We start from the raw sequence: 138,361 nt of genomic DNA on the forward strand, positions 1-138,361 counted from the left end.
TTCGCTCGCCCTTATAGTCGCCCTTTAGGCAAAAGAGTAGTCTTAAATGCCCTTCCTTGAAGTTCAATGTTGCTTTACATCAAATTCCATCAAATTCTGTTCATTGATTTGGTCATGAAAGAGCGACAGTCAGACATATAGAAAGAGTTACTTTCACATTTACAATAGATAAATTTAAACTCTTACAAAAATATAACTACCAGTATCAGTAGATAGATATACTCAAAGTCCAGGCATTAGCCAGTAAGCGTTTGGAATTATTTTGAACAATATTTTGTGATATTTTTTAAGTTTTATTTATTAAAATTGTAGGATGTAATTTAGAACAAGCAAATTATGCATTACACTCAGCTTACAACGGCGGGTAAATGACTTTAGCTGTGGGTTCACTTCATATGTATCCAAGGATAAAAATCCGCCAGGAAAATGTTATTTATGGTCCGATTTAAAGTCTTCCGTTTAACTGCACCGAGCACGAATATTAATGAAGTTATTTTCTGCAACGAGAAATAATTGACATAATTACGACACTGTTGTAGCAAAATCCGCGACCTATTTATAAAATGTATCATTATTATAATATTATTGACATTATTTTCAGATGAAACTTATTTATTGCTCATGCATATTTAAATTTAAATATATATTGTATCGACTCCCTATCTTACTCATGTTATTTAAAAGTATTATCGATTTGGGCGTTTGATCTGTAATCACTCTCTAACGCAACATGCTTAGTTTGGCTATAAATTTATTATAATTTCCATATAAATTGAATTTTTTTTTATTAAATATGTATAAAATTTTTATTAATAATTAATATATAAGAAAATATTTATGTATAATATCCTAAAATGGGAAATTTTCAATTGATTTAAAAGAACGTTTAAAAATTATTTCTATGACCGTTACGATAAAACATATTACAATATACAATTATACAACACTCGGTGACCATGAAACAAAATTAGCAACTGCGATGTAGATCGAATGTGGATAACAAAACAGCCGCAGGCAGCACCAAGACCCCTGTTTCTGAATGCTTTATTCAGGCGGTGTCTATTGCCATTGATTTAGAGTCATTATATTTGATACTGATGTGTACGAATAGAAGCTTCTCCTACATACCATAGAGTTGCTACAGCGGCGAGAGAAATCAGTCTCAGCTAAACATATATGAATATATAAAACGGTTTATGTAGAAATTTTACTCATATTGTAGCACACTTGACGTGTGACTGCTGTTGCTTGGGACATTGAGGAAATTACTTTCCCGCAGCTTTTCCTCGAGAGACAATTGAAAAGTAATATACGCCACGATGTTTCTTAAATATGTATATTTTGTAATGGTATTTCTTTATTTTTTAACGGTACTGTGTAATCTGTTATTAAAATTCAAATAATTAATTTACAAAATAGAACAGGTTTTTTACGGAATAGTTATTGTAATAAAATTATTTTTAAATGCTTTCTATTATGGTGTTTAAAACATGTCATTATTACAATTAAATTAGTGTAGCTATAATATGTCATGAGAGCTCTAAAATTTAAAATATTTTGGAGAATAAATATGTTGCAGACATTTTGTTATACATTTTTTACTTTTCGCTTCGGGTTGATACAATTACTGCCACGACAATGGCGTAATGGCAGAAAATAAAATACCTAAAGCAGGCCATCGCAATCGGAACACCATTGTCCATAAATACGATACAAAAGAAATTCCGATTGAACAAAAAGCTTGTATGTGTTATTTATATAAGAACACGTTAGCTTTATCCAAGCTTAGTTGTTTTGAAATGGAATCTTTTAATTGGGTAAGAGGAATTTATCTTGTACTTGTTAATTTAAAACTACTTAATTATACTAATTTTAGATCGAAAAATACTTATGAAAGTATTTTGAATGAGATGGTATTAACAATAGTTTGCATTAACACGGTAGTTTATAAAAAGTATTCTTTAAGCCTACGATAATAATTTATCATTTGCTATTTTTGATTTGGCACTAAGTTGGTATACATACATTTATCTATGAAGGCGCACTTCTCCATTCTAAATTAAGCGTGTTTTAGTGAGTGACGCTCGTGCCTGTAAGATACCTTAGTGTACGTGATATGTCTATGAAAAAAAGACTTAAAAAAAAACGTAGATTATATCACCGACCCGCCCCCGGTCTTGCACGGGTACTTTATATGTATCGTTACATTGTGACCAAATTCCATAAAATCATTATTAATAAATAGCCTATGTGTTATTTTGAGGTACCCAGGTACTGTACCTAGTCCTGTACCCTGTTTTAAAGCTCGAATCTCATCATCAGCAATCTTAAACTAGCTATTAAACCAACGAACCATCAGCGTGATTATAAGTATAATTACAATAACAAAGTAACGTGTTGTGGGCGGATTAACCAAGTCTGCGTTAAAGATACTGGAATGTAATTATGATGGAGCCGGGGAGATGAGTTAGAGTTGTATATTAATGAGTAGGGATATAGTTTCATCATATCGCATAAGCTATCAAACGCCCACCTACAATAGTACTCGAGGCATAACATGCTTGCTATTTATGCGAAATACAAGGTTTATTTGTTTACTGTAGAACAAGACAAAATACTTGAACCAACCAAATCACATGTAGAAAAGAAAACTGTATAAATTTTAAAAAGATGACTAATTTCAGACTCAGTTTTATGATTTGTTTACATTTTTGGTATTCATAACTAGTTTGAAATGTTGCCATGTGTATAAAAAAAAATGTCATTTCTCACAACACTGGCATTATATGCACAAAATTCGGTATAGGTATTATAATATCTCTGATGGATGGTATACGTGTGTCTAATTATGTAATTATGTACCTACTTGAAGATTAAGTTTATCAAAAACTTTGAATTATTTTATTTGAATTTAAAATTGAATGAATCGTGTCTTTATATTCAAAAACATGCAGAAAATAAAATACACATGGTGTTACACCGTAAATAATTCTAACGCGAGCTACAGCATTCGCACTTGCAATAAAAGCAACAATGCAATTTAGCAGAGTTGCATTCGGCCGATGGCTCCTCACTAAAAGTTGTTTCATTCGTCCACTGCCAACGATTACTGACACATACATACTCGTATGAGAATAAAAATACCGGCAATCAGAGTAGCACGACCTATAACATTTACGATATTTTATAACAAAGGAAAGCGTAACGGCCCGTGAATAATGTTTCGTTTTATAACACGTATATTTGTTTAGCTGAAACGTAACTTTGGATGCGTAATTAATGCGTTTTATCTGCAAATCTTTATTAAATAACTGCAACTTCACAAAAGGAGTTTTACTATTTTTCATTCGGTAAAATATAGTTTACTTATTTAAAATAAATTAATTACCTAGTTATTCTATTAAAGAGCGTAATCGTATACGTAACCTATGCTTGCTGAAATCAAATTACTCGCATTTAAATTTATGTTAAAAGCCGTGTTTTGTACCTATTTACTAGGGGATAGAATAAAAAGAAATTCAAAGCTGTATAACGTATAAAATGCAGCGATGTCCGATTTGTGGAAATAGCGTATAAAAATTTCAAAGAGCCTATACGAGCGCACTGTCCGCGTCCGCGGCCGCATCACTCGCCGCTGCATAAAACATGCAAATTGGACCACTTCGCTGGTGTGCCTAAGTACACTCGCTTTTGCACTTTTATGTAAAATTGAGGCCTATTAGTCATGTAAATATTGTTAAACGAAGCGCATCCCCCGACTGTACTTAAATCCTGTTATGCAGTCCAGTTTTAAATTAAACTCCTATGATGAAGAGCTCACAGCGCTTCGTATAATAATTAAGCTCTCGTAAAATATCGTATAACTGTATGCATAACATTTAGTAATTGACCATCATTATGATATTTATGAATAGCCTACGTAAGTTAATTCTTTTACGTTCATTAAAACAATTTATCAATATAACAGGTTATATATGTATATTATTTTATTTCGGTGTAATAAATTAAATATTTGAGACTATTTTGAGACGTAGCTAAGATATTCTTTACTAAGTTTTTAAGAAACTCTAAATACTTAATAAATAGTTTTAATTATTGCATCAGTTTGAGTCGCAGCGAGAAGAGTAGCAATTTGTAAGTGAGCTTTATTAGAACTCCAACAATGAAGTCTAAACGAAGCTGGATCTTCAGTTTTTCCTTGTCTCAAATTTGAATGGTGGGCGTAATAATGAACTTTTGTATCTTTTAATGACTTTAATAAAGACCTATTGATGCGCCAATGAAAATTTTCATTTTACGTAAGTGAAAAATATGGCTGAATTTCATATACGAATATTTGCAACATTATTTTATTTTGAATAAATGTGGTAATTTTATCTTTGGTAAAGAATGAACGAATAACATATTATATTAAATGCTGTTACTCAGTATTTTAGAAATACCTAAATTTACAAAATAATATTAATCCAATACACGATAACATATTATAATAAACTTTATTTTTTTTAATCATTGTATAATTGTCACGGACAATGATTCAATGTAATCAGTAAGAAGGTTTCATGTATTTTTTTGATAAATATCGAATAAAATTGATATCATTTAACGTAAACGTCAGAGGCAGATACGATTCCTGTCAGAGGTGTCTGGGGAGGTTAACCGCGAGGTCTCACGTTCGCTTCATCAATTACCCTTGTCTCTCCGGTCTCTCCGCTCTCTCTTTTCACGAACTCCCAACGCGGGAATAATTTTTCTTATTTAGTGTGATATACATAAATATAGCAATAATTAAAATATTTATTGCTTTAATATTATTGACTTATTTTCATATAATTTAATGTCGAATAAATATTTTTATAATGTTATATATTAGACATATTATAAAATATGGTGTATTTATTTTTATAAATTAACAAGTATTAATTATATAAGTAAAAAAACGAACCTGACATCAATTTTATATAAATAATAATGTTCATTTAAGTGAATGCTTGTATAATATTAGAATAGAAGCATTTAAAATAATAAAATAAGAATCGGAAAACAATGATTGATCACCCGTTTAATGAAGACCAAAATTTGTGCATCATTTTATGTCTTGGACAATGTCTGGTTCTGTTGATCACTGTGTCATTGAAGCCTCATAAAATAGTCACAACCCAGTTTCCCTTTACAGCGACATTTTATTATCTTCAGTAATTCCGTTGTAGTTGCCCTATCTGTTGTATTATTCTAAAACAAACAATGCCATTTGAGTGTGAATACTTCGAGGCAATGAGGTTAGAGATGCAAAAGCAATTTTATCACAGGTCATTGTTCACAGACATGCCCGTCCAATCATAATAAAGTTTGATAAAGCCTCGGCTTCGGTACTCCGGCTACTTATTTCATTTACACGCTAACGTTAACCTTCTCAATATTTATGAACTTATTTTTAAATGTATTAGGTTGTTACAAAAATACAAGAATCTGATAAAATTGATGTTGTATTTTTGATATACATACTTAATTATTTAGTTCTAAATCAATGCTTTTATGTTAAAGGAATGCTTGTTAAAATATAATTTGTGGTTGCTTAGTTGCCGTGGGGTTGTTGCCATTTATAAAATATTATAAAGTGCATCGAGCAGGGAACCAGCAACTGCTGATCATTGTTGCATTGTTTATTGTTACACAATAATGGAGGGATTGCTGTTAAAGCCGCCGCTGCAAAGAAATTGAATGTATTAAGCGCCCAGAACAACTTTATATTCTGTTTATACTGTACGCTTTATGACTCGACGTGCGTGTTATTTTGTTTTATGTAGGAATTATTGTTCTCGACAAGCACTAAAACGGCTACGAGACTGCAACACCGAAGGAAAGTTACGGTCGAAGTGCATGGTCTATGTAAAGTGGTGTACTAAGGAAGGATGTAAAAAGACTCCTACAATATTCAGTTACGGGCATCAAGCCCGCTTATACTCGGTTATTGAATTTCAAATTATAGTTGAATGATTCTAAAAAAATAACGCTGTGACATTATTTTTAGTACTCAACTTCTAGTATTACGAATGTCATTGAACTTTATGTGAACTAGTTTAGTCATTTTGATTCTATTCATTAAATTATCGTTTTAGAGTTTAATTTATGTAGGCGATCGTTTCCATGAAATAATAATAAAGGCGTCAGAAACAACGATTTCGCAAATTATTCCTCTAAAATGTAGTTGAAATTTAAACGTTAAAATAGTTTTAGCAAGAATAACTACATCTCATATTCAAAATTTAACGGTGATTTATTATTGATTCGACAATACTAACGTCTGAAATATTAAAACTCAAGTGGTGCACGGGCCTGTGCGAACCGACGAGAGTGCTACGACCTTTTTTCTTTAATGGACACCGAAAACCTTCACCGCCTCACTCGAAAAATCTTTTGGAAAATAAATGAATCCATACCGTATGTAAATCGCGTCGTCTAAAGTTTTTTATTGAAAAACTTGAAGAACTGATGAAAATGGACGGAGACTAGGACGATCTCACCTTTCATCTTATAAAATGATACGAAGTTTCGAACGCGTTTTCTATTCCATTAAAATTTTACTTATTTTTCATAAATTTCTGATATTGTTTTATTTATTATTTGATTATTTATGGCCAAAGAAGTTCTTGTATTTTTTTAAGTTAAGCATATGTTACAAAGGAAAGCTATTATTAATACTTTGAAAAGTATTTTAAATATATCACAACTTCATGATCTTTTGTTAAAACAAATAAAACAACATTTCACAATACCTAAATTGATCTTGATATTATACGAAGAAATAATTTATTTAATTTCTAGAGCTAACGAAATAGTTAACGCTGTTATATTGAAATATTTGCGAGATACCATTTAATTGAATATTACTTATCGTCTTGATAAACACAAAAAAAAGAATAGAAATGAGAATAATAACATCTTTTTTTCAGTCGATTCATAAGCTTTTAAGGTCAATCAGATAAAAACAGATAGATTTTTAGATATTTAATGATCTTTCCGATACAGTATCGTTTCACCTTTTAATAAATCGCCCAAAGATTTTATCGAAGTAAATAAAGTCTTGTTTATTAAATATTTCAAAGTAACGTCTTGTTATAATGATGTTATTTAAGATTAAGAGGAGTTAACTAGGATGGCCAGCAAGTTTAGAGGGCACAGGGATCGCTCTGGGGAACTAAGGGTATGAGTAATAGATAATGCTTGCCCTGTACGATGTAGATAATCTCGCATACGAAATTATGTTACATTTGAAGGCAAATCTAATTAGGTCAGTTTTGTTTATTTCGGTTTAAGAAAATATAAATAACAATTACAATTAGTGAAATCCCTGACTCTGAGCTAGGCATAAATCTCTGTTACAGAAGTCAGTGCCCTCTAACATTTAGTTTTCGAACTGTGACAGTAAAACCTTATTTCATAGTCTCTTTTATTTTCTTTCATAAAGTCAATTCGGAATCTCAGAATACTGAAGTATTTGTTTGTTGAGTTAGATAAGTTACTTTGTTTTAAGTGTTGATAATGAAATAAGAAAATATTTTATTAAATTCTTCGTGAAAATATGTAAGATTCACCTAACAGCATTTTGCTTTGAAAGTGGACATGTCCCTAAATGGCACGATTTTTTTTAAAGAAATTTATATATTTTTGTATAATCACAAAAAATGTGGCAAATATCACAATGTAGTTAAATAAGGAACTTCGGTCTAATAACAAAATCTAAACTAAACATTAATTAACAAACTGTGAATTGATTGTGTAAAAAAAATAAATATTTAAGTTACAGGCGTCTTCCTTCTAACAAAAATGCTGAAATTAAAAAAAAAAGTTATTATTTGATGTATTCAAATAAAAACTGTAAAAGGTATTTAGTTCTTAGCCCTAATTATCTCGTCTACAAAATAAATTAGCATTTTAAACAAATAAATTAGCCGGCGCTATGCCATCGATGACGTTGCAACGACTTGTTTAGAATTCCCTCTGTAATTTATTACGCACACATGTCAAATCGTGAGTCACACATACTAGGCTACTTATTAATAAACATATTATATGAACAAAATATAAACTGCTAACTTCCTTTTGCGTGCTTACAAACATAAAAGTTTTTCGTGTGTATCCTAACGAAAACATAAATTAGGTAAATTTACTACGCTTTATAAAGAGAATCCCCTTCGTAACAATATGTTCGAAAGAATATCGAGGGTCACTGAATAGTCAAATCTCCCCTACGTGAATTTCAAGAATACGTATCGGCAGAATTATCAAAACTTTTTAACTTTGCAACTTTTCCCTAAACGAATAGTAGAGCTAGCCACTGTTCTCATTCGTCGAAGATTTCTCAGTACGAGAGGATTTGGCATATGCTTTCCTTGTCTCACCTAAAGAATACACATTACAGAGTAGATGGAGGTTCGGTGCGACTGTTGTATTTTGTTGCGAGTCTCGAGCGGGCGGTGTAAAGCGTGCAGCGAGCCGGCTCCGGGGCGGCCTGTCTCGCGAGTCGGAGCGGCTTTCAGTTCTCGTCGTTGCGATGACGGTAGCGCACGTCACTACGCCGGGTTTTCGACAGGTTACGTATAGACGATCGCGCCGATACCACTCTCGAAACTAATAAATCACGGGAACTAAACGAAGCATACCCTCCCGAAGAGATTATAGCTCGATATGAGATAACAAGGCTGTGGCACGACTCCGGTGATTAATTACTAAAAGTCTGTTCAACTCGAATGATTCGAACGGAAGCGTAATCTTGGTGGGATTAGATTTAGATGAGTAATGTAAACAGACAAACATTGTTGGATAGTTCCGGAAACGAATGTTGATTTACTGCATTTGATTATTACCGTTTATGAACTGTAGTTAGTGTACATAGTAGTGCAGGTGAATGTTCCCGGATAGGTAGGACTGGTCGGGATGGCCGGGCAAATGGAATGGATCGTGGGGCTCCTGTGGGTCGTGCTGGCTTCGGTGCTGGCTGACTCTTGGACCGCTTACCAAGAGCAGCCTTGTTGCCGCCCGGTGACGCATCATCGGATACGCCACCATCGAGGTAAGTTTGACAAATTCACAGTTTTAACTTGTTAATAAAAACCGATAAGGATAAAATGACAAAGCCAGTGTATATATATATAAATTATTTTATTATTATTGCATTAGCGCCTACTTATTTAATCTTTGATAAAAGCAAACAGCGATGCACAGTTCGTTTATCGTTATCATATAAGACCGCGCACGGGAAGTGCTCGTTCGTTATCTAGTAAACATTAGTCATAGTTAAATATTCAAACTCTAACTAGGTACAAAAGTTTATTCACCTGTGTTAAAACATATCTTCACTCATATTAAATCATTAGTGATAAATAATGCAATTCACAATTTTTCTTAAGAGAAGACTTGAATTCTTATTCTTAAATGTATACTTAAATTATATTGAAATAAGTTTTCTTTTGAATATATCATGTAATATGTTATTATAAAAAATATGAAATTGTTTTAAACAATGTTAAAACATCGAAAGAAAATATCACATAGTACTTACCTATTTTGTAGAGATTAATAACTAACTATACCTAATTGCCGTATAGAATGTTTCTCACTACATCCGATTGAGGATATTATTTTATATTTATCAATAAATAAATTAGAAGCTAAAGAAATTTTTTTAATTAAAATACACCATAATTTATAGTAAGATTAGTCCCATATATAATTAGATCTTGATTATAGAGCTTCGTTAATTTTCATATATAATATATAGTATTCATTGTAATTTATTATTATATATACATATAAATAAAGTAATATTCTTGGTGTAATTTATATTCCAAACGATAGTAACTTTAAATTTCATTTATCTTTGAAGTTCAAAGGTACCTGTGAGATTTTTGAATGTGTATTATGCTTAAACAAAAACCATTTTTCATCGAGTTTTGACATTCGTAAAGTTCAATTACCAAACATTATTTGCTACACAAATGAACCTAGTAGATGTTATATATATGTTATCGTATTTAAAAATATAAATTATTGATATAAATTTATTTTACGTAAAAAATTTAATTTTAGAGCTTACTGGTTTCTTTTAAGATTAATGTGTAAGGGTCAGATGATTAATTGATTAATTTTATAGTTGAATTAACTTTACACGGAGTTCGTAACTCGATTAATCTTGTCCCTGATTAACAAAAGTTATGAATTATTATTTGTATTAAATGTATAGAAATAAACTTTATATTGATTTAATTTTGTAAACTGAATTAATTAAAATGTTGTATTAAAGCATATATTTTAGTGGCCCTAAAATTGACAATCCACCGGCCCTAAGAATAGAAAAAGGTTCACTCGAGATTAAAGAAACGACGAGGGCCGTTGAAATGAAATAAATGTTAGTTTTAGACGATTGGTGAACGCGTTTTTCAAAGTAACTGACTCGATTGTTCGTTATTATATTATTATTTATTAATCAATAACAAAACTAAGTAAATAGTCGCTTATAATAAGCAGGTACTTATTTATTTATCTATTTTACGAATCTAGTTACACAAAAATGACATTAATTTTATGTTAAATTTATTTTAGACCGTGACTTCATAATTTTCTTCAGCGCTAAACTAAACACTGCTTTATTTTATAAGATTGAAATTTTATAGGTTAATAGAGTTTGCAAAACTAATACAATACTTTTAAAAGTTTAACGTTCTTTAGTATAAATGTTTACAACTAAAATAAGACAACGTTTTAAGATTATTAAGTCGTTATTTTACTTTATAATTCAGTTTTAACATTAGTTAAAGGCAATGTTTTAATAAAACGATAGTAGAATGATACGTGTTCGACTCATGCGAATTTCTTGTGTCAATTCGGTACACATCAATGTAGTCCAGTCATTGTAAAAATGCAAATTAACCGAGGAGGTTGATTTTTGAATGTCGTGTTTCTTTAACATAAGCAGAAATCGACCAATAATAATATTTGCTCTACGTTGTGATACGAAATTACACAATATCCAAAAAACTGCCTTCTAAGTTCAAACGGATTTATATGCAATATTTTCTGATTAAATAAAGACCGGACTAATACATTTTATTTGCGATTTGTACCGTTACTCTATTGAGTCTTTATAACTGAACTAATGTGAATTGTGGGCGTCAATATGATGTATCTACAATTAATAATTATACAGAACTAATCTTTATTTATTGTTAAGATATACAACCTAATTAAATATCACATCACCGTTACTAAAAACAAAATTATATTACTGGATGTCAGACATTATAGTCCGCTATTATATATTTATTTATTCAAAAAAATCAAAATCAAAATAAACTTTATTCAAGTAGGCTTTTATAAGCACTTTTGAATCGTCATTTTACAATTAAGTGAAGCTACCACCGGTTCGGAAAGTAGATTCTACCGAGAAGAACCGGCAAGAAACTCAGTAGTTACTCTTTTTTAACATTTAAAAAATACAACGTCATGTTAATTAAATACAATTATTTCAATTAATGTATCCTGCTTGGAAGTCAACAGGTATTAACTCCACGCTTTTTTATCATCTACAAAATCTTGTATCGAATAGTATGCTTTTTCTACCAATGTATTTTTAACAAACGATTTGAATTTACTAAACGGCAAAGTTAAAAATTTCTGCGGAATTTTATTATAGAAACGGATACCTTGCCCCAAGAAGGATCCATTGACTTTGCGGAGTCGGAAACTTGGCGTTATAAGTTTATCCTTACTTCTAGTGCATATACAATGATTATCACTGATTTTATGAAAGTGATCAATGTTACTGTGAATATACATGATATTGTTGTAAATATATTGCGACGCAACAGTAAGTATTCCTACTCTGTTAAAAACATCCCGAAGAGAGTCTCTAGCTCCAAGATTATAAATAAACCGAATTGCTCTCTTTTGTAAAATAAAGACAGATTCAATATCTGCAGCGTTACCCCAAAGTAATATGCCATATGACATAATACTGTGAAAATAACCAAAATAAACTAAACGAGCGGTATCAATATCAGTTAGTTGTCTAACTTTTCTAACCGCGTATGTTGCGGAGCTGAGTCTTCCTGTTAGGGATGATAAATGAGAAGTCCACTGAAGTCTGGAATCCAATTCTATTCCTAAAAACACCGTAGTATCAGCTACTTCAAGACGGTCACCATTTAAAGCTATATTATAATTTTGCTTGCTAACATTGGGTAGGGTAAAAACTACACATTTTGTTTTTTGAGCATTCAAAACTAAATTATTTACTGTAAACCAATTGTGTATCTGTGATAATGCACCGTTCACATCGTCATAGTCATTTTTTTTCCTGTCAACCTTAAAAATCAGCGAAGTATCGTCAGCAAACAACACTATATCACAAATACCCTTAACATAGAAAGGAAGATCATTTATATATACTAGGAATAGAAAGGGACCCAAATTGAACCTTGTGGAACTCCCATTTTTAACGTAGATCCAGAAGACTTTATTCCATTAATGAAAACTTGCTGGATTCTTTGACTTAAATATGAAGCGATGAGATCAAGATCATTATTGATGTTCAAACTCAAATTTATTTTACTGAATGTAGAAGCATTATAAATACTCATTGATCCAAAGTAAAAACTACCACTAGTTCGGATATTAAAGAACTTTACAGAGAAGATCCAGTTGATGAAACTCGATGATATTTTTTGTTATTTTGTAATTTTCGACATAATAAAGAAATAGCAAGGGGGCCATCGTTTCATTCCCAAAGTGGGCTCATCCATGAACTCATTAATTTCTTATATTACTTTTTCACACAAACGTAAGTGACGCAACCTAAAAAGATATATAACAAAAATATATATAAAAAATATAAAAGATAGATAAATAACAAGAAATGTCCGTTGATACATTTCTTGTTATTTATCTATAGAGCCATCATAATATAAAACCTCCACCGTTGTATTCACAAAAGTACTAAATAGGTTTGTTATGGGTTTTTCATTACATCACTATTCCTGTTGGTTCTTTCATATAAGGCGTAGTTTTTATGTCCTTGATACTATACTTAAGAAAGGGGAGTGCTAGAAGTATGTGCATATTAAAGCGGTTAATTATAATCCGACAAATAAAGGCTTCGTCACAGTGCTTTCCTGGAGCATCTTATGCCGAGTTTTAGATTAATTTATTTTCATAATTTAAACACAAATTAAGCCCTTGATATCAGTGGTACTTGGCCGGATATTATATCCGCAATCTTGAGATAAATCTTCGGATCGAAGTGTTATATCAACTAGGCCATTAAAACTATTAAACTGAAAATTATCCATTAGAATAAAATTAAAATATAAGTTTCTATAACCTTAGCTTAAATTAAAATCATAACTCTACGATGTAAATTACTACTTACACTTTGAAACATTGAAATTATATTTACCAATATATATAAAATACTCATACCAATAGTAAGAAAATGTAATGATAATGTTAATGCGAATATAGTAAAACTATTTTTATTATTCTACTTCATATTTATTTATTAATTTTCTTTAATTATAAATTCTTTCATTAGCCATTAATTTTGATATTTCACATCAGCTAGGCGTCCCGTGGTGTAATTCATTAGAAATTTCTGTACTAAACTTGTTTATTACATGTACAAACGAATTTAGGTATATTAAGTAATTCTCTAAATAATTTATTATCTAGATGGGCTTTTTAATATTTGTATAATATTAAACGTTCTATTTGTTTTGCTTTTATTTGGAGCTCAGTCTTTTAAATCACAGATTAATTAATACTAAACTTCCACGGTCATTTTTATTAACCTCACGTAATCAAGACATTATGTAATACGCAAATTGAATATTTCAAAGCGAAAGATATTAAAACATTAACAACAATTCCACCATAGACGGGACTAGCTCTAAATTATTTTTATTATTCGAGTTTAATCAAAGTGAAAACGGTTTGTTATATAAATAGCTTAAATTTGCACGTCCATAAACAAATTAAACTCATTTTTCTGACGACATTAAACGCATTTTTTTGCCCGTGTAATATTTAATTTGAGGCAACGAATAGCCTGGGCCAAATTCTTTTTGGACATCTATAGGCGAGTCGGGGACAATTTGCCATCATTAGCAAGTAACAAGCATTCTCCAGGCTTGAGCGTCCGCGTCGGCACAAAAAACGCAACCATATTAAAATATTTTCTATGGACTCGGGAATTTGGTGTAGATATTATATAAATATGGCTTATTGCTCCCATTTCCATTTAACCTAATCTCACGCAAACGAAAAATAATACATTTATATTGCTGAGTACGTCGGTTTGTTCACCTTCTTTATTATAACAAGGATTCGTTAAGGAGTCGGTTTGTAAGAAGTCACGAGAAGCATAAAAGCTTTGAATGTCAGTCGGTTCCAGTTGTCAGGGAGCGGGACGCGCGGGGAGGATCTCTGCAAACCGGCTTCGTGAGCTCGCGCAGGTAATTGACTCGGCGCGCGGTGTGCGCGCGGCTTGCTTGAATTGAGCCATAAACGAGATAGTATAATCAAACTATAAATGATGTTTAATAGGTTTATTATAATACGAGCTGTTGTCGCTAGTCCGTGCCTGTGGAATTCAGATATGCAGTTAATGTTTTTGGGTATATCTTGATCACTTACTATAATTAATCTCATTTGAAAAGCCCTGTTAGATTTCTTTAAAGTTTGTATACATAATGAGCATACAATTAAACTTAATAATTAGTACTTTTCTGTTACACAGAGGAGATGACGTTATGCTGATTAGTTTACCCAGATTAAGTCATCTATAATGCACGAAGCGATAGTAATTAATTAATCTACATTTAACAGAGAAGGCTGTTCATCGTTCAAGTATGTTCTTCGCTCGAAGCCATTAATTTTTACATCATCTTGTTATTAACTTTATTTAAAATGAAATGATATTTTTGGTTAACTTCATAATGATTATTATTATTTTGTTCTTAGAAGTTAATGATAGGAATGGATATAAAGTTTAATTATTATTTTGTATATCATAAAATAAATAGTCGAGCTGCAAACCCAATCCGTTAATCTGGTAGGGAGAGGGACAGAGCGTCCATGTCTGAGCGGGTAATTTAGGTGATTAGCGCATGTCACCGCGGCCCGAGTGATGACTTAATCGCTGCGCCCAAACATTGATGCCCTTGTCTATACATAACTTGTGATATAACTAAAGAAAATTACGATATCCCTTATTCATTTAAACATGTATTAATGCATAGAAATAAATAGCTTCCTCTATTGCCACCAATGCCCATAAAATTGGTATATTAGAAATATTAAACATTACGTCACTACGGCACGAAACGTTGTAAGCTTAGATGTTATTCCTCGTACCTTTACACTGATATTACAGTTACACTGACTCACACTTGAAACCGGAACAAAACGAAGTATCGTTTTGCTCTGATATAGTAATATATTGCAGTTTAGCGGTACAATATCTGTTGAGTGGTTTGTATCCAGTCGCAAAGGCCACCAAATGAGGTACTACTTAGTACTGATTCGAATTAGCAAATACAAGAAGATGAAATTCATGCTTGTTTCGTCAATTACATTAAATCTAAAACGGTGAAACTGTAGAGCGAATGTAATAATATTATTTAAAATCATTTCCAAAACGGTCATATTATGTTATAAGTTTTATGTAATGGTGTGGTAGTTGTTTTTTTTCAGTTGGTATTAAAAAAAGTCTGCTCTCATTCATAAGCTTAAGTGTCAATGCATTCGCGCTGCAACACTAATTGATTTATGTCCGTTTATTATAATCAAAAACGCTTTTTTTAATTCTTTACGAGGCGTAATACAAAGTTATGCGACTCATATAAAAGTATTCAATGACTCGAAACAATTACGTTTAAAATGTAGCAATAAGAAAGTTCAACAGTATTTTAAAGACAAAAATATTAGAATAAAAAAATAATAATAGACAACTTGAATATATAGATATACATATAAAGTAAGTTACATGTTACGATGACCAGGTACAGCGAGGCGTGTGGTCTAAAGTTACGGAGTCAGAGCAATCGTTCTGACAGCCGTCACTTCAGTAGATTTTATCACTCCTCCATTAAACTATTTACTGGTTGCCATACACTGTTCAGTATCACTCGTGACACACATACGCAAACAAAGATACACACACACACTTACAATTCTTGCCCTAAAATATCATCAACAAAAAATTACCACTTGAATTTGCTTAAACGATTTTTAATTATAGATAAGATATAAAATAAAGGTCCCGTTACGTACTGAATAGTTTCAAAGGCTACAGATTCCGAGGGGTCGTATCGCGGGTAAGGCGGTTGGTTGCTGTTTTTTTAATATAAAAATATGGTATATAATATTTTTCAAACAAAAATAGTTTTATGAAGTCTTTAATCTATCTTTTATTAATGAAGATAAGGAATTTGATGATATATCAAGCTATCAAAATCTATTCAATAAAAAAATGCTAGGTTTAATTTTTTTTATTAACTATATATACCTCTTATTTTTTTTGGTGATGATCAAATTTTAATCATATAAAATAAAAAAATAGCACACTATTATGGTCACAATCGACAGCGATTTACTATTAGTCAGATAGATTTAATATATATTTTATAATTAATACATCACAAATTGTCTTCAATGATAATTTACGGTTATAAATTACAAAAGTCGCGATTATTTCTGCTTGGAGATAGTATTTATAATACCTATATTATAAGTAAGTAGGCTTTCCACGAGTATTATAAATATTAATAGCATACGGCATATCTTTACCTTAAATATTAAAGGCAATAATGATAAAAAATACATTAATGGGGTGAGTATTTATCGCAGAAAAACAAAAGGATGAGACATTCTCCTTTCCTTATGGCTTATTTTAATAGTATGGTTGCCTACTTCTGTCAATAGTATAAAATAAAAACACCTTTTTTTCTGCCTGTATCGCCGTTAACTTAGTTTGAATCATTAATTGTTTGATGCATTTTATTCGATTCATTATTAATGCTTGTTTAAATAAATATGTCAGCAACCTTGGGCATTCGTAACAGATTAAAATTGTAAAATTTATAACACTTGAATGAATGCTTTAGGAGATATCACCGTTTCCTTGTAATGTGTTGGGTCGAAAATTTGTAATAAAAAAATATTTAAACCTAAAAATAAATTATTATTCATATATCTCATTTATGAAATACTTATATTATAAACTAATAAATAAATAAACGTTACCAAATTGACTTAACATTTTCTTGACATCTCGATTTCTTTATTAATAAATTGCACACGTGCGAAACCGGGGCGATTCGCTAGTTTGGTATAATAACGATTGCCTTCAAATAACAGTAACAAGCACCGAGCATTATGAGTACAATGAATCGAGATTTAATCTCAGTATTCTTGTTCCATCTATTCATTCACATTTCATTGCAACGTCATCATTAATCAAATTATTTTATTATTGTATTTTTTTATAGTAGTTGTACGCTATTCATTGGATTTTAAGATACTACGACGTTAATATATTAAGGTATAAAAAAAGATCGAAAAAAATATATATTTAGCAGTTCCTTCACAGGATTGTAACAATGTCGTCACGGTAGCATGCGTAAGCAATCCCGTGGCGCCCGCCGAAAGACGGAGAGGGTACCGCTGGTTTTTTAGTGGGTAAACCCGGTGGACCTGGGTGCACTCGGCGTCCAGGGAACCGGGGAGTCCCACACAGCCCCCCACTTTCCATAACGTGGGGGAAGCGCGTAAAGAGTTTTTCCAGCGAAAAAAAAGGACTGTAACAATGTAATGTACGAATGCGTAGAAAAATTAACTTAAAGACTTCGATCTTTATACTTTAATTAATATAAGTTATATATTAATCAAAATACGTGTTACATAGTATGCAATAAAGTTATTTTCGCACGTCATATTCGGAACAAAAAAGACACGATAAATAATAAACTAGCTGTCTCAAAGTTAGTAAACGTGTAAGTAAGTATATAGATTTTATTGTGTGTTTGTAAGTGGAGGTGTTCGGCTGTAGAAAATTAAATGACATTTCGATTCGTGCTGGGATTTCCTGTATATAGAAACACGGGCTTTATTGGGCCTGTAACGTCGCAACTCGCAAGCAGTCGCGCGGTTTGTGTAAATCGAACTGACAGACGCCTCGGAGTGACTGACGTGGTTTGAACCCTTCTATCCGAGATAAATCACTCTCTACGTAAAATGTAATTTGAAACACGTGCGGTTCACAAGACAAGAATAAAATTAGACCGCGCTTTTAAAATCCCATTAAGACATGTTTAATATATTTTAATTAGTAATGACATTTCAAAAGAGAAACTTAATATTATGCTTTAGTAAAATAAACTTTGAAATTAATTAAACATTATTTTCAGATAATGTATTACGATTTACATCAAAGAACAACCATCAAACATGTTAAATTCTGTACAAAATAGTTTATGCGTAGGTATATGCATATTCCACTGTTGGGCTAAGACCTCTCTCCCTTTAAGCAGAATAAAGCTAATTTACACAAAGTAGCTGAATTTGATTGAAATTGCTCTCGTGCAAGCTTCCTCACGATTTTTCATATTTATTATTTCCATGGGTTTTAACCCGCAAACATCGGTTACATGCATTAATTGCATGGTTATAACCACTGAGCCATCTCGAATATCTTGGTATAATAAGCATATTGGATTTATCAATAAGTTAACTCTGTGCGTTTCGGTTCATGTACTTTTTATTCAGAGCCACATACTATTATGATGAAATATCCATTTTTTATTGACAGTATATCTGAAGTCGAAATGAAAATCACCGATTTTAGTGCAATTCTACTACGCCGTACTATATATACTGTATAAGACAAATCCAAACATTGGTTGAAATATTTTAGAACACAAAATATTTTACACCTGCGTCTTAAAATTTACCAATACCATTATATATATTAAAATATATAGATAGATAACAATAACAAGATGTGGTACGTTCGAAATAGTATAGAATAACAGGAACGGGACGGGGTTTGTGAAAATGTATTAGGTAATTGACAGACACGGTACACTGATACACTGATACGAGAACAGAAATCACTGTGGGCAATACTTGTATTATATGATGTATACGTTTATATTTAAACGATAATTTTGCTCTTGCAAAGTTATTTATGAATGTACTATGAATATAAATAGCCTATATTGGTTATGTGAACATCGTCACCGAGTATTGTCTTCGGTATTCCAACATTAGCCGGCTTGTCTGTCGATAAGGCCAGCAACATGACACTCATTCAGGAATACGACCTAGCTCGAGCGCTCGACACGAATATTATGCGACAACACCTAGAGGAAATTTCAAAGATCAAATGCAACCATAGACGTACGCTTCAGTTTTATTACAGACTATATTGTGTTAAAGGTATTAAATTCTAGATTTATTAAAATTAAAAAAAAGTCTTTAAAACTGAAAACAAAACAACGTAAAACCATTTATAAATTAAACATGACAGAAAACATACATTATGCTTTCTTTTAAGTATGAAATGGAATAACTACTACAGTTATAAGAAATATGTATTTTTAAAATCTAAATAGTTACAAACGTCAAAAATTCCACGAAGAGTTGATACATAGCATAATAAATTAAAAGTTAAATATGACTAAAAGCTACCAACAGAATGGCAATTATTTCCAATTTTTTGTGCAATTCATACCTGCCGGCTTGTGTTTATGGCAACGCTTAGTTGAGTGGAATGATTGTGTAAAACTGTTGGACGAACTCCAACGAGTACGCGGGTAACAAACGATACAAATAAAGTCAAATGAGTGAATCTGCCAGGATTCAGCAAAGGGAAATCAAATTACATTTCTTGCTATTGTAATGTAGCCTATTTCGGGTAAAAATTCACAGCTACGATTCGTGTCCCACTTTCAGAATCTAAAGGGAAATTTTGAAATAAAGTTATTTATGGATGTAATTTTTTTAAACATCGGGTTTGGAATAAATATTTAAAAACATATATGTGTTAAAGGACAACCTTTGTCAAATCGTCATATTACCAGTCAGTAAACTGTGAAATGGTTCGCAATAAGGACTTTAACAATAAATAACTAGCAAAATTATAACTGTTTTTATTTTTACTTTTTGAAATATGTTATATTTAAAATAATATGGACGTATAATATTATATAGTCATTCATTTTAATAAAGATAATTTCATGATAAAACAGTTTTAATGATTTTGATACGGTTTTTCCTTCTCCTGAATTAACAATTTATGAAAGTATACAAAACATTTAGGCGTTCCAATTCCAAGAATTCAATTGAAGTTCTTAACTTCCTCAATTGTGTTTTCGTCGGCGGAACGTGCATGTAAATAACATTGAGTCTATTGTATGCATTCGCGGATATTTTGTATTGGATTTCTTCGAGGCGCGATCGCGGTAATCTAACGGAAGTGATAAACTGAGCTGGCGAGTGTGGTGCAAAGATATCTTGTGTTTGGCGAGCGAGTTGTCTTACTTTGTTTTAAATGTTACACGACAGAACAATTGCTCGGAATACTATTATATTGAATTGCTATTCGGTTTTAATATTGAAAGTAAGATTTGAAAAGAATATAAGAGAAATTTAATATGGATATTCGTGGTGTAATCTTGATAAGCTAAGAAGTCATTGCCCAAAAACAATATAAATTTATGAGTAGGTAAGATAGGATTTGTAATGGAATTTTTATTGTGCCATTTCGTTACTTTTATAGTTCCTAATTTTACGCCTTAATAGAATACCGACAATAGTAAATTGCGTGTTGGCTTTTAGCTGGCATCGCTCCAGTCGTTTCAATTTTATACAGGACGTTGTTTGTAAACATCCCTAAATGATAAACGCATAATTTAACGCCCCAGCGAAACAAGAAAAATTGTGCATCCATTTATTTTCTCGATCATAGAAGCGTGAAGACGTTTATTCCGGTAATTTATGAGTTCACATAGAGTTCGATATTCCCGCTATGAAAATGTATCGCTCTTAAATTTATGTTCATATAAAATTTATTGTGTGAAACGCCTTATTGCCGTTGCTCTCGAAGCTTTATTGAAACGTTTCAAGTAGAAAGGCCGAGATTGGTTGCAGTTTATCACATATTTTTAATGTAATTTTCCTTAAGTTAATTAATTAATTTCTGATAGATTAATTATTATTTGAATTAGCGCCTTGCTTCACTAATTTCGGCGTTAATTAATAAAACAGTTCGATCTTCGTTCATGGAAATGTTCATCATGTATCATGTACATATTATAATATATTTACGGACTATTCATTTAAAAATTTTGAAAAAAAGCTTCTAGAATGTTCTTAGCGTAGTTTAACTCAAGATGTTTCGCCAGTTATAATTAAGTTGATCACTGTAATATTTCCATATTTTAATGTAATTAGTAGTCACCGTTACATTTGATAGGTTGAACTAGCGCGCAAAATAATCTAATTCCCACGAAGCAACAATACAGTGGAAGCAGAGTTCGCGATACCATCGCAGCCTTCGTCGCCACAGCACATAAATCTGGCTTTGATACATTTTGGTAGGAAGCCAAGTGTGGTGCATCGTATACCGCCCAAAACATTTCGTCCTTCGTTCTGAAAAATAGCTATTTTTAAACATCAACTTTCTCAAGTTAAATTTTACTAACTTTTATTATCTAAACATAAATGTACAAGACAGAATATTAGGTTAGGATTTTCTACATCGAAATAAATTAACTTAGCAATTAAAAATAAGTTGTTTATATTTGTTCTATTAAGTGGTCCTTTTTTTTTAAATAAAGGAATTTAATATAAAAAGCATTTAGACTAATATAGTTGATATTTATATGCACGTATGCCATGGATAGCTTAAGCGTGAATTTTAAGAAACAACCAATTGATCTACATTTATGTAATATTGGTACATTTAATAAATACATTGGTAATAATATATTGATATATATATATTGATATATAATAATAATAGTTGAAATAATCTACTTTTGTAATCGAAAATGGGTCCATCCATTTTTGATTAAATACCACATCGTACATTTAAAAAAAAACTTACAATGTAAGGCAATACACTCTGTTTCATCATTTCTATGATGCCATTGGGGTAAACTCGACAGATAAATTGACAGCATTGAAGTGTTAAAATCCATTAGAGCGCTTTGTAATCTTAAAATAAAAACTATGAATAGTATTCACTTCCCGATGTAAATATTTATGAAATTACATTGTTTGTTATCATGGATCAAGCACTATTTGAAAGTTCAGGTGAAGGCAAGAGATATCCTACCAGAATGAAAAAGCCACCTCATGATGGTATAATGTATTATGTGGTATTATGAGTGTTATCGAAATAGCTAGTGTAATCTTATATATAAAAATTTATGTCTATTTTTTTCGTATAAAAAATGCGTTCACGCATCGTTCATAGATAAAATTTCATTATTCCGATCTTTGTACAATTTTTCGCATCGGTGTGAAGGTTTCTGGCATATTACCGTAAATAAACATTAGGTGACCCGTACCTCGTAATGGATAATTGATCACAAAATAATTAAAGCCGCGTTGCTACATACGTCAAGCATTGTCTATAAAATACTACCGAATATCAAAGCGTTTCGCTAGCTTGTCCTCTCTCAAAAACGAAATTACAAAGATAGTTCTTGATAAGACTTTCGAACAGGGTACAATTTATCTTTATATATTTACAGCAATCTTAAATATTCTTTTAGTAAACATTTGACGTCGATTGATTGAAGAACAATTTGAAAAAAAATTAAACCGCTCTTGGTAAGCAGGAAAATAAATAGCACGTGTGTTTTATTTGTCCAAACTGCCCGGGCCTACTGAGCTCTAACTTCGGTAAACGGTAATTCGTAACGGTATATTATTGTCTTTATTAAAATGTTTAACAAACAGCGTTTACTATGCAAATCTTTGTCTTTAACAAAATATCCGCCGTATCTTAATCAGTGCTTGGTCTTACCGAAACTAATACAATGTAAATGGAAGATGTCTTATTGATGATGAGAAGGGTTTGAAAGCGCATAATGAATGGCCCGTATTATGCCGGTGCGAATACCATCGCTTGCCCGGCGTGACTGGCAATCACTAACATCAATCTAGACCTAGCTCGCTTCATTGTGGGAACTGTAGTATTTCCTATACTCTAAATTAAATTGTTCGCGATAGCGGATCTTCTGGCACTTATGTAAGTTAAGACTATCGAATATATCTTTGTTCATTTATCTGTAAAAAAATGCCAATCAGTTACCAATATTGTGAATCAAAATTAAGCATATTTTCTGTATATTATCATCATAATATATTCAAAAATATAATGCAAAAGCGTGGTAAAGGTAATTGTGAAACTTACTTCTGTGTTTGCGCAATTGCCTTGAACGATGGTGAACAATTAATTTTACCTCATACTTCAAGATCGTATTAAAAAAAAACACTATCGTGAAAAGCACATTGTTTAAAATAATGACGGGAGATAAGGCTAATTATTGATAAAAACTCTTTGTTTCGATACTACACATTTTTTTAAATATCATATTGTATACAGTTTCACGTAAAAAATAACTCGTACAGTATACAACGCGACCCTAGGGAGTAGCGCGAATGAAATCGAGGGGCAAAGTTTAAGCTACAGTACATATTATCGCAATTATTAAGCAATATTTAGTCGACATTTGGAATGATATTTCTTCGGCCGATAAGTTCGTTAAGTAATAGGTTTCATTTTCAACTCGGTGAAGCAAGCTCATTAATCAACGTTGCTGCTTCCGTCCTCGAGGCATTTACCCTGTTCCCGCCGGAAAAACAGTTTATTATAATTGTTTTTGATATAATAAACAAAGAAAGATTAACCACGTCATTTTTCAAGTTCACTGATAAATATTTGCGTTTCGTTTTATTTACAGAAAGTCGCATCACTAATACGGATATAGGTGATTTGTAATTATTACCGAATTATTACCATTTACGCCTCGTTCCCATTTCATAATTTAAACTAAGAAATAAGATGAAAAATAAAGGAAAAAAATACTATAACAGTAGTTTTTAATATTGGTTAGACTTTTGTTAAACCATAAGAGCAAACAAAATTAAATTAATATTTTTTTTATAATGTGTAGTGTTTGCAAAACATTCAGTGACTACATTTTTTTCGTACATCGTACTGATTCAGCGGACAGTATGTAAAAAAGCGATGAACGATGAAAAACTCACTTGGCGCCTCACAAAATTAATATGTCACGACCTGTTTCACACACTAGGTAATATTGATGTTGTAAAATTGATATGAGTTTTTTTTAGAAAATAAGGCATTGTCTCCTTTAATTAACATTCATAACTTAGATTATATTTTATATTTAGCCCTTATGTTGAAATTTAATTAAAATAGATGTGGGGAGCGCACAAATACATTACAATATTATACTACTTATTATATACTCAAATTGTGAGAATCGTTTTAATGAGTTTTTAGGATATAAATTACTCAATAAATTAATCTACTTTTCACATACAAATACGCTTCAATAATTTCGAGTTGCGAATGATATTGTAAATCTTACAGTTCACCGATCACAGCGAAATTAATTTAGGTTTAAGGCGGCTGACGGCGAGAGAACACGCTCTACATCAGGGTATTTCTGGCGCAGTTGCGATGCGGCAACTTGTATTCATAGGCACATCGTGGTTGTCGGCCCGACGAACATGGCTTCACCGGAATTGATCTGTAAAATTGATTTTCGCCACTGACGAACAAAGGCTCGGGCGACAGCCTTCAGGCAAACGCTCTATTGCTCGAAAGCTTTTCAATTGTGTTGCTCGATAAATTAGGTGACTGACAAAAAAATAATTCTCATGTCAATCTCAATTGGAATTAATTTAAATAAAATTAATGTGAAAATATTCACGAAAATTGATTGTATTTGGAAATCAATGTCTTCAAGATTTATTTTTTATATTTCAAAACCAAGAATCGTTTGTAAAATTTTATTGTGTTCGTGAAGTACATAAAACACATATTATTTCACGACTAGTCGAAGCACAAGTGAAAATTTAAAGGATATTTTTTGTCGATATATTTTCGAAATTCTCTGAAGCAAATGGTCATGGAAAAATTGGATGTGGAATAGAGTGCGACGCAATTTTAGAACAATGAGCTGGGAAATTGCTTTTCAAGCAAAGTAAGGATAACCGCGGCGGCTGCTTTCTGACGTTCTTGGTCCTACCATCTTTGTATTACATGGGAAAAAATTTAATGTTGATTTATATTTGTTCATACTCAGGCTATTTTTACAAGTTATAATTATTTTAATTTCTCTTTTCAACCGTTATAATGAGCTAAATGACGTTTTTACATATACTTATCTTTTGATTATAATATTGCAATCATTAAAAAAACCTCCGAGGAAGAACAAAAGATGTTTTTGTTTTATATACATTTTATCTTTACTCACATGTTTGTGAGACTATGGGTTTTTACTGGCTTGCTTACAATTGATATTCACTTTGCAATAGTATTTTACTCTTTTCTTTTAACAGTATTGATAATTATACAAAACATGAAGTAGATTTCGGAATCATGGAAACTTCTAGCCAATGAAACTTCCACGTTTCTTAGACCAGTACGTTTTACGCACATTTGGGCAGGGCAGGGCAGGGCAGGGCAACTGCCCTGGGGCCTTCACATGAAAGGGGCCCCACAGCAGATATTCCGACGAGATAACTAATTCTATGTGTAGGAAAATTATAATAATTTTACTTATTATTATTTTAAAAGTTACCGGTGTCAGTAAATGAATTATAGTTTACTGATTGAAATTAAAATGTTCAAATTAATTCATAATATAATTATTAGGGTCTCCACGCCTCTGTTACTCTAGGGCGTACTCTGTTTTGTGGCCTCAGGGCCACCAGACTTTAAATCCAACACTGGAAAGTAGGTATATTATTGGTACATTATGATAAAAGTTTGCATGAATATAATTTCAAAGAATATTATTTAACCGACATTAGCAACAATGCACGTGCGGTTTAAGTTTCCAAGTAATCAAAACATTCTCTGTATGATTACGTTATAATGATTAGTTAAATGGGATTGCATGCAGTCGTTAACATAATTACATCAATAAAATTCAAAGGTTTACTTTATTTAAATGCACTAAAAACATGTAACTACAATAATTGCTCAAAACAATCGAATACTAAAAACTAAAACGTTCACAACGCTTACAAAGTCCGTATTATTTGTCAAAAGTCTACTTGCTGCTTTGTGTAAGTCTGTCGGGATAGGGACCATCAACTCACACATATGCATATATGTACCCTCAACCAGTAATCCTGGGGTACGAGAGCTACTGTCACTTTAGGTTCAAGGCATCTAACAGCTGAGTTTTCAAGATTTGTGGCGTATTGACGATAAAAATATGTCTATAAAATATATTTTTTTTGTGCCTTGGACCTGTTTTAAATTAAAAAAATATATAATTAATTAATAATTATAGAGTTATAATTCAAGGGAGAAAAGCGGTAACTTTTAATTTTGGAACATTCGATTTAATATAAATTTTACTCTATCTTTAAACGGTCTGTTCATTCCAATAAGCGGTATAAAATAAATGTATAGCTTAGGAATATTTCGGTATGTTGTTTAATTTGTTCCTTAATTTTAAAATAGCCGTAATTAAAACATACATACATTTTCTTGTTGAGTTTATTTTAAAAGCGTATTCTCGCAGCTTATTCCAATGATAAATCAATTAGCTTGACTTGTTGACTGATGGTGCATGATAGATCGTTACAGCTTAAACAGATTTTAAATTGACTTTTGTAGAACACGATGGGGCCATGATCGATATAATATAATGAGTAACTTTCTTTCGTATGGGTTTTAATTGGTGGTAAGCTTTCGTTATCTTCACATCAGAGTATGTCATTATTGAGTAATGGATTATTTATACACTGACTTTATTCATTCATTCAATGTATATTTGACAGATATTTGCAGATTGAAACTGTCACATAATATAAAATGATCGTACATATATAAGCTAAGTATTAAGTGTGAGCATATAGGCAGTCTGATTACAGAAATCAATTAATATTCCTCAATTCGTTATTATTAATTAATGAAGTCGTAATTCCTCATTTTTTTGAAGTAAAATGTATTATACATATATATATTTTTATATATATGTATAATACATTTTACTGTATCTGTTCTTCTATAGTCAACAAGAAAATGCGTCAGCATATATTTTTGCTTAAATTTATATTAGGTACTTCGAATTTTCTGTAAATCGTATGTAGCTCGCAGTTTGTTTGTTTGTTACCACAGAAGTAATCGGATTCGAAAAGGATGCCACCGTAAATCTACTCAGAGCGAAACGGGTTACAGAAATGCCACCATAAATTGACCATCCATAGTTTACGATGCACTTGGAAAGGAAACAGGGTTTCGTGTTCCCATACAGAGATACTTGAACTTTGCTAGCTCTTCTGATATTTATTCACCAGGTATTCTGATAACATGTGTTGAGTTGAATGGTGGATTGTTCTCTTATATTAAGTATAAGATATAACGTAACGATCGCTTGCATCTACTTATTTTCATATCCATTATGATGACACCGCAATTTTTGAATTTCTATTAAAAAAAAGTGTGCTGAAATGTGCCCAGTATGTGCTATGATGTGCCACTTGAAAAAAAAAATGTCAGCACATGTCGAGCACATTGCGGCACAGTTTTAATAAGTTCGATAAGCGGAGCCTACCGGACATAAAAAGGATCTCCTCATAAAAATTCTATTTTTTGAGTAATTTGTTTTTTTTTTTCAAGTGGCACATCTTACCACGTACTGAATACATTTTAACACATCTATTCTTTTTTTTTTTTTTTTAAAATGATATTCTCGAAAAAATTTTTTGTTTCACTTTAAAAATTGTATTTTTTTTGTTTATTTATTACATCTGCACATGACGACACATGTCGAGCACATTTAGGCACAATTTTAATAAATTCGATCAAATAAAGTAGCGGTGCTAACAGGACTTGAAAAAAAGGACCTCCTCATAAAAATTATATTTTTTGAGTAGATCATTTTTTCAAGCGGTACATCCTAGCACACACTGGGCACATTTCAGCACACTGTTTTTTGAATAGAAATTCAAAAATTGCGGTGTCATCATAATGGACATCTTATTTTCAAACTTCAAGCATACATATATTAACACTTGATGTCGATATATTGACATTGAAAACATTTGATGGAATTGAAATATTTTTGAAGAATAATTATATCAGCTTACAAAGAGCTCTCATATGTACAAACTAATTCATAATTGCCTTAATTCACAATGTAAAATATTAACATTTATATTAAAATATCTCATTCTTGAATTACATTTGTATTATTTGTCGTCCATTTTGTTTCGTTTACTGTTTGCTATTTTATTCGTAAAATGTTGTAACCAAAGTTATAAATTGCAACAGCATTAGGTACCAAATGTTCCACTTTAGTTATTAGAGTAATTTGTAGAAACACGCGGGGCGCCTGCATGAATCCCGCTAATTAAAATACTAGGAGTTATGTTGATTTCGTGGCGATAAATGTCAAGTTGGTTACTCTAAGATGGCTTTGTTTTACCAACATTGCGTTCATTCGTTGCATCATTTTATCTATTTTGTTAATGACCTGTCCTAAATCTCCATCATGTATAAGTAAATTGACAGCCCGTTAATGTTCTAAGACTTAGAATCTAAGTAAAAGCCTGTTTTCTAAAGGAACAGTTTTGGAGCTTGTACCGCTACGGTGCTGGACTTCCGGTTGGGGTATCATGCATTTTATTTTATATTATTTATTTATATAAAATACTTTATTGCAAAACACGTGGAAATATATGGGGAATACAAAATTAATTTATTTTCTTATGGTTTTTTTCTTTGAGTCCGATAATTATATGAATCAAAAATATATAAATAAAAATCGATTTAAACATGCGACAACATAGACTGTAGGTACAATCCACTAGTCAAATTCAGCTACATACATTCTTGTATTACATATAAATAAGAATAATGTTGATAATTGATATACTTTTTGTTATGAAATTATAAATTTTATTTTACTACTTTATTCATTAGTTTGGTCGGTTCATGACATTGATCTCATATGATAATTACATTATGATATATTTTCCTTCATCTTATGATTTAATTTCAGTGCTGCTTATTTATATATACTGAAATATTTTCTAATAAAATAAGCATATGATAATATTTAAGAGATTCTGAGAGATTTATTTAAGATGGATGAAGGAACCCTTGAATCCAAAGCAGGTAGAAATTATTTCCGTGAGACTAAATCAATCACAGTTAGATGCGTCTTGAAGCCTCATTGAAATGCAAGGGATCCATTTATTACTTCGCATTCAATTTAGGGACCCTCTGTTTTCTTTCAATGAATTGCTAATGAAAAGGCCTATTACGCTTTCTATTATTGCGTATGAGGATCTGTATATATACGATAATATCACCATTATTTTAACTTTACACACACATTTGACATCATTAGCATGATTACGTCATTATGATACAAAAATATAATTAAACATGTGTGTCAAACTTGTCAAACTTTGTTCGATGTATATTTATAATATCGATCAGTTTAAAAGTTTATGTATTGGAACCCCCTTTTAGCAATGTCTAACAAATTACATACGTAAGTTGTAATAAGTAAGTAAATACGAATTTCTTCTGGATGAAAAAAAAATCCGTTTTATATGTGCCGACATAAGCGCTCAAATTTTGTCAAAATTAAGTTATCCCAATCAAGTATATTGGAATCGATTCACATATTATTTGAGAGTGAAATAGAATACTTACCTGTTATAACATTATTAAGATTTTAGTTGGCGGTGGACAATATCGTCATCGTTCACAAAGGCATGGAGTATGTCGCGCTCTACTCGTCAAAATAATGTTAGAATATAAATTCTGCTCACAATTAAAACCGTTCCTATTTCTGTTTGCAACTCTCTTTGAAATTGTCTTCATTGTTAATTAGATACGTTTCATATATGGCATATAAACTCCATTGGAACGAGAGAAGGATCCCAGAACGAAGTTTTAAACATACCGTGTTGGGCTTACAACTTCTGTCACTATCAAGCGAAATAAATTTCACATTTGCTTTCAGGATTTGTAGTAATATGCGGAAGGGTCGTTGCTTATTTATTTGGAAGGCTTAAACGTGGATAGCCTGAATACTAAAGCGTGTATGGCGGTCGTGCCTACTTAAACTTTGATAAACCAACATTTTATTGAAAGCTTTTCCAATTTATTCAACAATTTGTGTGTTTTACCGAACGTTATATTAGGAGTTTTTAACGTTAACTGTTATTGTTCGGTATACAGCTACCGTTACGGGCATTGTTCACAGTTTTCAACGGCTAAAGTAATATCATTTATAATAACTTTAACATTTAAACGAATAAAGAAATTTATGAAAAACTAACTGGGTCTATATTCGTAATATAACCGTAAATATATTTATTATGCTGTTAAGCAACATTTGTGAATTAATATTTCAACGACAAGTTGCAGAATTATTGATGATAATAATTAGTACCATGATAAGTTACATAGCACTAAAAGCACTCAGAATATAAATTGGTTGAATTAGTGATTCGACATGTTACACAAGACGTTGATAATAATTAATATTTTGTCTTAAGATGTTTGCCAAAAGTCCCAGGGATCCGTAGCTCGTTCTCACAAATCGAGACTCGATCCGAACGTCGTTTACGGTTAACTGTCATTACGAGACAGGGAAAAGCTATAAATTCTTTCTACGACTCGTACAACAAAGAAATGTTTCTGTAAACTTATCACTATAAATCTCAAATTGTCATTGTGACGTGTTATTTACGGTATTTAATCAAAATATAGTACTGGACAGATAGCATTTAATATTTCTACTTAAAATTGGTACTAGCTGGACCTTTTAAACTCTATTTTGTTTATCGATAGAAAGATAGATTTGAGTTTAAGCGGAGTTCCTGTTTTATTTTTTAATTCGTGTCTTATTCTATTTCATTGATATAACAAATAATAAAAAAACATAGTTCACTGACCTGAAGTGTGGTTTTTCATTCGATTCATCGCTATTTCTAGTCATATAGTAATACCACGCTACACTTGTCACGAGTCTTTGCAATTATCTCGTATCCAGAATAATATATGTTGTAATTCGTGCGTCCGCATTAAATGCCTGTTTCGTGATAATCTTTTTCCTGTCTGCTTTTCTGTCACAGAAGCTACGAGTACTTTCGAACTTCATATATACTCATATATGAATGAAGGCGGTTTGTTAAAATGATATAAATGAAATTAAGTTGTCGGAAGTTTATCAAAATTAAAGTTCGAAAATACACACATATTTCTTTTGAATAAAGTCAACTGATTTTTTTTCATTACAGATAACATTTACATTTAGATTTCATCACAATTGTCCCGAGATTATTTTCAGAGGTTTTCGTTATTATCACTCCTTTGGATTTTTTTATATAGGTATATATTTTTCGGATAGGCATATGATTCCACTCCACCTTTTTTTATTTATTTCCACGAGTGCTTCGGTGGCAGGGGTTAGAAGAGGTGAACCGTAACTGATGTTTCCGAGTTCATACCGGGCTAGCGCCATTGATTTTCTTTTATAATTAATCTTAAGTTTGGCGATGAATGAAAGCATTGGAACGGATTTGAAACGTGTGACCACGAACCACCACCATTGGGGTATCTTAAATCCTAACAAGGGAAAAAGAGTTTTACTAGCAGTAAGATATTCACAGTCTGTAAATTTTCTTTAAATGAAATAAATTGAATTGTTCATGATTATGTCATATGTACATATAAGAATACGTAATATGATGTAATAAAAAACGTAAAGTTAGTAAAAAAGCTTTTAATTTCTAAATGAATCGTGTTTTCAGTCAGATGTTGGAATAAGATAATATATCAGATTACAATGAATAACAAATGATCAGTTCTGTTGGCTCAGATAGCATGACATTGCTAATGCATTTGTTTTTAATAGCATTTACTTTGGCGATAAATTTTATTTTCAACGTTTTATTATAACAAACGTATAAAGACTTTGTTTTGCTTATAATCTACATGATGATCTTATAAAATTGTAACAGTAATCCACATTTAAAAAACAAAACTTAATAAAAATAGAAAGTTAATACCTTGTTTTAAATTCGTAAAACAAATGTTACGAAATATAAACACGCACAGAAAATAGAAATCACGTCGATGATGTGCCTTGTGAGTGAATGAGTGTGTAAAATCGGTCACTTGCTCACTGAACACAAATCCTACTGAAAAGAATGACGTCGAGTCGCAGTTATTGTTTGGACAGAAGTCGTGAAGGCGCCAGAGACCGTTTCTTTACCGCTTTCATTAAAGATACATTACTCCTTTTATTCTTGTTTAGTTTGCAAATTCTCCCAGAGTTCTTTGTCTCATTTAGCATTTATTTACGGCGTATTCAATTTAAATACCGTTCCTTTTACATTTTATCGCTCGAGAAATTGCCTGTCTTGGACCTCGACTCTGTCCTATTTAAATTTGTCAATTTTGCTTTTATTGCTCTTTCCGAGATGTTGTTCAGTTTTCAGGCTCTAAAATGCTTATAAGTAGCAAAGTAATAAAATTTATTACAATATACATTTGATTTTTTTTAATTCAGTTAATATTTTTTTAATACATCGGTTTATAAAAATGAGTCAGCATCGATTTAAATCACTTTACAATTATAGAGCTAAGATGGCCCAGTGGCTAGAACGCGTGCATCTTAACCGATGATTTCGGGCTCAAACCCAGGCAAGCACCACTGTATATATGTGCTTAATTTGTGTTTATAATTCATCTCGTGCTTGGCGGCGAAGGAAAACCTCGTGAGGAAACCTGCATGTGTCTAATTTCATTGAAATTTTGCCACATGTGTATTCCACCAACCCGCATTGGAACAGCGTTGTGGAATATGTTCCAAACCCTCTCCTTAAAGGAAGAGGAGGCCTTATCTCAGCAGTGGGAAATGTACAGGCTGTTACTTTACTTTACAATTATATCTTTAAATCAGTTCTCACATAATTCCATACTTAACAGAAATATATAAGACATAGTCTTACATAGAGCAATAATCACTAAAAGAGATCCCGTCGTTCGTACGATTATGACGTTAACGAGACGTAATTAAAAGTTAAATTTTCTATTAAAGCAAAGTGCGGTGGGAATGTGAACAGTGCCAAGTGTCGGATTTCGGACGTGCCCCGAGTCCGCAATGCACTGCCTCTGTGACTGTGGGCCGTGCCTCGTTTTCACCCAAGCTACGGATTTATCTACTTTTTGCGCTTTTTAGAGGTAAATTTATTTAGTGACATTTTTTATTAAAAGCCTAGAAGCCTTCTGAATTATAAATTAAAATTTATTTTGTAACAAAATAAATCAAAGAAAACTTACATTGATTTTAATCTAATAAACATAGAATATACAATCTGTAATTGTGGTATATTGTACTTGAAGAATATATACAGGGACTAATTAAGCTTAAATTATTAGAGTCAGTATTTTAATAGTTGAATTAAATAAAAAAAAATAACCGTGTTATATATTACATCCTTTTTTAACGAAAAATGTTAATAAATAGAATAAGCTGTTTCAAGGATTCACTTAAGTAATTTAAATAACAACCCAGTTAATTGTAGTTTAATAATAGTAGTGAATTAATTCTAATTTTAAAATAAATCTATTATTATATTAATTGGTTTAATTACCATGTAATCACTTATTTTATAATTTCAATTGTATTCCTTGGAAAGTCGAAATCATTTGCGTCTTAAGAGATAAAAGCGAGGTTCGTGAAGGGCTAATTAAAAGCCAGGTGAGCACGTGACACTCTTCTCGTGTGAGCGACCTGCCTTAGGGCTGCCTATATTCGTTACCATTTCCTTTCAATTAAAATTATCAGTCAATTTTTTTTAATAAAGAATTCAATCGGCTTCATTAAATTACTATTCATTTTTGTTTGATCAATGCAAAGCTGAGTTAAAAAAAATGGATGATAATTATTACTTGCAATATACATAGAATATAATCTTACGTTCCGGCCTTGTTTTCGAGGGCATAACTGAAATTCTTATGTACTTCAATTATTACTAAAATTTAACTTTGTCAATTGAAATCCATCATAAATGTGTTTGATATAAGGTTGAATTTTAATAATTGGATAATTATTTAAGTCGACATTAACTGATTAATAAAATAGAATATTTGTAACACAATGAATACCAGCGGAGTTTTTTTATGTCACCCGTAACAAATTTTTGTTTAGGAACAAAAAGTTATGACATTTAAATTAAAGTTATTACGGGACGAACCGTCGACAGACAAAATTATATATTGAGTTTAATACACGTGACAATCGTTTTTAGCAAATTATTGAGATTCAAAGACCACCAAGATACTATTGAAGCTACCACTGGCAAATTAAAAGATTTGTTGTACACTTTTCTACACAGATGTACGCTACTCTATAAATTGTGTATTTCTTTTAATTATTTTATTCGTTGAATCGTTTGATTTGAATTATTTATGAATACGCATAATAAAATTAAAAAAGTTAATTATTATTTGATGTGTAGCTTTGATTAGTTGCAAATAATTTCTTTTTAATATAAGTAGGTAGGTTTATTTAATAAAAAGAATTAAAGATTAAAAAATTGAATTGTTATTAATGGCTACCAAGGTAAGCTTATGAAAATCTTTGCTTTACACAAAAATATTATTATATTTTATGTAATTGTGTAGTATTAACATATTATTTATGATATGTTATTAATGAATAAATAGTGATTATTTAAATTTTAACTTCATTTATTCAACCATTTGAATATTATCGGAGATCCTCATTAGCAAAGATCTCATTCGGGAGGCCAGTTGGTCTCTGGCGAGTAATGTCACGAACGCACCATGCGACCGGTTCCGAACAAAATAAATATATTTTGCTGATTTCAGTCGAAATTTGCAAGTCTGCCAAGAATATTCGTACCAAATCGTTTTCCTATAATTGGAGTACATGTGAATTTTGTATTCAGTAGCGCATCCACGGCGGATGGAATTTCGCCATTTCGCGGGAACCTCGTCCTCCATCATGCGTACTTATTGAAGTAATTTGTGTAATTCCGTCTCCATATGGGCATATTTCGGGATTCATTGTACTGTCAATTATTGCTGTAAGAAAAGACGGTTCCGCTTAATAAGATTATGTATATACCTACATGTATGTTAAAAAGTAACTTTAAAATTAAATAAACATTATCTTCTTTGGAACTATAGGGATGTTTGGGAACTCGGCGTTCATAAAATTTAGAAGAGGCGTTCACTTTTCCGTGACTTCATAAATTATTAAGCCGACCCTCAAGAGAATTTGTCAGTCGCCGTCTTTTATAGACAGGTCCGCCTATAAAACAAATTGATCCACTGTGGCCGGTCAGGCTTTATCAGTATTTTATTAAGGAAAATGTTAAAGACGCTTAAACTTAAAATATAATTAAACATTTTGTAAAAAAAAATATCTATTAAAATTGAACGCAATAGGTATGTGTACGAGTTACCTACAAGGCCGTCCATATTTACAAACACAAACACGCATTTAAGTCCTAATAGAAGCAATCATAAAAACCAAATGATCATGTCAACTAAAAAAATAAAACAACCTTTCTCTTAGTTTTGTGATAAGGTAAATTAGTTGAGTCCTATATTTATGTAAAATAATATCATTTACATTTCTTCTAGGTTTTAGATCTATTTCAATAAACATTTTATTTATTCATTTATTTAACCGTTCTCAAAGTTTCAATAAAGCTGTGTCAAAATTTTTGTCAGTGAGCTTAAATTTTAATTAAAGTGCTCGCTTGACTAGATATTAACTATTTGTGAAATTTATAATTCTAACGAAAAGGTACCGCGTTCGTATTGTAGTAAAAGGAAAACTGGTCGCAGATGAGTACTCAGAAACAAAGATACCCTAAAAAGATTAAAATATTACCTCGCGCAAATACTCTGGAGATAACATGAGAAAAAACGTAGCTTCATGAGACGCGGGGCTAATTAGGTAATGTTGAGTGCGTTATACCTACAGCGAGTATTGCACTGCTAGCTGGCATTATCCAATTATAACTTCATATTATAATAGTACAGGCTGAAGTTAGCTTAGTTGCAGAAATCAATTTATTACTCATATATATATTTATACACATAATATATCTCCAATATTCGTACATTTTAAAGAATTGAAAATAAAAAGTTCGTATACGTCTCGTGGATAGGATTTTTTTTCTTAAGCTGGTTCGTGTTTATAATCTCGTGGTTGGCAATGAAGGCTACACGTGTCGAGTGACATTTTGCGTTAGATCAGCGTGCTGGAATAAGCTCCCAATACTCTAATCAACAAGAGACGAAGCGTAAACTCAACACAGTCTCGTACTATACGATAAAATATGTCGTTAGTTTACGAAAATATCGCATGCTTTGATAATAACAAATCAAATAATATTAATCGCTTCATTAAAAAAAAACTGAACACGTACATTGCACCAGAATTGTTTAACAAGACAGTCACTTAAACAGATTAATGAGAACAAACTGAAACAGTACCCCGTAGGCGTTGACAGGAGGTACATTACATCGTATTAATAGCTGCAATTTCGCATCGCGTACGTTTTGATTTGTGGAACCTATACGCGTTGTCTAGACACTGAGTTTCGTATTATACTAAAGCCAATTACTTCAAATTTATTATTAGCATTTGACATTCAGCTTTCACAGTTTCAAATTTATGTTTCCATGATATTGTTTATTTTATGCAAATAACAACAACAAAGGTATCCAATATAAATATAAATTATTTTCCTGCTCATTCAAGTCCACTTAAACAAAACAAAAGTGTTTTATTTTTTCATGCATTCAAATAATAAAAATATACGAAAAACTATTTGTACGTATATTAAATTACCTGATGGTACATGGTTAAGCTTAGGCCTTTTAAACATTCATATTACATGTTACATCTGAACTTATCGTAAATCATATTTTAAAATGTGCCTTTTAAACACATGCGTGTAAAATATAATAAGGTGTTACTAAAGAACATTGTAATATATATTTCATTATCATAATAGTTTATTTACCTACCACCGCACTTTTAGGCGTGAGAACTAAGATGTTATGTCCCTGGTGTCGGTAATTACACGGGCAGACCCACCCCTCATTCCGTAACACAGCGATACAAATTATTGCCGTTTGACGCTAGAATAATTGATGAGTGGGTTGGTGCATACCTAGACGAGCTTAAATAAATTCCTACCACGTAATATTCTACACAAAATATTTAAAGCATGATAAGTCGTCTTTCTTTATGCTAACGCATGATATGACCAAAAGCAAGCGACAGATTAAAGAAATATATATTTTGTTTATTATTAATTAGCTGCGTATCTTAATTTCGAATAGATGAAAAAACCATTTTATTACACACCCACACAAACATAGACAACACATGCACACACGAATACAAAATCATCATCATAACACGCAAACGGTTTATATACCTACGTAAAAATATTCAACACTAACAGCAAAGTTTTTGATAATTGACTCTATTGTCAAATCTCTATTAAAAACTTACAATGGGCGGTTTATCAAAACTAACGTTGACATACTCAGTGGTTATAGACGACACTGATCGACACTGCTGACTGGTTTCATTCTAGATCAGCTCTGATTACACGTACCTTTTGATACTATCGATATTAGTCACAGCTATTGAACTAATTGCTTAGCGAACCGTCTAGAGAGTCATAACTCATGTAAACATCTTACAAAAGTATTTAGGCTTTCAAAATTGTGGGATATCAGTTCCTTTCAATCAATGTCCTGTTTAATATTGACCTACTTAGATGAGGGTGTGATAGTTTAGTGTAGCTACCTGTTTTGAACAAATTCTAATGCGGTCTTAAAAGTCAAATATATAAAATTTTGGCTTATGTTTTTGCTCAAATACATTTCTTAAATTTGATCGATAATGATATAAAATAATAATGTTAGCCTGAATAAAGGCCAAGCCTTGAAATCTAGTAATTAGTGTGCTGTTCGATTTCCAAGTTGAACATTGTGCACCGCTTAATGGGGTACAACTTATCTCGCATCGCTTGCAAAACTGATGCAAATGATGATCTGTTGCAAATGCTGTTAGAAAAGGATCTTTTGAAACTACGCCACGAAGTTATATAAAATACAGCTGTTTTTGCGAATTCGTTAATGCATTATTTATAAACATATACAACAATGTTTAATGCGAGGATCAAGGTACATCAATGAATAGCAAAATAGTAAACGTTAAAAAATAATACAAATAGAATGATAATAAAATTGATTCCCTGAATTGTACCATCCACTCGTTCGATGTCTCTCGTCTCTTATTATTTTCTAGTATAAATACCTAGTCTCATGTAAATAATGGGTATCCGTTGTTAAGCTGTCGTTTAGGAAGCGCGTGTGCACCTCCTACTGTATTTTCGAAGGCAGGTAATGTACGTGGAATGTTATTTGGGGAAGGCTCGGTGACAGCGCCCGGGGCTATCGGGATCACGCTTGGCTGCTCACGTACGAACGTCGCGCCGCCTGCCGCCCGTATGCACACTATTTCCTCATGTTTACACTACACTCGGAGAGACAAAATTAATGGTCTATTTCTGGATAGACAGCGTATTAAAATATATATATACTAATAACGTCATTATTGTATCAGAGTATGTAAAGGATATATCGATACCATGTAATCTTAGTTCATGTATTGTAAATTATATTTGATTGAATTTTACTTCAAAATGAATTGATATCGGATTTGTTAGAAACATTAAAAACTTTTAAATAGATGAATCTCAAACAAAGATGTTTGAATAATGAATACTTTAAAAAGATCTTTTGTTTTCTTAAATTCATATTTTTAAATATCGTCACTGCGTGCGATTTCCGAAGATTACGTTAAAACAAAATATATTTCCTTTTTAAATTATGTTCAAGTAACAATATATTTATGTGCATATTATTTGTGTTGGCACAGTGGTCAATACGTGTGGATTAATAAAGGCTGCGGGTTCAAATATTTGCAGTTACAACAGTAGTTTCATGCTCTTAATATATTTTTATAATTCATATCTTATTCTGCGGTAAAAGAGATTGTTGTGAAATCATGCAATCGTGTAGAACCTTATTTTTTATGTATATGCATATATCCATTATCTTGAAAGCGTGCTGGAATAAGTACCTTACCTTCTCTTTAAGAAAAGGGGAAGCCTTTGCCCTTTAGTGGGTCGTTAACGGGCTATTATTACTAGTTCTGTATTATGTTACTAAAATATATTTAATTGTATCGCGCTTTAATGAAACTATTTCACTTTTTCAATATATTTATATAGGACTTATGTTTTTAATTGTACTTGTATTGTTGAATAAAATCCCACGATATCATTAAAAGTTCATTGCACCTATTCTACAGATTTGTTACTGTAATACTGTTTCAATGACTTAGTGGTTAGATCGTGTGGAGCTTCATTGATAGTTGCTGGTTCAAAGCCAGGCAAGCATTGCCGAACTTTACGTGTATTTAATTAGTGTTAATAATCCATTTCATGCTCGGCTCATAATCCACATCAACTCTGCTTCTCTTCAAAGGGAGAGAAGGCTTTACCCAGCGGCGAGACAAATAAATACCATAATTTGTAGTAGACTCATTAGATTAATAATAATAACGCGTTTGATATAATAACTTTCAGTTTGTTCAACGGACTCTTCACAAAATTTCTTAAATATATGACGACCAATCTATATACATATGTATCTACTATCACGTTTCGTAATATTTTTTATACATAAATATAGATATCAAAATCAAATCGGAAAAGGTCTTATCTTACTCGAGGCATACAGTCAGTTATGGCACGTTAACAATGAAACGAACAAATTTGGTGTACCGCTTAAACATGTTACTTCTTGAGGTATATTACGCGAGGCGGTTGCGAGTAAAGAAGAATGCACCGAAGCTCGAGCTGACAGGAAGCCAGAAAGCTCATTTCACGGCAGGCGCACTCATATTTTACACTCTCCAAAATACCCTTACTGCCACGCTGTTTTATGACTGTAAGCGTATATATTCTTTATTGCGTGGTATTTGAGTACAATTTACCTGCGCAACTGGATATTATGCTAAAACTAGTTTTGCTATTACGTATGCATACATGTAAGGTAGAACAAAGAATGGGGATCGTTATTTCATAATATAAAAGTTACTCATCGCCGTCCCATTTACATACCTGTAGCGGTTTATGAGAATATAATTACCTATGTTAGTTATGCTAATAGTATTAGTAACGATGGATGTCGTAAATTTAATCGATATGCGAAGTACGTCACTATGGCCGTGCTAATCATTTTACGTTAATTACATTTAAACAATGTTCCTCAAATAAAACGTATATAATTAAAGTTCAGTACCTTCAATATTATGAACAAATAAATATACAGTATATTTTTTATTTGAGAAACTGCCAGAATTCTCAATAGACGAAATCGTAATAATTAATCAAAATACTTTACTAAAGTTGACTCTCGTAAGAAACGAAAGGATGAGGTCGGAAAGTTACTATTGTTCAGTTTATAACCGAGTGAACACAAAAATTAAAAACATTAAAAACTTTGTTAATTTGTTGTTTTATAATATAAAAATCGATCAAAGATCGCTTAATAATAATCATATTTTGACTTATGTTAAAATATTTTTGAGTAACTTTTATACTGTACAGTTAACTAAAAGAATTCATTTTATTATTAAATGGTACTCATAACTACAATATAATAAGGAAAAGAAAAAAGGATATAAAGATTATATTATCTTCCTTTGTTTCTAAGTTTTTAATGTTGATCGCACATTGGTTATGATCATCTTTTTGTGTATGTTGTTACCACCAGTGTCGCGCAGGAATGATAAACATAATGAGCGCTTAGGAAAAAAAATTTAAAAGGCCTATTTATTTTATAAAGTTCAATTAATTTATAAATATCAATAAAGATATGGACAATTTTATCTGCTATTACATTTTTAATTCACATGTATTGAGATAGAAGGCAGTCGAATTCGATATAGTGTAAAATAAAATCACACTAAATTCAATTCAAGCTACGATGCAGACAAAAATTTAAAGCGATTTTCTTTAATAAAATTTTATAGATTATTTTTAATGTAACTTTAAACAATTCCTTCAGATAACAAGTTTTAATTACTACGGTTTCATGAATTGGCAACTGTCGCTGTGCAATTTGCAATCTTGCTTAACAGGATACAAGACAATGTAACATACAATTAATATTTTATCAAATCAAACTAACTACTAACTACAGTATGAATATATAGATAGAATAAAAAGGGTGCCCCTATTTGTACTACACCATTATGCTATAAATTGGATTTGTAAAAATAAAAAAGTATATTTTATATGAACATTATAAATTTAATTTTAGGATATTCTTATAAAAAATATATCCATGAATTTATTATATAAAGCGACGATATCTATCAATTTAATCTGATTACAATTTCATCATGCCAAATATTTTTTGCACGAAACTCTAACAGCTATATGACCTATTGAATAAATATTATTTGTTATATGTTTATATGCTGTTATAGTACAGTATTGTTTTAATGACTTTAGAAGTCATTTACTTTAATTTGTCAATGGAATTAAATTCTAATGACATTGTGACTAAGAATAATGCGTAGTATATATATACTAATTATATGAAGACGAAGACGAAGTATGTACAAATTGTATCTAATATCATGTAAGATCTAAAAAATATTTTTGGAATCATGAAATGGATTATAAAAAAAACCGGTTTATTCCCCATTGTCGCTTGTCAGATTCATGTCATATTCTATAAGTATACTTCTTTATCTCCCCTCTTTTCTTGCTTCAAAGGGACCCTTTTGAAATATAGTATCTGTAACATAATGTTTGTAAATAAGAAACCATTTACCAACGATACATAATTCATTTCAATTTACACTGGAAATCAGACTCTATCTTCTGTTTAAATAATGTTTAAAATAAACATGCTATATGTTAGTTATTTTCAAACTTTATAATTACTATATTAATTTTTTATACTAGCCAAACTAAAATAGAAGTTTATAGATATATTCAGGACATTTCACTTCACGTTACCAATACACATATACATATAGTCTGCAAATATGAAGAAAAGGTTTACATTTAAGGTCAGTGAGACATTGCTCGATTGGGTATTGATAAATAATACATATATATTCTGCAAATATCAGAAAAAGGGTTTAGTTTTGTGTTGCCAGCTTTAAAAAATGTTGTGATTGATAACTTAGAAAATACGTGAATAAAAACAAATACAATCGGTAATTTACATATTTATTTCTACTATTTCTATTATCTTTAATTTCTTTAATTTCCCCCCCCCGCCCGGCGTCGGAACCGATTAGACGTATTTAAGTGCGCTCTGTTTTCAAAAATTGTTTTTATTGTTAAATCAGTATTTTATACAGTGAACTAATCACTAAAGTTGTAAATATTACATCCTAAAAGTGAAATATACCTCAATTGAGTGAACTTTGTCTGAAATCAGGAAAAAATTGACTTAGAAACTTCATAAAACAGTGTCCGTTAAAAGTGCAAATGCAAGTGCAGTGACTCAGTGACCTTGTATATTACTTAGCGGTCACAAGCTTATTTCTCTTTGCAAAATAAATTACAATCAGGAACTTATTTTCACTATCTCGTACAACGAGACATTGGCGTAGTGGTTCGCCACCTCAACTTAAGAGCGGACACAACCGACAGTGCGAGTGTTCGATCCCCAGTGCAGTCAAAGTACACATTGATTCTTTTTCTTTTATTTATTTTTTATTATTATTATTTTTTTTTTTTTTTTTTCTTCGACTTCCGGAGCCATCTCAAGGATTCTAAAGATGACTGAATCACTAAAGACACCTCCATCTATGTTTTATGGATCAGACTCGGCCTTAAATAAGTCATCCAACAATGATACAAGTGAGCATCTATTAAATGTCACTAAGCGTCACAAACGTACTTTTAATGAGTTTTCGGAAAACCCGTATCATTGTATGACCGAAATTAAAAAGATGTTTTCTGAGCTCAAAGCTCAACAAGAACAAAAATTCGAATCCTTAAATATAGACGTACATACCTTATTAAACCAAAATCAAGAGATACAAAAAACAGTTGAGTTTATGTCCGGTCAATATGATGATATGATCACGAAAATTAATTTGTTGGAAGAGGAGAACAAGGAATATAGAAAAAGAATTAAAGTTTTAGAAGATAGGATAGAGTCAATAGAAAGAAATACATGCAAATCTGCTATTGAAATACGCAATATACCTAAACAAGATAATGAGAACAAACAAACAATAATTAATGTAGTAAAAACCATCGGAACAACCCTAAATCTTGAAACACCAATACAGGATATGGAATTTAAGGACATCTATCGAACAAAATCAGATACTATTATAGTTGATTTCACAAACATTGGAAAGAAAGAATCAATTATCCGAACATATAGGCAATTCAACAAAACCAAACGTTTAAACAAAGAACAACAGCTGAACACCCAACACGTCAATTTGCCTGGCAAACCACGTACGGTGTATATTTCGGAGCTATTAACGAACAAAGCTAAACGTCTTTCGTACGTCGCTAGAGACCTCGTGAGAAACAAAAAAATTGTCGCTACATGGACATCATTTGGCAAAGTATACATCAAGAAAGAGGAGGGTCAATCACCGATCCTTATAGAAGATGAAGCCGACTTACACAAGCTTGTTTTGTGACTAATACATTATCTATGCATGCTTATTTTATTTTTCTTATATTGTCATTATTTACTTTTTAGAATACTGTTGTTAATAAAAAATATCCTCCATCACAAACACACATCAACACTCACAAATTTGTTTAAAAATTCATTCAAAACATACAAAACTTTTCAAATATCTACACATCTTATATACTTTGGGATTGCAGTGCCCATCATACTCATAATTTATAATTCAACTTATCCATTCGTCATTAAGCCGTGCCTTTTGTATCCTTTGTTTAAAATTCGATAGTACAAGTGTCAAATCTATGTCTCAAAATTTTGATTCATTCTCAGTGTCAAAAGTAATTAATTGTGATATAGACAATGTTGATTCTTACATTCATAATAAAAATACAAGTTTAAAAATCATCTGTCAAAATATACGAAGTGTAAGGTGTAATATAGTCAACTTTAACATTTTTATAACTAGATCTAAGATAGATTGGGATGTAATTGTTTTAACAGAGTGTTGGCTCTCTTCTACGCAATATGTTCCAGACCTCCACCAATATAATAGCTTTTCTACTACCTCTCATAAAACCCAAAACGAAGGCGTTGTAATATATTATAAAGTAGGTTGTAGAGTTATGGCGGAGGAACCACATTTAGATGATGCCAATTGTCTGTTACTAAAATTAAATGCAAATACCTGTATAATTGGTATATACCGTCCTCCGAGCCATCACAACACAAATAATTTTGTTTCGTCTTTAAATAGGCTTCTTGAAAAATTATCGAATTACAAAAATATCATTATTTGTGGAGACATAAATATCGATATAACAAAAAACACTTCGGACAGTCGCTCTCATGAATATTTGAATATGTTAGCTGGACACTGTTTTTTACCTGGTTATGACATCCCTACTCATGGGCACACTTGCCTAGATCATATTATGATAAAATCGAAATATGTGGCTAACTGTTTTGTCTTTGAATCTACTGTCACTGACCATGAAAGCGTCGCTGTCGTTATTGAATTAAAGTCTAGGATTGATTACGTAACCCACACAGTAAGGCGTATTAATTATGAAGCTTTGGATACTGCTATAAATAATTTGAACTACAATCTTATACTAAAAAGTAATGATGCCAACGCGGCTACTAATCTCCTGATCTTATTAATTACTAACGCGATTACTGAGAATACAAAAATTATTAAAGTATCTAATAGGCAAAGAACATGTAAGCCATGGATTACTGAAGGTATTTTACGTTGTATGAGGAATAGAGACAACCTTTATAAAAAGCTAAAAAAAAAACCCAGAAGATGATATCCTCAAAATTACATATAAACGCTACAGAAACTTTTGTAAAGCATTGATCAAAAAACAGAAAAGAATTCACGATAAGCAAGAAATAGAAAGAGCAAAAAAGAATAATAAAAGACTATGGAATGTTTTAAAAAATATTTGTTTTCCTTCGAAGTCCATAGATTATTCTTCACACCTTATGGCGACAGATAATCCAAAACTCAGCGTGAATGAAGTAAATAGATATTTTGCCACAGTAGGAGAAAAACTAGCTTGTGAAATTGACACTACTCTTGTCAACCATGAACATAGTTCACTTTTAAAATCATATGTAGTACCTCTGGATTCACTCGTTATGCTTCCTACTGACGAAACTGAAGTTGAACATCTAATCTTAGGAATGCGAGACAATGTTTCAGCAGGAGAGGATCAAATAACAAGCGAAATCGTAAAACGCTACATTCACAAACTGGTTCCACCTTTAACACACATTTGTAACCTCTCCATCTCTACAGGTGTCTTTCCTCAAGCCTTTAAAGTTGCACTTGTAAAACCAATTTACAAAAGCGGTGATAAAGAGTGCGTAAATAATTACAGGCCAATATCTCTTCTGCCAATTATGTCCAAAATTCTGGAACGTATCATGAACAAACGCCTCATTAACTTCTTAGAAAATAATAAACTCCTCTCACCATCTCAATTTGGCTTTAGACCTGGAAAGTCGACAAGTGAAGCTGTTCATGAACTTACAGACCTAATTGTGAAAAGCCTCGATGATAAATGGAAATGTCTTACTATATTTGTTGATTTAGCGAAGGCATTTGACACAGTATCAATCCCCTTGCTTTTACGCAAATTGGAAAGAATTGGCGTAAGAGGTATGCCTTTAAAGTTGCTTTCAGATTATCTGAATAATAGGAAACAAAAGGTAAGAATAGGTAACTGGATAAGCAGTGAACTTCCAATTCAATACGGTGTACCACAGGGTAGTACATTGGGTCCTACGCTCTTCCTGATCTACATAAATGATCTTTGCCGTCTCCAGCTCCGTAATGCCTCTGTACTCTCTTTTGCCGATGACACAGCTCTCTTCTTCAGAGGGAAAACATGGGAAGAAACCTTCCAGAGTGCGCAGAACGGATTTGATGAAGTCTGTCATTGGTTAAGATGTAACAAACTGACCCTTAATGTTAATAAAACCAAGTACGTTGCTTTTGCACCGAAAAGAAACTTACTTCCTCCAACTACATTTTCTATTACAGCCCATTCATGTAATATATTAGCAAAATCATCGGTAATTTGCTCTTGCTCTACTCTTGAACGAAGTGAAACTATAAGATATTTGGGTGTATTTGTAGATCAAACTCTTACATTCAAGCCTCACGTTGAAATGCTCGTAACCAGACTTCGGAAATTAATATATATTTTTAAAAATTTAAAGCAAGTAGCAGATCGACGTATAATCAAAATTGTGTACTATGCTGTCGCCCATTCATTAATAAGTTACTGCATTACATCATGGGGTGGCGCAGCTAAAAGTCACCTTATTGAGGCAGAAAGAGCACAAAGATGTCTTTTAAAGGTTGCTGCTGGACTTCCATTTCTTTTTTCAACAAAAAATTTATATAAAACCTGGGACATTTTGACTATTAGACAAACTTTTATACTGAACATAATTCTTAAAAAACATTCACAAACAATTTATCAACCAAAATTAGAAAAGGATAAACGCAGGAAAGGCAATGTCTGTCGAACTGAAAACTTCCACTTAAAGCTTTCCAATAGATTTTATTGCTTTCTGGGTAGTGTTCTTTATAATAAATTAAATAAAGATTTACAAATATATTCACTAAATAAGTCGGCTTGCAAACAAAAAGTAGATGAATGGCTAAAAACATTAGACTATGATGACACCGAAAATCTCTTAATTTTTGATTTATAACCTTATTCTACTACAGTGAAGGACTATCTCACTTATTACACGTAGGCACTTATTAACACACACACACACACACACACACACACACACACAGACACACACACACACACACACACACACACACACACACACACACACACTCTAACACACACAAACAATCTCTCCAACATACATACAACAATTTAATGTAATGAGCACATAGCAATAAGGCGGTGTGGGGACCTGGAGACCTGTAATACAGGTATTCTTATACCCATCACGGGCTCCAGTCTCTCACAAATGTCTTCTTATGTAAGATGTCTATCATGTATGTCTATTATGTATGTAAGATGTCTATAGTATTTTTGTGAAGAGAGAAAATAAATGACTTTATTATTATTATTATTATATTATTTTCGAAAAGAGGTTATTCTATATATACGATTTAGCTTAACAAATATATTTTTTAAAGTTATTCCGATTCACGAGACATAAAGCATTCTGACTTTCGAGATAAAATTAATCAATGTACCACGAAGTCATTCCACGTTCCACGCCTTAAAACAAACTCTTTCCACATCTGTCTTAAATAAAGCCAACTGATCTCATTTTGCGACCCTCTTAAGAGCTAAGACCTTCTTACTATTAAGTAAGAACTTAGTTTTCATGAACGTTACGGACTTAGATTATTTTTTGTTCACGAATCAAATTAACCACTTGCAAGATGAAGAGCCAATAAACTGAGTTATGAACGACAAGGAAAAGTTTACCTAAACGCTGTCGGCCTAAAGTCTTCCAAATCTATTTCAAAATCAAAATCTTTATCAAATATGGAAGTGTTACACTTGCTTATTGATAGTCAAAAATCTAACCTAAGGACAAGCGGCGAAAGAAAATCAGCGTTTTTTTATTTAGTTATAACAAGATATGATCTCATGTACAATATCAATAAATTTCCATGCTCCGACTTTACATAACGTGCATTTGTACTGCAACTATTTTAATTACAAATTGCTTAGACAGTATTGTATGAAATTAACAGTGTATTGTAAACTAAATTCTATTGAAACTCTGAAATACTATAAACTAACAAATATTATACTTCACATATGTATTACAGGTACTTTTTTCAATAACTTGTTGAAGGAAAGTTGCTACTATTAATCTTAATATTAAATACAATTAGTTTAATACAAAAAAATATTTTGCATAAAATTTCACGTCGAATTTAAAGAGCTCTATCTAAGAGTTTCTTTAATTTACTTTTGATTTTGAGTTCACGTTAAACGCTTAATTTGTGCAGCAGTATTTTTTTTGCTTTCGTTCTTTTCCGGTTTTCTTTTTATAATTATAATAAATTAACCATTTTAAATTTTTGAATAAAGTTTTGCTGAAAATGTTTAAAATGCCCGCTGTAAGTATTTTTATTTTTAATTAGTTACAGAAAATACTATTTTTATAATTACGATTACTGATTATTATTGACTTCTGAATTAGGTTAAGCCTCTGATACAGAGGTCAAAATTGTAATTTTTAATTTAATATACATTTGCAACAGAATATCGAATATAATTTTTCTATTAATTAATCAATTCGTCTACACATAATTTTTTCGTCAAATGTAGTAAAAGTCGAAAAAGCATAGATATGTGAACATATATATAGTACTGTAATTATTGAAAGCAAATCTCAAATCGCTTTGAAATCAAAGGTTTTAAAACTTTGGCAAAAGCATTGAAAGTTTATTACAGTTCAAAGAAAACGTTTTGTAGCTTATGTATAACACAAGAGCAACTTTGGCAAGCCATGTTATGGCTGTATGGCAGACATTTACATGTGATGATTAGCGAGAGCTCTGCCAAGTGGACAGGGCGGAGGTCGCCCGAACTGTTCCACGTCGACTCCAGTACCTCAACGGTGCGGGCCCACTCGGTTTAGTGACCTACATCCGCTTTGGCAGCGTTCACAATCGCCGCTTCAACTTAATTGTCCCGACACTTCGAGCTCTCCTAACGACTGTGCCGCAATCGGCCGATTTAAGAGGAAACTCTGACGCTATGACAGCGACCGCTCTCGAGTATCTTTTGGCCAGATATCAGTACCGAACGGGTCAATCGCGCCGCGGTAAAGTTTATTCATAATAGATTCGGTTCAGAATCTGAATTTTGTTTTAAAATGTTATTCGTCTAAAAGTGGAAGAATAAAAGAGTCACATTGGGTACCGTGTTACGGACATATATAATGAAAGAGGGGGATTACAATTTGCCTTTGTGACGGCGTCGTCCAATTACATTAATCTGGTATACTCGTACCATGGCGCCGCCGCAAGCAACTTGATTAAAAATTCTATTAGTTAAACGGCGCAGACATCTTGTTAATAGATAAAACTTCACTAAGTTTATATGATTTATGGACAATAAAAAAGACACATTTATAATAATAATAATCGTGAGACTATTTCGTAGTTTTATTTAATATCTGCGTAATTTCAAACTATTTTTACTTTTACAATCGGACACAGAAGATATTTTTTTTTAGTTTGTTTTTATATATTATTATTGTTATTATATGCAATTAGTAATTTAATTAAGTATTACAGTTCTATTGATAGAAAAGAAAACGTTTGTTTAAATTTAATTACTTTGTCAACTTTACTAGTTTGAGTAACCACAATTAATTTATTATTATAAATACAAAAAGTTTATTATACGACAAACAAAACAAAATATGTCATTCGCGGTCAAGTTAAATATGAACATTAACTTATTTTGCTTTTAGTATGCAATTCAGTACATTTTATTGTATCTGTATTAAGCAGTGTGTTAAAAAACTTAGTGGTAGGGCTTTGTGCAAGCCCGCCTGGGTAGGTACCACCCACTCATCAGATATTCTACTGCTAAACAACAGTATCCTGTATTGTTGTGTTCCGGTTGGAAGGGTGAGTGAGCCAGTGTAACTACAGGTACAAGGGACATAGCATCTTAGTTTCCAAGGTTGGTGGCGCATGGACGATTTAAGGAATAGTTAATATTACTTACAGTGTCATTGTCTATAGGTGATGGTGACCACTTACCATTAGATGGCCGATATGCTCGTCCGCCAACCTATTCCATAAAAAATCGATATAGGCATTAAATTTTTTTTATTGAAAATGCAGACAACTTTACTCTTTACAATAATGTTAAATTTGTCATTATTTTCGTGAAAATTCCATATTAATTGAATCAGTTTTTCGTAAAGCGAACAAGATAACAATTAATCAATCTCTTCGTAGAATTTGCATGAATATACTTCGTCAACGAAATGTTTACCTCTGTATTTCTTCTACACAGATTCGTAGTGTAAAGGTTAAATTGTTATGTTTTTATAAATTGAAGTAATAAACAATATTTTATTCATTTATTCAATATGTAGCATATTGTATACAATAAACGGTATTTCTTGAATAAGAAAACATTAAAAAAAGAAAATCAAAATCTAGTGTCGCCAATATTTTTATACAAAAGGATTGTAAACGTTATTTATTGGAAGCACTTACACTAAGTTTAAAATAAAGATACGCGTACTGAGCGACTCGTTAAAAAGACGCAAATGTCTGGTCGCAATAAATCAACGTGAGCGCTGTAAAAAGGAAAAACGTACCACAGAACAGTTCCGCTCCGCAGTCCGCAGTTTCTATCTATGGAGCAGCGGCCACTCGGTTAGATTTACGTGAAGACACTCCGGTATCTCCTGACCTATCTGCGGTTGCACGAAAACAAATAAAAGACCACTGGAAATATATTTCCACAGTGAAAAGCCAGTGACGGTAATTTCCGGGTTATCCTTTATTCCCGACGTTTTGTTTGGGATTTTTTTTTTCGATTTTGTCATTCTTTATTCAAAATGCACTTTGTATTCAATAATTGAGAGACTTGATCGTTGTTTTTTTTCATTTAGGCCAATTATTTTTTTACTGATGTCATGGCTCAGGTACACGGGGTGGATAGCTCGCGTGCTAGCTATTTTGCTTCCAAATAACAATGGTTTTTTATTGTGCTTTTATAAGAGTGAGCCAGTGGTATTTATCCTGTTTCATAATAAGCATGATCGCATTGGTAATGTACTAGCAAATACCCCTAATACTGTCAGGCTAACCTCATCTTAATTTAATTATATTGCTACCCATACAAAGATGACCCATGGTATTAAGTATTAAATGGACTAAAGTAACATTTAACGTCTACAATTTGACAAGTCTGAATAATTTTTAGACCAAAGCCGAACGCTAGCTAAACGTTTGGCAGACATTGTTCTTTTAAGTATACAGAGAATTCCCTCTGTAACTTGCCGACCGACGTTAAGACTCGTGCAAATACGCCCGCTTACTTTTACTTTCTTTTATGAAGGCGAAATCTTTAAATCAAATTTATTCAAGTTTTAATACTACTCTTATTTTATAGCAGAATGTACTTCGGAAATTATAAAGAGAACATGGGGAATAACGGTGTTTCAATTTTATTTTTCGTACATTTTGGAACGAGAGGAAATATAAGGTCTCACAGTATATCAGACGCAGGATTTCTCACTAACACAGAATAAATGGTACTCATATCTTGTAGTATACAAGCGACGTGTCCTCGCATCACACGGCTAGCAAAAAGTACAACTTAATGATCTGAGACGAACTATTATTAATGATCGACGAAGTAACTACGTCATTTCATATAATTTTATCTGTGGGAATTCTTAACTGCAATTTTTTTCCCATTAAAATTTCTCTAAAAATAATTAAAAACATTTATCAAAACTTCCCTTTCAAATAAATAAAGATTTTAGTGGAGGAAATCGAACGAAAATGCACACAATTGTTTATATGCACACAAAAATTAGCACGTACATACAGAGCGACTCAAAGTTGGACTTTATCATTATTACATAGTATAAAACAAAGTCGCTTACCGCTGTCGGCCCCTGTGTATGCTTAGATCTTTAAAATTACCACAGGAATTTGATGCAGTATTTTTAATAGATAGATTGTTTTAAGAGGACGGTTTACATGTTCAATACATGTACAATATAGTAAAGGAATGCTGATAAATTTAGAGATTTCAAAAGTGATGTCGTAAAAAAACTTATTTTTGCGCTACATTGCAAACGAACTAAACCCTACGACTACTACAGCACTTAACTCCTTAAAAGTGTCTTTAAAAAAGTTTACGATGGTACTGTTACTACTACTACTGTCGGATAACCCATAGTAACCATTTTTTATCCCTCACTTTTTTCCTAGAAATAATGGCTTATTTTCGAAGCGACTTAAGCATTTATTTGATTTTATCAACCATTATTTCTTATCCAATAAAGTACCTTAAATACATTATGCATTTAATATAGATCAATATAGCTCTGTAAGTTAAATGAATAATTTCGAAGATATTACAGATTTAACGCGAAGGGACATAGCTGTTTGTATTGTCAAACAACTGGAAAAACTATGAACGTTGCAAGACATTCTGCAATAGATTTAGTATCAAAATTGCACCAGCGCGAAGCCGGGGCGGGTGGCTAGTATATGTACATAATAACATTTGTGTAAAAATACATTAAATGTAGATAAATAAAATTGTTAATTGACTCGAATTCCGAATTGTGGCGAGGCAATGCGACCGAATAAAATAAAACAAATAAGGTTTTAAAAACAGCTGCCGCATGTGCAGCAAGTATAACGTTGACTAACATTCACATTGTCGTTTTGGAATGTTCAGACATTCCAGTTGAACTGGAAAGCACTTGTCGCTATTGTTCACCGCTCCCATTCAAAAGATTCAAGTATTGTAAATAAAAGCCATAATATCATTTATTTCAAAATGCTTAAATTTTTATATATATATTTAATTCTATTTTTATTTGAATACAATAAGAATACAATAACACGATAAGTTTTTTTTATATAGATGTAGATATTTCTGATTCGATATGAGCGAGTCTATCGTGTGTCCCAAAATAAATTTAATGATTCAGGTACAAAATTAGGTAGTTCATACAAAACGGAAGTTGTTAGTTTGTAGGCATTCGGCACACGCACAGTTTTTTTAAATAAATCGTCAGAGAGAAAAAGAGGGAATGCCTATCTCAGTCACGAGCTAACTTTATTTGTTACATTTAAACCGTAAATATAATGAATAAAAAGGATTTACTTGGTGTGAGGGTTTTGCACAAGCCCGTTTGTATCCCGTCAAATTCATCATATATTCTACCGGCAAGTAGGAGCACTTAGTATTGTTGTTGTCGTTTTAAAGCGCAAGTGACCCAGTACAATTACAGGTACAAGAGGTAACATGCTAACTCTCAAAATTGGTGGCGCATTGATGATGTATGAAATAGTTAATATTTCTTACACAGCGCTAATGTTTATGGGCGGTGCTGACCACTTAACGTCATGGTGGCTCATTTGTCCGTCCGCCTACTAATATGATAAAAGAAAAAAGTTGGCAGTATTTAAAATAGTCAACGTTATAATAAGTTCTAAAGTAAATTTCGCAAGACTAAAAATATTACAACTATTTTCAAATTTGACTGGCTATTTTTTTTTGTATTCTCTACGTAAATAGTTTAAACATTTAGTGGAATCAAATGTGCAACAGATTATTTATTTAGTGTCGCAATATTTCTAAAATTAACAATAATATACGAATATTCTATGTTATCTTCACATAATTAAAAAAAGCTGTGCTTTAGGCACATATGCGCTTCGTAATGAATATTCGAAAATAATTTTAAAACGGCGCATTTTCCACACAAACATACAGCTCCGGCAGACTTGTTGCGGTATTTAATCGGCCGATGTTATCTGCATAATGCGGTCGTCAGCTAGCGTCGCGCGAACTTCACATCATTATTATAGATTTACATTTTAACCGACATCATATTGCTTGTTTGCTTTAAATTAATTTACACTGCAATTGGCTATCGATGGCTTTGTGTTGTGAATTATGAAAAATGTTCGGATGTCATTGGGTTATACATTAACCTATGTAATTATTCAGCGAAAAGAAACATTATTTTCACTATATAATTATTTAAATTATAGGTTTAGTCATTATAATCAATATTCCGTACCGGTTTTTATCTTTGACATTATCTTGTAAAATTACGTTTCAGAAGTGCTTGATTAACCTTGAATTATGCATTTTTCAATTTATAACTTAAATTATAAAATAATGTCATATATATACATTTAAAGCAGAGATGGCCCAGTGGTTAGAACGCGTGCATCTTAACCGATGATTTCGAGTTCAAACTACGGCAAGCACCGCTGATTCATGTGCTTAATTTGTCTTTATAATTCATCTCGTGCTCGGCGGTGAAGGAAAACATCGTGAGGAAACCTGCATGTGATAAATTTCATGGAAATTCTGCCACATGTGTATTCCACTAAACCACATTGGAACAGCGTGGTGGAATATGTTCCAAACATTCTCCTTAAAGGAAGAGGAGGCCTTTAGCCCAGCAGTGGGAATTTAAAGGCTGTTGTTGTTGTATATACATTTGATTAAAATCAAAACTTTTACTTTATAGACATTATTCAATTGAATAATTATTTTACTAAATGACCAAAAACGTAGTGTTTACATAGTAACGTAAATATAGTCACGTATACGTCCGAATAGTTACAAGAATACACAGCATTAGGCCTCAGTTTATGTAACCGAAACGTCGCACAAACGGCCACATTTCCTGACAAATTAGTTCGGACCTCAAGGTTTATAGGGTTGGAGTTATATGATTTTATTAGAAGCGTTATACACGGCACGTGCCGATTTCTGCTTGCTAAATTGTTGTATATAGTTCGTTAGATACTCAAACAATGGCTTTATTAGAGCAGAAATCGTCTAGTATTCAAACTGATTGAACGTAATATTACCATAAGATGAATGTTAAAAATAATATGAAAAAGGAGCTTAAGTTGAACATTTTTAAACTAGTATGGTAATCCAGTCAAATTGAAATAATAGTTTTTAAAACTATTTGGGAGAGTGCCCACTTTTCTGTTAGAGTATGACGGGCATAAGTTCTCATTTACACGCTTTGCTGCAATAATACCGCAGTCTTTTTAAATCTTTAGTTCATAAAAAATAAAATAAAAACTCTTTTTTTTGTAAAGCGTCCATTACGTGTAAAGAATATTTTTATATAATAAAAGCAAATATAGCATGAAACAACGATGATTAGGAATACATTATTTTGAAAATCACCGGCAAATACAATTTGATATAAACACTGATAATAATAAACGCCCGAAAGTTTTAAAAGGATACGATATTAGTCAGTTTAATATATTTGAGTAGTGGTTTCTGTAAAACGTAACGGTGCCGCGCAGAGTCACGAGACGTCGCGTGTAGTCCTGCCAATAATCGGCTGCTATTGTAGCCGGCTTATAATTAGCTGTTGAAATTGCGACTACCCGGTATTTTAGTGGAGTTTCGTGCGAAATATTTATCGTACTATTATCATAAATGTATTGTATTATTGTAATACGTTTGTGCTTTTTATGTAAACGGACTTATCTGATAATAATTTGATAGGTGTTTACTTTAAAGGTCAACGAACTCATCGTCTCTACTGAATTCTAATCGTAATTAATGGTTACGTTGTAATGTATTTAAGTTTTCCTGGATAAAATTATCATTTTATTATTCCGTCTACCCTAAATAAATTAATGCAACAACAGATTACTGGCATATACTTGTACTAAGTACTATTGAATCATCTTCATGTATAATTCAATATAACCTCGACTAACGTTGTGGATTAGATTCCTTATCCATCAAGCAGATCAACTTTTACAATAATATGATTCACTAGATCGAGGTGATATGTCATTTTAATGGTATTTATTGAAATGAAGGTTATTGATACACATAATTGTTGCCTTTTTAAGTTTACCATACCCATAAAAGAAAAATAATATTTTTTATTTGGCACGTTTAAATCGTTCGTTAGTTCGATCGTTAGTTTATAATACTTAATTAATCGGTGGGCTATATTGTCGCAATAGATCAATGGCGCGATAGATCTAGTTTACAAGTTTAATGATTATGTCAGGAAACAATCTGTCTGCATATATATATGTTTATGCCTAACACCTGACAACCAACTCATATATGCGAGTGAAGTAGCGTACGTCAACTAGTTTACTATAAATGAACGGTACCTATATGGTGACTTACATTAAGTCGTATAAACCTGCTACTATTAAATTACGACATAAAGTGTGAAATTATTGTTTTACTATGATATTCTATTTATTTTTCAGATCACATACGGGAGTTCTCTTGTGGAAATCTTTTTTATCGTACTCTTTATCTGGTTGAAGAAAGAAACACGCTTTATGTCGGTGCTATGTAAGTGAAACAATTATAATATATTTAATTATACGTCTGACTATATACCATACGATTTTACATTAAATAAGTTAGTTAATAATACAAGTTTGCTTATAACATTGGTAATATGGTACAGTTTGTCAAATATTGATGGCAATTTTGGTCACCTTTCGTTTCATTGGGTCCTAGCGTGATGTTATCTGACTGTTGCTTTTGAGATTAACACGCTCAAATAAACAACCACTCCAGCTTCACTTATAATGTAAATATAAATAAATATATATATGTATGTAAAATATAGAATAAATATATTTACCATGATCGCCTTATTATCAATTAATCTTAGGTACCTAAGAAACTCGAATGAACAATTCTTACTAAATTTAAAAAAAATTATGTACGTCTTTGCGTATTTATACTTTATGAGAATATTATAGTTAAATTAATATTTTTTAAACATAAAATAAACATCAAATATTTAATTTTCTTAACATTTGTGCGATAACATTAATCGAGCACAACTGCTTGCGGAATTACTTGCTAAGTTACAGCCTCACCTGAGACACTAAACGACTAAATGCACGTGTACAGTACACTTTACAGAAAGTCCCAAGGCGCAATTGGTTTTTGTATACTGTTATAATAAAACTAACGGAATAGATACGATACAAAAAAATTTAAGGATTTATGTTTGAGAATATTTTTCGTCGTAAGGGATTGCTTGCAGAATTTTGTTGCAAAATACCAGTTCTAATTATGTATGTATTCGAACGTAGTTATAAACAAAGTGTTATGATTATTGATATAATTTTAATCGTATTATTTCGTAGCGTAAACATTACAAAACGTAGTATGTCTACGAATTCCTGGAATGTTATTTCGTTTTTTTATTAGAATTTCCATGATTTTAATCAAGTGGCTTTCTGGGTTGGGGTTGTCTCTCGAAATATATAATGCTCACATTAAAGTTAACTTTGCGATTCACTAATGTAACAAAAGAAAAAAACTAAAATTGATTTTTGCAAATTACAAATTCTAAATTTTTATTTTACACGCACTTATCTATCCTTAAATATTTAATATTCAAAAATACCTTTTACAGTCTCATCACGTGTGACCCTTTAAAATATTTAATATTTAATGTCCTTCAAATAAGTTTGAGGGTCGCTAAACCTATTTTTAATTAAAACTTTCAACGGCCATACTGAATGTATTAATATATTAGGTTTAGATTTGTTTATTAATGTTATACTCAGGCCCGTCCAGACACATTTACTATGTATTTCACTGTTAAAAGGCAGTACTTTGTATCCCTGTTTCCCGTATATTTAGATCCCTTAGTTAGCGGCAGGAGGAAGTAATATACTTCTTAGAGTGCTATTTTATACGGGCGAAGGTAGCTCATTGTCTGCCGGCCTTCCTAAAATAAAAATATATCAGACCTCTTTTGTAAAGTTTTATGAATTAAAATATTGAACGGTGAATCATATACATACTAAATCGCTGCAATGATAATTATTCATCATTACGAAGAAATGAGGCAAGACAAGAGTGGCAATTATCAGTAATTTTCGTCATCCTTTTTGTACGTTGTTTTGGATCTCATGCATAAATTGCAGTTTCGTAATGGTTTTATTTTGGTTGCAATTTCATGTTAATTAGTACTATAAATAAATTTTATAATGTTTTCTTACAGGGATCGAATATTTAAGCTTAATATGACTGATATAAGTCAGTCGCACTGTGAGGTTAGTACTGATTACTATTTCTTAAAGTAAATTAAACATAGGAATTATAATAGTAAAATATGTTATAAAATATGAACACATAAAAATGAATGATTTTGTTATTGTTGACCATATCATATAAATTACTTGAAATTAGTTGTGTGATGTTTTAATACTAAATAAGGTTAAATTTACATTTGGGTAGTAAACATGTTTAATTTGAATCGTTCTTGATTTCTCACCCGTTTTAATGCATCCTCTAGAATATTCTCTATGTAGGAAAATTAGTGATACATACTGATTATATTGCAGAGAGATGCGTTGCTGTTAGAGGCAAGTAACGTCGCTCGATGTGTAAGCAAAGGCAAATCAGAGCCGTTTGAGTGCAGAAACCACATCCGAGTGTTGCAGCCGCTCGGCGACGGCGAGCGTCTCTATGTGTGCGGCACGAACGCACACAGCCCCAAGGACTGGGTGGTCTACGTGAGTTAATCCCTAAAATTACCTCAACAACTTTCATACCCTCTGCGTTTGGAGTATAGTCTGTATCTGCGATATTATTTTATAACACCTGTTGTTTTACAAATCATTTTGCATTGTTTTGAACCCGCTACAAAAGATCATAATTAAGAGATATTAGTAGGTAATTGAATCAATTTATTATTTATAAAAATATAAGTTTTATTATAAAATTAAACAATTTATTTATTGTATAAATTAAAGAAGATATTTATTAATGTATTTTTTAAAACGTTTTACTGTTACACTTTAACATTAAAATATTTTTTTTTTAAGATTTATAATAATTTACATGAACATAATTTTAAGAAAAAACGAGAATATAGTCCGGGAATATTAATTCCCTTATTAAGTTTACTTCATGTAAAGGGACCATGGAATCGTTAAATTTTGTAGCAAATTTTATTGCTTTTATTTGTGTTTGTATACGATTAAAATGTATGCATAATAGTGGAATAAACGCTACATTTTATGATAATCAGCTAAACCTCACACATCTCCCGCGGCACGAGTACGTGCCAGGCGTGGGGCTTGGCGTGGCAAAGTGTCCATATGACCCGGCGGACAACAGTACGGCGGTGTGGGTCACGCGGGGCAACCCCGGCGGCCTGCCAGCTCTCTACGCAGGCACCAATGCCGAGTTCACTAAAGCAGACCCGGTCATTTTCCGAAACGACTTATTTGATTTTCGAACAGGTCAAAAAAGGTTTAACTTCAAACGGACGTTGAAGTATGACTCCAAATGGTTGGATAGTGAGTGCTATTATATTAAATTTATTATGTGTATAAAAATTTATAAACCGAATTTTACTTATGTATATGTATTTGTATTTGTAGTGAAATTTTATATACGAGATCGTATGTATATGAAAATATATTTTCTAATCAAATCAAATCTGTTTTACGAGTGTAAGTTTTATTTTCAATCTGTTCTAGAAACCAATTTCGTGGGTTCTTTCGACGTCGGCGAGTACGTTCTGTTCTTTTTTCGGGAAACTGCCGTTGAGTTCATGAACTGTGGGAAAGCAGTGTACTCTCGAGTAGCTAGAGTATGTAAACAAGATACTGGCGGCAAGCACATACTGAGCCAAAATTGGGCTACTTATTTGAAAGCCAGGCTTAATTGCAGCATACCAGGAGAATTCCCGTTCTATTTTGATGAAATACGTAAGTCAACTGGCTCTATACTCGAACGATTGTGTCGTATCATAGGAAGCTTAAGTGTATTTACCGAAGTTGAAGCACGCAAGTTCATTGTTTTAAATTGGATTTCTTAACACAGCTGTAAAAGGTTTCTTAAAAGTACTTTATACGTAGCCTTAAATTTACGAGTTTTTCATTGCTTTAAAGTAAGAACATTCCCTTTTAAAAGCTTTTAGTTTAATATGAAAAATGGCTTTAATTAAAGAACCGAATTAAAGTAATTTTATTTCTGTAAACGGAGGCCATAAAGTGAATAAGATTTTTATATTTTTTTGTTACAAAATAGAGAGTGTATATCAGATGCCGGGCGACCCGAGTCGGTTTTACGCTGCATTCACGACGGGCGCTAGTGACGGTTTAATCGGCTCTGCAATTTGTACCTATACTATGGAAGACATTCAAGAAGCTTTTGCCGGACGATTCAAGGAACAAGTTCGTGCTTTTATCCTTTTCATTACAAACCGCACTATATGTACATATATATTATTTTGACATGAGAGTTATTCTTAAATATTTCCAAAAAATATTATACAATAATAACACTATGGATCTTTATGATGTTTTTTGTAGTAATTTGGATTTTTCTTAATTTAGGCAACATCAAGCTCAGCTTGGCTACCTGTACTGAGAGCGCGAGTTCCTGAGCCTAGGCCCGGAACATGTGTGAACAGCACTGAGGCACTTCCAGATAACGTGTTAAATTTTATTAGGTGATTACATTATATTTTAAGCTTTCATTGACGATATTAAGATTTCGTATAGTTACTATGTGGCTCCGACAAAATTGAATAGAGTCACTACTTCTCAAACTATGAGTGTCAACGCTGACTAAGGGAATTTTCGTTAAGCATATATATATATCAATCGAACACGTAAGCGCTCCAACTACCCACATATAGTGACGGGGAAGTAACCACAACCCGCTCGTAAAAGTGCGCAAATTCCTTTTTATGCAGCGGCCTCCTCATATAAATAAGGGAGCAACGCAAGCATTATGATTTAATATAGAAAAGATATTCGAACTTAAACTTCGAAAACAATAAAATTTCTTGTTAGATTAATCTTATCACATTAGCCATAGTTAAATATTATAATTAAAAAAGTTGTAGGAATAAAAAATAACTTGCAATTTTTTTTAACGCTGCAAATAGTTTTGCCAATTTTATATAAGCTTAATGAGAAGACCAGATAAATCGTCGACCATTAAATCAAACGAAAAGCAACCTTCAGAAAATCTAATAAAAGGGAATAAGGTTAATAGAAAATCAGATTGTTTGGTTTTGTTCCCTTAAGACTAATCTCCGCAAGGTTAGACCTCACATTAGTTTCGCGACGCGTGTGTTCCCTTAATTGGGTCACACACCTACCTACAGTCCAACATCCTAATTGATCGTGAAGCGAAATTACATCTGATTTATTATCGCTTTTGTATTATAATTTATTTATCGCCGCTGAGCCTGTTACGGGTTACTACTAATGATTCAAAGTAACTTGACCCAATTGCTTAACGTTCTTAATTGATTTCTTATAGTCATTAAAGCTATATTGGCAAATGCGTTTCTGCTGTATAAAACGTTTATCTTGATATTATTTATTACGTTAATGTTCATTACTAGTAGTAGCCCGCAGCTTCACTCGTTTAAGGGTATTGGTTTTCAAGTGTTAGTCAAAAAAAGTAACTTGTCCTTACTTGGAGTTTAAGTATGTTTCATACTAAATTTCATAAAAATCGGTTCAGCGGCTTCGTCGCGAAAAAGCGACAGACTGTCAGACAGAGTTACTTTCACAGTACTAGTAACAATATAGATAATAGATTGACCAAGCGTTGTAACGTTTCTAGATGTAAAGTTACAACGCGACATTTAACTTTTTAAGCAACGCAAAATAAACTACTTTGGTCTTCATGTTGCAAATGCTCGCTTTATTATTTAAATATTTTAAAATTGTTAAATGCCAGGATTAAGTAATGTTATATTTTGTTTATTGTGGGGCTGTTCTGTTATAAATTGCTGCGTATTAAACGGATAATACACTGATATTTTAATAAATGAAGCTCTTGCTAACGTAACATAACTTATAAATTACTATAAAAGGAATATTATTATTATTCAATACAATAATATATATAACTAAAATATGACAATCTAAATAGCTTATTCATTGCGTTATATTGGACTACTGGCTTAAAACTTTAGTGTCATCGTTCATGTACTAAAAAAAAAAAAAAATTTTTTTTCTAAATATAGAGAAAAAACTTCTTTGTAGGTCTCATCCGCTTATGGATTCTGCTGTGAGACACGAAGGAGACACGCCTGCTTTTTACAAACGAGACCTTGTACTCACAACTCTTGTAGTAGACAGGCAGTTTGTGGATATGCTGGGGGATGATATTACATATACTGTCTTCTACGCTGGAACAAGTAAGTATAGATCGGCGGATTCGTTAGACACGTTTTAATTTATCTTTTTTTAAGCGAAACTTCATTGAGTTTGATGGGCGTAACATTTCAAGGTCGAATACGTCACGTAGTCAAAGCAAAATCATTATTCTATTATTACGTGTGGTTCCTGTGGTCTGAATTTTCATTAATTTTATTCATTTTAATTCAAAATCCAAGTGACAGAAAGCTTAAGACAAATTTCATAGAAATTCTGCCACATGTGCATTCCACCAACCGGCATTGGAACAGCGTGGTGGAATATGTTCCAAACCTTCTCCTCAAAGGGAGTAAGGCCTTTAGCCCAGCAGTGGGAATTTACAGGCTGATGTTGTATATGTACGATTTGATATCGGCCTGCGCTAACATTTTGATATAAATTCAAATCATAAATTTTCAAGTCGTGTTAAGTACATCGATTACTTTGTTCTGCTAGGTCAAGGTGAAGTATATAAAATAGTGCAATGGACTGGTGGTGGATCCCGAGTGGCAGATATATGGCGAGCCGCCGGTGACGAGCCAGTGCGCGCTCTCGCACTCTCACGACAAACGCACGCACTTTACCTCGCGACTGACAACCGAATACGACAGTTGCCATTGCGTGCGTGTACGCATCGGTAAGCAACGTTCATTGTTATGTTTAATAAGTAGAATAAATTCAGGGGTTATAATTTAATGTATTAAAAAATTTATTAAAAAATATATTCGACGCAACTTTTGGAATCAATAGTTAATAATTACTTCACGGTACACTAAAGTGTCAAGATAATATTTGACAGTACTTATAAGAATATAATAAAGTGGATTATGACAGAATTTACATATATGCAAGAACAACATTTGAAGTGTCTTATGTTTGAATGGTACTAGCTACGACAGCTGCGTGCGCTGTGTCCTCGACCCATATTGCGGATGGGACAAAGAAGTCGGAGCGTGTCGTCCGTACACGCCTGGCCTCCTCCACGACGCTACTAATTCGACGCCATCAATCTGCGAAGCTAGCGCTCCTCTCAAAACCGTTCGGGCGGGGTACGGCCAAAGCGTACACCTGGCTGCTTTTGGAAAAACGCCAGAAGCGCTAAAAGATCAGAATGTCGCATGGTACCACCACTCCCGGGAAAGAGGTCGTTACAAAATCAGTTATAAGTGAGTCGTTTTTCATTTATATCATTTTTAAAACATATTACTTTCAATTTATTTTATTGTACGTTACGAAATAATTTATAACAAAAGATTATGGTTATTTAATTCGTTTTAGTTGGGAGCGAGTGCTGCAGACATCTGAGCGTGGCTTAGTGTTGTTGTCCGTTATTGAGTCCGATCGTGGCCGATACGAGTGTTATTACGGACCCACTCTTATTGCATCTTATAATTTGGACATTGATATTCATAGGTAAAATATATAAGCATTTTTTATTATTTTCAACATTACTTTGAATATAAACAAAAAACTTCATATATTAACGAATAATTTTTTTCGTGAATATATTAGGTATTATATACATATTTCATAATATCCGTTTCGTAGCTACTTTAATTTTTATATTGAGATGTTCTTCAACCTGCCTGTGGAAAGGATTAAAGATTAAGCAATTTGCCTTTTACATATTTTTATATATTCGGTGTCAATTCTTTTTTCAAACTTTTGGTGAATATTCATATTTTACTGTATGGTAATTTGAGAATTGAAAGGAGAATAAAAACTCTTGTGGAACCTACACAAGTTTTCTTAGTAAGGCGGGTGATTTATCAGTTTAATATTGTTTAGTTTAGATTTTTTAGCGAGCTGTAGTAACTCTCCGTCTACAGTCTCTAAAAGTCGTATTGAAGAATTTGGCAAAAACCTATACAATTTCGATAAAATAAAAATAAATCTGCTCTAATCACTACATGGCAGATAAAAGTTGTTCTCGATTATATGTGATATAATAATAAAACTTAACACATTATAGGTGCACACAACCTAATAAGTCTCAGGAATACAGACAGGTGTATTCAGACTGGTGTCACGAATTTGAAAAATACAAGAGCGCTATGAAGGCGTGGGAATCACGACAAATGGTAAGAAATAACAAATTTGCAGTTTTTATTAAAATTGGTGATTTATGTAACGATAACGATTTAATTGAAGCGTTCGATAATACAATGAATAATGTATTTTCAAGAAACTTTTAAGTGTAGCTCGACGACCTCATTCTTTTACACATTGATTTTAAAATAACTTGTAATTATACATATAATGTAAAGCTGTATTATTAAATAATCGATTGACAATTTGCCTACAATCATTGGAAGGACAATATGAAATGGAAATAATGTACATAAAACATACGATTTTATTCAAGCTTAATTATAGAGTTTTCAAAATAAGAGTACATCAATTTAATACAACATAATGCTTTGAAAATTGAATTGAAATTATTTGAAAAGGCTTCCGAGTTATTTTTTTCTATAAACTTACAGCAATGTTCCAAAAACATGAATTCATCGAGCCAGCAAAACAGCATGAGCAACGAGATCGTGGCCTCACTGCGGTGATAGGGCACAGTTCACTAGATTAATGAGTGATTGCATTGAGCGACGTCGGCATTAGCTATCCGATATTATGTCGATTATATTTCTCTTTTTACGATAACGAAATTATTGCCTTTCATATAACATACTTATTGAAAACCAATAGCAATTGTTATAAAATATAATTATTACGATTTTGTGAGTAACAATGAATAACAAATTTTAAGCAAGATCTTATTTTTGCTGATGGTAACAAATATGTCTTATTTTTGTAAAAAGAGAAATTATAATTATAACAATGTACGTATATATTGAAGTTATTGTTCATAAAAATCTATTGGATTTGCAATTCGGTATATGATTATTACAATACTGTTTGCGTAGTGATTGACGGAGCATAAATGATGAAGCTAGCATGAGTTGTACGTCTGTAACGTTATAGAATGAGACCGAGGGGAAATATAATTTGGTAAAGGAATGATCTGCGAAAATAGATATGTCGGCTGTTACGCACACTGCGCTTCTTGATCGATGACTGACATTTGTTTGACTTGCTTTGCAACTATTTCGTCTCTGAGATTCAGCAGTATCATAATATCGGATAGTTTGTGTTACAAACGAAAATTGATAATAATCAAATTGTTGATGAAAGCGACTGAGTAATAAACATAGCGTTTTAAGCTTTTCTTTATGTTATCCGTTTGTAATTAAGTATTGTCTAAAGTTCACCTCCATATTGGAATTTGTCTGTAAATATAATATTGAGAATGGAAATAATCCATGAAATTCAAATGCTGTGATATCAGTTTGCGTTTACGTCTCTGTAAATGAAATGAGTAAGAAGTAACGTGTAATGTAATTGGTGTTTATTAAACCTATGAAATGTTTTAACATGTTTGTTTGTTTCTTGTTTGTTTTGGTTTTTTGAAGACCAATAACTGTCTTTTTATTAAATATATTTAAGGTATTATAAATTAATAAGTTCACCTTCTCTCACGTCCATTCAGAGTTTTTTCTATAGCAAAAATCAATACAAACGCCAATTTAGGTTAGAGGGTAAATATATTATAATATTTATATTAAAAGCTTATTTATACAAGTCCGGGAATGCCTTGGATCGCGACAGCATTTATGTAGTTATAGTTATGTTAACAGAAGTTTACAAAGTTGCGTGTTAGATGTTATTCTGAAATCGTAGTTACATGTTTTAATTTGGTTCTTTATGTTCAAATACAGTGTTGATTTGTTGCCGTAAAATGTAATTTTAGGCCCACTTCGGAGTTTTAAACCGAATTTAATAGAAATTGTTTTGTTATTAATAGGTAATCTCGCTAGAATAGTGCCTTGTGAAGCATGCTTATAGACTATTAAAATTATTAAAAAAATAATAAGATATTGAGTAATATTTTTGTGCATTGTGTAAAGTAAAATTGCTTAGATCATAAGTACGACACTTAGTAATATGAAAATAAAGCAATAACGTTCAACTAATAGAAAAGTCGCCAGTATTAAATTATTTCTAATAAAATAAATAAATTGTTAAGTAAATTGTTCCAGCTACAAAGATCGCTTTATTATTTTATATTGTTAATTTTGATTGGTAGATCTAACTGTCGGGTGAAAATGAAATATTTCCATTTTTTTAAGAAAAGTGAGTTAAAACGAAACGCAATAATTAGTTGGTAATTATATCTTGAATTATAAATGTCTTATTAAAAAAATACATAATATATATTACTTTCATGCACACTAGTTGACATTGTATATGTTGACAGCCGTTGTTAAATTAAACATATAATTTTCCCATTCTGACTTTATTGTCGTTAGTGAATATATAATTATTATAATAATAACAATAGCCCGAAACGGGACGAATACCAAGAACTGGATGAAAATATATAGGTTTATTTTAACATCAATAAGTTTATGGAATAATAATATTTTATTCTAGATACATCAGTTTTTTTCTCTGTTCATTAACGTTGTTGTGTTTCAATTTCTAAATAACATAATTAGTGCCAGTTTGTTAAACCGATGCCTATTACGTAATTTAATTAAAACAATTATCTGTCTATTTATTTTAAAGTTTTTTTTTATCCTTAAAAATACTGTAAAAATATTGAAAATGTTTATTGTAAATAAAATATGTTTTCGTAGACAGATCCCAATTATATAGGTATGTTTATTGTATAATATATGACTAAGCTAGATTATAAGCTATTGTTTTATAAAAGGAACACAAAATAAATTATTTTAGATCTACCTGACTTTCATTAAACAGCATGTGCGTGAATAAAATTCGTCTATTATTAAATAAATCGTTAATAATTCCTCTGTTTTAGCAAGATGAATTAAATTCAATTGATGCGGTTTGAAAAGTCGTTTCACAGTATTTCTATCTTTTTACGGGTAATGAAATTCGAGTATCGTAAACGGCGTCTGTCTAAGATTGGCGAACATCATAGGATTTAATTACCGAGGGGACTGAATAATTGGCGACTCGCCTCTAACGGCCACGCTTTACGGCCAAATTAATAGATTCCCACTGCAGCCCCCACTGAACCTCATTTTGTTATTAATTACCGAACTAATATTTGAGCAATGATAGTAAATTATTGAATGAATTCTTAATATTCTTCGCAATTTAATATTCTTAGATTACCGCTATTTAATTTAATATTCGAAACGACATAACATTTGTGTAATTTATTATTAAATTTATTTTTTTATTGTTATAATTTTTTTGTGCTTTATATCATGATACGATTCTTTTAACATGTTTTTAATCATTAGATTTAGAACGCGTGCATCATAACCAATGATTGCGGGTTCAAATCCAGGCCAGCACCACTACATAGATGTGCTTAATTTGTGTTTATAATTCATCTCGGCGGTGAAGAAAGACATCGGGAGGAAACCTGCATGTGTCCAATTTCATCGAGATTCTGCCACATTTGCATTTATAATGCGGGTTGCATTGGAACAGCGTGGTGGAATATATTCCAAACCCTCACCTTAATGGAAGAGGAGGCCTTATCCCAGCAGTGGGAAATTTACAGGCTGTTACTTTACTTTACTTTAAGAAAAATTATATCTTATTTACAAGTTAACGTAATGTTCCATATAAAGTACACACAATAAACTAGTACTACACGTTTTAAGCACAACGCATTTACAGTTAAGACCTAATCAGTACTTATTGAGAGACGAGTCAGCGCTTAAGTATTTTGAACTAATTGTAACTCTTCCGTTTAATATATTGTGATTAAATCCTAAAGTCAAAGCGTTGTACTAACACAGCTCTTATAAACTCTGTCACAAGTCATGTTGAAAGGTAAAGTCGGATGCCAGTTTCAGTGATTTCGATAGGAAATGTATTGTACAAGACTATTGTTATATATATTGGCGTTATCGCCTTTAAGTATAAATACATAAAATGGTGTGCTGAATAAGTTTGGTTCGCGAATCTGGAACAGAGATTTTTGTATTAATTAAAAACAATAGCAAGAATGATAAAACGATAAAGATTAACGTTAGATGATATCGTGTACATACGTACCATAAGTAGAGATATATCATGTTGTATAACAAAACAATACAAAAACTCTTAAAAGGTAACGGACGGTTTAATTTTTTTTTTACTCAAACGATCATTGTAAAATTTACTATCAGAAAAAAACATAGAGTACTCGTCCTCCTCTTCACGCGTGAGTGTATTCGTAGACAAAAACTAAATAATATGAAACTAATTTGTACGCACAAATCAATCCTCATTTTTTATTACTAAACCTATGATAATAAATCGAAAACTTGAACTCAATCAGCGAGGCGCATCAATTATCCTTTGATCTTTCAAGCAGTTACAAAACCGGTTGACGCGAAATTTCGACTCACTGGTTGTAATAGAATTAGGGAAAAGCTCCATTAACCAGTTTGATGAGCAATGGAACAAGCGACGGGCTGTCTGGAACTAAGAAGAGAACAAGAACAGAAATTTGCTTTTATTCCATTACGGCTATACCATTTTATTAATTAATATCCACATTGATGCAAATAAAAGACCTAAAAAGAATAACGGGACACGCGGTTAGGAAATAGACATACTACATATAAAACAATATACTGAGTAGTAGTAATGTCTTTAAAACTTAAACTGTTGTTAATATGAGAAAATACTTGCAACTCAACGGGGACAAAAACTGACAAAGTCTGTATTGTTTTGTCCGTAATTTTTCTCAATAAATATGCAATGCAAATATATACTTTGAAACCGGATTGGTAGATCTTGAGATACGTGCGCTCATAGAAACTTTTTTTTGATGAAATCGCTAGGCTGACGGGCAAATAGGCCACCAACATCGCCCATATACCAACCTTAGAAACTAGATGTTATGGTCGTCGTACCCTTCAAACCGAAACAGCTAAGTATTGCTGTTGTTGATACAATATTAAGAAATTAAATAACATTCGTTTTAAAGTTCTACGCTGGCAAATATACAGGATACATTGCACAATATTCCTAAAAATATTATTTATACGAATGAATGGTAACAATCACTTTGTTTAATTCAATTACTAACAAATTCATGCGACATTAGCGGTACTATTTATAAATGATCCAATTGTCTGATCACACTATCGGAGTTAAACCGGGCGTATATTGTCAGGCCTATTCGTAGCAGCATGTTGTGTAATCGATTACACACAACGCGTGGTGAACAATCAAAGCCTTCTAATGAGCACTTGTGTTAGTGGAAGGTAAAAACGTAATGATTAGTCTATTGAACTTGAAAAATATTAAAGAATGGCCCAAAATGTAGTGTTTTATTTATAGCGTTCATTCTAAAATAAGACTTTGATGCATAACATACAGTTGAAATTCTCAAATATTTGTTTACAAATCCTCAATCTTCTTTTTTTGTCCCATTTCCGGACAGATGCAGTTTACACCTTTAAGCGTTTTGCCTAGAAATGCCTGCCACTAGTTTTGACAGTTTATCTATTTGAACTAATTAAATAAAAAAATAACAAAAAGAAATAGCGATTTCAAACAAAATACCATTTTAAAACCAATAAATATGCACTAAAAGTAATAAAAATAATTGCGCATTCAAAATATTTTTTTTAAAAAGTCGATTTACGACTGTATGATGTAGTTACAATTATTGTTAGTATATTTGGAGCCGGTGTCAGCCAGGAATACTGAAATATCAAAAAACAATGCTAAAATACTTAAAGAAATATGTGTTTTACAAATTACCCTTTATACGATAATATGCTGGGTCAATTAAGGGACTCGTATCGCACCTTTTTCCGTGCCTGACATCGACTCCATATAGAATTATGTTGTCTATAGGTATACTATCTTAAAAACACTGCCTTTTTTTCAAGATTTTTGTACGTTTGTATTGTAGGTACGTTGTATTCTTTATGTTTATATTGATATTTACAATACACTGCAATTATAGCGATTTTGTAAATTCATCATCCAAGAAGGTGTAACTAGGGAGGTTCGATAAAAGTTCTAAAATCATCTTTTATTGATGTTTAAAATATATAATACGTTTATGAATAAAGGTTTTAGGTTAAATCACTTTTGAAAATTCACCCCTTAAAAAGGTAAAATTGGGAATGAAACTTTTTATATAAATTCGGAATTGTTTAGGATTTTGTTTCTAAGTGAAATGTTACCGTGTTCTCCTATGGGATAACCCATCGGGTACACGGATAACATTTAATTTTAAATTACAGCCTACATAAATAAAGTTATTCGGTAACCTTTTGTATTAAGTATTACTTCATTAAATTTTGATTACTAATTTACAGTATATATAAATTATTTGTTGATGTTTAGTTAACTATGTTAATTTATTCGAGAAAAAGAGAAACTATTATTTTTTTTGGCACTTTTGTTGGTAGAATTTACTTTTCAAACTAGTGGTTACATTACCTGCTGTTAGTGTGTTGCATTTAACAACGAATCCTATGATTCAAAAGTTGAGCGTCGTTAAATTAATTTTATTTTTGACTTGATGTCATTTATCATGTGTATGTATTTAAAAGGGATAGGAATCGGTTTCGACCAACTACCGGATGAATAAAAATATTTTTTGGTTGAAAAAGTGAGTGAATTCCGCCTTTTATTTATAGCCAGAGTTCTTTATCTGTTGCAATAAGCGACTTCTTAGTCACATTATATGCCGTTAAACTGTGATCGCTCTTATAACGATACATTGAAATTACTTATACCTAAGATTTGAAGCATTTACCACACCCCTGCTCTAGGTGCCTAAGTATAATCTTTTTTTGGTTATGTGCCTGACTGTCCGACAATGTGGTCAAACTAATTAATAGTAAGAAATGGACGATTTATACTGAAAATAATATGAATATGCGTAAACATACCTTTCATTTACCGGTTATTTACGACTATTACTACAACTTCCGATAAAAATGAGGTTTTCAATACATTGTACATTTTTTTGTCCGTATATTATCCATTATCCAATAAAATTTAAAGAAGAGAACAAATAAACTAAGTTCCAGTTAAGATGTCTTTTTTAATTATTAATTTTTTGTTAAGAAATATTAAAAAATGTCGAGGAAAATATGGAAAAAGAAATGGCGTTACTTTTTTAAGCTGACGCTGTGCTGTTTTTAATATATCCGTGTGAATGTAAACTTCTAAATGATCCTTGTAATATAACATTTAGTTGCTCATAAGTTATTTGTCTTTATTTTATTTAAAAAAATGCCCTAAAATCTAGCTATGCCAGGCTAGATTTTTTTAAATTAAGAAATTACAAATACTCCTATTTACCCCTTTTTAAACTTATCACTTGTATTAGAACGGTCAAGATTGATTTTTGACATCGCTAGGCTGGCCCGTAAAGTATGGCACAATTAACGCTTGAATATATGATTATTTTATAAATATTAATATTTCAAAATACAGGATATTTAAAATTTCAAAGGGCCTCAGTTAAATTACATTAAATAAACTACCTAAATTCTATTTCCCAATGAAAACGCCGTAGAATTGTTACGGTCGCAAATTTGAATTAATCTTTTACAAAGCCGTGTTAGTAGTTTAAGCTTAAGGGCTGCCGTTATAATAAAATGCAAATTGACAGAGATTTAATCCGGACTTATAGCGCTGATTCCAATAACTGTTAATAATCCGCTCTACAAATGCGTTGCGTCGCTCGTAGTTGTAGTTATACTGATAAGTAGATCTTAATATTGACACGATATAGCTATGATATTGTTTATTATAATTTAAGTACAGTTATATTAGTATCATAAATTATATCTGTAAATTTTAATATATATTAATCAGATAGACAAAGTATAAAAAAATAGGCGTTAAAATAAAAAGCTCCAATCTATATTGATGATCTACTTAGGAACTGTATAAATAGTAATCAATTTCTTTTATAAGTAACTTTTAAAATATCTGCCTAAAATCTTTTAATTTATCGATATTTAAAACAGTAATTCATAATTTAAAAGATCTACTTTTATAAAACAAGAACGTGAGAAGTGGTGACTACATAGTTAGCTCTATGTCTGTATCCCTGTTAAATCACAATTCCGATAGTCTTTGTGTAAAATTAAACCGTTTTTTGGATTGTATTTTATAAACTTAACCAATTAAACATGATGATTTTTTTGTTATTTAAAATAAATATACATATATATATATTCGTGTACATTTTATTTACAACCAAGATAAAGAGTACAATAAGCCCAAAAAATATTGACCATGAATTATGTAAATCTAACCTCTATTGATACTCAACCGACTCATTACTAACGCCCGCGAGTCTAATCCGCATCATTAGAATGGGATACAAGTATTGAAACGTAAGTTAATGCGACGTTTTGGATAAAAGGATTGCCTTATTTATCCTATTACTAATTCTTTGTCGTCTTGTTATTATAGATAAAGTATTAAGGAAAGTAGGGTTTCAAATAAAAGGCCCCGAGCTTTATTTGTGAACTAGTTAGGTATGTTATCGTTTGTAATAATTTTCTTTCTTAGATACCTTTTACATCAGTATGTTTAGATCTTTAAAATTATGCTACGGTTTGGGTATGATTTGGGTGCGGTTTTTTTAATAGATGGAGTGATTCGAGAGGAAGCTGTGTATAATATAGTAAAGGAACAAACAAATATATGGTACATTAGTATCAGAATCCCCAAAACCCGTCCGAAGATGGGGTGGGTCGCTATTTTATTTTTAAAAAAGAGCACTTTACGCAAATAAATTAAGTATAATAAATTAAGAATAAAACGTTTGTGTGAATTCGCATTTCAATTGTCTTACCAGGCATAGATGCAGCCCGATAACAGAGAAAATGCATGGATAATAAGCGCATGGAAATGATATATAATCTTATAATTCGGTTTATTTATTAATTTACATATCAAGCGCAAGCAAACACTGGTACTTATCAATTGGACGATCTTCTGGCATTTAGTCATCATCAACGATCAGTTACGTGCTAGAAAAGACTGACGATATCGAGCAAGTTCGTCTGATATGTAATCAATTGAAGAATAAATCGAAAGAGTATGTACTATAAAAAATCCTACTTTGCTGTAATCTGGTGATCTGTTGATGTAAACGCTTAATCTAAGAGATACTTTGGTAAAACAATAATCAATACTATCCTTATTTTCTGTGTTTTTAATACTTTTCGAGGTATATAAACTCTTTCGTTTTAAAAACTTTTTGATTAAAAATACTCAAGTTCTTCCTCTTTTCATAGTCTAATAAAAGTAAACTCTTTTTGTATTTTTTTTCTCGTTCTTCTCGGAAACATCTCTTAATGTAAGCCGTGCATGTTAACTAATTATATTTTACACAACGTAGATTCGATGTGAACTTGCTTGTACAGCGACTATGTAATAGTTTAGAATAAGCAGATGTTCCAAATCTAATAGATAAAAGTGAAGCTGGACTAATTAAACTTTTTTAATCTGAGCAGTAGTAGCAAGGTGTCGACGCCTCGAGGCCACTCGGTCTCATCGAGATAGCTCTTTCTCAATTTAAGGATCTCGGCCGAGCCCTCTGATAAGCTTCAGATTTAGCGCTGAGCGAATTTGTTCGGGTAATTTACTTTCCGAGTTGTGAAGACAATAAAACTTGGCGCGGGTTTTACTTTTGAGTAGCTTTATTTTGTTTTGTGTAATGAAGACTTATTTTACAAGTCAAATGCTCGCTTCTAGAATTTATTTTTGTGAGTCTCGAATAACTTTATTCGGCCCTTTTACAGCATAATGTTGATTGATTGTATTTATTGTCAATATAAAAAAATATATACAAACTACTTTAAATGTAAAAAAAACATTTCATAGTTTATTATATCTTGCTAATTTATAACTAGGTACTTAATAATAGTGTAGATATAGATAAATATAAAAACAATAATAAAATTATGAAAGAAACTCTAACTCAAACTTTTTTCTTTACGGCCTTTGTTCAGCGGTAGAATATTTACGGACTTTTACAAGAAAAAAAAACATTATTAAAAAAGAACATTTAAAATAGTTTAATATTAAGTTTAGTGACAGATTGTCCATACTCAACGATCTCTATATGTTTGCGTCAGCATTAAGGATGCGTGTCACGGCGAGTTCGGGCTGTCACCGCCACACTCATCCATCAACCCTTTCCGACTGATCTACCCCGCATAAAACATACTATGATACCCTTAGAAAATTGATTATATAACTCGTCTTTGTAGTGAGACAGAATTATATATAAGTATAAGAACTTAGTTATCTATTAAGAATTATGTATTAGTTTACGAACCTATACATAATTCTAGAGTAATGACAGAAAGTATATTGATATGACCGGTGACCTGACCTATATTTACTTTAAGGGCGAAAATTAAATTAAATTGTTAAAAGGCACAAGGAAACTGTATAAAAATGGTAGCTTAACGGTAATTGGTGCAAATCTTTCAGGAAAAGTATAAACCACTGATCATATATTATACCGCAGTTGTATCAAATATGTCTTCCGGTGTAAAGGGTGAGTGAACCGAAATAGCTTAAGGTACAAGGGACATAACATCTAAGTTTCCAAGATTCGGCGATGTAAGGAATGTTGTAATGTTGTTGAAGTAAAATTTCTTACGACATAATGTCTACAGGGGTGACCACACTTTTGTTTATAAAAGTACATGTAAGTGACAACATATTATGTCGTGAATATTAAGGATACGTAAGTGGTACATAAAGGATAAAGATCTCTTCCCAACTACAAACATATTTCGATTGTATAGCATATATAAAAATAATTCTAAACATATAAACAAAAAAGATGTACACGCGTTTATAGATCAGCTTCAGTTAATCTTTCATTAGCAGCTTTGAAATGTATGCTCTATATGATATTGATTATTTAAATAAATATCATGTACTGATTTATATACATAGTTGCCAGAAATTATTTATCATTCTGGTGACCATGGAATCTGGTTATGATTATTACGAGTCATATTTATATAAATATTATAAATTCATGTTTATTTATTCTTAAAGAACTTAAAGTTAATTAATTTCAATGTATCTGTTGTGTTGCGTATACCCGCCGCGATTTATTTTATATGGTGCAGAACAATTGAAAACGATGCATATTGTTTTTAATATAATGCACCAATTTGAGTTAATTTATAAACACTACAACCTAACCGACCATATAAGACTAAGATATCAAATGATATCCAATTAAATGCATTTCATTTACGACAGTTTATAATAGGTCTAGATTGAGAGACTAACAGTCCTTATAATAACAGTGATTAATTACAGGATATGTTTTCTATTTTTATTCGGCGGAGCTCGATATTTCGACTTTATCTACGAAAAAAATAGTCCTTATAATATTACCTTGGCATATACAAGTACACACATAAATGCGAAATAAATAATTACTCAATAATATTTAGAAACAATTCGTGTCGCTTAAAAAACGCTTGAGATTGTGAATATCTTAAGTTAAAAAGGTTCCCACAGTTTAATATCTTTATTAGAGAAGGATTTAAGAACGAATGAACGAAAGATTTTTCATTTCATATACAAATAAAATCGATAAAATAGGTTGCATTTAATTACATGGAACTTTCAAATATTTAAATAGAAATTAATTCAAACGAATAATAATCATGTAGGAGGAACCAACCGTAGGCGGACGCGGTCACGAGATTTCTCGTGCACTCACTAAGTACAACTCCCATTAACCAACCAGTTTGTATGTTTCACCCTTTTTTTTTTTTTTTTTTTTTTTTTTTTTTTCTCGCTGGAAAAACGCATTACGCGCTTCCCCCACTTGATGGAAAGTGGGGGGGTGTGTGGGACTCCCCGGAGCCCTGGACGCCGAGTGCGCCCAAGTACGCCGGGTTTACCCACTAAAAAAACCAGCGGTACCCTCTGCGTCTTTCGATGGACGCCACGGGATCGCTTACGCATGCTACCGTGACGCCCTGACGGTCGGCCCACCTATGCGGGCCTCTTACACCTAGGGGTGATTCCCGGGGTACTGGGACCCCCCTAGTCCCTGCGGCGCCTATTGAGGCGGTGGGAGAAGGTGCGCGTAGCGCCTTTTCCTCCTCCCCGGTCGTCTTCTGCGGAGCGAGTCAGCGGCGGCACTCTCTTCCCGCTCCCGCTCCGCGGCTTCCTTCTGCGACATGACACTTTCGCAGAAGGAGCGCATCTCCGACCAGCACATCTCGCTACCGAGCATGGCGTTGATGATGCTCGGCAGCGAAAGGTCTCCACCCATAGTCGCCGCAAGGGTGTGCCTCTGGGGCCCCCACGCAGCACACTCGTACAGGGTGTGGTACGCCGTATCCACTGGCGCACCACACTCGTGGCAGGAGGGTGTCTCCTCCCGCCGCGCTATCCCGTGCAGGTACTTACCGAAGCATCCGTGTCCAGTAAGTACCTGCGTCATTCTGTACGACAGTGTGCCGTGCTTCCTCTCGACCCAGCGACTCAAGTGGGGACGGATCGCCTCCACTGTCGCTAGGCCCGCCGTGGGTGACCCCAGATCTTCCTGCCATCGGACGATCAGGGCTTGCTGGGCTAGAGCCCTGATCCGCCCGATCTCCGCCGACCCTGGACGTTCGCCGCGGTCCCTCGCCTCGACCCGGAACCGGTACACTTCCGCGAGCACCTCAGCCTGGAGCTCCCAGGGCGGATCGCCCGCGAGAAGTGTCGCCGCAGTCCACGACACCGTACGGTAACCTCTGATGCCTCTCACCGCTATGACCCTCTGCGGCTTGCGCAGCAGGGCCCGATTTTTTGTGGTGAGGGCATCTATCCAGATCGGGGCACCGTAAAGCGCCATCGACCTCACTACGCCGGAATAGAGACGCCGGCATAGTGACCCCGGCCCCCCCACATTCGGAAGGAGGCGACCAAGAGCGGCGGCGGCGTTGATGAGCCTCGGGCCGAGATGGATAAAATGCTGCCCGAAGCTCCATCGACCGTCCAGGATCAGGCCCAGATACTTCATCTGGGCCTGCACCTTGATCACGGTCCCGTGGACGGTGATACTCGCACCTCGTGGGGGTCCTTTCCGTGGACCGTGGAAGAGGAGGGCCTCCGTTTTGGATATGGAGACCCTCAAGCCCAGCATTTCCATGCGGTCCACGGTGAGAGCCGTTCCGACTTCGGCGAGGCGAGCCGCCTCCCGGAAGTCCCGCCCAATCGCCGTGACGAGGGTGTCGTCAGCGTAACACAACACCCCCATCCCGGGAAGGACGGGAGCCCGCAGGAGCCAGTCGAAACCGACATTCCACAGAATTGGGCCGAGAACCGACCCCTGTGGAACGCCGCAGCTCACTCGATGCCGGATGAGCCTCCCATCGACCCCCACCCAGAGGATCTCCCTGTCCTGGAGGTACGCCTTCAACAGCCTCCTGAGATAGGACGGCACCTCATGATATCGAAGTGCCTCCCGTATAGTCTCAAAGGGGAGACTGTTGAAGGCGTTAGCCACGTCGAGCGAAACCGCCAAGACGACTTGCCCCTGGGCCACCGCTTCCGTCGTCCGAGTCTTCAGGGCGTCCAAGGCGTCGACCGTCGACCGGCCTGCCCTGAACCCGTACTGAGCCGGCGAGAGACCCGGACCGACCTCCTCGAGGTGCTGAACGAGACGGGCTGCGAGGATCTTCTCGAAGAGTTTTCCAGTCTCGTTCAGCAGCACGATTGGCCTGTATGCCGAAGGGGAATCTAACGGCCGACCTTCCTTCGGCAACAGGACCAATTTCCCTTCTTTCCAAGGCTTCGGAAACTGCCCACTGCACAGACACTCGTCGAACAGCTCCCGAAGCCTTGCACCTAGGTATTCCAGGGCGTCGCATAGAACACGCCCAGGAACCCCGTCCGGACCCGGCGCCGTCTTCTTGGCCTTCAAGCGACCGAGGGCCATCTCCATTTCCCGCTCCGTGATCAATGGTAAAGCCACTGCGTCTTCGGTCACGGAGCTGGGGGCCATCTGTGGAGGGACATGCTCGCCTGGGTGGGGAAAAAGTTCCCCGACCAGGCGCAGAAGGAGTTCCGGCGGCAGCGTCTCGGTGAGAGGGGCGCCTTGGGTGCGGAACTTCCCGCGCACACCACGGTACGGACGCCCCCACGGGTCTCGATTGAGACCCGCCAGAAGCTCCTCCCTGGCCTCCTCTTTAGCCTTCCTTATCGCCAGCTGCAGATCTTTTTTCAACTGGCGATAAATGTCTAGCAACTGTCCCTCCAGATCCGTGTCGAGGCCGTTGCGCCTTCGACAGCGGACATAGGCCCTCCGCGCCCGGCAGCACGTCGCCCGAAGGTCGGCGATTTCGGGCGACCACCAATAGACCTGCCGGCGCTTTACTCTGCGCCGGGTCCGAGGCATGGCCGCATCACAGATCTTCTTGAGTGAACTGCGCATGCGGCCCGCCAGCTCCTCTGCGTTTGCGCCCTCCCTCCTCCCTGCGGAACCCCACCGCTGCACGATGGCGGCCTCCTTGACCAGCTCTCGATCGACCTGGCCGAGAGACCATTTCGGCAGCGTGGTCGGCACCCTCTGGGGTTCCGCCGGCCTGCGAGAGGTGGAGATCTCGAATCGGATGTAGCGGTGATCCGATAGAGTCTCCGCCTCCTCCTCTACTCTCCAGTTCCGCACTATGCGAGCCACCACAGGGGTGGCGAACGATACGTCCACCACGGAACCCCCCTGTTGGCGAACGCAGGTGTGAACCTGCCCCCTGTTGAGAAGGGACAGGTTGGAGAGCAGGGCCCACACTTGAACGGCCCTCCCTCGCGGATTCGTAGCGGGGTTGCCCCAGGCACGCGACTTCGCGTTTAAGTCACCGAGAACCAGTGTCGGTTTCGGCGACTGCCTGGCCACCGCAGCTCTGACAAAGCCGAGATATGTCTCGAACTCAGCCAGGCTGCGGTTAGGGGAGAAGTACGTACCGACGATGGCGTACTTCCCCCACCCCACCACTACGTAGCCCGAGCCCCTCTCGATGAGTGAGAGGGGGGGGCCCGTTCCACTCCTCGCGAGGACCGCCACGGTGCCGTCCACGTCCCCTACCCAATGAGTTAAGGGAGGAACGTAATAGGGCTCGCAGGCCACAGCCAGGTCAATCCCCCACTCCGCCATGGACTGCAGCAGTAGATCCTGAGCCCCGGCGCAGTGGTTGAGATTAGTCTGAAGGAAGCTGAAGTCGGCACTCATGTTGACATTGCAGCTTCCTCCTCGGCCTGGCGCCGTCCGACGTTGTTGGTGGTCTGGGTAGCGAGGACCGCCTTACCTTTCGTGATGGGGGGGGTTACATTCTTTCGACCCCATCACGTGCCCGGAGGGCTTCCCGGCTTCTGCGCACACCGCGCAGCGCAGCTTCCCGGTGCATTCAGCCGATTTATGACCTTCAACGCCGCACCGGAAGCAAAGGTTCCCTCGATCCGCATTGAATGGGCATAATATCCTAGTATGGCCAAGGCCCATGCACTTGTAGCAGCGCAAAGGGCGCTGCTCTAGCACGCATACCCTGGCCGAGCTCCACCCAACCAAGAGACGACCGGCGTCAGACAGTTTCTTTGCCGCAGCTATTGGACATGCCACGCGGACCATACCCATGTAACCGGGCCCACGTCCAATCTCTCCACATCTTAGGTCTTCAGGGGCACAATTCCCCTCGCGGGCGACTGCGGCGATAATCTTATCTTTGGTGACGGAGTCATCTAGCCCCGTCACCTTAATGTCCACTTTTTTTACGGGATGAACGACGCTGGCCACCCCATCCAACACTGTGCGGAGCTTATCGGCTAGTTTTTCGGCCTGGTCCGACTGTGCTCTCGGCAGCTCCAGCACCCTGGCTCCCGTCGCGGAGCGTCGGACTTTTAACCCTCCATTGATGCCGAGTTCTTGCAGTTTAATGCCTTGCTCAGCGCGCTCCAAGATCTGAGCATATGTGACACCTTTCTGCTCCGCTTCTGGCTGCAGCGTAACCACTACTGCAGCTGTACGAGGAGCAGTCAGCTTAGGCTTGGCCGCTTGAGGTGTCTTAAGCACCGTGTTCGCCACCGTGGCATTTGTTCCAGCCGGAGAGTGAGCCTGTTTCCCCTTCTTCCCCTTTTTAACTACAGTGGACCAGGACATTTCCTGGACCACCTGAGGTGGAATTGTCTCCGACACGAGCGAGGCGCTTGAACAGCCAGCAACAGGTGCCGGTGGGGCAGCTGATGGAACCCGCTTAGGTAGGGGTGCAGAAGTCAACGGTGGAGCCGAATTGACTGCCTGCGCTCGGGACACATCAATTTGCTGTGCTGATTCCCGCCTCTTATCAGCAGCTAATGGTGGGCGCTGTATTTTAGCCGGAGGAAGGCGTTCCTCCAATTCGGCAAATCGGGCGTTGATCATAACGCCTATCGACGATATAATTGAGGCTTTTATATTATCCACCGCCCGAGCATCGTGTGCAGAGCTGGTGGATGCCTCATTGACCACAGCGACCTTGGACCGCATCTCCGCAAAATCGCGACGGTGAGCCTTCACCTCGGCCTTAAGGCTGTCTACCTCTTTGCGCAGGCGTCCGTTATCAGCGCGGAGCTTTCGAGTCTCCTCGGCTTCCGTCCGAGACGCTAAGGCATCTACAATGGCCTGTAGTGCAGCCGCCGACTCCCTCAGCTTTTTGCCAAATCCTCCTTTTAAATTGGAGGACTTTTGTGCCACCTCCAAAATGAGGGCTGCGCTTCGACCAGCCTGTGCGCGAAGTTCCTCGGCGCCCATTTTTGTGGGATCCTTGGTGTGGACATCCGAGGAAGAAGATTCCTCGGAGTCCAAAACAGCCTGAGGAGGTTCCTTTCGAAACGCTCGACTACGAAGCGATCGTTCGAAGGCCTCCTCTCTAGCCTCATTGGCCTTGGCCTTCAGCTCAGCCTTAGCCCGAGCAAGACCACTTCCACGACCTTTAGTTGTTTTGCCGCGAATAGCAGGCTTGCTTTTTGCAGCCATCCTCATCTCCGTCTCCGTATCGGAATCGGAGTTAAAAATAACGAGGCCCTCATATGGCCTTTTTCGGCGAATTAGGGCATCGGACGATAATTCAGTATCGACTTCCATCGCCAAGAACAAACAACATAAAAAACAACGAAACAAACAATATATGTATTTATATCAATATAAATGCATAAATCTGTAACAATAAATATGATCTAAAAAGACCACTTAACAACAACAAAACCAATCCGTAAGCAAAACAAGTGTCCGATAAACAAAGCAAATAGTCGAGATGTGACGTCAGAGATAACGAAAACCAGTTTTCAAGCCAGATGTCGTTTAAATTCCTCAAGTCGTAATATTTAATCGCAATATTCAACACAACCTCCGTCTAAGACGTCCGAACGTTGAATCTTGTATGTTTCACCCTACCATTAACTAGAACAATACTAGTTTCACCCCCAACCGCTATAACTGGACTTTCATTTATATTACAATAAATACCCACATAATTATTATTACTATTATAGTCGGTCAACGATTAAATGTGTTTTGATCGTAGTTTTTTCCTGATTTACATTATTGTTTGCAATATCGTATATAACCATCAATAATGGACTATCTTTACTCCTATTATGACAAATATATGTATGTATGAATTATTTAGACATAAGACACGGATATTTATATTTTTTTATTCTTGTTATAAAAACATTATTTATAGTAAAACAAGTAAAGTAACAGCCTGTAAATTCCCCACTGCTGGGCTAAGGCCTCCTTCCCCATTAAGGAGAGGGTTTGCAACATATTCCACTACGCTGTTTCAATGCGGGTTGGTGGAATGCACGTGTGGCAGAATTTCGATGAAATTAGACACATGTATGTTTTCTCACGATGTTTTCCTTCACCGCCGAGCACGAGATGAATTATAAACACAAATTAAGCACATATATATAGTGGTACTGGCCTGGGTTTGAACCCGAAATCATCGGCTAACCGAAATCGCGTTCTAACCACTGGACGCGTATATATTTATAACATTATATAAAAATGAAAATAATATAAATATATTTTGTAAAAGGTTAATTATTATTATACGTATAACAAAAGTTTCTGGAGTCAGTGTCGAGCCCTTGAAGAATCGGAAACTTTTCTTTTCTATAGACATTCCTATGGAAGTTCATAGTACAAGTTACGTTGCTAAGTTCAATAATGCCCATTCAATTAATACACCCTCCTTGTAACCACTAGCAATATTACAAGCATAAAAAAGACATTCAGAAATGTATATAATCCTAAAGTGGCATCAATATAAAATAAAGATAAGAAATCCACTTTGTATGTATAACAAGATGTCATTGAATTTCAAAATATTTACAGCCCAGCCCTCTCATTCTTGCGAAAGAACATTTCAAGTGGCTCTGCTTATGCTGGCTAAAAAATGAATAATTATTCTGTCTCATGAAAAAATCACTTCGCCAAGTAATGAAAACTCGAGCTGATGTGCTCAAGAGGTGAAGTTCCGGTCCGACGGATATTACGGCAATATATTTCAATTACACATAAGAAAAAGAACAAGTCGTTTGAAGTAGCTGAGAGGCCAGATTACAGTCGTGGAGGAAATAATAAGGAAGACCCGCTAACGAGCGAGACGATAACTTTTAGAAAGGGAAACGTGTGCGTTGAATGGCGATGTTCTGAAGTAATTAAATTCTATATTATATTTTCAGGTATTACTGTGATTTTGGTCCAAATGTCTCTTTGGTCTGGTTGAGAGCTTGTAAGACTTATAATAGCGGGTTCAGACCCAGGCAAGCACCACTGAATTTTCATGTGTTTAATTTGTCTTTATGGTGAATGTGAAGGAATAATGTCGCGAGGAAACCTCCTTGTGTATTATTTCAAAGAAATTGTGTTACATGTGAATCTACCACCACCACCACCTAAGATCCACTATCATTAATTAGCGAATGTACGATGACAACAATTAAGCTCTTATCATAAGTACGTAATTCAATACTTCGTGTTATTTAAGATGAAATAGGATTAATTCAGAGGTAACAGGATCAGTTCTAGATGCGACACTAAATCGTTCGTGCGCGTTTAAAAGTTTCGTGGACAAGTGTTACATATACTAAAGTAGTATATGTCCTACCGTTGAAGATCAAGTTTAAATTCGGTTTAGCAGTTAGACGTCAAAGACCACCAGAAAAACAGACAGACAGACCTCTTTTCGTTTTTATTTCAGTATAGATTATACTTAAATGCTTCGTTGGTCTTGTGGTTGTACATAACGCTCAGATTCAAATACAAATTAAGAGGTTGGAATTCCTGATAAGTTCCATAAAAATTTATTGAACTTTTTCATCATAAATAAAAATTTTAGCAACCCAGAGTCTGAAGTGTGTACAGGTCCCTTGGAAAGCACGTAAAATTGTGAGTCTGAAATCTTGTCGGTAGTATCGGATTCGCCGATTATAAGTAGGACGATAAAAAAGAGTAAGGAAATAGAGAGGACACCTGTGTATCATAATATATTTTAACTGGTCAGCCTTGTAAGCAGCATCCGTTGAGACTGGATGAAATTGGTCAGGACGATCAACGACAAGAGTCGAGATGGCCCAGTGGTTAGAACGCGTGCATCTTAACCGATGATAACGGGTTCAAACCCAGGCAAGCACCGCTGATTCATGTGCTTAATTTGTCTTTATAATTCATCTCGTGCTCAGCGGTGAAGGAAAACATCGTGAGGAAACCTGCATGTGACAAATTTCATAGAAATTCTGCCACATGTGTATTCCACCAACCCGCATTGGAACAGCGTGGTGGAATATGTTCCAAAGCTTCTCCTCAAAAAAAAAAAAGGGAGAGGAGGCCTTTAGCCCAGCAGTGGGAATTTACAGGCTGTTGTTGTTGTTGTTGTATAATTTCAAAGAAATTGTGTCACCACCACCACCAAAGATCCACTGTCATTAATTAGCGAATCTACGATGATAATAATTAAGCTCTTATCATAAGTACGTAATTCAATACTTCGAGTTATTTAAGATGAAATAGGATCAATTTTAGGGTAACCCATAGCCAGTTTCTAGACTTAAATTAAAAAAAAAGAATTGTTAAAATCACTTCAACAAATCTCTTCAAAAAATTGCAAGGGCCTCCTACTTGACGTGAAGAGTTATGATTTTCATTCGGATACCGACGTAATACGATGGTAGCAGAGATATAACGGGTCCGGGTAAGCATAGGGCGAAGATTTGTGCGATTCACTGGAATTTAATTACTGGATGAGCGGGCACCATAACGTCGCAAAAATATTTATGTTTATTGTCGGCTAATGCCTCAATGAGACCACACTCCGGCGGGAGGCCCTACGAAATACAACCCAGTCATATATTCAGTGTACATTTGTAGTCGACGATAAACAAGATCGTTAGAAATTTCTGTGATTGAAAATATTCAAAGCAATTGTCGGAGCGATTCGAACGATCGAGAAATAGGTAAAAAAAATGACTAAAAACATTTTGTTACTTTTTTATTTAATACGGCGCAATTACGTTTCGATAATCATTTATATCGAGATTCGTTAAGTACTATTGAGTTCAGCTTGAATGTGTGCGATTCGTATTGGTGTATCGAATGAATTGATGTAATTTCTTGTGAAAATCAAACGTCACTGTAGTCATATTTATGCCGAGCGTCGACAATTACGGTCATTCGAAGTCGAGCGTGATGTTTCCAGTCCATTTCTCGTAATAGCGCTGCTTTTATAACCGAAGCGTAATGAAACTCGTTTAAATATCACAAAAGTGGTCGGATTACGGCTGCCGACCACTTTATACTGCTTAATTACAGCTCTCGACAAAAATAATTGGGAACTTGGGGAATTACAACCAGACTTTACGGGTGATTTGAAGACTTTTTTAAGAATTAGACATTTTAATGTTATTTTTTTCGGACCAATGAAATTATTTAAAGAACGATAAAAGTATCTTAAAGCGCAAACAACGGTTTTCTAACAATCAAATAAAAATAATTTCTTCAATGAAACTCACAAAAGTACTTTATAATATAAGCTAACACTGTACGTAATATACCATCTACTAAGAGTTGTAATTAAATCTCCACGTTTAGGAACTCTTATTCCAAAATTATAAAAATTTTCATTGAAAATATCTCAGAATTAAACGTAACTATCTTATATCAGATAAGTTTAAATTTGAGCCAAATTCATGAAGTTACTAAGCCCAGGCATTTCGATCAAGGCACTTAAATAGATTTGGGATTAAACAATAGGTAAGCCAAAATGTAACGCTCGTAATCCGTCTCGATCCGGCCCGCATGCCCGGGCCGGGCCGGGACGTCACTGAACACTGTTCGTTTACTGAATGGCAATAAATGAGTTCATGATTTAGTGTCCAATGTGTTGCATCAAAATATCAGATCGCGTCGGTTCTCGTTTATGTCATGATCGATAACATTGTTTACGTTCAGGATTAAGCTTCATTATAATATGCGCGAAATAACTTTTCGACCGTGTGACAACTACCGGCTACCTGCAGAAATTATTGTAACGAGCTGCCGGAGTTGCTTAATGAACTCTGCTTGTTCAGCGAAAGTGGTTGTGTGATCTATTTACTTTATATCCAAATAAACTGATTGCGCTAAATTGCGTTATTAAATGAAGTAAATAACAATAATAACACCAGCACTTTTTAAAATTAATTAGACGTATATTATTGTAGTAGTATAGACATAGGGCTGAAAATTAAGGTGCTGTCATAAAATTTCACGTTCGTTTTATTTTCTTATCAAAACAAAAAGTATTGCAATATATCATAATTTATTAACTACGTAAGTTTAATTAGTGATGTTTGAAAACATAACCATCGATTGATAGTATAGTGCGAGAGGAAGCGAATAGCAGTTCATTTGGCGAGCAGGCGGTTGTGCAAACTGATTAATTCTCGGGCACCGGCGTGCACCAGAAATATTAGCTCCGCGGATATGAGATTGCTAATTCCACTAATGCACCGGACAAATATCGCAAGTTTCAGCTAATCTGGCTGAGTTGCATTCGAATAATGCGAAACAGTTTTCTGATGCGATTGTCGGATACCGGGTCCAGTTTTAATTATCATTGTCCGAATCATCAATTATAATGTTCTCACATGTTTGTACAGATAAATGATTGATGACAGTTTTGGTATTATTAATATCTATATACGAGAGAAAGTTAAATAACTGACGTTACATTAAATTGATAATTTATAAAGCCAGTACAATAATCATTTTCTCTCATAACGTACTAACTACTTAATTTACCCCGAAAATCCTCAAATTTGTCTATGGTCGGAATAAAGTCTTGGATTTCTTCATAAAAAAAACACCTCTTTTTAATATTTGATAAGTATAGAAGCGCTAGCATACGTCACTAAGAGTAAATATTCATTTTGCAACGACATTAAAGCGTTCGTGTTATGATTTATATACGATCGATATGAAAATATTGGATTTTCGAATTGGGTGTAAAAATCATCAGTCATACGTTGATCAACCCTCACGCACAAGTGCAGTCCATTCATTTGCCGGATGGATTAATTTCCGCCGTGAGATCGCTCCAAAGGGAAATGCGATTGGAACAAAGTGGAGGGCCACCCGATATTTCATTTTAAGTCCATTTATCCCGAAAAGGGTTGAGAAGATTTTTACATGACCAAGAAACATTAAAGATATATATTTTTTAATTTGTTTGTTAAGCGTAACGTACTTAAATATTCACTCTTTTTAACAATGAGTTGATTTTTTTTGAAAGGGTATAAATACAAACATTAGACTATGTTTCATTTTACTTGTAAAGTTATTACAAGCTGATATTTCTGGGATTGGACCCGACCCGCTGAGATTTAACTTATTACACCGCCGGCACATTGCCAGCGCTAGATGATTATTACCTACAAAAGTTGTCTTCTCCCTACCACTACATACGTCTTTGTGATTCATCGACCGAGGTTAGACGTCGTACGCACTGACTCGACGGAGCTTCGATTCAATTTCAAAGTTACTTCGATTTTCGAAATTTATGGCCGTAACTTTATGATGCATTTTACGATGGTTCGGTCAAACACGCGACTCTTACGTTTAAACTCACGCAGCATTATAACGGGTACTTAAATATTATCGATTTCAGAATGAGTATTTAGGGCACTTTTATAACACAAACATGAACATCATTACATAACCTCTTGACTCGTATTTATTTTGCTTTGTATAAAAAGTTGTATCAATAATTCCCCAATGTTCATAAAAATAAAAAGCTGAAGATTTTTCAAGCGGAAATGCTAAAAACAACGCATTGTCATCACATGTCATAGAAACCATCAAGTTACGCAGATATGTATACGAACACAACACATCGGACTCAAATAATCAAAATGACAATTTCTAAATCAAAAGCGATTACGCGAGAAACAAATTAAACAAGAGTATTTTTATTATGGCATTAACTCGAGCAGAGTATATTTAATGGATTAAGTTTAAACAATGTTTATTTGAATGGTGTAAACACAATTTGTGGGAAAACTTGTGCGTGTAATGCTTTGCGAGATGACATCGCCAAAACAACAGCCTGGATTTAATTAAACCAACTGTTTCAACCCTAATTTGTAATTCAACTTGAAGTTAAAATCGTAATATATATCCAAAGAGATCAGACTAGTTTTTAATTTTTTTTAACTTGTATGAATTGTATATTATTATTATACATAAACATAGTTTATTACAGCCTATCGACACGTACGCTATCGTTATTATTTATTACAATCTAACTTTGAAATAGTTCTATTATTTAACAGTAACACAAATTTGATTTTGATTTTATTTCATAGATATAGGTACAATTTTCACCGGCTACTTATATTATGCCAAAAACAGCAATATAACTTTTATAACTTAATATATTGTTGGCGTTTTGAGTATATGTAAGTGTAAAGCTCTAAAGCGGCGATGTAACGATCGGAACATTTGTTGAATCAAATTGGAATATTATGTCATCAATTCACGAACAGAATTATTAAGACAAACGTGACATGATTAAAACTCCATAAATTATTCATATAAAACTTTATCTCAACTCAAAATTGGAATTACATTCTGTAAGGAATAAATATTTTATTACAAATGTCAGTTGTGTTAAGTTACAGTCGATAAATTATCGCCGTGATTTTAAAACTAGCAATCAATTTCCTATGTTTCAGATCAGGCTAGCTATTTTTGGACGCAAGCAATATCATTTATGATTTACACTTTTAGTTTTGTGTACACTTAAATATTTGAATAACAACAGCTCCTCTATGATATCGGTTCAGTATTTCTTGCAAATTACCAGCCCAAATCACACACACATTTAACACAGAACTAAAATAAACACGTACTCCAAGGAGTTCAATTTATGTAAAATCAGAAGTTATGTACATCATCGTCATAATCAAATTAGTGACAAGAAGTAAAAAATTGACTCACACAAATTTTCATAGTGCGGGTTAATCGCTATTTAAATTGAGAAGGCTTTTGAACATCAGTGGGACATCAAAAAGCTTTTATTTTTTAATTTTTCTATTTTTATATAAATATAACTTATCTGGATTTTCATTTAAACGTATTCCAAACTTGACAATAATAGGACCTCGTTTTGTATAGTAATTCGGATAACAATTAGTCCCGAGAGTTGCATTAAAAATGGTAACCGTTGCTGAGATCCGTAGTACGCTTGATAGATGGTACTTAGTGCAGATGGAGTCGTCCCCGGGAGTGTCTTTCGCCTCACGCCGTTGAACAAGTGCCAATAGAAATTGAGCTGCGAGAAAATTTGTTAAAACAAAAGAGATGGATATCACGGCCATCAATATTGATTAACGACATATCGGATTTTCCATTTTAAAATTTTCGTTGGTTTTTCATTACTTAGTAGTAGTTGTTTAACGTCATGTTAAGCGACATGCACTCTTTACAGCACATTCTGCAAAACATTATTTAATTATATTTATATGGAGTGTATACAATTATATAAGGCTAATAAGGTATTTCAACATGAGAGAAATATATTTAAATAGATTAAAAAGCAAAAAAATACACATAAATTTAAAATTATGGTACAACAATTATAGCATACTAAAATTATTTTACATAGTTTTTGGTCATGAAGAGGTAAATTTACTTTTTCATATAGACACAAAAACTATAAAGTCAGTCATAAATTTATCGATTGCCATGATTTTTTTGCATCACCATAGATTTTATTGTTCTAGAATGGCTATAAAAATACGTTTAATTATATTTTGTATATTTTTATACCCATTAAACCTTTGCCTAACCTCGGAAAGGCCTTTACCTCTATATAATACTAAGTAACAATTTAGTTCAAATAATTGTCAATTACATTTATTGAAATAAAAACAATCGTAATTTTTCCTATCAATAATAATTACCATTCAATACTCGGTATATTGAACGGCAATTATGACTGGTCAGTAATTTAAGGTCGATAAACCTTTATAAAAAAATAGGTAAAATGAGTTAGCAGTCAGCACAGTAGACAATGATAAAAAAAAATCTTTTGAGCACAAACTTATTTTGACTATTTTAAATAAGAAACTTTTTTTCGTAGCCGTACATGTTCATGTTTTGTTACATCAACCTTCTTTTTCAATTTTACCTAAGTGGAAATTAGTAGGTGCTACAAATTGAAAGCGTGGTACAAAAGGATTTCATCCATTTACTTTGCCAGCTTCGTTCAGATAGATTGTAGCTGATAAAAGAAATAAAAATGTGCGCATTTAACTTTTAATTTGTTAAAGGAAAGTAAGGTAAGCCTGTAAATATCTCACTCCAGGTCCTTTCTCCGTTTTGCGAACTAGATAAAGACCTTATTCCACCACGCTGTTCCAATGTAGTTCGGAAGATGGCATGCAAATTTTATCATGATAGTTTTATTCACCAACGAATACGAGATTAAATATTATAAACAACAATTAAGTTCATGCAAATCCAGTATTGCTAGCCCGGGATAGAACTGGCGATTTCTGTTAAGATTAATTCTAACCACTAGGTTCCTAGAATCTTCTTTAATATATAATAAAAAAAATATATTAATTTTGGGCGACCCAATCAATATGGGCACTATTAATCGTCCGCAAAACATTAATATTGCACGCAACAAAGGACACCACAAAGCAATAGCTATCCTTTTTTTAAGCATTGTCTATGGAGTTTTTTGGTAAATATTTTTATCATTTCAAAAATTTCTGAGTATAATAGAATAATTATTCAATTCCAGGGTAATTAAGGGTTGATGAAAAACGATTATACGTCTGCAATTGAAACACTTAGAACTTAATTAAAAACCCATAAAAAACAAAGAATAATTTATCATTTAAAGTCATTTCAATGAGACTCATTTCTGTTTTATTATTTTTAAGTGAATACAAAGTAAACAGTTATTAAAAAAATGACACTTTTCTATGGCACACGTGTCAGTAACATAAATTTCGAATTAATTATTAAAATTAAGTAACAATTTTCTACGCTTGACTTCAATTGTCACTCAGGGTCGCAGGAACGATTAAGCGAGAGGGAACATGTTATCATGCGAACAAACCTTACTAACTTGATGAGAGATGAGAAAGTGAGTCGTATAAAATTATCGAAAATAAAATATTCTCAATTTAGCATTTTATATCTAATTCAATATGTGGTATTTGCTAATCCCTCGTTTCGAATAGAAGATATTTCTATTTCCAAGTTACAGTTGAATTCAGCGGTCAAAATGGTTTTCAAATACGTAGAGAGAAATCTTTGCACCAACCGTTACGCTCCGACGTTAAAGTGTGCTTTTGGAAATAATATTGTAGAATAATCAAACTGCAATTCTATACGTATTACATGAATTTTACATTATATTATTTATCAATAATCAATTTGAGACACGTAAAATATATAGTTGACCGAACAAATTATATTAAGATGGCATATACACCCGGGGATAAGGCATATATTAAATTCTAAAAATAATCTTTTTTTTTTCTATAACACTTATCACAGTTCGACAATGTGGGATTGATGGAAAAAAAACTGAACAAAGTCGCTTTATATTCTTGACTTACTTATAACAGAATGTACGAATAATTCTAATTTAGATATTAATAAAGAAATTCAAGATTGAAACAAAACAAAATTGTGTGAATTTAGTATCACTTAAAATAACAATAAACCCAAATTTTCAGTATACCACAGTAAATTACATTCTAACCAGCCATTACTTTAACCTATTAACTTTTGTTGCACAATTAGTGCACTCCACTGAAATCACTGAATTGTTAATTATTGCTTCACATTTCCGCACTTATATGTCTAATAATAAATCTATTTTCAATTTGATTTTCATTTTGTTTATTATTTAAAAAAAAAACACAATTTAAACTATTCTAAGTAAGAGATGTACTCCACTGAAATAAGTTATATGTAATCAAAATCAAAATAAACTTCAAGTGGGCTTTTACAAGCATTTTTGAATCGTCAATTAACAATTAAGTGAAGCTACCACCGGAAAGTATCGGAAGGAAGATTCTAACGAGAAGAACCGGCAAGAAACTCAGTATTTACTCTTTTTCAACATTTAAAAAATACAAAGTCATGTTAGTTATTTATATACAGTTATTGAAAATAATATGTCCTGCGTGGAAGTCAACAGGTATTAATTCCACGCTTTTTTATCATCTACAAAATCTTGTATCGAGTAATACGCCTTTTTTACCAATGTTTCAAAATTTTTTATAAACGTTTGACATTTACGAAACGGCAAAGTTAAAAATGTTAGCGGAATTTTATTATGCCAATATACAATAAATGTTACTTTTTAAACAAAAGCATTTAAAACAAAAACATAGACGCTTGACTGTCGAGATTGAATAAAAAAATATAAAAACATAATCGATAAAAAGAATTGTATTGTGCAGAAATATGGAACATTCATTTCTCTTTTAATTCATAACAATTTGAATTGCATATCATTTGTCTCTATGAGTTTCAATATTGCAAAATGCGTTGTAATTATGTGTTTAGTTTTCCGTAATTGAGAACCTTGTATCATCTCTCAATAAAAAAATGTTAAATTGTAATCATGATTTTATTTCTGTTTTATGTATTTACGCTATTATCACTTCAGGTATTAATACGTTATTATTGTAGCGCTGAAAAAAATAATAACACATTTACATTTTATTATTATAATTTTATATTAACAACTTAGAGGAAAGGCTTTGTGCATGTGCATGTAAAAATCACCCATGACATATTCTACCGCCTTATGGCTGTACTTAGTATTGTTAAGTTTTGGTTTGAAGAGTGAGTGAGCTAGTGTAAGGTACAAAAGACATAACACCTTAATTCCAGAGCTGGTGACGCATTGGAAATACCAAGTATGATTAATATTATAGTAACAATGCTTTTTTTGGTAGTGACCACTTACCATAAGATGGACCGATTGTCAGCCATGTTGTATATTTTAAATAAAAAAAAATATATTGTAAAGCCATTAAAAGTCCTTAACATAGACATGATTTCACACCCTACGTATTAATTGTGTAAATTATAATAATTAATTAATTGACATACTTCTTCTTCGGGTTTAAATCCGATTCTTTGCATTACTCTATTTCCGTTATTTTTTTCCTTCTCCATTTGCACAGAGAAGGAAGTTGTGTCTCTCTCGGTGGGTTCATGATTGGCAACTTTAAACTTATCCTCGTAATATGATATGAGTTTCATCATTAGTGCAACGTTTGATGGAATACTTTGATTTTTTTTGTACTAGAAAAGGTAGAAAAATTACATTTCGTATGTTTCAACCTGTATATGTCAAGCAATAAAACTATAATTTTACTTACAACATTGCTCTTATCTGGGATACTTTTATCAATTATTTGGTAACCTTCATGTCGCCCATTTAAATCTTCTAAAAATGATTCCATTGACAGCATCGGATTAACATTTTCAAACTAAATGAAAGCACTATTAATAATTAAGAATAAACTAAATAAATAATTTAAAAGCAAAAATATTCACCTGATTTGTTATAAAAATATTACTAACAAAAATAGCTATAACGGATACAACATAATATGAGTTTCTCGTTTTGAAATGAAACCACATTATCGGCTGAATAGGAAAGTCGTGATTGTAAAAACATAACAAACGATAATGTTATAGTGTTTTGAAACAAATGACTGTTGAATTTCAGATATAAACTCGTTGTATGCGACGAATATTGGTACGTGATTTTGAATGCAAGATTAAATCGTTTAAATACATTACCGAATGAAACAACTGAACGGTGAGCTTTGTTTCGTTAGCTAATTTCATCAGAATTCTATATTCGAGGACAAGAATAATAAAATCGAAATAAAGTTTCGTTTGACCAAATGTAAGGCGAGTTTGAGAGAAATCTGAGCGAAGGTTTAATGGTTTCGCCTTGATCCTGAGCGAGTCGAGAGCGCAGTTACACGGCTAGATTTATTAGTTCAATTACCCGGCCCTGTTCCAAGCTACTCTGCTTACTTGAGCGCAGACGCCAACAAGTAAATTTTGCGCAGGTTGCTAGCACATTTCCTCCTATGTCTTTTAATAGGTTTTGCTTACGAAGCTAATTTTAGCAGACATTTGTTTTTAGTGAGTACCAACGAGAAGTTTGTTAACTGTAGTGGTTGAATCTAATGCAGAGAGAAAATTGTTTTGTAGTTTTCTTGTAATAAACAATTACTTAAATGTAAATCTATTACAAAACAAATTGTTAATATAATACTGATTCGTTATTTAAAACGTAATTTCATCGAATGAATACAATACGAAATTGAAGTTAGATTGAATGGACTTTCCGTAAATTGTTAAATAATAAAATAATATCAGTTGTACGGTACAAGTTAAAAGCAAACCCAAGTTGCTCAGTGTAGCGGATACTGAAGCGCGTTGCTTGGGACCGCAAATGCTCCCTGTCGATACAACTTGGCCAACTTTCAAATTTGTGGGTTGGCGCTTTCAGAACTACGTTACCTACTTAACTCTATGTACATAACACAGGTCAGTAGATACTTACCTATATAAAAGCACATTATGACCTCGATACCATATTAACAATTTTTACGAACAGCTATAATATAAAATTTTACGATAGCAAACTCTTTGTAAAAGTACTGTGTATAACATGCACTAACTGCTTAAGTATTAGTTAAGGGTTTTAAAACATAAAATTATATTTAAATATACTATTTAGTAGGTACCACTTACTCATCAACTAGCCAAATTTAGCGAGAAACACAAACCAAGGTACGATACGAAACCATCGTATTGGCGATGTAATGAATAGACAATATTTCCAACAGCGTCAATATCTATGGACCACATTCCCTTATTTTTTTCTATTCGTATAATACATTCGTATAATACTAAATACCAAAACATAGTAAGTAGCTCAATATTTTTTTTTTCTGGTAGAAATTAAGACAGAATTGGAAGAGGTATTGTATTACATTGCTGGAATAAGTCGCAATTTAAGATAGCGCTTGCTTGCTTGCCATTCTAGACTCGAACGACAGTGCGAGCCAGTTTTCATTAATATTATAGCAGCACGCACACAGACTATATCCTTAAAATTCCTTTACGTTTGAGAATTTTCTTAAATCGGTAACCAGACTTCATACTTTTGGTTGTAAACGTTGCGATATAATAAACAATCCAAATAAATATTAACGAGCAATTTAAACAACTGCTTAGTCTCCTTCTATTATACTCCAAATAAAATATAATTCTTTTGGCAAATGTTATCAATTTCAAAGCTAATGTATTGTCAAAACAAAGAAATAGAGATTATGTAATTTTTTTTTGTCATATTACATAATTATTATATTAATAGTCTGTTTTGTTATATCGAATAAAGATAGCTATATATTGTAAATTGATGTAATAAAGGCTATTTCACCATAGGTAGGTAGGTAGGTATATTTCCGCACGGGAAACGCTTCTACGCGAAATTGAATAATTAATAGTTAGATGAATATCTATAATAAAAACAAAATTGCTATTAAAATTTTACAAGAAAACGAGCATGACAACCTTTTTTACTATAAGACGCGGGTGGGGGTATATATTATTCATAAGTGTGGTTCTCAGAGGCTCGTGTTGGACACCAGCGCTAAGTGGTGCGGCGCGACGATAATACGTCAAACCGCCGCCTGTGGTCTGACCGCCTCGCCCGCCTAAAATTAATAGCATTGTATTACGTGCGCTGGGCTATTGCTATTCCATCTATCTAAGTGTCAAACTTAATTATGTACAGTCATAATTCATTAGTATTTAACTTCGAAGTTCAAACGGATGAAATTAGTATTTTTCTTTCGACTCACGTTTCTCTTCTTTTATTTCTTCCGTTCGACTCCTCTGTTTCGAGGCAGCGAAATCGTCCACTGTCTCTCGAATGCGAAAGCTGCCATCTACAATATGAGACTTAAATCGATCTCAGTTAATATTCGAAACATTGACATATATCTGGAGTTACCATGAATTTCTATAAAAGGATATAATTGTATAAATACAGATTCGGACTGTCAGCTCAGGAGCTAAAATTAAAATAAATAAAATAGTAAATGGTACAAACGCTTTTCATCTATATTAATATTATAAATGAGAAAGTAACTCTGCCTGTCCGTCTCTCTTTCACGACCCAACGGCTGAATCGAATTTGATGAAATTTTGTATGAAGCAAACTTGAACTGCAAGAAAGGACATTTCATTATTTTTTGCCATAACAACCAACACCCTAAAACGCTAGCAAAGCATCGTACGACTACTAGCATAGTTATTTATGGATGGAAGTATAGGATTCATTTTGCAAATTATGAGAGTAGTTGTCTCTTTAAATACTTTGAAATTATTAATTTTCATCACTTTTTTATTCGAATTCAAATACTAATTAGAAATTGGACGCAGGTTGAAAATTCACGCTTTTACCACTCAAGCTACAAAGGCCTTATTCAAATATTAAACTGCAAGAAGGATAGCAAGACGAGTCATCGCAATGTGTCAGGTAAAATATACATATATGTTTTTGAACAATACCTATGATATCACTTTTTTATGTTGAAAGATAAATACCATATAAAAGCGTTAGGATTTTTTTATAAGACTGTACTAATATGTCTAAGATTATATTTAAAAAAAAAACGCAACAAAAGAATACGACTCTAAAATGTTATTAAAATTATTTCTGGTTCTATTTGAATAAAGTTTAGTCTCCTCTTTTTTAGGAATTTTGTTATATACTTTATATTTTGTCATGTATTTCTGGTGAAAAATTATTCTATTTGGTATCATTTCGTCGCAATTGATTTTTGGAAAACACACTCACACACATACACTACACATACTACGCATTTCAATACAATTTTTAAGATATTCGATGATAGATTTCGGCATATGTGTTTGAAAATGTCTTATATGCGTAATGAAAAGGTTTTCTTTCGTATCACCTTGTGGTTTTTGCAATCTCTGTCACAAAATACACACTAAACTTCTGTATATGTTTATCGTCTTCCTATATGTATAGGTACTATTGATAATTTTAAAACATATGCAATAATGAACAATTAATTTAAAGCATTGTAATAATAACATTTAACGGCTACATATAAACCTTTAATTATATTAAGCACCGTAATTTGTTAACTAAATAATTTTAGCAGATCAGATTCAAATTAAATTTGAACATGCATGTTTAAATGATATTTAACTAGATTGCGGATTTTGTTGAAGTATTTATTGACATTATCAATTACGAATGTATAAAGCAAATATTTACATTAAAAGGTATTTAATGAAATACAAGCCGTCATAATCCAGTGGATAAAACGACTGGTATAAAGTAAAATTCGCGGGTTCTAATTCGGATATGAACCCCTGAATTTCATGTCTTTATCATTAAAAGGAGGGCTTTGTCCAACATTTTATCATTTATGTGATCATATTTTTATTTAACCATTCTGAATCTTTACTTCTTGTGGTTGAATGCAATGCGAGATCGTCATTCCTTTTAACGTAATATAATTCCACGATACTCGATAAAAAATGTATACGTAAATCGTGATTGATAAATATCGGACTCTAGTGCTATTTATCTCGACTACATTGCTCGTTCGTCTCCAGCACGTGGCAAATTGAAGATGCACGAACTGATCGCGATACTGCGCCACATCACCGAAGCTCGCGTTACTCACGTTAAGGGTGACCAGCTTTCGTTATATCTCCGACTACGTAATGTTTTTTTTTTATTCCAAGTTGGTCTTGTGGAAAATCATGGACATAGTTGAGAATACACACGAATTTAATATTAATCGAAAATTTGTATATGCCAATTAAATTTAATTATCCGGTTACCAGAGAACATAATTTGAAGAAACGTGTGCGAGGTGTTAACCTGGCTGATAAATGTTAGTGAGAGTTATCGTATATTTGATATTCGTAAGTTCGATAGCATCAAAGATGCAGGATATAGAACGACTATACCCAAACTACTTGCGTTATGTACAGTATGGAATTTTAATATCTTTGTCATTTTGGACTCATCAAAATAAACAATTTTATACTTTAATCAATATTTTTCAATCTCTAAAATTATTAGCATTCGATTCGTATTCAAATCTATTGAGTTTTTTATTTTTTTATTTTGTTTATACTTCGAGATTATTTCTACATAAATAGTAGAAGTTCAACTTAATGTTTACTATTGAAAGACAAACGTATTTCTATTGTGTTAGAACTCATTGGTTATGTAATTAGTAAAATTTTGACCACCGACTTACGATAGTACGTTTCCGTGTTTCTAATTTTGGTATTTTAATCCCATGTCACTTTTTGTATTACACAGTGGTATTATTATTCAGCGGTAAATTTTGAGATTATTTGTAGTGATTTGAAGAAATTGAGTTATTCAAGGCTCATGATGACATTAATGGTAAAAAGCAGTTAAATGCTGCTTTTTTATTTTTGCATTAAATCTGCACAGTAACAATTATTACTGTTTTACGATGCATTAGATTATGAATGTTTCTAAACAAGGGACATGCTGAGGTAGTATTTGTCCTGAATAAAAATAATTCGAGTAGTCTACCTACAACGTTGATACGTTAACCACGCGGGTAGCGTACTCGCACCCTTCCATCGCACTTGAAAGTGCCTCAACTTGTACAGAAAATCCGATTAACTTCGCGTCTAAGTCCCCTAGGCTACGAGAAATTAATGAAACACCGCTTACCTCAACTGTTCGCCAGATTATCTCCTGGATCCAATTTCGAGTGTAATAATGATGGTAGAGACTTAATTAGAGATTTCTTCCGTTTATGAAACTTATATCGTTTCAATTAAAATGTAAGTACATTAATTTAATAACTTATTGTGTTTAGCAATTATATTTAAAATATGTTTTAATACTTTTTAAGCTGAATAAAAAATTAATATTATTAAATGCCAAAGATTCTATGACTTTAGACTACTACTAGATATTTGAAGTCTTAGACTTTAGAGGCTTCAAGTATCAAGACTTTTCGACGAGCTACAATTTTTCATCTTAAGAGGATATAAGATAACACCCTTGTAACATATTATCATACAAGGAGAGAGTCTGAAACAATGAATAATATTCACAAATGTGAGAGAGGGTAAGTTTTCGTAATGTTGTTTTTCCTCCGGGTAGCATCGGATAAATAAAATATTTATATTAAATGCTAAAGTTGACGTCATGTCATATTAGTATGCCTTGCATTATGACACTTTATTTAATGAAATATAAGATGGAAAGTATGTTAACAGTTTAAAAGGTTCACTGGTTCTTTATTAAAGAAAACTCGACAGGCAATATTTCATTTCGGAGTAAGCTTGGTGTTTGTTTTGATAGAATGAAGGTTATGAAAATAAAATTCATTCGTTGTAAAATTCAGTTTACACAATTTTAAAATTTTGTAATTTTGTAAACCATTATAACTTCTTATTTTGTTCTCAAAATGGCTTCAAATATCATTAATTTTATCTAATAGCATTTTGTTGCAGCTTGAATTTTTTTACAGGAATAATAGCTGTCATATGTCGCCTTTACTAGGCATAAATAAAGTTTTAATAATATTAATGTTTTTTTTTATTATAAGTAAATAAAATTGTAAAATGGATATTATATTTCACGACAAACTGACTTATATTTCTTATAAATTTTTTTCAGCAAAACCAGATCTTATAGAAACATTCAAAAAACATTCATAATATTTAAGTAAGATTTCCCTCATAATCTGTCTTTCTTATTTACAAAAGAAAACAGAAAATATATAAGGCGGTACAAAGGACAATATACAGACGTACAAACGTCACACATATCATTGTTAGATTGTCAGATATATTAGTGTTACAATCAATCACTGGTGTGCCCGTGACGTAGGGGTAATTAGGAGCGATCCTGCGAGACAGGCAGACATTCTGGTAATTTTGTCGTATTTTCTTCCCTACAGAGACAAATTTTGGAAATGTTTCAGAAAAATATTACGATAAATACCATTGTTTTCTATTCGTTATAGTAAACTGTTACTCGCTTATTGTACCTACCTGAATCCCTTGAAAATATATTAAATAGATATCTATTTAATATATTTTCAAGGGATTCATTTCGAAATACTGCTTGAACTTAATGACATTATTTCATTGTTCTCTTCACTTATCTAGTATAATTTTGGAACTCTAATTTTGAAGTATATTTTAATAGTCTTGTTATCAACAGAATACATATCCTTTTCATATTTTTATTACTTTTCCTATATATTAAATTACATAAACCTGTTATTAGGAGTATATTAGCTAGACATTTAATTAAATTTGTATATTCTTGAATTATATTCATAAATTCATTTTCTTATTCCAGTGTAAAACGTTAAACAAATTGTCATATATACACCATCTTACAACACTAATACGATTGAAATAGAAAATGCTCTATAACATACAAATACCGCGGTAGGGGTTAGAGGCAGAACCGTCAGTCATCAATTATTCTACCGACAAATACAAATGCTATGTATTGCTGTTCCGGCTCGAAGGGTGAGCTAGTGTTATTACAGACACAAGTAGTATCATCCCGTAGTAGAAGACGTTGTTTATAATTTTTAAATTAATTATGTATAAGAACGAAGGTGACCAATTGCCATCAGGCAGTCTATATGTTACTTTGCCATTCTTATATATGCAGAAAGATATATTTAAGTGAAACCAAAGGGTGTTTTTTACAAGCATTTTATCACCGGTAGTTTCTATCTTCATAATTTGTGAAGTACTTACTTTAGGAAGATAATAGCGTTTCGTAGATCGTGAATCTTCTTAATTACCAACAATGTTGAAATTAAGCTTTTAATGACTTTTAATTAACAACTTTGAAAATGCTGAAATAAAATACTCGATTATTACATTTCTAAGACCATTATAATGTTAAAATATCATTAAATAAAGATTGACACTGTATGGAATTCGTTAAAAGCATAATTCATACTGAAAAAAATAATTTTAGAGTCAAATTTTTGTTGCGTTATCAATATTCATGAATCGTCTATGAGAGATGTTCTATTGAGAGAGGTGATCTTAATACACAAAATCGTTTAGATTAAATTATTATAAATAAGAAAAATATATTTAATCGTATTTTTATCGATATACCATGTATATATTAAAAGTATAAATGATCGATTGAAAAAATATCACAAATTTCAAACAAACCGACGTCGAATGCTGGTTCCACAGTGTGATTGTTCGAGGCCGAAGCTGCCTTAAAAATCACACTGTTGTGGATTCGCTCACACCTTTGCTTTTTTTATTAATGTTTGAACTCGCAATCCTCGGCTTAGATTGTGTTCACGTGTTCCAGCAACTCTGCTATATCAGCTGAATATATTTGAGTACATTTCACTAATTGAACGAAGCAATATAACAACAATAAACAATAACAGCCTGTTAATTTCCCACTGCTGGGCTAAAGCCTCCTCTCCCTTTAAGGAACAGGTTTGGAACATATTTCACTGCGCTGTTCAAATGCGGGTTGGTGGAATACACATGTGGCAGAATTTCTATGAAACTAAACACATACAGGTTTTCTCACGATATTTTCCTCCATCGCCGAGCACGAGCTGAATTATAAACACAAATTAAGCATATGAATATTCAGTGGTGCTTGCCTGGGTTTGAACCCGCTATCTTTGTTTAATATACACGCGTTCTAGCCACTGGGCCGTACTAATTATGAAAAAACTGCTCAGGATCTAACCCATGTCAGGTTATATTACAAATTTGAATTTAAAAAAAAGGTTATTTGGTATAACTCCTTTCAGAAACATGTCACTATTAAATAATATAGTTTCGGGTGGCATCAAAATGAGTCAACGTCTATGTAGGTCATACAGCGCTCACTAAAACCTGAGGCGCTAGTTGCGCTATTGGAAGTTGAGCCACGTCTAGGGTCACCATTTATTCCTTCATAATAGCTTTAAAAAGGGGATAAAAGGCAAAGCCCTCGACTCAAAATTCAAGGTTCCAACCTGATCCCTTGCTCTAATGTCGATTGTATTCAATATATTTTCTTTAGTATAACACTGAATGTTTGTGAGAGCGTTAAAAGTAAATACTAGTTTTATATGTGAAACAAGTAATACGGCGACACCTAGATTTACCCTCAGAACTTAGAATATAAAAAAAATATATATTACTTGAATACGACTTAAAAAATACGTTAATAGTTTATGCAATCAAAGAGAAGCACAAAACAATAGAATTAGTCAATGCTTTCTACGACCAATCACACAATACAAGTTATGCTAACAATAATCAGAAAATAATAACGACCTATTTAATGTTGTCTTAGATTTTCGCGATTATTATACATTGAAATAAAACTAGTTTTAACGGATTTTTAATTTGTTGGCGGTAGTTGTAAATAATATTTCTTTTGTACTTCAAATAGACAAATGTCACCTCAGTCTACCCGTGACCGCGAACGCTGTAAAGTGCTCGAAACGACTGGATGATAAAAATAATTAATACACGCGATTTAAATCCGTTAAAACTAGTTTTATTTCAACGACCTATTTTCTTTACTTTTCACAAGTTGTCCGAAGAATCTATTTGCCATGGTAACCCTAACAAGGCCTGATATTTTGATGTACGTTCGCAAGTTTCATGTTAAACGGCTTATCTGAAACAACGTCACAGCCATACTTCTTATGATATTAGTTTGCATATACCGCTAATGGAACAAGTTGATAAGGGAATTAGTATACGGTTTTAATAATTCGTTGTTGCTACACGCTTAAGGACCTTTAAAAATACTATAACACAGGTAACGAATTACCTAATGTTTTAAGTAATCTACATTTCATATTAAATTTTATTGTGAATCACTAATGAGAAAATATTACCAGACCCTCATACAGCGTTACCCATTTATATACAAACTTGATAAATTAAAAAAATGAAAAGGAATAAATAACCCATTTACCTACTTATACAGATGATTAGTTTAATTTCTCTAACGGAAGCAGTTATTGAAAATAAATGTAGGTATAATATTAATATTACTCATCAAATTAAAAATTAAAATAAAATACTATAGAATGAAATAGGTGTATTTAGTTAATTGAGAAAAATAAAGTATTAATAATATTGTAGGTAGTTAGCAATATGAGATACATGTTGAATACGGTTAAACGAATAGTAGGTAATTTGCATCGCTTCGTATCGCTCGTTTCGGAGCAAATGTGAATATCAAATGAGTGTTTAAGCCGCTCATTTGGATCACTCTCGGCTCATGCCAATCATTTTAAAATGGACGCTTGCGGTGTTCTCTCGATGACTGTTAATTACTCGATCGCTTTTATGGCAATTAATTTTCATATATTTCGAATTCTATTGAAGCGTTTATTTTGATAAAGACGGCAGTTCTGTATGAATATGTTCAATAAATATATACTTACAATCGATACAGACCTTGCCACTAAATATTTGTATAAAACTTCCACTGACAGAAATCAGTAGTTGATTTATATGTATTAAATTATTTTTATAACTACACTGTTGATACGGTATGTATCTTATACTTATACTTCTATTGTCAATAAGTAAGTGCCACTACCCACCAGCCATCTACGCAACTGTCTGTTACCTCTTCACACTTAAGCTGCTGAATATGTTTAGATGAAATTCGGTTTAGAGATAGTTTAAGTCACAAGGAGAATACAAGCTACTTTTTTTTAATTCACACCTCGAGGTGAGGACGTAATAATTGTATGCTTTAGGAAAATGATTCATAAATCAACTAGCTAAAGCCATAGGCTTAGCCATTTGGTAAAATAAATAAAATATATACGACCGTATTATTAATAATTGGATTTCTGGACTAGTCTAAATTAAATTAAAATGTAACTACATTTATGCCACGCATTTATCACCCATACGACTGACATGTTTTACCGATGTGTAACCCTGTAATTACAGGTACAAGTCATATCACATAAATTATTACATAACCGTGTTGTATATCCATTAATATGCTAATATCCACCAGCAAGAGTACCCACTTATCATCAAAGGTCTAATTAATCAACCGACCTTATTTTTCTAACCTTCAAAATATCGTCGTCAAAATCTATGAAAAATATCCTTTACATTTATATACCTTCCAAAAATATTCTATAAGTGATCTCAAAATATTTAATTCTGTGAAATATATAACATATATATTACAAACATCTCGTTTGTTTCAAATATAATTTATTCTTCAAACTATCTCTATTTCTTTATTGAAAGCGTAGTAAAGTTTTGTAATTAAAATGTTGTAAGGGTTGTCATAGAATTGAGATTCTCGTTGCATATTGAGACAATACAAGAAAGTTTGTTTTATGTAACGATACGGAAAAGGGAAAGATTTCAGGGAAAGTTGTGTCGTCACAAGTTAATACAACGTCTTGATCTCGCGCAGATTGAATACGTTCGAAGCGAGCCGGAACTAAAGGTCTTATTGTTATTCACCCCAGTGTGACAACCGACTAACCAGACCGTGCCCTCGCCCTAAATAGAGATACTTGATTGTTTTCATTCAAAAGAAGCGAAAAGAAAAGGTTTACTTAGTATTTTTGAGCTTAAAAAATAATTAATATTTTAGTCCGTCATATTATAAGAATGACATGCATTTTTTAATTTTTCAATTTGCAAACATGTGCTGTAAATATTTAAACGAACTTTAATTAAAACTGTGTGTCGGATTCTCGTAATTAGGTGCATTATATCGTACAAAACATTATGTCGTATCAAAGATGCTCGAAGTTATAATTTGTTTCTTGAAACATAACAAATAAAACTTAATTTACCATAAACACAAAACCAGATCTATATCCATTTGGTTTTGTTTTTTTTTTTTTTCAAACAAAAGAAGAAAGTAAAAAATAATCTTATTTTCTTCTTAATTTTTATGGAACCATCACCAAAATTCTCCCAGTAGCCATGTCCGAGCTCCATGTAATACTACTAAAACAAGTAAATATTTTTTACCATCGACCTTTTAAAAAGATTGTACTGAAGTGTAAAGTTTTCGTTGTCGAGACTTGACAAAAAATAAAGCTTTTCATTTTAAACTCCTTTTAAATCTGCAGACGAAACAATCAATGAAACTATTTCTAGAGCAGCAGCTATAAATATAATTGATGCCGTGAAAAAAGACTGGAATATAAATAATGGATGAAAACATTTTTCCTTACAACAAATACTGGCGAGTTATCGAAGATGTTTCCACGAAATATATGTTATCTAAGATTTGTAGCCGAGAAATTGTTTCTGTCCTAGATGTTTTCGATGTAGTACGTTTTCACCGTGTTATTAAATTTATCGTTCGTCTGATCAAAATCGAGGAATTTAAATGGATATCAAGCGACGAGACAGGGGATGATAATGCGAAAATCATTTCCACGATATTACTCGATAGTTAATAATTATTAATACGAAATCACAGACTAACAAAAACATCAATAGTTTAAAAAAAAACGAATTTTTAAAATGATATAACTAAATTAAATTACATAAAGGTTAAGTGTCAAGGTACATTAGGTTCGCTGTAAATAACTATTTGTTTGAGATCGTGAATTCCACCATTATTAGTTAAAATTTTATCGAAGCTGTAAAATTTTTATATTTATTTTATCTTCGCACCACATAAACGAACCAAATACATTGACAAACTGCAAACTTGATTACAGTATCGAAAGCAAGAACAAACAGGGAAAGAAAATCAAGGAAAAAGAAATAGAAAACTGTTTACGCTTGTTTGTAGTAATAAAGTTTTTTTTTTGTTATGTAGAACACGAGCATTTATTCTACTACATACTTCATAATTATAATGTGTAATACTATTTAAATTTTCGTTGGTATCTTTTGTTAAATTTTGATATGCTTATTATGAATAATTGTCACGAATAACATTAAAGACAACAAAGAAGGTATTTCAAATGGGAAAGAAAAACAAAATGCGGCACAGTAATTGCATCACGGGGCGGTATGGCACAATAACTTATCTTCCTTACTCGTTGTTCTATTTTTTAGCGAGTGACATCTTATTTAGCAACCGACACATTTCGCATCGTACGATCCAAATAAATTACACATGTATAATGTTATATTTTAAACGAAAGCGTTCTTGCCGTCGTTCGCTTGTTTGCCATTAACGCCGACTTATAACAGCGTGGTGGAATATGTTCCAAACCTTCTCCTGGGAGAGGAGGCCTTTAGCCCAGCAGTGAGAATTTACAGGCTTTGATGATTGATGATGATGATAACATTACGATACTGACAAGTAATCAAATTAATTTATCAACAATTTGACACTCGATCCGAAAATAAATAAAAATAACAAATAATCAGGTACAAATATAAAAGTTAGCAGCATCGCTGAAAAAGATTTCTATTCAATCGCTTGAATTTGAGAGTCGGGAGGAAGAACGCGCGGCGGCACCGCGACGCCCCGCGTACTCGAACTTTGACAGTTTATATGACCCGTGTAATGGCGCCTTAAACTAAATAAAGCTTTGCATTTGGCTCGTGTATCGCGAATGCCGTCACGCCCCCCAGCTTTGTCTCGACGCCGAGATTAGAACTTTCCGGCTCTATCTGAGTAAATATAGTTGCCTTTTACAATACTTTACGAAAGAAAGATCTTACGAAAGAAACTTACGAGTGTATTGATTCTTTGAATTAAAATGATATGCTTTATTATTATTATTCTTTTCTTTAATTATTGAAAGCGAAGTTGTTTTAAAATTTCTACGTAGTCGAAAAGTTAGTTGATAGAGAAAATTAATACGGAAACAGAAATCGCTGAGGTTATTTCTGTAGGGGCCCATAGACGCTTAGCATCAAACAGTTGACTGATGCAGCTGTCATAGCTGCAGGCAGCTTGGACTTAGGCCAGTCGCAAATGCAAATTCATACAGATATTTGAGTAGCCACGCTTTTCCCTCAATTGTCATGCAAATTTCTAGATATTGGATTTCGGATACAATAAAGTTTTACGTTCGAATTTTTTTGTAAATCGAATAAAAATTGGAAAATTGGCGATTGAAAGATAAACTATTTTTGTATGTCCATTGTAAACCTAAATCTCTTTATTCTAAAAATATATAAAAGTAATCGCTTTACTTTAACAGGTTTATGATTTTTTCTACTAACAACAATAACAAGAATATCATTAACAATATCGTAATTAAATTAAACAATGCTTTAGAAAATTACTACACTTTTTATGAATTATATAAACGGTTAAATTAAAAAAAATGTATTTTTAATAGGTGTTTTGAAAAGCCGAGATGTCCCAGTGGTCCAAACGCATACATCTTAACCGATGGTGGTGATTGAAACCCAGGTGCAAGTGCATTGTTTGTATTTTTAATTAATCTCATTTGATAGGAAAACATCGTGAGAAAACCTGCATGTGTTTAATTTAAACGAAATTCTGCTCCATGTGAATCTACCAACTCGTATCGGAGCAGCGTTTCTAACTTTTTCCTAAAAGGGCTAGGAGGCCTTAATCAGGTGTAAACAATAATATAATAAGCAGTTTGAGGTTACAAAAATACTAGTAACCTGGACTTCTCTATTAAAATAAATTATTCTTAGCTACAATATTATCCTACTTTAACGTATCAACAAAATGAAAACCTTTTTCGGGGTAAAAACTGACCCAATGCTATATTCGTGTACCCAACATTATATGTATTTTATCAAACCCTTTTTAACAGGAAGATAGCTGTTCGGCTTTTCCGACACTCCCCGTATTTATGATTTCTATAAACGTGCAGACATAATAATTACGAAAGTTTTGCGATGCTGTATCCAACTATTAAAAGACACGTACGCTTCGCAAGAAGCAACACGTATCTTTATAGTCGTTGTCACTTCTCCCCAAAGCCACAATATAAAACTTAGTTACCGAAGTTAGTATTAAAACATAGTTCAAAATTATGCAAAGTTCGAAATAAATTATTTTATTGTATTATAATACGCATTAAAATTGTTAATATATCGTTCGCTGTTGACTCATTTAACGGTAATTATACCTTATCATGCTTATTCATTTATTACAATATGTTTTTCTCTTTGCGCTGTAATATAATATTTATTACGTATGTAAAATATGAGTCACGTCGAAGATAAAACAGAGGGAGGAAATTCTTTCATTTTCTGATATGATACTATTTCTTACAGAAGTAAATTTTAGTGAGACGTTAACCTTTCATATCCTTTGTCAGCAACGGCAAAACAAAGTAATTTCGATTCGGCCTCGACGGAAATGCGCCCTAGCAAACATACATTACGATGTGTAACAAAACATGGATGTTTATTTCATAACATGTTTGCGCTGAGCGTTACAAATTCGTGTAATGCTACAAATACACCTCAACAAAATTATGTTGGAAGCTAGCATAAGACGAATCAATATCACAGCTAATTTGAATTACTTAGAAATATGTGTTTGTGAAATGTAAATAACTACAATGTTTGGCTGATTTATAATTAAAATTTAAGTTAATTCATGAATATGTTTAAGTTACAATAATTAACGTATCAATATCATAAATATCAATAAACTTGCTGAAAGTAAAGCCGCAAGGGCTTTATTCCAGGGGTACTTAATTTAGTACACTTTGTACTTTAATATAAATACAGATTGAGATTTTAACACAAAATATACTTTACAATATTGTATTATATAATATTATATTATATCGCAATTATATAACGTGTAGGTGTGACTATATTCGTATATGTTTCAGACAAAATTTTACAAATATTCGAAAAGGTGAAGTTAGCGCGATTTCCGCGAAAGAAGAATAGAGCCAATTTATCTCAATCGTTGGTTGCAGTAAAGACGACTTAGATATATTTCTACGTTAAGTACGTTCATTAACACCATTCGCAATAAGTGTTATCACAATCTCTACGGTAACGAGATACTACTGAAAGTATATCCAATGAAGTTTTGGCATCAAGCCGCGGGCTCAGTTAATTTATTAATATAGAAGAATGCGCCGACTTCCACTAAATTTTGTCCAAGTCGACTCAGTACTAAGCCACCCAGGTGGTAAAGAGTAAGAAAATGAAAGCCAAACACAACACATACACCACCTAAGTGAGATAACTATGAGCGAGCGATAAAAATTGTTAACAATGCCACTTGCATTTTTTGTGCAAAAAATTACAAAAGAAACAATTGTCAATTATGTATGTCTTTAGTAACAACAACAAACAACAACAACAACAGCCTGTAAATTCCCACTGCTGGGCTAAAGTCCTCCTCTCCCTTTGAGGAGAAGGTTTGGAACATATTCTACACGCTGTTCCAATGCGGGTTGGTGGAATACACATGTGGCAGAATTTCTATGAAATTTGTCACATGCAGGATTCCTCACGATGTTTTTCTTCACCGCTGAGCACAAGATGAATTGTAAAGACAAATTAAGCACATGAATCAGCGGTGCTTACCTGGGTTTGAATCCGCAACCATCGGTTAAGATGCGCGCGTTCTTACCACTGGGCCATCTCGACTCGTTTTTTTTTAGTAATTGCACTTTAATGAAGCTTCATTTAAAAATAATGTTATATATAAAAAAAACAATGCCTAATCACCTTTATTATATAACACATCGCATGAAATACATGTTACACGAATTTTTTTTCATATCGTAGGTAGGTAAACGGGTAAATGGGCCAAACCGCAACACAACAATGCTTAAACAAATATTTTTTAGCTGTAGAATACATCTACGATATATGCTGCACATGCAAACAAAATGAGAAATTATAAAAAATCCTATTATGTTTCGAAAAAACAAGTTGTGGCCTTTTTTAAAAAAATAGTGTTCTTAGGCATTGGCACTGCAAGAAGTATAAAACTCGCCTTACTCTAAGATAATTTCTACCTTTTGTCAGTAATAACCTACCTAAGTGTTCCTCAAAAAACTAAGAAGTAATAGTAATATTAATTAATATTTAATGCTACAGTTATCTTTGCGTCAGTTCTGTATGTAAATTTCTACAATTAGTCAATCGTTATGTTGTATGCAACAAAGTAGGTCACAGACAAATCTTATAAACTCCAATAAGAGATAAATTATACAACCGATATGGTCGAGTCAATAACGTGTGCAATAATCAAGAAGATTCGCAAAAGGGTTCCGAAGCTCAATCAAACTTTAGCAATCATCACGGCTATCTAATCTCCTGGGTAACAATGTTACATTGGGTTCGCGGATCACCTTAGCAGCCTCTACGTACAAATATAACAAATCCAATAGACCTTATATTTCCTATCCTCACATTGTTCGTTTTGATATTCCATATCCATTTACATTCAAGATTTAATACGTACATATGCTTTAACTTGCTTATATGAAGCGTATGTAGTAAATATACAAACTTTTTGAAGATAACAAAATATTTGTAAAATAATGTAACACAGCTGCCCATCCCGACTTCTCACGAGTACATTTTATATTAAGTTTCTATTCAATTCGCTCCAAGTAAAATTTCCAAATAATCCTTTCTTAGCAGATTCTTGCGTTAGAAAATAAACCTATGCTCCAAATTTCAGCTTTGTAGAATCTTGTTTTGACTGTGAGTTGACAGTCTGTCGGGACAAACGACCAAGTATAGATGTACTAAAACGAAAATAGAAAACCCTGTTTTAAAATATTTTTACTAAATTCATACAAACGAGTTTTATAATATAATATGCGTACGTCATGCAGGCATAATATTCACTAAAGGAGACATTTTTAATTTCCGGCAGCCCCGGTGCTTCCGCTACAAAAAGTGTTAATTGAATGTGAACGCGTTGCGGAGATGGAACTGATCTAAGCTGATGTTGATTTTTAAACAACGGCCATGTAAGTTAAATGAAACTATTAAAATGTAAGGTACTAACTTTCGCCAGCATTCCAAATTCTAACTAGTGCAGTTGCGAAAAGTTTTTATGATTCTGCAAAAAACTTTACGCAAACATACTCGTATGTAAAATTTATATTAGACAAATTGGTTAAAGTTATATATTCTCACAAATGTAGATCAAACATCTAATTCCGATGAATCCCAAAATAGTAAGTGAATTCCGACGTATCTGATCGGCTGACTGTAGCCGATGTGGAACAACACCGGGAAATTGACGAAAACAAGGAAATCTTAATTGAATTATTCATGGCCTGACTGCATAAATTGATTCAAAGATTAAGAAATATTACAAACATATAACATTCTTCTGTTATAATATATGTAATTAAAGTAAAACTATTAAGAGTAACTAAAGCTGCTAATGTAACATTTCAGTCAGAAAAAAATATTTGGTGGCAGAGCTTTTTTAAGTCTGTCTGGATAGATACTACGACCTCATGAAATATTCCACCCCCTAAAAGCAATACTTATTATTATTGTGTTCCGGTTTAAAATATAAGTGAGCCAGTGTAACTGCAGGCACAAGGGACACACTATCTTAGCTTCGTAGTTTAGTGAGGCATAGGTGTGATGAAAGATATTATTCATATTTCATACAATGAAAATGGGTGGTGGTGGCAAATTTTTTTTTTTTGATACAATAGGAACTTATATTATTTTTTCTTAAATGGATCTAAAATGCTTATATTATAATATATAATTTATAGTAAAAATCATTTTACAAAACTAGCTTTCATTATGTCTGCGCTAATCGTAAAGACATACTCGGTGGGTTAAGATAAATTGGTTTTTATTATTGGCAAGATTTGATTTAAACGAACAAACACAGCAACAAATAAAAGCTTGTAAACCTTGCTGTATCCATGGGATATGAAATAATGATTTACTATTTTATACAATCGTAATAAAAAAAATACTTAAATTTCTTATATTTTTAAATCAAATTACTTAAATTTTATAAATTATTTGTTACATTTCGGAAATTACTTTTATTAGGTTAACTTATCTAAAGCCACTTTACAATAAATCAGTTTTTATTAGCTATTTAGATGTTTGTATGATGTTATCTGTACCTTTTGTATCAGAGCCTAACAAAATGTATAACATACAATCATTTGTACAAACTTTCAAATAAAATGAATACAAAAAAAGGACTCGAGCTACTTTTATTAGACCTAAGTACCATTATTATTATTAGTAGTATTATTATTCTTATCATTTAGATGGATCATACATTTATTTTGCATAACACTTCGCTTATTCATTTTTGTATTACAACAAAGTATCTGAAAAATATACCATGAATATCGCGTGTAAATTATTTTTACTGTATACAGATGGTTTATCTGCATCAGTATAAAATTTCTACATAATGGAAGCTGTCCAAGGCTAGACGTTGAAAAGACGTCACGGGGAACACTCGGGACGCAGAGAAAATAGTTCCCGGAAAAATTAGCATTGGATATGAGATGGTGCTAATGTTGCTTTCAACTTTATTGCTTCATACACTGCTTGTCATAGGATAGTTTTCATATTGTTTAATCTTAGTAAGTGTGAAAGAAAAATTTCACGTAGTATTTCGAAACAATAAATTACACTAATGTACCTGCTGCTTAATCCGGCGATGTACGAAAATGACATTTTGTCAAAAAAAAAATCCAACATACAAACTACATAACTTTAAAATAATGCATTAAAAATATTAGGTTGGGGAAAAAGTCTTTTCGCATATAGTATGCATGAACTTGTAATAAAATCTCTTTGGCTATACCATTTGTATCTGGCTGGTTTTGGTATCATTATAAAGTTTTAATTTTAAAGAAGGCACTTCCAAATTTAAATTAGGAATTTGTGTGATTTTCATTTGTTTTTGTTGTTGTTAAAATGAGTGAATCTTAAGAAGAAATTCGATACGTTTTAAAATTTTACTATAAAAAAGGTAAAAATGCAACTCAAGCCGCGAAAAAAGTTTGTGATGTTTATGGACCTAATGCAGTATCTGTGAGAGTAGCGCAAGTTTGGTTTAAGCGTTTTCAAGCCGGAAATTTTGATATCAAAGGTGCATCTCGCTCTGGTCGCCCTGTTACGGACAAAATTGATGCCATTTTTGAAAAAGTGGAGCAAGATCGGCATATTAGTAGTTACGATGTAGCTGAAGAACTGGCAATTGACCACAAAACGGTTTTGACTCATTTGAATAAAGCTGGGTACACAAAAAAGCTCGATATATGGGTGCCTCATGAACTCACTGAAAGAAACCTAATGAACCGTGTACTCATTTGTGATTCTTTATTACGACGTAATGAGACTGAACCATTTTTGAAGAAGCTGATAACTGGTGATGAAAAGTGGATCACATACGACAAGAACGTGCGAAAAAGATCGTGGTCAAAGGTCGGTCAAGCTTCACAGACTGTGGCAAAACCCGGATTAACTCGCAACAAGGTAATGTTGTGTGTATGGTGGGATTGGAAGGGCATCATTCATTATGAGCTGTTACCGCCCGGCAGGACCATCGATTCAGAATTGTATTGCGAACAATTGATGAGATTGAAGCAATAAATTGAGAGAAAGCGGCCAGAATTGATCAACAGAAGGGGTGTGGTTTTTCACCATGACAACGCTAGACCTCACACATCTTTAGCCACTCAACAAAAATTACGAGATTGGCTGGGAGGTATTAATGCATCCGCCGTATAGTCCTGACCTTGCACCTTCAGATTTTCATCTGTTTCGGTCTCTGCAGAATTCCTTAGGCAGTGTCAGCTTAACATCACGAGAGGACTGCCAAAACCACTTGTCGCAGTTTTTCGATCAGAAGCCCCAAAATTTTTACAGCAATGGGATCGTGTCACTACCAACAAGATGGCTAAAAGTTATGGAACAAAATGGCACCTACATACTTTAGTCAAGTGTAAATAAACTATAAAAATAACTTTTTGAATTTTCATATAAAATACGAAGAAACTTTTTCCCCAACCTATTATGTATGACAAGAAAAAATAATGTTATCCACTAGTATTATTATTAAGACCCTTTACAATCTTTTCATGATTATACAGCCCTTCTTACCACCATGCGAAAAGTCAAAAATGAAAATTTATCGTACCGAAAACACTTAAATTTTTTAATATTGTTTCCCGAAATTACAGTTCATTTCCATCTGTAAGCGGCAATTTTGTTTTGATGTTTATACTTTATTAGATCCAAGCACTAAAGCTGGTAAAACTATAACAGATACTAAAACTTTATGTCCATGAGAATGGTGTCATCATTTTTTTACGATAAAGTTTTTAATATTTTACGTTGACTATGATTTGATGGTTTGAACATTTAATTATTGAATTAGTTCGTCATATATTTTAAAAGAAAGCAACTGACATGTAAGGAAAATTACCTAGATTCGTTAGTTATCTATCTATATAAATAAAGATCAGTAGCCACTAATATTTGTCAGAGCAATAAAACCACTGCGTCTATGTATTTGTCTTATTAATTTTTATTGTATTTGTAAATGTCGGGACAAGTTTTGTATAAAGATAATATTTAAAAAACTTAGTTAAAATTTAGTTATGGCTTTTATTAAAAAAATACAGACTACACACAACACAGCCTTACTCTGTAGGTCTAATAGAATAACAGGAATTCGACGTTAAGAAATTATATTGAAAAAATATTCTCCTTAGGAAGTTTATGGGAAATGACAGTTCGTATGGGATTGATTAATTCTCATGTTGAAAAAATGGGCTTAAGTTAAATGTTAAAGCTTTTTTGTGACATTCATGACCTCAAAGGATTAAATTTTGTGTGGAAGTTCATCAGTTTTGAAAGTCACAACCGAAGACTCGAAGATCTAAATATTTATGACAATAAGACGATGTAAGGTTTTTGAAGATTCACCGTTTCGGATGACAGAAATTTTAATGAAATTTCTATTTATACAAATCTTGGACTTGCCGATATATTTAACCAGTGTCAATTTTATATGTATATATATATATATGTATATAAACAGCACAAACATTATTAATGCGAAACTGTGTACTCGTATGTCTGTCTATGTCTGTAACTCTTTAATTATTAAATTTACTATGGTTAAAATTTACAACAACAGCCCGTAAATTTCCAATGCTGGGCTAAGGCCTCCTCTTCTCCATTAAGGAGAGGGTTTAGAATATATTCCAGCACGCTGTTACAATGCGGATTGGTGGTATGCACATGTGGCAGAATTCGCTGAAATCAGACACATGCAGGTTTCCTCACGAAGTTTTCCTTCACCACCGAGCACGAGATGAATTATAAACACAAATTAAGCACATATGTATATAGTGATGCTTGCCTGGGTTTGAACCCGAAATCATCGGTTAAGATGCAAGCGTTCTAACCAATGGGCCATCTCAGCTCTCAATTTTTTCTCTCAATTTTAATTCAATTTATTCCTAAGATGTATACATATGTAATATGAAGAATATACATACTAAATGACGAAGAATTCAGTATGTATTCCTCTCTTTCAAGACACGGAAAAGAATGATTACTTACATGATAAATGAAAGTTTAATATAAGTTCGTCATTTATCAAATTAAATACGTGTGGTGTTCGGCATCTGATGTATTAATATTAAATTGATATATTGATATCACGGAAGTCTTGCGACCGTTTTTAAATCTGTGTTTTAAATTTTTGTTCCATCAGATAGTTTCGTTATTGTTGAGTGCATTTGTTATACATTAGAATACACCACCAATGTAATTAAAGCAGGAGCTGAGGAAGAGGCCTCCTGAGGATGTCCAGCAGCGGACGAAAAAAGGCAGTTGACGATGATGATGATTGATGAATTAAAGTATGCGTCTTAATCACACAGTCAAGATTATTGATAATTCAAATATGCATCTTGAAGTATAAATGATATATTATTTAAAATTACTAATTTATCCTTTAATTGAGCCTCTTTTTAATTTAGTATTTTAGTAAGTAGAGGCAGTTTCATTTGCTTGCAGTCAACGGATTAACTTCCAATCTTAGCCATGGTCGACGTTCAATGACAGAAATTTTTGAAAAACCATTGAATAGTTTTAGATAATTATTGCAGTACATCTCAATTAAATGCTAGAGTTCTTCTCTTGCATTTTTCTAATTACGATTGTAACGAAAGAACAAAGATTTCAGACAACACTAAATGATCATTTTTTCAATTGGATTCCATAACTTTTAGTTAAGATACAATAATGGGGTCATACTCATAATAATAAATATATATATAAATTATTAATATGATCTTAAAATAGCACTTTCTGATGAACTCGTTTAATTGTCATTGTGTAGTCGACGGACTCACTCACACTATACATGTTTTATTTCAATGTAGTCTTGTTGAGACAAATTCATTTGGATGTGCCTACTCGTGTACCTAAAAAAATGCTTACATGCGCAGTTCTCCATCTAAATCGAATCTAGGACACTACGCTGGTTCACCTAGGGTCTCATGGCAATAGAATGTGCTATTTAAAAAATATTTTAGACTAGCTCATTCTTATACACATATACCTAACATTTAAAAAATTAAGTTTTTGTTATTTTTAAGCCACATATTTTATAGAGCATAATTTTGTTTTTTTTTTTTGAATATTTTACTTACTGCAGTATTATGCAAGCTTCTTAAAATTTTAGGTAGACATATTTTAATTGTTATTTAGCGCCACTTTAGTACGGAGAAGTTGAAAAGAGTGTTTACTGTTTACAAGTTTTGTATTCGTATTTTCTTGGAGATCCTTCCCATAGGTTATTATGAAAAAAATGGTTTTGTAATTTTCGTCTTAAAAATGTCTGGAAATGAGTCACCACAACATGTTACTGCAATCATTTTATAGATACACATTATTTTGTTTCAATATGATAGTCATACAGTATTAATTTAACAATATTTTACGTGTTTAAATTACTGTTTACACTTTCCTAATTTCAGCATAAATATTATAAGATATTACAACAAATAAGGATGTGTGGATGTGTGGTAAGACGATCATATCTTAGCACAATACAACCGTATAGTCGCTTGGATTAATTAAGACTACTATTTAACAATATTCTTTCCTTTTTAATCTCATGCAAACGTCCCTAGAAGTGCCAAATTTTTCTAAACCAAAACTGTAAGTTAGTACTCAAATCAAATCTCAACAAATTCATGCAGCATTAACGAAGTTTATTCCTTTATACATATAAAGGATAAAAACCGAAATATTTTCACCAATTGGTACAGAAGTGAGTGGGGGACCAGATTTATAGGGCGCCGAATGCTTGCTTTAATAAAAAATACAAAGGTAATACAAGAAAACTTATTGCCGTTCTGAAAATATATTTGACTCCTATATTCTCATATGAAACTATTTTAAGTGAACATTAAGTGGCTGGGGGATGATTTATTTTTACTTTAGTCTCCTTGTTTTAGTATTCTTAACTCCAAACGGATATTAACTGCAAGACTTAAAACATTTATGTTATAAATAATAATTATCTTGTTTAAACTCGGGTTTCTTGAAGCAAACAAAGCAGGCATTAGTATCCGTGTAAAGGGCGCTTGTATAGTAAGCAGTGTTCGTGTTTTGGCATGGAAGGCAGTGGGTCGAGAGGTTTGGACAGGGTCTGTAACTCAAAACTGTCACGATCACGCGGGTCGCCTGTTGTTTAACACCCTGACCCGTTCCCTGTACTTGAACATTTGTTTTTTTTTTTACGCAATATTAATAGGTACGATAGAAAGGCCTGATACTATAATTTGCACATAAACCAAAGCCGAAAAATTATTATTTTGTATACCATTAATTTATAACTGTTAAAAACCGTGTTAATTTCATTTAAGGCTTTGCATAAAGCCAAAAAAAAACCGTTCTTTGAAACTCAAGTGATGATTTAGATTCAAAACCAGGCAAGCAGGAATTTTCAAGTATAGATAAGATATAGAAATGTGCCATATGTTTGTACCCACCAATAAACATCAAAGCGTTTCCACCATGCTGATCCAACGAGGTTTGGGAAGCCAAAATGCTTTATTTATAAAAAATATTATCTATAATTAAATTTAGGTATTCTTAGGTTACAACAATATTATAATAATTATTTACTTGATATAAAAAATGGCAAATTCAATAACGCCTACGAGTGTTTCTATCTCGATTAAAACTTAAGATCTGGCATGAGTATTTCTATTAGAACAAAGCGCATAAAGACAAGCAGTTAAAAGTAGAACGACAACGTCTTAAGTTTTGGCCGGATTCAGAGTTGGCAGGGGTCGACCGGCTTCAGATAATGTCACCATAACAGATTATATCTTGGCACCAAGTCAGATCTCCCGCAGATATTCAAGGAATCACAGACGCATTTTATACGATTCCATTGTAAGTGTAATGACACTAAAATATTCCGAGATTGTCACAGATTCGAGATGGTCCCATTGTTACGCCTCCCGAATCAGCACACAAATTCTTTTTACTTAAAGCCAAAACTTTTTAATCATGAATACAGAGAATGTTTCACGAATACAAAGCTATAAACAACAATATTGGAAAAACAATTTTATAGACATATATACATAATATAAATTCGATATTTGTAAACGGAAACTACTGACTATTGAATACAAAATTTATATTTATGGCAATGGGATTTATAAATGTTTAGAAACAGTAATAAAATTTGTCGTCCTGATCGATTTCGGCCGCCGGCGATCTCAAAAGAGACCAGCCACACACACAAAACATAATATTATATAAACAATATGAAACACGTGAGCTTACTATTGTCACACTCTTACCATCCGATGTGACAAAAAATCCAATACGACTGAAAAGAGTTCAATGAAAGAGAATACTTTTTAGCTTTTTGCTTTCTGTGCTATCCAAGGCACGGGAATCTACATATATTCAACTTTCAGATACCGGGTGGCTACTGAGTATTTTCGAAGGAAAAACCCAATAACTTTTTGTCAGCCTCACCTGGGGTTCAATCCTAGGACCTAAGTAGTTACTACCCAATAAACCAACGATTCAATTGGTAATAAATGTTTATCTTTATCAAGATCTGTTCATTATAGTATACATCAAGTGTTCATCTAGTTACTTCAGAGTAATTACTAAGGAATCTGTTAAGCATTTTAGTGAATAATTTGCGCATGTATCGTATATATATTGAAGTTCAGATCAATACGAAGAGTTTTAGTCCAATTAAGGCCTTGTTGTTACATTTTAGATTATTTGTATTTTCAACTATACAAATTTGTAGAAAAATAAATTATGTGCACATAGTATTTATTATGTAGTACTTCAATCTACGAAACTTTATGAGACAGACATCCGTGGCATTGTTAACCGGGAGGATAGAATTTTACTTGGAAAATAGACGTTGAATATTTGTTTTAAGACGAACTTGGATATTTGAAATATATCATTGTAATAGCGATTGCTTAAACCTTAGATTGGTTAATGATATTTATAGACGTAGTATTTTTAACTCGTTCTGGGAGCTACTCGAGCTAGAATACCAGAGGCTTCGGTGTACCGGATTCTAAAAAAGAGTCAGAGATAGACATGAGCAAATAATGTATTTTTTTACAAATTAGAATCTACGTAAATTAACAATGCAGCTCTGCCAAATGCGGGATTACTGTACGCACTCGTAAGCCTACAATTATCATTATTAAACTGCCAGCTCTCTAAGTGTAAGATAACATTTGTCTCCGCAATAGGTTATACAAATCTTGGACTTGCCGATATATTTAACCAGTGTCAATTATATATATATATATATAACTCGTATGTCTGTCTATGTCTGTAACTCTTTAATTATTAAATTTGCTATGGTTAAAATTTAATTTGAGGAATTTTGTGTGAAGCATGCTTCAACCCAAGGAAGTAGAAGGTCATTTTTATAGGTTACACATACGCCAGGCCCACCATTGTTACATATCTTAAAATTTTATTATATGTATTTCTTTACATATCTAGATTTTAGTAAACAAAATCAGGCTCAGAGAAAATAAGCTTATAAATGGAAATACAGATGCATATGTATAAACATTTTGTAAAAGTAAAAAGTATACATTTGTATAAAGGTAGAAGTAATGTTCCTCCTGTGACAATGCAGTTATAATCTAAGTCGCGCGCTTGCAATAGTATATTACGCAAGAGCTGCATTACGTAAGTAATATAAGATGTAATGGCCATTAGTCACGTCATGTTGATGCTGTTATCCGCATGAACTAGATCATGGAATGTAGATCTATGTCTCGAATAGTTATATCAATGTATGATACATAGCTCGTATGTTGTCGTTAGCGAGACACGCTCAATTCAAAGGAATTGCAGTATTGTTGCAGCTGTGCAAATTAAGCGATACTGACTGTCTGTTACCAATCAGATTCATTATTGTTTTTGCGCCGTTCCATCCATCGGCGATAGACAGACACACACGTCACATGCGAGATAAATCCGACGATTAGTTCAATTCGAAATGAATGAAAAAACCTTCGTTTCACTAATTGTTTGAACACGATTTTTGAGAGTATTTTAATTAAGAAAACTCCAAGAGTTTTCAATGACGTTGATAGACGTAATTAATTAGAAATTTCCTGAAAAGTCAAGGTAACTTTATTTTTTTATAAATTGCTTTTTTATGTGATATAAGCGTATTTTAATAAAATCTTATCCATTACATTTCGTTTTAACATTCAATGATATCACATGAACTCGATCTTTATTTGTTTCTAAGAGTTATTCGACAAACAATATTGGGTAAGGAAATGGAAAAAGCTGTAATTATAATATGATAAGGCTTTTGTTCAACGTTGAAATGTTTACGTGCTGTTATATATACATTCTAGTTATCTCTATCATAAAAAATAATAGAACACAACAACAACCTGTAAATTCCCACAGCTGGGAAGGCCTCCTCTCCATTTGAGGAGAAGGTTTGGAACATAGTCCACCACGCTGTCCCAATGCGGGTTGGTGGAATACACATGTGGCAGAATTTCTATGAAATTTGTCGCATGCAGGTTTCCTCACGATGTTTTCCTTCACCGCTGAGCACGAGATGAATTATAAAGACAAATTAAGCACATGAATCAGCGGTGCTTGCCTGGGTTTGAACCCGCAATCATCGGTTAAGATGCACGCGTTCTAACCACTGGGCCATCTCGACTCATAATAGAACACAGGGTTGATTAATTATAAACTAATAAAACTGTATATTTCAAAAGTAACTACAAAAAATAAATACCTAATTTTATTTAACCAAATTAGAATAACGATAAATAAAAATAGTCTTTTAGATTAATATTAAATAAATTAAATTAATTTTATTTTTATCAGACTCAATGAAATACAATACATATATTTTTAACTTCTAACTTCGCATCTTTAATTTTAATTTAACCATCAACACTTACCCTTCGGCTTCGAAATGTCTCCAAACCGATTAAATGCTATGACAAAGACGAAAAACGAAGAGTCTCCGTGACCAATAAAGGGTGCTTAATGTCAGCCAAGGTAGGTGCTTAACGACGTCGACATCATATGCATTTTTCAGACACATTAAAAACAAGTTTGGGTAGACTATCAGACCATCAGCTAACGCATCATTTAATAAATAAGAGAATTGACAGAGTTAAAAAAGTTCGAGGTATCCAAGGATCATTATTTTAATTTCAAAGAAACTGAAGTGGGTCAATTTCATTAAGCTAATACATCAAACATTATACATCATCCTCGAAGTTGTTCGTTAAAGTATAATCCTGTTAGCCAAAGATGGTTCCAGGTGTAGCCCGCAGCAGACCACGTATAATTGCAGCAATAAATCCCGCCGCGACGACTTATACCCCGCACCGCCCGCGTCTCGACCCGCGGCAATTAAATCACGCTGATTTATGGAATCCAACTAATTACATTAAATACAGAAATGTATGGAATAATTTTACCTCCTTTACTCATTTGTATGACATAAATTGTTAATTTTGGTGTACCCAGAATAAAACAACATATATCTCATAATTTATATTTTTGTATAAATTTAACTAACTCAATTTGTTTTTATTAAATCAATATTCGAACCAAGTTGTAGTTAATGTATTTGATTATTATTATCAAACATAGAAAATTTAGTCAGAAGTTAGCATCATCAGAACTTACTGAAATGTCATGTAGAATAACAGGCTTCGGTGGATTAGGAGACTGCCTATTACAGTAGGTAAATATATAAGTTCATATTTATAAATGTAAAACCGCTAAATTCAAATACATGAAGTCACATCATAAAGCCATGGATGTGTAATAAACTCACTTTATTTTCGGGTGCTGCTGTCATTAAGTCCACGATGTCGTAACCCCTTAATGGTAGTCGTAACTCGTTTATGGTACCATATCGCTTAAATTTAGAAACTCTAAGTTTTATATAAATAACCCTAAAGTCCTAAACCCAGAAAATAATTAAATACAATTGAAATAAAAAACGCTGAATTCAAATTCAAAAGATTGTCGCAGTAAAAAGACCTTGAAATAAATGCTCGTTTATTTCCTTCATCTTAATTCATGAAATCCTCGATTCGCTTTTCTTGTCTCACGAAGGTGAAAAAAACAACGCTCTATTGGCTGTTCTTGCTGTCTACCTTCGTCAGTGTCAATTAACATAAGAAGATCATGAAAAGGCAAACGATAAAATGCCACTAGGGCCTGGCATTTGTAATGAACTATTTTCATAGCTAAGGATATATTTTTAGAATTAATTTGAACGGAAAATTGAAATGAACGTAAAATATAATTGAAAGTAAGTAGCGACGATCAGATATCAGTTCCAAAACAATAACCAAAATAATAAGTTTTTATTGAGCAAGTGAGTGTCGCAAAAGGGAAATCCCACAGGATAGACAATAATCGTACCTTCATTTATTACCTGTATCCCGTTTTAATGACCAAGGTAAGCGTGATAAAAGTAATAAAATCTGCAACACTAACATTTTACGATTCCGAACTTACATTATAGGAGTAATAGTTATAAAATAGGATTTTCCTTCCTATCGGGATAAGAAGTTAACTCGCGAGTTAAGAACTTTAACCTGTTGCCAAAGTTACTTGCCGGCATTCGATCTACACACCTATAATTGCACTTCATGCTGCAAGCTGATTGGAAGTTATGACTTACTCGTACTTCTAGCGTTACACCCTTGAAACAAAATTTACGTAATTTTGCATCCTAGTTTTAATTAAATACCGAAATATTTTTATTAAAATCAATAAACGAATAATTCAATTACAAAAATATAAATTTTATCAATGATTTAATATTGTATTTTTTCACCTCTAAATCTTAATTTGTTTAAATAATTGAGGGCCAATACCAATTTCGGATGAGACGAAATTATTGGAATAATATTTTGTGCTTTTCAAGATAAGTTCGGTAGATACTTGTAGGTAGTGTGTAGGGTGCTCAAAGACTCGCGAATAGAGCGTCCGGTTTCCGGCGGCTCCGACGATTCAATTTAGTCGGCCCGCGACAAACTCCATTGATTGTTTCGATATTCCGGTCACAAATAGAACGAACTTTTACAATTTCTTAGCAGAGCAAACCGAAAGAGTTTCAAGGACATTTTCTTCCCTAATTTAATAAAATAATAGATACAATATACAAAATAATATTATACTTTCCTAGAGTTATAAAATATATATACCTAGGTCTTTCAATGCGAAATATGACGATAGTTTAAAACGTAAATTATTTTATATATATCTCAAAATAACTTCGATATGCCAAGAAAACACGTCTAAAATCGAAATTCAAATCAAAATCTCTTAGTGTGTCATAAAATAAATCAAAATTCAATTTCCTTTTAAATTTACTTGAATTTAAAGATTTTATGTCTCATAATTTAATTAATTAGAAAGAGAAGACCAATAACTCGCTGGAGAAGACCAATAACGATATAATAAAAATTGATATTAAAAACTGCATGATAATTGCCAAAGATAAGAAGTCTCTATCATGTCTGTATAATAAATTTTTAAATATTATATTTTATAATTTATCAATCCAATTACCATTATACCCATAACTTGATTATTTATGCGCGTTATTATCTAATATTATAATTAAAATGTAAATCATAATTAACTTTAATTTATGCGTGAAATAAAAAGGTTTTCTATTCTATTTTATTCTGACTATAATTTTGGCTGTATGATGATAGCTAAGCAGAGTGAAAAATCATGTATACTTAAAATATTTGTATATGGGTTTAATTCTTAGTGTTGCCCAAATTCAGTCTTGGTCTTGCAGTCTTGGTCTTGTTCTTGCGTTTTTGCAAGACCAAAACCAAGAACAAGACCGCATATTTTTAGCAAGACCAAGACCAAGACTGACCGTGCAAGACTTGAGCAAGAACAAGACTTAGCCTGCAAGACTCTTGCGTCTTGCAGCTAGGACTTAGCGCTATTTCACGGAGTAGTTAGGTGTAACATTTCGGTGTGTAGGTACGCTTAGGAATTCTATGAGCCGCAAAAAACTGTATCAAAGAATATGAAAAACTGGACCTATGCGCATTACGACTAATACTATAAACATACCTACATAGCGAATAAAAAAATATCCATTAAAATCAAACTGAGTGCATGCATAGTTATGTTTTAATCATCGGCACTTTGATAATGCGGCATCAAAGGTTTTGTACTTACTTCCCAAAGAAATTTGCCGTTTTTCGGAAGTACATGGTTATGATACACGTGCCGGTGGATTCTTTTGAAATCATATACAACAATCGTTGCCGCCGCGCCGAAATCACAACATTTGACACTATTTTATGGCCGCCACAGGGCGTTGGTATACTCATGCAAAATAATTTCGAATTTTAAGAGTACCTACAGGTATTCCAAATAATAAATAAGTTTCAGAGTGCTTAGAATGAAAATGAATACATTACAATGATCACGCAAGTAGTATTATGATTACGATAAAATGGTAAGGATAGGTTGTGGATGTCATAATAACTTATTCTAGTAAGTATATATTATAATATTGATTATATGGTTTTAAACTAATTAATTAGGTACTATTATTGTACATTCAGTCATTATATTTCTTAAGTTTTTAAACGACATATAGGTCAGTTGATTTATCAAAATTTCTTATCAAATCTTCAGTAATTTATTAATCTGCTTGATCTTTACTATGGCTATGTTAATTCAAGCTCACGATGTTCCAATTCTAATACGTTTTTCTAAGATTCAAAATAAACTTTAATAAATAGTAATAGACTAATTGGTAATTGCAAGACTTGCAAGACTCTTGCTGCAAGACCAAGACCAAGACCAAGACTGGGAGCGCAAGACCAAGACCAAGACCAAGACCAGGTGTAGTGGCGCAAGACCAAGACCAAGACTGGCTAAGTCTCGTCTTGTTCTTGCATTTGGCATTACTATTAATTCTATACCTGGATATTCAAAAAATAGAAAATTAGGTTTTAAAAAAAATTATAAATAAACATGCGTTCTATAAATATGTGTTTATCAATTTAATTAAAATGATTTACTTATCACAGTAACAAAGTATATGTCGAAGGCAACTAACTAATTCCATTAACAGCTTAAAAATTTTACAAAACAGCGTAAACAAATTAATTATTAATAAATATTTATATTTTTTATTTTTTATTTATATTTCTATTTTTTTTATAAATATACATTTAGATTAATTTTATTGATACCTATAATTTTCACTTTGTCATATTTTATAGTCAAGGTAGTTTATTAAAATGTATGTTAAAATTAAGATATTTATGTATTATATAATTATTTCAAGTAGAATTTGTAGCTTCTTCGTATATTGTCCCCGTGCATATGTGCGCTTTCCGCCGGCGTCGGTGAGGCACAATAGTAGATTCTGTGATTTACTTTTATTGTCATGCACCCCTATTCAGTTCTCTTTTACAAATAATATTGTGACTGTTTGTCTTTATAATATCTTTGTATTAATGTATTGTCATGTATGTACATAAGATAATCCTTAGTTCTTTAGAAATCTTGAATTATTATACCGACTTTTTTATAATTCAAAGGAAATTATATATTATGTACTAGTGTAATAATAATCCCAGTGTAAAGATCTAATAAAAATAATTTTTATCTCTTTAAGGTAATTGGGTATCAATGTTGTCTGTTAGTGATATGACGGAAATGTTCTCGCTCTACCCGTTATAATTACTTATTTTCGTATTATTCGGCTAAAAATTCGAAAAGTGCCTGTCAAACTAGATTTTCACTGACTCGATTTTTCAACGTTTTGATAGGAATGATAAAAAATCGAATCAATTTATTTAGATTTTAACATTAGCTTCAGTCTATCAATGAGACATTATTCGAATTAAAAAGTAAAGTTAATTGATATAATATTGCATAATCATATGATAAAACATGTATGACATTAAAAAATAAACATTGACATCATAAGCACATGCGTCATCGAGTACATTCTGGTGGCTAAGAACAAAAGAGTATACTTGCGGCGGCGCACATTTGACCTAAAAAGATTCAGTTTTGTCGAACGTAGTATGTATACTATTATCAGTATTGCTAGCCAAATGTAAAATTATTTCATACGCGGAAAAGCTACGAGTGTAATAAATATTGTAGCACAAGATTTTTTTTTTTTTTTTTATGGCATAGGTGGCAAACGAGCAGGAGGCTCACCTGATGGAAAGTGACTACCACCGCCCATGGACACCTGCAACACCAGGGGACTTGCAGGTGCGTTGCCGGCCTTTCAAAAAGGAGTACGCTCTTTTCTTAAAGGTTCCCATGTCCAGTTTTTTATTACAGCGAGAATTGTTCGTGTGATAAAGAAAATTAGCGCGTGCTCTGAGAATCCAGCGAGTCCAACGAGCTAAACAAAGAAAAACTAGTGTGACTTTATTGTTATCAGAATCATCATTATCTAAAGATCGAATCGCAAGTATTTTCCACATTCAATGTTTTATGATATATATCCTTGGTGTTGACTACAGACATAAAAAAGAGTCCTTCAAAAGAGCCGCATGAGGAGATATTAGTAATAGTTTTTTTTAGTATATCATTATAACATTCTTTACATTGGATATTTTTAACGATGTAAACAAAATGACAGTTTTTTTTATGGTAAAGGTTGGCGGACGAGCATATGGGCCACCTGATGGAAAGTGATCACCATCACCCATAGACAATGACGCTGTAAGATATTTTACCTTACATCGTCAATGTGCCACCAACCTTGGGAACTAAGATGTTATGTCGCTTGTGCCTGTAGTTACACTGGCTCACTCGCCCTTCAAACCGGAACACAACAATACTGAGTACTGTTATTTGGCGGTAGAATAACTGATGAGTGGGTGGTACCTACCCAGACGGGCTTGCACAAAGGCCTACCACAAAAGAACTAACAAGTTACAGAATATTTACAAAACTGCCTAGTACCTGTAAATGTTGATCAGTTGGTGTTTTAATTAAATATTGATTTTTGTCATTCTATCGCTACCGTTTGACACTCGGAAGAAAGAGGTACGACGCCGTCTAAAGAAAATATATAAGCCGATTATATATTGACAATAATATTAATTATTTTGATAGAAACACTGACAAACATTTTAATATTTCGAATATTAAAGGCAAAGTTGTCCGCTTCTTCCAGCCTTCCTTAGTGTTTGCTTCTGAATAAAATTTCTCAAGTAGTATTTCTAATAGCTTTGCCAATTAATAACTTCGAAAGGCCTTTCAATAAATAATTTGTTGTGTTTCATACAATTATATGAATTTCATATTATTATGTTACATTCAATTATCAATACGAATTAGTCGAAAACATTAATTACAGAATTACTAGAAACTATATTCTGAACAGGTTGTCATGCTGAATTTAAGTGAAATTTGATTTTGTGAAATGACGATTCAGATGTTTTTGAAAGTCTTATTTAAATATAAGATAAAAAGAGTATAAAAAATAATACTTCCTAAAATTCATAATGATTACTATTTAAAAATTAGACTAAGATCGAAAGAGTAACGAAGCCTAAATATCTACAGCTAGGCAAAAGCGATTCAAGATTAAAAGAGTTCCATAATGCTGCTATACTTTACATTTGGGGAAACACATGAGTGAGAATTCCATTCGCCAAAACATCTAGGTCTTCTAACGATATTTTTGTTCACAACCGAACACGAGACGCATTATAAAATATGAAAATGTAGTGGTACTTGTCCGGATTTGATCATCAACATGTCTGTACTAACCACCTACGTGATAGAAAAAAAACAAAGCATTATTACTAGAACACAGTTTCAATTTAGGTAATTTGGTTGATATTTCGCAAATATCGCATGTAACAAATGTCAGACTATTTAGTATTAAATATAAATTAGTTTAGTACTGGCCCCTGTCTTTCGACCATGACTGGGATGCTAGGGTCGTGACCTAACCTTCACGCTATTATTACTGGTTACCTTGCACTGTTATGCGCCTAGGCCACCTTTAAAAAGCAATTTCATACTAACCACCCCTATTATTAAGGGTAGTAAAAACCCGACAGCGAGTCGCCATCTACGAATAATCAGAAAATACTTAAATTATGCGCGCATAACTTTTACCATTGCAATCTTATTGCAGTAGTTATTTGCAATCATAGTTTGCAACGTGGGACTTGCTTATTGAATTATAAATATAATACATTACCACAGACCAGTATACACCTTTATATTTATTCAAAAGTTATACTATGAGAAGACTTGCGTTATTATTTTTTAGAAGAATATCATCCCGATACTTCAGTGGCGCGTAAGAAATTTTTAATTTAACATCCTGTAAATATTCTACATCTGCGTTTGGGCCTTCTGCTTATTTTAGGAGATGGTTTGAAACCAAATGGAATGGTCAATGGCGCTTGCTCGGTTTTTAATACACAATTTTCAGAGAAAATTTAAATTTTCTCGGCGATGGCATGTCGGTTCTTTCTTAAGATATTAAATAAAAGCATATACGTTTAACGAAAATACTTCAAGGTATTTTGGTTATAATTTTGTCATCATAGTATAAAATCAACAGCAAAATATACTAACCATCACACATAGTACACGTTCAGCATAATTATATGACGCTAGGCAAACAGCGTTCATGTATCGGACCGCCATAAAAATTGTTCCGCTGAAATCATAAAACGATCTGTTCCGGCGATGAATCGACGCTGTTAACCCATATCGCTTGAAACTGCCTCCACTTCGCCAGAAGAGACGATCTTTTGCCGGGACGTGACCGAATGATCCAATAAAATCTTTCAGAAAATGTAAGCTGCTGTCCGACGCTGTAAAAATTGTTGTACGTGAGCAAAACGTCTTTTATTTCTAATCCATATTTATTAAGATCAGATACCGAATTATTTAAGTTTCAATCAAATATTTATTAATAATAAGACTTTTGTTCAAGTCTGTCTGAGTAAGTATCGGCCACTCAACATAAGTTATATATATTTACGTAGTAAACCAAGTGGATATGCTTTTTGTATCTGCTTTATGGGCGCCAATACACCCTAACATTTTCCAATAAAGAGATGAGATGAATTCTCAAAAAGTTCATTTTAAATCTAGTTTCGCGCGTTCCAACAAATAAAAGTCCTCAATATAATATTAATAGAGACATTATTGAAGAGACTATTAAAAAGATAATATGTTCGCGATCAAAATTTTGAAAGAATATTTATAATGTATACACAAAATAACTATTAATTTATAGACGTAAGCGGTAGATTATTATTTGAATTAACATTTTAAATATCAAAATGACTACGCATGAAACGGAACTAACGACGCGACAGTTCGATTGCGGATAACAATAAAACTAAATCATCGGGAAGTTATCTATCTTCGTAGTCGACGGGCCCGGAAAGCGAACATGTGCACGAAAACGTAATACACGGGATAAGATGTTAAATGGCGTAGGGGCAAAGACTTCCAACTTATCTAATTTTTATTTAATCTGTATTTTTATTTTTTTAAATTGATTTAATTTTACATTTACTAAGGTCGTTTAATATCCTGGATAAAAGAGCTATCAGAGCAATATTTTACCTATCTCGTTTATGCAGATTTTTGGGCGGCGTTTTAAAGTACGACAAAAATGAAGCTTAATGTCGCGAGCTGATATTATGTCAAGGGTGACATTTCACAAATTGCCGTTCACATCAATTTTCGATTAGCGATAATTGGAGTCGATTATATGAAAAATGCGTTTACGCTCAGCTAGATACAATACTAAACAGGTTTTATATAAATCGTAAAAAAATAAATCTGATTAATATAATTTAAAAAGAATAAGGCCAACCAGTATATTATAATATTTTATACCGTAATCCATTATTGTTATAATGTAGCAATAATATCGGTAATCAACTCCAAGTCAATATTTACATAGTAAATTGAACAATATTGTTTAATCATTGCCATTAAAATCATATCTAACAAATGGATATAACTACATCATCAACTCATATAATATACCTACAATGTATTATAAAATACAAGGCATAGTAATAATGGAACGAAAAGAAACTATGATTCTATTATTTTCGACGTTATTACGGTGGTCGTATTTAATTATTGCAGATATTAATACGGAGCTGATAAGAGCTGATTTTCTCATAAATAAAGCGAGGTGGTCGTTTCGTTCAATAACTTAATTCAATCTTTGCTCCCCTCTCCGTATCGCCAGAACAGTATGCTGTCGTATAGAAACGCAAGATAATGGCAATCGATTCTCCTTACTCATTCTCTACTGCATAATTTTATGATATAAGTGAGTTGGTAAACAAAGCTCTTCGGTAACAAAGGAAAAATCGTAAAATAAATCGTATTTCTCGTTCAAAAACAATGTACATATAATATTCGTGAAATTGTTATAACCTAAATAGATTCTGGAAATAATAATGTAAAATACAGTACATTACGTATTAGCGAAATTTTTAATGATCGTTATTTTATCTGTTAAATTAAATAATTAATTATTAAATTGCCAGATGATTAAGTAAGTGTATTTAATTTGAAAAAAATAGTAATCAATATGAAAAGTATATTTTTTATTATTTCTTAAGTATGAATTAACAAAATACATGATATAAACAAGCATAATAAATATATGTATAAGTGATGTCATTGATATAACATTTCTCACTCGTTTCAGCTTCAGAAAACTCTACAATAATCCGATTTCAATGTTTAACAACCACATATCCAGACAGAAATAAAAATCTCCCGCAGCTAATATGATATATTTGGCTAGCTCCGTCTGAATTGTGGCGATTGGCGTTTTTAGTCATCTTGCCTGATTCAACCCTGGCTGTCATATAAATACGAGTATAGTTCTATTTACGTGTCAATCATACATTTCGCTAAAAAATACCTTGCTTTATAAATTATGCAAACATCAACGCGTGTTATAAATTCCATGTTATATTTGTTATTGTTAAATACTGATTTATATTGTATACACTTTTACAAATAAATAAATTTACTCTAAAAATTCTGTTTGAACTTTTTCACACTAAAAATTGTTTGAAAATTAAGTACATTTTCAGCTAATATATATAATATATAATCTTATAATATATAAACTGACATAAAAACATCCAATTATGAATTTTATTTGTTAAATTGGGTGTGTAATTTCAATTTGTAGCATTTCTAGAAATAAGAAATTAATTGAATTCATAGTATTTAGTTTAACGTGTCAATGAAAAGTCCGCCCAAAGCACAGTACCGGAATTTCTTTAGTTATTCAGTGAGCATGATTGCCCCTCGATCACGTACCGGAAAAAGAAATACAAAATAAAGCAATCACTTTCAGTATACCTAACAGGTAACAAATTGGGAACGTTTCGAACTATCAGTCGGGACAGAACAGAAAAATAACAGGTTTCCTTTTCGCTTCTTATAATACCTTTATTGATTCTGTCCGAATATTATTTAATAATGAATGTATTCAATAGTATTTGTTTAAAGAAAAGAGTAACTTCATTTATCATATCAGATTTTTTTGAGTATTTTTTAAGGTTAATTAATAACAAGAATATAAAAAATCTAAAACTACATATAACCTTTCGTCCTGACTGAGTACAGGTAAAAATACTAAGTAGAGAGCCGAAATTAACAATATAGATTTATTTCAACCACCAGAATATTTGGAAATTCTAATCTAAACGACAAAAATAATACCTAGTACTGTATATATATTGAAAAATATTCAATTTTCTATCTAAAGTAAGTTAATAAGACGAAAGTTTCAATTCTGAAACCTTCTTATTTAATTCAATTTGAACAGCAAAATGGTAAAGACTTCACACTGAATGCTAGGCTGAAAGTCTACCGTAATCCGTCAAATCCAAATTAGATTTTCTTTCAACTATTCATAGGTTTCCGTGTTCAGGTTCCCGCGACGCCATTTGCGATCTCAGTCATATTTAATTGGAAAAGACACGGCCTATCTGTCTTATCTCTAGCATTAACCTAACTAACATCTATCCAGCCATATTTCATTTATGACTAAGCTATCAATTAATGAAATCTATTACATGAATACTTTAAACAAAAAACTAGTGACATCAATTTCAAAAAAAGTAATTTACAAAACTTGTATGTAACATAAATAATATATTTTAATAATTTCATATATTTTACTAATCTTTAAATCTAAATATAAAATAAAGCGTCACACAAATGAATAGGTCTTACAAATATTGGGCAAGATTTAACAGGGTGTAAAGCGATAGGGCAGGCAAGCTAGCGTGTCCCGAGGCAGTGAGCGCGACTCACACGCACTCGCCGATGTAGACATCATATTCGTAAAACCTATAGTCGTTTAAAATAACTCTTTCATTAAACATCATGTACTATTGTTAGCATTATTATAATCGTGTAATCGTTTCAATGAAATAACGCACATTCACACGTATTATTTACTGGGTTTTAAAAAGTAATATATATATATTTGTGAATCCAAACCGTAACAGGCTTTAGAAATCGGACCCATTTGAAAAACGTCAAGTCATGCGAATAAAATATATGTTAACGACCGAAAAGTGATTGACGATTTTTAATAAAAGCGCCATAAATAAATAATTTTGATGGACGATCAGTGCTCATCCTTTTTATTGCCATCTTAATTTTTCTATACAGACGCGAATTACGGTCCGGGTAAAAAAACTTGTCTTCTACATCAAATAGGGTTGAATTGATATTTAAAATATTGTACCGGTTACAAAGGAAATTAAGAACGTTCATATTGACGTGGGCTATTTCATCGTCCCTCTAAAAACAATGTCAAAACGGAAATTAAGCTTACATACGAATAAATAACAGAGATTTATGAATAAATATTCAACGTTTATTTTGTTTCGACCTAAGTTCAAAATTAATAATATAACTCTATTGTTTTATCACATAGTAGGTGTGTGGTAACACAAATATTAAGTTACTTTAGCATTTTTTTATAATATTTAAACGATAACTAACATCTTGAGGTACTGCTCATAAGTTTATAAGTATATTTGAAGCTAAGTGATTGTAAGAGAAGACTGGCGCCGCGCCGGAAGTTGTTTCCACGTGACGGCCAACGGAAGAGATCATGTTGCTTCGTTATGTCGCCTTACTTCACCCTCTGAAGCCTTTTATCTCGAGACCGAAGAACATGACGTGACAATTATGTAAACACGAAATAAAATTACAGTTCGGAAAAGAAAAATAAAGGAAGTCCTTTCGTAACAAATTCGAAAACTAAAAAGAAATATATCCTATCAAGAAAACTTATTACCCGATTATTATAATTATTATAAGGATATTACTTACACTTAAATATGACAATTAAATTAAAATATAAGTATTTAAAAAGTGTTCCTTTGAAACAAAAGTATTACAAGAACAACTTGTACACCCGAGGTAATTTGCAGAAACTTTGTTAGAAGTCGCTATAAATTAAAACGGTTTCATAGTCGAGACAAGAGCTTCAAAATTAGTTGGCTCTGACAAAATGTTGAGTAATATCGGTTGAAGTGCGTCGTTGTTTTTGTAATGCTTTTTCATGACTGGCCCTAACGATTATTCCCTCCATTGTGTGAACTGCGGGCGCTGCCAAGACCCCGCGGAGAAAGAGCTAAATTCACAAAAGTTTCCGACTTGTTCGAATGGCCGGCTTTTGTTACAGAGCAACTTATTGTTCGAGACAGATTGCAGAGGATCAGCCTCGCGTTGCCACGAATTTGTTCTGAATGATTCACACGTGGGGGCTATGAGGAAAATATTTCGTAGCTCGTATTATCTACTATAAGCTTCTATAAGTATCTGACTTAACAAAAATAGTAGTTTGTCGTGTATACTTTTTACTCGTTAAATTGCATGACAATATTAGGCATCTATTCAATATTCATTAACTACGAAAGTTATTACCGGTTTTTTTTGCTTCTAATATATATATAGAGGTTGTTGTTCTAAATGAATAAAACATAACATAACATAACTAGAAAAAAATCGTTGTCTGTAAAACGGCTGTCTGGATAACTGACTGTAAAATTAAAATGTTTCCGCTGACACATTTTGATTCATATTTCAATTATTCATATTTCTCTATTATGTCATACTGACATATATAAACTGATATACAAATTAACATTACATATTTAATAAATAAACTAAACTTTTCTTTGACGACCTCCATGGTCGAGTGGTGTGTACACCGGTTTTCATGGGTACGCCACTCTGAGGTCCCGGGTTCGATTCCCGGCCAAGTCGATGTAGATTACCAATAGTTTTCTATGTTGACTTGGGTCTGGGTGTTTGTGATACCGTCGTTACTTCTGATTTCCATAACACAAGTGCTTCAGCTACTTACATTGGGATCAGAGTAATGTATGTGATGTTGTCTCATATTTATTTATTATTTATAAATTGTTGCAATATACAATACAACCTATAAGTAATTATTATAAGTAATTTAAATAAGGTTACCTATTGCACTTATATTTTACAGTTGTAGGGATTATGTTTTATGAAAGCTTGTGACTTGTAAATGAATAAAATAATATTACGATAAATATTAAAAATACTCTCAAAATTAAAATTTTATACATGCTTCTGTTAGTCAATAGGAAGTAACAAAAATTTCTATTTTAGTATAAAACAAGACGCTTACCGCTTTCTGTCCCTAATCCCCATATATTGTTAGATCTTGAAAATTACGCAATGGATTTTGATGCCATTTTTTAATAAATAAAGTATTAAACACGCCAGTAGAAAGTATAGTATTTATTTATAGTTGGTTTTATTTTTATATTATTGCCCTGAAGTTTACAAATCGAATTTTGCAATAATTTTTAAATGTCGTTCCATGCGCGACTCTCTTTTGTTTTTTTAAATAATCGGTTTGCGCGGGAAAACATCATGTATAACTTTATACAGCCACACCAATTCTACTATCGATGTATAACGTTCTAAAATCGATTACACTTTTACGAAAACGGATACACTAAGAAAATATGAATTTATTAAATATATAATTATAATATAAATGTAGTAGCATAAATAAGTATTTCTAACAAGAGTGATTAGAGAGGAACATTTTTGTTAATAACACATGGACAAAATAGTAAAGAAACACTGATAATTTTGGAGGTTTCTTATAGATGTCGTAAATAAACAAATTATGTCGATAGTTTTTTTTTATTATGCTTAAGGTTGGAGTAAAGATTATACATATAATGTGTTTTAAAAGTAACTTTTTTCAATAAACAGAGCTACACAAGGCAATGGGCGTCGAGACGTCGCCGTTACGGGCCAGTGAAAACTTTGATAAAGAAAAGTTAGTCTCTTAGAAACTCAAATACTACAATTTTATCCACCCCTAATGTTCTTTATATGATATGAGCGAGAGTGTTATAATAGAGACAGTAATACGTCTAAGGATGTAACAATTGAGCAATAACAAACATTGAATAAGAAAATAATTTGTGAAACAGAATTCATGTTTCATAACTCACATACGAACGATATTATTGAGAAAATGGTATTTTTTCCTGTGTTCCATAGCAAAGATAAAGACCCCAACCAATACGGAGGGAGGGAGCTGCGCCGATGTCTACTACTACAAATTCATTCCCTAACATTTACGTCACATAATGTAACAGAGCCTGCGAATAAACTTTACATATATGCATTAAGACAATCCGATTTTATTTGAACATATTGAGGGATTTTTACGTTTATGCAACGATGTTAAATGTATGCTATATGTGCTTGGCTTCCACGGGGAACTGTAACTTACTACTATTTTATTTTAATGAGTACATTAAAAAGAAATGAAAAAAATATGTTTATGAGAATGAAGAAAGACATCACAAGTGCACTTATTTTAGAAAATTAAACCGTTATTATGAATTCAATAGTTCATTTCAACATCTGTAAGTGTTATGGTTGCTATAAAAAGCTTATTTGCGCTTCGTTTTAATGATCACTTCGCCGGCACGTTCTAAAATCGACCACCGAACAGTTGGCGGTTCTCGAAAAACTTAAAATTAAATAATATTTTACCTTAATACCATCATTCAGCACACGCCTTCCATAACAAAAACATTATTCCACTTAGAAAATTAGGAGAGATTGTATTAACATAACCGCTTTGTTAAATGGAGTCAAGATAATTTGTGGACAAAGTTCGGTCTGTTATACCTCGCAAATTGCTGGATAAGACTGTGTGAGACAACTGTTAGTTTTAATTAAACTGTTGGTTACGCTCGCGGGGAGACCTCTAAACGAGAAAATTATTGTAATCTTATAAGCCTGTCGGTTTCTCGCGATCCCCTTACAAATTAATATCATGCGATTTAGTCCAACGGCAAAGCAAAGATTAATAAATACTTAACCCCTTGATACAAAGTAATTGTATAAAGAACATTATGTGAAACGTAATAAAACAATTAAGAAACTTGCAACTTTAAAAGCAGTCGCTATCGCGATGCTTTCGATTCAATTTAATAAAGAGTAAAATGGTCTAAATTGGCGGAACAAGATTATCAGCTCTTGTTTCAAATTGAAAAGCGACGCGGCAGTGCCTTGGGACAAATATTTCATTAGATCTGGAAGCAATCGGTGGACGGGTCAGACGAGCACCTGTGCCGTGCTCGTTGCGGCCGCTAAAATACTTCCCAGTTACAACGCTCGCAAAAATTACACTTCAGTTTCATCGTGACTATTGTATAAACATTTTGTAACAAAAATAACCATCACGTCCCACTGCTGTTTTGAAAGTTTTGAAAACAGTTTTAGTGCCATAAGTAGTAACGCCATTGTTAGGGTCTCGTGCGGCAATTCACAATGTAAATAAGTTAATTATTTAAGCTGTATAGTTATCAATTTATTTTATATATTTTATACATATGTTTGAATGTCAAATCAATAAAATTGTTGACCCAAGTAATATTAGAATGTTTGGGTAATAAAACAAGATTGAAATGAAAGATAAGGTGTATATTTTATAGGGAACCTTCAAATAGTAGTCAGTGAAAGAGCAATTACGTGCACCTATCCGGGATATTGTCTTCTAGCCACGCTATGCAGAATTATTGCTAGCGTAGTTTAGTGAGTCGGACCGCTTGTCAAACTTTGGTAATTTAACTTCAAAACAGGTTCCTGTCGGTGTGCCACGACGAACATTTGTTCAACCGCAATCGAGTAAGTAATGCTATGACAATAACATCAAAGCAATTTAGCAATTGAATTTCAGTTACTAAGCTAATACTGAAATTATATTTATTTCAAAATTTTTATTTTTATTTTGTACGGTTAAAATATTTTTATCATATACGAGTTTACAACGTGTAATGTAAATAATATTACTATACAAATAAATCAATTTACTTATTTTCATATTTCGTCTTCAGTCGATTTGTATCGATTTATTCATTCTTACGTAATTCTAAAAAGTTTACAAAAGATTCAGTCTATTTAATAAATATAATTACAAAGTTCAATACAGATATAAAAGATACGATTACTCGTGTTTTATATTCGAATAATCTCGATCTACATTATCAATATTAAAATTTCTTTTTAATATTCATTG

The 138,361-nt window shown here is 32.9% G+C and overlaps 4 protein-coding genes across 4 annotated transcripts; 1 reads left to right on the plus strand and 3 right to left on the minus strand.

The window, feature by feature from the left end:
• The first annotated feature begins 8,457 nt into the window (after positions 1–8,457).
• LOC124544158 (semaphorin-2A-like) lies at positions 8,458–67,331 on the plus strand. The gene is made up of 14 exons (XM_047122617.1): positions 8,458–9,073; positions 56,622–56,709; positions 58,388–58,439; positions 58,731–58,901; positions 59,420–59,690; positions 59,874–60,104; positions 60,427–60,572; positions 60,735–60,850; positions 62,406–62,560; positions 63,015–63,195; positions 63,449–63,724; positions 63,837–63,971; positions 64,531–64,639; positions 65,042–67,331. Exons 1-14 carry the CDS (start codon positions 8,938–8,940, stop codon positions 65,114–65,116), a joined length of 2,142 nt encoding a protein of 713 aa, XP_046978573.1. The 5' UTR covers positions 8,458–8,937; the 3' UTR covers positions 65,117–67,331.
• A 7,394-nt stretch (positions 67,332–74,725) lies between these two features.
• On the minus strand, positions 74,726–79,830 carry LOC124544227. Its single transcript, XM_047122693.1, has 2 exons — positions 79,258–79,830; positions 74,726–74,782 (listed from the first exon to the last, which is right to left on the minus strand). The coding sequence occupies exons 1-2, from the start codon at positions 79,828–79,830 to the stop codon at positions 74,726–74,728; spliced, it is 630 nt and encodes a 209-aa protein (XP_046978649.1).
• Positions 79,831–79,902: 72 nt separating this feature from the next.
• LOC124544228 lies at positions 79,903–81,717 on the minus strand. Its single transcript, XM_047122694.1, has one exon. It carries the CDS (start codon positions 81,715–81,717, stop codon positions 79,903–79,905), a length of 1,815 nt encoding a protein of 604 aa, XP_046978650.1.
• Positions 81,718–92,598: 10,881 nt separating this feature from the next.
• LOC124543991 lies at positions 92,599–93,833 on the minus strand. Its single transcript, XM_047122311.1, has 4 exons — positions 93,715–93,833; positions 93,537–93,647; positions 93,265–93,459; positions 92,599–92,840 (listed from the first exon to the last, which is right to left on the minus strand). Exons 1-4 carry the CDS (start codon positions 93,799–93,801, stop codon positions 92,796–92,798), a joined length of 438 nt encoding a protein of 145 aa, XP_046978267.1. The 5' UTR covers positions 93,802–93,833; the 3' UTR covers positions 92,599–92,795.
• Between the last annotated feature and the right edge of the window lie 44,528 nt (positions 93,834–138,361).

The sequence above is a fragment of the Vanessa cardui genome, chromosome 4 (genome assembly GCF_905220365.1).
Source record: "Vanessa cardui chromosome 4, ilVanCard2.1, whole genome shotgun sequence".
NCBI lineage: Eukaryota > Metazoa > Arthropoda > Insecta > Lepidoptera > Nymphalidae > Vanessa > Vanessa cardui.

Bases quoted from the DNA above. Each gene is read 5' to 3' on its own strand.
- LOC124544228 (XM_047122694.1), bottom strand. From the start codon at position 81,717: ATGGAAGTCGATACTGAATTATCGTCCGATGCCCTAATTCGCCGAAAA.
- LOC124544227 (XM_047122693.1), bottom strand. From the start codon at position 79,830: ATGAGTGCCGACTTCAGCTTCCTTCAGACTAATCTCAACCACTGCGCC. The intron at 74,783-79,257 runs GTAGAGGAGGAG...TATGCGGGGTAG, and splicing joins GCATAGTGCGGAACTGGAGA to ATCAGTCGGAAAGGGTTGAT.
- LOC124543991 (XM_047122311.1), bottom strand. From the start codon at position 93,801: ATGTGGTTTCATTTCAAAACGAGAAACTCATATTATGTTGTATCCGTT. The intron at 93,648-93,714 runs GTGAATATTTTT...GCTTTCATTTAG, and splicing joins ATATTTTTATAACAAATCAG to TTTGAAAATGTTAATCCGAT. The intron at 93,460-93,536 runs GTAAGTAAAATT...TACCTTTTCTAG, and splicing joins TCCCAGATAAGAGCAATGTT to TACAAAAAAAATCAAAGTAT.
- LOC124544158 (XM_047122617.1), top strand. From the start codon at position 8,938: ATGGCCGGGCAAATGGAATGGATCGTGGGGCTCCTGTGGGTCGTGCTG. The intron at 63,725-63,836 runs GTGAGTCGTTTT...AATTCGTTTTAG, and splicing joins CGTTACAAAATCAGTTATAA to TTGGGAGCGAGTGCTGCAGA. The intron at 64,640-65,041 runs GTAAGAAATAAC...ATAAACTTACAG, and splicing joins CGTGGGAATCACGACAAATG to CAATGTTCCAAAAACATGAA.